Raw genomic sequence first — 123835 nt, forward strand, 5'->3', positions numbered from 1 at the left:
ACTTCCGCGGCAGCCCTTAGGTCAAAACCCAGTGCTCTAAGTCTAGCCTTACCTGCATATGTTCTGGTTCAGCAGGAACTTGTCTAACTTTGTCTTGAATCCCTGGAGGGTGTTTCCCCCATTACAGCCTCCGGCTCTTTATCTGCCGTCACTTACTATGTTAACATTAAACACCGAACGTAGGATATTAAACAGGCCTCTTTATGCTGTCATAAGCTTTTTATAAAATGGTCTGGTGTGTACAAATGTAAAAAAAAACCATGTTCTAGATGCATGGTAGCCCTTCACCAGCACTCCTGTGGTAAGGGGAGGAAGATGCAATGCTATTGCACTTTTTGAGTCACAGGGGACCATTAGGTCCCTCACAATTAGAAGCGCAATATTATTACACTTGCCCTTACCAGTAGAACTGAAAGAGGAGGACTCCCACATAGCTGGAAACTGCTTAGCAGGACATTGATAAAAAGATGTTAAGAGTACATTCTTTCATGTGATGCATGGATGTATCAATCCATCCTCCTTTTACTGGAGCCATTATGGCAACCCTATGCATACAGAGGTGTTCCCAGGGTAGTGAATAAGTGGAATGGGGGCCTCCGCTTTGCTAGTTTCCTTCTCTAAGTTTCTCATATTATGTATCTTATTTCTAAAATGGTACATCAAGTCCTCTCATACCCCCATCATCTGTGGATCTACCAAGATGCCACTACTAATCTCTTCCTACCGCCCAGGATTTTGGCTCACTGCCATTCGAGTGACCCTTCCTCCCCCTTCCAAGTTGCCTAGTCTTCCATATATTATCACATTTATTTTCTTCCACAATAAATGCAAAAGCTTTTGTGGTGAAACCTTTGTTACCTATTGTGATGGTATGACACACCTGACCTAGCCAATGATGTATTGCTAGCAGCATTGTGCAGACTGCGGTAAATGTGGGTTTACCGACTGCACGGAACTGAGCACGTGGACGAGATGCTTAATGTTTAAAAAAAAATTACTAACTGTTCAAATTAAGTCAAATCTTTCACCAAATAATCCTTGATATAAAACAATATCATTTCTTTCCTGTGGAAATACAGTTCAAGTCAGCATTTTAGCTGTTACCTCCGTTTTAGCCCATGTGGTCAGCAGTTTTATAAACATTGTTCACTTTGTGCTGAATTAGATCTACATATGCAGTGCTGGGCCATATTCAGGTTATGCAGTTCTAAGCTGGCAGTCTGAATTATCTGGATGCTGACTGATGTTTAGTGTTGCATCAGGATAACTATTCATAGTCTTCTTTAAGCTGTATTTACACAGTCAAGTCATCATTATGACCACCTGCTGATATACAGAACAACCACCTCTGGCAGCACGGACAGCAGCCAGACGCCGTGGGAGTGACAGTAAGATGCTGGGTGGTTTCTAGAGGTATCTGGAGCCATTCAGACTGGAGTTAGTCCAACAGTTGCTGACTGGTGCATGGTGGTGGATCCAGTTGTCGAACATGTTGATCGAGGTGGTCCCAAATGAGGAGGCCAAGGAAGTAGCTGGAAGTCTTGGTCGTGCTCTGCGATACCACTTGTGAACAATTCTGGTGGTATGACATATCACATTGTCCTGCTGAAAGATCCCAGCGGCCATAGGGAAGACCATTGACATGTAGGAGTATACTTGATCGTCAAGGACGGAGAGACCCATATCAGTTGAGAATGCCTTCCAGGGGTATCAAGGGACATGGACCATACCAAGAAAACATTCTCCAGACCATAATGTTGCTGCCACCAGCTTGTGCACTGTACATCCAACAATAGTTGCTGGGTGTGTGTTCTTAGCAGTTTCACACCTGACATGCCAACGACCATCCATTTGATGGCACTCAAAAAGTGACTCGTTGGAGAAGGCAACCCTCTGCCAGTCGGTGCAAATCCAATATCGGTACTGTTGTGCAAATTGCAGCCTTTTTTTTAGCAATGAACCCTCATGAGCATGGGTGCAGTCTCAGCTGTCTGCTCTAGAGCCCTGTTCGCATCAGGGTTTGCTGTACAGTTGTTGTGGACACACATCTGGAAGCCCCCTGGCTCATTTGGGTGGTGGGTTAATCCACAGTAGTATGCCAATCTGTGCAATCAATGGTCATCTCTCACATCGATGGCTCACGCTACCCCACAGTTGCTACATTGGGTCAACAAGGTTCCATTTGTCTAGAGTATAGCTTAACCACAGCAGCCTGTGAACAGTTCACAGACTACTCCATTTCTGAAATGCTGCCACCCTTGTCCCAGTAGCCGATGATCATGACTTTTTCAGTGTCTTATAAATCGTGTTTTTTCCCCATGACAACTACAGTTGCTATAATGGCAACTTGCTGACATCCAATCTTATATACCCATGAAGTTTGTGCACTAGTGCTGCCCGATTTCCAATTCAAATTGATTCACCAATTCACTTCGGGTGAATCGATTTGTTTAAAAAAATTAATCAGCCTGGCCGATTCAGTGACAACCCTCCTCCCCATACCTTCAGGTCTCCTAAATCAGGAGTGGCAGCGCTGCCTCTTGATGCCTGTCCACTGTCGCTCCGCTCTTGTTTTAAAGAGCGAGGGGGGAGGGTCATTCAGGAAGTGCTGCAACGCTTAGGCACTCCTTGCAGCATCCTTTGGCTTCCCTCCTGGGCTTACCTTTACTTAATTACAGCAGCGGAGCAGCCTGCAGCAAGGATCGCCGGTGCTGTAGCGATCCTTGCACGCTGACGTTGTCCTCAGCAGCACATTCCCTCTGTTGCGATCATGCCCCTAATGTCAGAAGAGGGGCAGGACCGCAGCAGAGGAAACGACAGCTGTGGAGGCCGATGGCAGCCTGTAAGGATCCTCTCTGCAAACTGCTCCGCTGCTGTAATTAAGTAAGGTAAGACTGAGAGGGATCTTGTGGGGATGGGGACAAATTTGTCCCTGTGTCATTCTCTAATGGAAAGTAGCATTCACTAATACAGCACAAGCAGATCTTTCAGGAAATTTATTACAAACAAAGCCAAAGACAGAGGAGAGAGGCGAAATGTAATCCTGGCAGAGAAATATTCTCTTGAGGCAGGAGAACAAAGTTTCTAGAAGGTTTTGCTCTTCCCAATACAGAAATGTAACCTTGTTCTTTCACAATCCAGTGCTTTTTTTTCCTTGCAAAGCTAATATAGCTGTGCCCACTAGGGGGAGCAATCTGGACGCACATTGGTTCTTCTCTGTGACAGAGAGATTACAAAAGGAAAAATAAAATATAGACTGAAATATAGTTCAGAAAAAAATTAAGAAAGTGAAGTAACCTCTCTAATCCTATATCGCTGTGATATTCAGCGAGAGAGAGAAGATGAATATGTGCTATTTGGCTGGCCAGGAGACATTCCTGACCAGTCAAATAGTGTTGAATAATGGGGGGACGGTCCCATTTTATGCCAGGAAAAATAGTGCATATAAGCTATTTCTCGCTGTCTTTCTGAATCCAGTAGTTTGAAAGAAAACCCGCCATTTATCTTAATGATCAACTGAAGCCATTCCAGTAAATTCAGTAAACATTTGTTGAAGTGAAAACAGAAGTGTGTCGAATGGTAGGTGTGTCTAATGGTAATGAAAGAAACTTAAAATATTATACTCCCAGAGCCAAATATTTGATGATGCTAAAAGTTTATTGAGGCATAACTCTAGACAAGATGAAAATATCAAGCATAGAAAACATGGCAGTCCTCCCCTCCCCCCTCCAAAAGTCAAATCCTAATAATTACATAAACAGACATGAACAAATTTTTTAGTTTCTATAAATAGAAGTTTGGTTGTCTAGACATGACCTCATATTATCATTTTTAGGTTTATCACTATTAACAAAGTCCTTCATTTTAAGTATGTAAACAGTCTGACCGAGATCTGCTTATTGTTACCAATCATTCTTACATTTTGTAAACAGAGTATGCCACAGCAGTTTTTCACTGTACATGAAACCACTTCCATCCCCCCCAACCCCCCTAAAGAAACTCTAACACGAGTAAAATATAGTCTTCAATCTGGAAGCTATCAAATATTATCTGCAAAATAGAAGGCAAAGTCTGTGGAATTGTTATGTCTCTTTGAACAGAGTATACGCCTAAAATCTGGCCACAGTGCTAACACCCAGGTACGGGCTGCGCTTCAAGGGAATTGTTGGCTGTCAATTTCCGGGAGTGACTTGGCGAGACCAGGGGAAAGGAAATTTCAGAGACACAGGTGCAGATCTGTGTTGTTTGAAATGACAGTCCCCCCATATTGAACAAAATGTTACGTCCCCAGCCCTCGAAGGGGGGGCTGAGACCAATCCAAAGTTTGCATTTGACCACAATCGATTTGCTGGTTAATGTTTTATTTGCCCAGTTCCTCTCATCTCCACAGACAGCGAGTCCATTTCAAATATCTTACAACTATCGTAATAGCAGAAGCTGAACTATGAGCAGGAAGCATAGACATTTTTAGCAAATGTACAAAATATTTTGGTCATCCAGCTACGATTCTAATTACTTTCTGATCCATCTCGAGGATCTTCTTCTCCTTGTCGCTTCTTGCGGGTTTGACTGCCGAGTGCCTTCGTCCGGGACACACGCAGTGTCTTTACAGCCACACTCGTCCACGGAAATGTAGGAGTATCCAACGCTGCTTCCATCTGGACAGCTCAGCTGCACCTCTTTCTTGCTAACCTTCAGCTCCTGGCAACAAGTGCATTTGTGCTCCATCTCGTTTGTTTTATTTGAATACCTTATAGAACAAAAATGGAAAGAAAAAAATGTTTAAAAATTGCTTTCAGAATAATTAGAAAATGTCTTCTGTCTCTCAACATTGTAGGGTAGCGATGTCGACTTTATTTTCTGATAGGTTTTCTTTTACGATAGTCCAGTGTAAAGAGCAATTCCATCAGATTCTGAGAACAGACTCAACTCGGTGCTCCTCACAACCTTTGTAGAACCTTGACTAACTTAGGGCTCTTTTACTAAGACCCCTTTTAATCAAGCTGCGGTGAAGCGTTTCAGCGCAGGCCAGTGAGGTAAATGCTCCGACACTCATAGCCTGCACTAAAACACTCCACTGTGGCTTGATTAAAGGGGGGGATAAGAGCAGTAAACTCTGGTCCTAACGTGTTTTAATGCAGGAATTTCCCATGTTCTAAGCCCTGATTTAATGCTACATTGTTCTATCTAGGCCATTTTTTTTTTTACTTGCAGGATGCATGCTAATGTTATTTGCTCCCATGTTAAGTCTGTGTAATCCAACTAGTGCATACTATCATAACTAGAGCAGTAGATTTAACACATTAATAACGTGATTAAACTTTTAACGGCATAAACATTTTTTAATGCAATTGTCTCTCCTCCCCCTGTGCCCATCCAGCACTGCTTTCTCCCCACTACCCCACTCGAAAAGCTCGCTCCTGCTGACCACGAAATCGGCAGGAGGGGGTTCAGCGTGGGATACGCCACTGGACCACCAGGGAAAAGGTACGTGACGGAGGGAGGCAGGGAGGAAGGGGGGAATTGTTAGTATCGGTCGATCGGGATCCCTCCTGTCCCGGCCTAACGGCAGGCCTGCAGCAAGTCCGGGAGGTTGTCGGTTGGTCACTGGGTGATGACCCAAATAAAGGATGAGACCTCCATTTTGGGACCATTTTTTTGGCCCCCAAATCTTGCCCTGAGAATACCCACAAAATGGCTGATTCGAGCTTAGGCACATGGCCAGATTCTACTGTATAAACGGTGCTGTTATCGGTGGCTGCCCAAGAAAAGGCCACCAATCGCATGTCAATAACGCAACAGCACTGTTTATAGAATCACAGTTATTTTTTTTTTTTAAAGGCCAGGGTTTTTAAAGCCTACATTTAGGGTGCTTATCTTGTGGCTACAGAGGTGCCTAAGGATGCCTTGGGCCTCTTCTGGCATCTACGCTTACAGTGGCTTTTGGCACCGCAAGACACCTTTGTTTGTTTTTAAAAAAAAGGCGTTTTGATTGGTTAAGTTAGGAGGTGATAGGACACCTCTCATCACCTAACTTAATGTGCCGTTTACTGAATCAGGGCCTAACTGGGCATTTCCAGTAGCACCGCCCGGTTAAGTACTGCTGAATATACATGGTTAGTCCCAGAAAAGTGATTTAAATGTATACCGCACCCTACCCCATCTCTCTGCTATGGGTTCAGTGCTCTTGCCCTGCTGCCACTTACGTGGAAGAACTTTTACAGATTCCTTCACAATAGGCCAAATCAACTGTAATCTCACATCCACCATGCATCAGAACTGTGGATGATTTCTCAACCTTGCAAGATACTTGTTGAGCTGTGGCAGACAGAAAAACATTGGAAAATGCATGACTACATTTCAAATTGCCCATCTGCATAGTAAAACATCAATCATATATTTTGTTTGCATTTGGCTTAGTGTAGAGCAGTAGTTTTACTCACGTTTGCATTGCTCACAGCACCCATCTTCGCTCATTACAATGGTTCCCTTTAAAGAAATGAAGACGAAGGTGAATGGAAGCTAAACATGTGAAACACAGAGGCCTGAACGTATCTACAGTAGAAAGAATGAATGATAGGATGTGGCCTAGTTTGAAGCAGAACTGGTGGGAACTATTGGCTGAAAGGAAAGGTGGTGGTAACCACTCTAGACCCAGTAAAGCATCAACTGCTGGAGGAGTTGCCGTATACTGAGAGATTAGAGAAACTGGGCCTCTTCTCCCTTGTAAAGAGGAGACTGAAGGGGACATGATCGAAACATTCAAGATATTGAAGGGAATTGACTTCGTAGAGAAAGAGATATTGTTCAACCTCTCCAAGGTGGAGAGAACAAGAGGGCACTCGCTAAAGTTAAAAGGGGATAGATTCCGTAAAAACGTAAGGAAGTTCTTCTTCACCCAGAGAGTGGTAGAAAACTGGAACGCTCTTCCAGAGGCTGTTATAGGGGAAAACACCCTCCAGGGATTCAAGACAAAGTTAGACAAGTTTCTGATGAACCAGAACGTACGCAGGTAAGGCTAGACTCAGCTGAGGGCCGCCGCATGAGCGGACTTGCTGGGCGCGATGGACCACTGGTCTGACCCAGCAGCAGCAATTCTTATGTTCTTAACATGCTTCTACAGCCCATAAAACCAGTTTTAAAACAGAAAGAACTAGAGAAACAAGGGGGTCAATTTACACTGCCATTTGTTTTCATACATATATTCAGTGATGATATACATATAGGCAGGTGCATTGACTAGACATTGGCCCAGATTCTATAAATGGTGCCTAAAAGACAGGCGCCAAGCAATGCAGCGCATAGCGGCTGTCAATCTTGAGTTAGGCGCTGTTTATAGAATCGGGCCTAGCAGTGCCTAAATTGGACTTAGGTAGCAGTAGGTGTGAAAACCTTAGGCACCCCCTATTCATGTTAGGGTTTTCTTGACCTAAATAGGGAAAGGGATTGGGACTTGTATACCGCCTTTTTCTAGTTTTACAACCACATTCAAAGTGATTTACATCTGTCCCAGTGGGCTCACAATCTATCTAATGTAGCTAGGGCAATGGGGGAATTATGTGACTTGCCCAGGGTCACAAGGAGCAGCAGGGGTTTGAACCCAGAACCTCAGGGTGCAGAGGCTGTAGCTTTAACCACTTCACCACTCTAGAAATCAAAATGTAGCAAAAGTGAGCCAAGTATAGGACAGTGAAGCCTGACATCACTGATGAGGTTGGCTCTTAGGCATTGGTGGAATGAGGCATTATGATGTCACAATACCAGCTCTGGTTATCAGAAGCTGAAACTTTTCACACTATTCATTTATTCAATTTTTACATTGTTCACCCAGCTCAAAATGGTTTAGATGAACTTATTCAGGTCCTCAAACATTTTCCCCTGTCTGTCATGGTGGGCTCACAATCTATCTGATGTACCTTGGGCAGTGAAGGATTAAGCAACTTGCCCAGGGTCACAGGGAGCAACACAGGGTTTGAACCCACCAACTCAGGGTGCTGAGGCTGTAGCTTCAACCACTGTGCCACACTCTCCTCTGATGCCTAAATCCAATTTTTGGCACCTACTGGCAAAACACACCCAAAATCTGCCCTTAACCACCCCTACTTTCTGGTAGGTGTCTCGGAAATTGTAGATGACTACCATCTAATTTAATTGGTTTTTAATTGCAATTTTCAATTAATGGAAATAATTAAGCCTAATTGAATAATTAAGTCAGGCACCTAGATCGTCTATGTGTTTCTAGAATCTGGGCCATTGTGCAGTGATCACCACTGCTTCTACCATTTAGGCCTAATTAAAGCATCTACAGGCCAATATTCAATCAGGGTAGTCAGAATTTCTCTTTTAAATGCTGGCTTAATTAAAGCTAGATATTCAAATTTGATATCTCGGTAATAACCAGTGCTGAAAATCTGGATTCTGTGTTGACTGCCAGTGCCATCTGGGCACGTCGTCAGTGGCTACCTGGATAAACACAGGACAGCTTTTTAATGTCTTTATCTCATCACTTATCTGGTTAGCAACCGGAGTGTCACCTCTGAACAGTTAACTGTCAACTCTGCCCATGGACCGTGCCAGCACTATGGTCCTGATTCAGAAAAAAATGCATGTCTAGATGGTAGCTCTTCACTGGCACAAGCAGCAGCTCCAACCTGCTGCTTGCGCCGGCCTCAGCTCTCCCTCTGATGTCACTTCCTGGTCATGGGACCAGGAAGTGACATCAGAAGGAGAGCTAAGGTCTACATGGGCAGCAAGTTAGAAATGCTGCTCGTTGAAGAGGTATGAGGGAAGGGGCACACACACGATGGGGAAGGAGCAGGGGATGGAGAAGAGGGCAGGGGATGGCACCAACCCAGGCACCTGCCACCCTTGCTAAGCCACTGACTTACTGTATTCAGTCAGTTGCTCTTGTAAATGGTGGTCCTGTCCATGCTCCTCCCCTGCGAATGCTCCCTTCCAAAATGAGTTGCACATGTTCATTTCTAGAATAACATTGAGCATTCAGCTAGCACCTAAATGTATATTTACCCAAATAAGTGCTACTGTTCTATAAATTTATGCATGCAATCGATGCATAAATGTAGGCACCAAGTTGTACAATGAAAATTTATGGATAGCAGCTCTTCATTGGCTAACTGGAAACCAGTAAGGTCTGCATTCAGTAAACGGTACGGAAAAATTTGGGTGCTCAATAGAGAATGACACGGGGACAAATTTGTCCCGGTCCCTGTGGGATCTCAATATCCTTGTCCAGTCCCTGCGAGTTCTGCCCTTGTCCCATTCCTGCAAGCTCTACCTTAACCACACAAGCCTCGAACATTTATGATTTTAAAGTGTTCGAGGCTTGTACAGATGAGGACACAGATTGCAGGAACAGAGGAAGATCAGGGACAGAGCTCACGGGGGTGGGGCAGGGATGGAGAGAGCCACAAGGGGATGGGGAGAATTTGTCCCCGTGATTGCTGAACAGTATTCACGGAGAACCAGCTTTTGATCCGTACTTCTTTGGGAGATGCCCCCTGAGGTTGCCCCTGACAAAGGACACGAAACGGGGCTCTGTAGGGCAATCAGCTGGAACCCCGCATGAAAAACAAAACAGCGGTTTGCAGATAAGTTTCTGTTTTTCAGCCATTTTACTAAGGGTTTAAAATTCACCAGGCTTTATACTTCTCGGGAGCTTTTCACCAATGGCATTTAAAAGCATTGTTGAATTGTTGGTTTATTTATTTGAATTCTATTTAAATTTAATTCTCCACATTATATAGACACCAGGGTTTTGGGCGATTGATAACAATTTTTGCATTTACTTATAGTTTAAAGAGAAAAAATAAAAAAAGAAGTTTAAAAAAAATTTTTGCACTACGAATTATATATGTTTAATTTAGCCCACAGAGTGTTTTAAAATGATGTGAGTGCGTAATGTCTGCCAAGCACATTGGTGCATTTGGCGGTGTTGAACCCTGGTGAACTCGGACAAAACCTTTCACACCAGTTCCCACTTACTGATGTAACATTCAAACAAACACTTAGCATAAGGGGTTCAGTTAGCCCGAAACCCTTCAGGTGTCTGGAGAATAGAGAGCTGGTCTGGTTTTTGTAGTAGAACAGTATTCTATAAGAGGGGTTGTGGGATTGGTGCCTTTTATGGGTGCTATACCAACTGAAACCAGGTGTAATTCCTAACGTGCAGGTTGGGTGCGGCTCTGCACTATTCTATAACACTGCGTGCATTTTAAGGGAATACCTACATTACCTGCCCAAGATACATGGAGTAGTGATGGGAGTTGAACCTGGTTGTCACCCACTGCTCTAACCTTTGGCCACGCCTTAATTTTGAAAAAGGTAATCCTCTAATAAAGACCGTCTATATTTTCTACCTAAAGTATTGCGGTAATGAAAAAATGCAATTGTAGACGAAATGAACTTACCAACTCGCAGTCCTTGGGTTCAATGGTGGGACATACTCTCTTCTCTTCCACCACAACAAACTGGCCTTCAACTTTTTCACATGTGTAGTGGCTGCAGTTTGTATCTGAGCTATGCCACCTATCTCCAGGCTAAGAGTAAGATTGAATCACTTTGTAAAAACATGGAATTAAGTACACACAATGACAGAAATACTTTAAATCTACCCTTGGTTTCCTCTTATAGGCCCAGCGCGGTCACAGATGTCACACCAGAGCCTGAAACATTGCGGTCAACTCTTTGGCTTCTTCATTAATCAATGTTGCTTTTCAAGGATGATACAGTTTTCCAAAACCTACAGATAATATGTTTTTATTTCTTTAATTGGTCCCTGCTATACTGCAATTCCTATGGTCAAAGTGGCGTACAATCGAAAATCAAACAGTTAGAAGAGAGCTCCATTATTTATGTTTACAGATAGAATAGCGCACAGTCAGCAAGCACTTGTTCAAGAGGGAAGGATTTCACGCTCTCCCCACTGCAGGGGCCCAACAGGTCTAGAAGAATTACTTAAAGGCCAGCTCAAAAAATTATGCCTTGAGGCAGGTGGACTGCTCCAGGCGCTGTCTTGGTAGGAGTGCCGACACCGCTCCACTCCTCCTTTCCCCGCCCCCATACCTCTTTAAAATCATCACTAGTGTGAACAACTGCTCTAGCCTGCTGCTTGTACCAGCCTGGCTCCCTCTGAAATCACTTCTGGGGCGCGAGGATAGGAAGTGCCATCAGGGGGAAAGCCAGCGCGAAAATTAAAAAAAGTATGGGGGTGGGAATGGAGGGCACAAGTGTGGCATGGGGACATGGAAGGAGCGGGGGGGGGGGGGGGTGGAGAGGAAGGCATGGGGGGCACCACCACCCCAAGTACCTCCTACACTTGCTTCACCACTGCCTTGAGGGCCTTCTTAAAGTTGGGAAGGATTGGCAGACATTTAATGGATTGGGGTAGGGTATTCCAAAGTTTTGGTGCAATAAAATGCCTGGTGGCCTTACAGTAAGCTTTGGAGGGGGCGGAAAGCTAAACAATTGAACCCTTTTATACTCATAAGGCAAAGTCAGGTCATCTGGGTCCTACAGCCTTCAAAATGGAGCTGTTCCAAGTGTTGGGAACAATGGCAGCTACTCTGGGTGTCAAGGCAGCGCAAAGGGTACTACATCACTCTTGAGTCTGTGAGTCAAAGGTCACACGACTATGAAAGGGAAGGGAGGATGCACCAATAGTTCTAGATCATTTTTTGATACCATATTCTCCAGCCAGGACACTTAGATCAACGGACCAGAAGATCTACAATTTTTCCAGTCAAAGCACCCCAGCTTTGGAACAATTTACCAATCATTAGAAAAATGTAAAAGCACATTAAAATGTCACCTGTACAAAGACGCATTTGAGTCATAGATAGGATAATTCATCTATCAGTAATCCCTAATTTTAACCAGACCTTATGTATAGGTCACAATCTCCCCTATCCTTTTTTTTAGGCTTAGCCATATTTTTTAAACATTCTTCATCACCCTCCTGATGTTGGTTTTTCCCTAAATATACTCTTACTTTCTTCAAAGATTGTAGTTCACCCCTCTTCCCTTTTGTATCGCTACTTACATTGTATGTTTATTTGTAGAAATTGTTTCATTTTCGTCTCCTAATTTTAAATTGTCATACGCATTGAAGTATTTGATACTGTGTGTACAACAAACATTTAATAGACTTGAAACTTGGGACACTGTTTTGTCCATGATTGCCCTATTTGAAAATATTCCTCAGCATTAGCTCCCACATCTAAATGTGTACAAGTTTATTGAGAAAGTATCTCTGACCTGTTCAACGAAGCCCATTTGTAGGGTTACCAGATTTTCCGTCTGGAAAATCCAGACCCCCTACACCAGGGGTGGGCAATTCCGGTCCTCGAGGGCTGCAATCCAGTTGAGTTTTCAGGATTTCCCCAATGAATACACATTAGATCTATTTGCATGCACTGCTTTCAATGCACTCCCCCAGGCCCGCCCAGGCCCACCCACCCAGGCCCAGTCACTCCCCAGTTCCACCCTGTCATGCCCTCGATCCCACCCCCAATCCTGTCCCAGCCTGGCCTCCAATCCCGCCGCTGCCTGTTCTCATCAGGCAGCACATCCGCAGATGAGACTCAATGACATCGCGTTCATGCGCTCCTGCATGTAGGAGAGCTTTCAAAACCCGGACAAAGTGTTGGGTTTTGAAAAGCCGTCCGGCCCGGATATGTCCTCAAAATGAGGACATTTCTGAGGAAATCCAGACGTCTGGTAACCTACCCATTTGTATAATGCTGAAGTCCAAATTCCTTGTACCACAGGCAGAGGACACTGAATGTAAAATGTTCTATGACTAGAAACTTGGAGCTGAACACCCAAAGTCAAAAGTACCTTAATTACTTGAGTGGTGTTATCCTTCAGTTTCATCACGCATGCCTCCTGAACACATTCTCCGCAGCACTCACCAGTTTTCATCTGGTACACAAAGCCCTATGGTTTAAAATGGGGAAGTGGAGAGAAAAAAAAGGATAATATGACTAGATTCCATATTTTGCCTCTCTCCCTCTGTCTGTGCACATAAGAGGTCAGAAGTAGTTTTTAAGAAATGTTCAGTGTTATTAGACATACTGTATAATACCACAGTGTTTCTCAACTCGGTCCTGGAGTACCAACCTTGCCAGTCAGGTTTTCAAGATATCCACAATTAATATGCATGTAAGAAATTTGCATACACTGCCTCCATTATATACAAATTAGGAAGCTATAAAATCAGAGAAAAATGGTTGGAGTGACATGCGTGTATAATTCTAATAGTGGTGTTCTGAATCAGTTGAAGACGGAACTTGACATCATTCAAAAGGGAATTACAATCATTAGGGTTGCTTGAGACAAAAGCATGTATCAAGATATGAAGAACACGAGGTTCTCGGACCTATAAAGTAGTTGTAAAACAGTTTAGTTTTTTCTGTTGCTGGACGGCAGGAAGCATGCGTGTGGTGTGTGCGAGCAGGCACGGATGACACATCAGCATCAATAAGACTCCATGTAGATATAGAACCACCACGAAAGCTGGTGTGTAGTGCAGGCTTCTGATGCTGAGAGCTGCAGTGCCATGTATGTAAAATCCTGACCCTTAGACCCGCCCCCTCAGCCTACTCGTCTCGGTCGGGAGAGCATCCACGCGATTTGCTTTTCAAAACCTAAAGTGTCGAGTTTTGAAAAGCTGCCCAGACATGGCCTCTAAAAAGAGGACATGTCCGAGTAAATCCAGACATCTGATAACCCTACATGTGAGCAGATGAGCCAAGGAAGAGGGAGCAGACAGGAAGACATAGAAACAGAGAAACATGATGGCAGATAAAGGCCAAATGGCCCATCCGCAGCATCCACAATCTCCTCCTCTCCCTAATAGATCCCACGTGCCTGTCCCAAGCTTTCTTGAATTCAGGCACAGTCTTTGTCTCCACCACCTTTACCAGGAGACTATTCCATGCATTACCGCCCTTTCTGTGTTGATGGGAATGGAGGGGAGGGAAAGAAAACAGAGCATGCTGGGAACAGAATAAGAAAGTCTGTGGAGAAGGGAAAGGAAGAGAGAAAGCGTTTCCAGGGCGGAGGACAAAGTGCCTAGGTCAGAGTGAGGGAACAAATACTGGCACTTACACCTGCTAATTGAGCCATCTTTCGAAATTTAAAAAGAGACTTACCAGTGGGCAAGCTGTCTGACAAGTGATGGGCTTACACTTGACAAGATTAAGTTTCGTTTCTGGATCCATTTCATAAGTACAGTGACACTCCTCACAGCTGTCTTTGGTGGTCGGAATAGACATTCCAGGCTAGAGAAATCAGGGAAATGACATATATATTGAGTAAAACTGTGCTCCATCTTCCAATATTATAACAACAAATCTAATGCAGAGACTAGAGAACAATCTGAGCAAAGCCAGAGAAGAGACCAGGTGAGATAGAGAATTATGGAAGAGAATGCGCAAAGTCCGAGAACAGGACAAAGTAAAGCACAATAACCACACGGCTTCGTATTCCCTGTGTAACTTCCACTTTGTATGTTGTGGTGCTCGATGTGAGATGAATGAATGTTTTAGGGTTAATTTATAAAGTTCACAGCCGACCACCGGCATAGCACAGTGCATAATACAAATCGAATGGATGAGGAGAATTTGTGCAAAAGTCATGAAAAAAAATAACAAATATATATAAAAGCAGCACAAAATATTGTTATGAAAAATGATTGGCAAATAGCGAAGATTTCAAAAATTAGCACATGAAAATCGCAGTCTTCATGTTTCGAACAGCTGTGCACTGAATATCAAGGTTTAATTGCAGTGGTGGTGATTAGTGACTGCCTCTGACTAAGTATTGACTCGGATAATTTTAGAAACCATTTTCATCCCTCAAACATTATATTTAGGCACGTAAATGGGCTCTTTTAAAACTGGGTTGCACCTAAAAGAACAGGCCAGCGCATACTTTTCCAGTAGGTGCACTCAGAGGAGGATTAGGGCGAAGCATGGGCGGAGCCAAATTTGTGAACTCTCGAGCAGGCATGCGTCTGCAAATAAAGAAGAAGCCCGAGGCGAATAGCAAAGGGCTAGCACAAAGTGTGTGTGTGGGGGGGAGCTCTGGGGGACCAGGACAGGACAGGAGAAAAAGGGGCTAGTCGGGGATAGGTGGGGGAGGAGCAGTGGGAGCTTTAAAATAGGTGGCCTCTCTGCTACTCGTCAATAGACAGAGCCATTAGTACGATCATCAGGGCCGGGCCGGACACTCACCCTGCAATAGCAAACATAGAGTCTGCCTTCAGGTTACTTCCAGTTCATCCAGACTCATTCGGGTTGCTAGGCTTTACGTTTGAAAGGGCGATTTACTACAATAAGTGCCTCCCCATGGGATGCCCCATATTATGTAGGTACTTCGAAATGTGCAGCACATTCATGCACTGGGTGGTGGAACAGATATTGGGGTATCAAGCTGTGGTGCATTATCTGAATGATTTCCTATTCATTGGGAAATTGCATCAACAGTGTAACGAGGCCTTAGGGGTTTTTACGCCTTTTGGCATCCTGTTGGTCCCTCTCAGTGCCTATCATTTCTAGGAATACAACTGGATGTGGTGAACAGAGTATCTTGCCTTCCGCAGGACAAGCTAGATACGCTGAGAGCAGAGATACGAAGTGTGGTGGGGAAGAAAAAATTACATTGAAGCAATTCCAATCTCTACTAGGGCGTTTGGCCTTTACTTCGAGGATTATTCCCATGGGTAGAATATTTTCACATAGCATGGCCTTAGCAATGGTGGGAGTAAAGAAGAGTCATCACTATATAAGGGTCACCACACCAATGAGAGCTGATTTGCGGGTATGGTGTGCTTTTCTCCGGACTTTTAATGGGTTAGCATTCTAGCAGAGGCATTCGGCAACAAACAAAGAGTTACAGTTGTTCACGGATGCGTTTACTTTCAGGGTGCTTGGTGTGCCGAGTGCTGGCCCGCTTTCTGGCACGATACCAGTATCACTAGGGATATTACCTTTTTAGAACTATTCCCAATATTGATTGTATTGGCTTTATGGGCCTCACAACTACTTGGCCATCACATATTATTCAGAACTGATAACATGGCGGTAGTTGACGTAGTGAACCGACTACATGCTAAAACACAAGGGGTGGTTTGTTGATGCCAAGGGCCGCAGCATGAGGTTGTTCAGGTTGGGTAACTTGCGGCAAGTGAGGTGTCACTGCCGCGAGTTATGGCAGGGGTAGTGCTTAATGAAAGGGGGGGAACATTTGGTAAGGGAATAGGATTGTGCCGCTCTAAAGTGAGGGCTCTTACCCCTCGATGGCTGAGAGATCCCTCTTGGATGGAGGGGCAAGCAGAGGTTTGGCCATTGCTACCCCCAATCACTTGAACGGCGATTGGGGGGGTGGACAAGCAACAGGGCTCAGGAGGCTTGGATGGCAGCTCGGGCCAAGCAGTGATGAACAGACCCCAGCTTGGCCCCCGCTTGTTATGATGGTATGCACCTCTGGGGGATGGGGAGATGAGGATGTTAGAAGTTAGAATAAATTGAAGTACTGTATTGTATTTGGCAGATTACTGTTAGTTGAGCATTGTTAGTCATAGTCAGAATTATTGAATTTGGTTCTTGATATAATGTTGGATTGTGTTGTAACCATGCTGCGGTCATAAATAAACTTCCTTAGCGGAATTTAACCATGGTCTCTGACTTGCGGGGGGAGGGGGGAGGGAAGGATAGATATCGGGAACCTTAGTGAGGCCTCCCCATCTTTGAGCTCCATCCCTGAAATCCCTCTACTCCTGCCACACTTTAGAGCAAATACGGTCAAAATTTCAGAGTAGAAACAAGGAGGGACTAAAATAGCTATACTAAGGGCTCCTTTTACTAAGCCACGTTAGGGCTTTAACATGTGGAATAGCGCATGCTACATTGTCCTGCGCTAGACCTTAACACCAGCATTGACCTGGCATTAGTTCTAGAAGCGTAGCGCACGGTAATGTTCTGCACGCGCTAAAAACGCACCTTAGCAAAAGGAACCCTAAAAGTTAAAAGAGAAAATAAAAGAAAGTGGGATAAAAAAAAAAACCTCTGTATCCAGATAAAACTTGATTGTAGCTGTCCAACTATTCTCAAATACAGATGATCGTGAATGATGTCAACAGGACCCACCACAGTCTGTGTTATAGCAATACACTTCTCCCTCGGTATTCACGGGGGATAGGGGCAGAGCCGGACCGCGAAGTGTGAAAAACGGCTCTGACCCACTCCCGCCTCCCTCCCGCCTTCTCCCCCGGCATCCCGGCCTTACCTGGTGGTCTAGCGGGCTATCGGAGCAGGAGCGAGCTTCCTACGCTCCTGCCCCATGCAGATCGCCAATAGGAAATGACTGCCGTGAGTTCCTGTAGTCTCTCGAGACTACGATGGCAGCTAGACCACCTAGTAAGGAGTAATCTATAGCGCTACTAGACATTTTAAGTCCTGTAGGGAGGCGGGAAGGCCCTAAACTATGCTTTCCCCCCCCCCAAAAAAAAAAAAATATTGCAGATAATTGAAACCGTAAATCCCAAAACTGTGAATAGGGAGGGAGAAGTGTATATGCCTTCTTTGGGAGTTCAGTCTTCCAAACATCACATTAACTATATTTGAGACAATATACAATTCTACTATGTATAGCATAGCAAGTAGACAGCACGTGGAGACATGGATGCCCAATACCAGAAAGCTCAAAATTTCAGCATTCCATAGGCAAGTAGACTTAATCAATGCATGTGGTCAGCACCCGTTGCCAGCCACATAAGTCCTTCTGAGATGGCAGCCATGAGGCAAGGAGCATACTGTACAAGGGCAGAGAGGTTCTCCTTAAGAAAATACAGAAAGGGGAACGCAACAAGGGAAATGCCCTGAGAAGATAAAGAATCAAAGATTCTGAACGAAGCATTCTGTTTCATATTGATAGCCTTACCTGGTACACTGTTCTGTTGACAACACAGACATTATCGGGTTCTGTTGGAAGGAAAATAAAATAATATATAGACTTAAGAACAGCCATACTGGGTCAGTCCAATGGTCCATCAAGCCCAGTCTCTTGTTTCAAACAGTGGCCAATCCAGGTCACAAGTACCAGGCAGAAACCCCAAATAGTAACAACATTCCATGCTACTGATTCAGGGCAAACAATGTTTTCCCCCATGTCTGACTCAATATCAGACGATGGACTTTTCCTCTGGGAACTTGTCCAAACCATTCTTAAAACCAGCTACACCAACCACTATTACCACATCCTCTGGCAATGAGTTCCAGAGCTTAACTACTCTTTGAGTGAAAAGATATTTTCTCCTATTTGTTTAAAAAGTATTCCCATGTCGTTTTATTGCGTGAACCCCATTTTTTTTTGCAGCAGAGACCTTCGCAATGGTAATAAAATACAGCATACCGCAGACATAGATGGGCACTATGAGGGTGGTTTGAAAAGTCTGGTAAAACGCAAGTTAAACAAAGTAGTCTCCATCAAGTCCAGCTATTTTTCCTACGATACGATAAACATTGGAACATCGCTTGACTAACAGCCTGTTTTACAAAGCTGGGTGGCAACAGCCCCGAAGCCCTTTGGGGCCTTTGGGGCTTTGTAAAACAGGCTGTAAGTGTTGATGGAGACCACATTGTTTAACTTGCTTTTATTTTAACCAAACTTTTAAATCACCCTCATATTTGCATGAGCAATTAGTGAAGCCAGAAATGTAAAAAGCTGAGATAATAAATAATAAAATGATACAACTGTTCAGAATCAATGAGAAGGTAAAAGCCATAATATGTCATCACGTTTTATTACATTACAGTAGAGATTTCTATTCTGCCGTTGCCTTGCGGTTCAAGGCGGATTACAAAAGAATTACAAAAAAAACGTATTACAAGAAGAAGATATCTGGTCATTTCTAGAGGAGATAAAGAGTGGATGAGATTGCTTTGGGAAAGTGGGAAGGAGCTAGCGGTATTAAGTCTTTTGCATATTCAAAGCGTTCCTTGATCTTTCATGGATAGATTCAGAACTTACCACAGGTATAAGTAGTACAACAGGCCCCGTCAGCAATGGCCGATGTTAGTTTGTAACCTGGATCGCATTGTTTGACAGTATTGTTGCAAAGTCTGGGGTTACATTCTGTGCGTGAATAAAAAGGAAGAGGTTAGAGAGAGGGCAGCGCGTTCACGCAAGTTTAACTTGGGAAGTTCAATTTTAGCTTTATTCATTAGCTACTTAAAATGGATCTGGATCCCAATCTAGGAGAAACCATTCGTACCTAAAAATATGAAACTAGAAACACCCTAGTCCCCTACCCCGAGGGGGTGGGTGGGTAGGGGGGCTATGCTCAGGTTGGGAACTGGGGGGGGTCCTTGGAAACTGTTTTACTCTGTATTACTGCTTCACATGTTGATGAGGGTTCTTTAGTTCTTCTATTGTGCGCAGAGTTGTGTTGTATTTTGTTGTCTGTGCAAAGCAAAAAAAAAAAAAAACTAGAACCCTCTCCTCATTCAAGTGCACTTCACCAACGATGGTACCTAAGGACAATACCGGGCGGACTTCTAGAGCCCCAGAGGTGTCAAAGAAAGACAATTTATTCATGAATTAATAATGTGTGTGACTGTCGGGCAGACTTGATAGACCATTCAGGTCTTTATCTGCCTTCATTTACTATGTTAACAGAAGAGAAAATATGGGAGATCCTAGATCATAAAAATGTTGATATCAAGTACCATATGAAATAATGTAGGTCATAGTAAATATCTTCTTTTAGTAATAGAATATCCCAAAGGATCACCATTCAAGTAAAAATCACTAATCCAGATCAAAAAATCATTTATAAAGAAATCTTTAAAAGAAATCTTCAATCCAATCCAATCTTTCAGTTTATATACCGGACAACAGAGGCTCGACTCGGTTTACACAATATGAGGTTGTAATAGTTTCTTCAAATAGAATTACTTAAGTAACAATTCTTTTGAAAGAGAAAAGTCTTCAGTTATTTTCTAAAGGCATAAAGAGAAAAAGTAGATCTAATCTCAACTAGTAGTTCCTTCCAAATATTGATTTGTTCACTAATCACATCAAAAGTTCTTAACTAGCACCAAAAGGTATGGAAAACCTTTCATAAGCTGAAAGATTGGAGAAACTGGGACTCTTTTCCCTGGAGAAGCGGAGACTTAAAGGGGATATGATAGAGACTTACAAGATCATGAAGGGCACAGAGAGAGTAGAGAGGGACAGATTCTTCAAACTTTCAAAAACTACAAGAACGAGAGGGCATTTGGAAAAAATTAAAAAGAGACAGATTCTAGGATGCTAGGAGGTTCTTCTTCACCCAACGGGTGGTGGACACCTGGAATGCGCTTCCAGAGGGCGCGATAGGACAGGGTACGGTATTGGAGTTCACGAAGGGATTGGACAATTTTCTGAAGGAAAAGGGGATAGATAGAAGGGTATAGATAGAGGGTTACTATACAGGTCCTGGACCTGATGGTCTGCAGCATGAGTGGACTGCTGGGCATGATGGACCTCTGGTCTGACCCAGCAGAGGCACTGCTTATGTTCTTATGAAGGAGAGAAGCATCAGAGTTTCGATTGGAAAGGGCTCACGGGGCCTCTTACAGCTCCTGCTATTGCAGAATCCACTTCACCAATCCTCATCAATTATAATCATCTGCTTCTTCCCCCACCCTTCCTATTATAAATAAGCTTTATTCCGAAAAAGTTATTTTAAAATTCCTTTCTGTAAATCTCAAAATAATCATAAATTATGAAAATAATTGAAAATGTTCAAAAATAGTTTATATGAAAAATGTTCTTCAACGATAATAACACCACCAACGTGTAAGGTTTCACTTATCTGGTCCGCAGGGCCCCAGCGCTGTTTACAATTGAAAGATGCCATGCTAAAGTCATCAAACCACACTGTATTCTGTTTATGATTTCAAAAGAACTGGAGGGGAACAATCAATGGGGTAAAAGGGTACTGGGACTTGACACCCTTCTTTTTCTGTGTGGTTACAATCAAAGCAGTTTATATATTGTAGTCAGGTTCTTATTTTGTACATGGAGCAATGAAGTGTTAAGTGATTTGCCCAGAATCTCAAGGAGCTGCAGTGGGACTCGAACGCACAAATGAGGCAGCTGCTCTAACCATGAGGCCACTTCTCCACTCCAGGATGACCCACGGGCATTACAGTTTTATGCAGATACATTGTTGCTCTAATTTTATCCACTTAGGGGTCGATAATCAAAGTGATTTAACTGGCCAGAAATGTTTTCCGGTCGGTTAAATTGCTTGTTCAGGGCTAGTCATTGATATTCAGCGGTATTCAGTCAGTTAGTACCACGAAATATCACTACAGACCATTAAAATGAAAGACAGTTATTTTGTGGGTGGTCCAGGGGAGGAGTCAGCACTTATGCCATTATGAGCTGATATTCAGGATTTAACTGTCTAAGTGAAGCGGCCATATTGGACTGCATAAATCAGCCTTATCTTTATGTATGTCGCTTAGGCAGTTATGTGCTGAAAATCACATTTAACCGTCTAAGAGATAGCTGGCTGCAGACACCTGGATATGGCCTGGCAGTGACGATTTGGGAATAGTGCCAGTGGTGAACACAGAAATTCTCACCACAGCTGGATGAAAACCTACCTCTTAGCTATCTGAATAGTGGCTTGAATATCACTGGTGTCTAGAAAGCGTGGCTGCTCATTCCTGAATCTGGATATTCAGCGGCACCAGCCACCATCCAGATATCGGCAGTTTTTTCACCACTGCAACCAGTGTTTAGAAAAAGCGCTGACTGGATATTGGCCTGACAGAATTTACCCACAATGCTCTGTTTCTTTCTCAGTAAAGGAAATTGGAGGGCACTTACTGCATATAAGCTGTGGACAGCAGTGGTCCTCTGGGGTAAGCTCACTGACAAGTTCAAAGCCTTCGTTTTCACAGTTCTCTTGCTTTTTCTGTTCACATTTGATTGGTACACATATCACAGTGCTCATGTCACACCTACACTCGTCGCAATTGCTCTGCCAAGTTTCTCCAGGCTGTAAAATAAAAGCAGGAAGGTTCTTAATTGAAACAGCAAAATCACATCAGCATTGATTTGAACAGAGTCCTTGACATTTGCAATATATATTAACAAGCAAAAAACAAAAGGAATTGACCCCAAAATATCCACAAAGAAGAAAAGCCAGAGAAAACAAAAAAAACTCTGTGGAGTGACGATGTTCCCAAATGGACTTTATTTGAAAGTATCAAAGTTCCAAAGGTACACTAAAATCATCCACATAAAATAATTCCATCCACATAAAAGTAAATCATCCACTAAGAGCCTTAAAGGACCTAGTCCTCCAGGGATACAGGACCCAACACGGTCCGCGTTTCGACAAAAAGTCTTCTTCAGGGGTCCCTGGGGGTCCTATAAAGGTGAGTGCGTGGGAAACAATTGTGTGGTGAACCGGAAGTGAGACACTGCTTGCATTTGCTCTTATGTGGATGATTTACTTTTATGTGGATGGAATTATTTTATGTGGATGATTTTAGTGTACCTTTGGAACTTTGATACTTTCAAATAAAGTCCATTTGGGAACATCGTCACTCCACAGAGTTTTTTTGGTTTTCTATATATATTAACAAGACCACGTAATGTTGAATACCTTGGCAAATTTAGGTTGAATAGAAATGCCGTATATTAATATTTTTCGTACTGTTATAACATTTTATAAATAAATTTGATTTATAAAATAAGCCTTCAAAGTAGTAATCTTCTAGGCTTGAGAGAAAAAGAAAAGCATTATGATGATTCCAAAACCTTTGCTAAATCTAATTCATTAGATTCCACACCCTCTGCATGCTTGGAAATTTTCTTAGACTACAAATAATAGAAATTGGAAATAGAAATCTTCTGAATAGCACTATTTCCAGCCTCTCGACCAATGCTCCAAGGAGTGGCTGGGTGCATACAATTTTTTTGTCATGTGAGCAACAAGCTCTGAAAACCAACAATTTGTGATCCCAGTTTTAGCAATACATTTCTTTATATAGCACAAAAAAATTGATTTATCCCCCTCTTTTACAAAAGCGATAAAAAGGTGTTCAAACTGGCCAGATCACCATTAGAGCAGGGGTCTCAAAGTCCCTCCTTGAGGGCTGCAATCCAGTCGGGTTTTCAGGATTTCCCCAATGAATATACATGAGATCTATGTGCACGCACTGCTTTTAATGCATATTCACTGGGGAAATCCTGAAAACCCGACTGGATTGCGGCCCTCAAGGAGGGACTTTGAGATCCCTGCATTAGAGGGATATAAGCATGACCTATCCCCACTCCCCCTCCCACCCCCTCAAAATGCAAATGAAACAGTACATTCCTGCCTGTAGGACCACTTGAGAAGTTCTGGGCAGGCCTAGTAGAGCAGACAGCATGTTCCTGGAGTAGTCTAGTGGTGCAGTGGACAGCAGAGAAAAGGACCCAGGCCCATATCCCACTCTAACTACTACACTTATGGTGGGAAATGTGAGCCCACCAAAACCTAATGGATCATTATATAGGTGCCACCTGCAGGCATATTTGCTATTGTTGTAGTGTACAGTTGGTTCCAATAGGTTTTAGATGGGCTTGGGAGGGCTCACCACACAATATTAAGAGGTTATGGTGAGATATGTACCTGTGCCCCACTGCTCTTCTGGGATGTCTGCTTGGCCAGTCTTCAACAATACTGGCCCCTCCTACATCCCAAAAGTAGTAACATGTTCTGCTGTTGTTTTTTCCTCACATCAAATGCTGTAAACCGAGTTGAGAGCTTTATTCTTATAAAGATGACACAGTCTATAAATTTAAGGTTTAGTTTAGTTTTTATGTGTTTTTATCAAAACTGGTTCAGAAAAAATAGATGCATATCTGAAAAAGTCAATTTTCGAAGAAAAACAAGATAGACATTTTGCCATTTTGAAAATGGGCATGGTTGGTGCTGGATTTGTGTGCATCTTTCCGCCAAACGTCCAAACCTGGATTTAGATTCGTATCAAAAATGGCCCTCCACATGTCAGTAAATCAACATAGCTTGTTGTTCAGTCTGAATTCTGTTAGTTTGTTTCTGTTGTTCTTGTCTCCCCTTTCTATTTTTTTAAAATAATGTTTTATTGTAAACCGCTTAGGTTTTAGCCTTGGTTTTATATTTGCGGTATATGAAATAAATTGAACTACAACTTGAATAGCAATATGTAAGAAAAATGACTAAGTACATAAAATTTCTTGTTGAAATTCAAAAAAGTTGCTGAGAAAGTGGCAAAAATCTCTAAGGGGTTACTTTCTTTTGTCTCACCCTGTACTTCTGATCACTAAGAAGATTACATTAATTAGTTGGCAATGTCAGAGGCACAAACACATGAGAGACATAGCAACACCAAAGATGTAATCCCTCTATATTATCACCAAACCTACGCAAAGCTACTCAAAAATGAATGAGCTAATTGTATTACCATTCTTGGTGGTTCAACATTGAAACAACCCTCTGTTGGTGTGGTTGTGGTGGGTGGAATGAAAGTTGATGTTGATGGGCTGGTGGAGGGAATAGTTGAAGATGATACACTGGTTGAAATCACTGTTGGAGCTGGAGAAGATGTCATCTCAGGGGTTGTGCTCGTAAGAGGTGAAGACGTTGCTGGGCAACCACCCTGAAATCTCTCAGGTAGACATGTTTTACCACAAATTGCAAAAAATACACAACCAGCACTGTCTGTCATATTATAAATTGTTTCACCTGTAAGAATATAATAGAAAAAGTAAAACTGACATTCCATGACCAGAAGAACATGAATTCATCAAGAGATAAGATTGATTATAAAGAAAATTAAGGATAAAGAAGGCAAATTATCAAAGTGGGCTACTATTAAGATGGGTTATATAACCAGGGTCTCATTGCCGAAAATGGGACTGCAGAAAAACAGTACAACTTTTACTAAAATAACTCAACAGTAGCCCAAAATCATAACTCCCCACCCCCCATCTCCCAAACCTTTATTTTTTTTATAAAGATTGTCATGTGCTGAAGTATGGGATCATTTTAAATAAAACCTCAGTTTTATAACCCAGTCAGATGATACAAGCTAATGACTCCATATCAAAAGTCCATTTTTCTTTTCAACACCAGGTCTAGAACTGAAGATACCATGGAGGAAGAATTCACAGACCATAAGGTAGGGAATTCTCATCATCATTAACACTGATACCTCCTGTCCAAATTCAGTATCTAAGTTCCAGAGTTCCAGGAGAAGTCAAGTACATTACTCAGAACAACTGATGCAACAATTTAACAAAGGAAAGAGGTAGGATCTACTAGGATAAAAGGAAAATACCTGAAATGAAAATAAAAAAAATAAATAAAAACACAAAAATAAAAAAATGGAGAGAAATCCGCCCCCCCCCCAAAAAAACAAACAAACAAACAAACAAAAGAAAAACCCACAAAAAACTACTGGAACAATCAACACCCACTTTTGATAATTTCATTCTATATGTTCATAATTATTTAATGATAAAAGTCATTACATACGTACCAGGAGAATAAACTGTGTTATTGAAATAACAAAAGCAGGGGCTAGGTGCTTTTGAAGGCGTAACAGTAACCTGTGAAAAAGATAAACATATATTAGCAAAATAGTTGATTCACAGATGCTAGCATGACATAATGATACAGTGCCATGTGCGAAAATACTCACTTTTGATACAGAAGTTCCAACAGAAGTAGTCACATAAACTCCAGTACTTCTAGGCAGAGTAGAAGTTAGTGACTTGGTAGTTTCAAGATGAGATGCTGTAATCTGGGATCCAGTGGTCGCTGGCTGAGATACACTAACAATTTCAGTAGTTCTAAATGGAAGAGTAGTAACAATATGTGTGCCAGTAGTAACAGGAGCAGAAGTAGTACTCTTTTGTGGAGTGATAGAAACCTGTGAAATGGTAGTTGCAGGATGAGAAGTTGTACCTGCTTGCTCTGTGGTGCCCGGTGCTGATGTAGTGACTTTCCCAGTGGTAACAGCAGGAGTAGTAGTAGCATGTGTTTGAGTAGTACCAGGCACAGAAGTGGTTACCTTTGAAATGGTAGTTGCAGGATGAGAAGTTGTACCTGGTTGCTCTGTGGTACCTGGTGCTGAAGTACTGACTTTCCCAGTGGTAACAGCAGGAGTAGAAGTAGCATGTGTTTCAGTAGTTCCAGACACAGAAGTAGTTACCTGTGAAATGGTAGTTGCAGGATGAGAGGTTGTACCTGGTTGCTCTGAGGTACCTGGTGCTGATGTGACTTTCCCAGTGGTAACAGCAGGAGTAGAAGTAATAACATGTGTTTGAGTAGTACCAGACACAGAAGTAGTTACCTCTGAAATGGTAGTTGTAGGATGAGAAGTTGTACCTGGTTGCTCTGTGGTGCTTGGTGCTGATGTAGTGACTTTCACAGTGGTAATAGCAGGAGTAGAAGTAGTAGCATGTGTTTGAGTTGTACCAGACTGTGAAGTAGTTACCTGTGAAATGGTAGTTGCAGGATGAGAAGTTGTACCTGGTTGCTCTGTGGTGCTTAGTGCTGATGTAGTGACTTTCACAGTGGTAATAGCAGGAGTAGAAGTAGTTGCATGTGTTTGAGATGTACCAGACTGTGAAGTAGTTACCTGTGAAATGGTAGTTGCAGGATGAGACGTTGTACCTGGTTGCTCTGTGGTACCTGGTGCTGATGTAGTGACTTTCCCAGTGGTAACAGCAGGAGTAGTAGTAGCATGTGTTTGAGTAGTACCAGACACAGAAGCAGTTACCTGAGAAATGGTAGTTGCAGGATGAGAAGTTGTACCTGGTTGCTCTGAGGTACCTGGTGCTGAAGTACTGACTTTCCCAGTGGTAACAGCAGGAGTAGTAGTAGCATATGTTTGAGTAGTAATGGGCACAGAAGTAGTTACCTTTGAAATGGTAGGTGCAGGATGAGAAGTTGTACCTAGTTGCTCTATGGTACTTGGTGCTGATGTAGTGACTTTCACAGTGGTAATAGCAGGAGTAGAAGTAGTAGCATGTGTTTGAGTTGTACCAGACTGTGAAGTAGTTACCTGTGAAATGGTAGTTGCAGGATGAGAAGTTGTACCTGGTTGCTCTGTGGTACCTGGTGCTGATGTAGTGACTTTCCCAGTGGTAACAGCAGGAGTAGAAGTAATAGCATGTGTTTGAGTAGTACCGGGCACAGAAGTAGTTACCTGTGAAATGGTAGTTGCAGGATGAGAAGTTGTACCTGGTTGCTCTGTGGTGCTTGGTGCTGATGTAGCGACTTTCCCAGTGGTAACAGCAGGAGTAGAAGTAGTAGCATGTGTTTCAGTAGTACCAGACACAGAAGTAGTTACCTGAGAAATGGTAGTTGCAGGATGAGAAGTTGTACCTGGTTGCTCTGTGGTACCTGGTGCTGATATAGTGACTTTCCCAGTGGTAACAGCAGGAGTAGTAGTAGCATGTGTTTGAGTAGTAATGGGCACAGAAGTAGTTACCTCTGAAATGGTAGTTGCAGGATAAGAAGTTGTACTTATTTGCTCTGTGGTGCTTGGTGCTGATGTAGTGACTTTCACAGTGGTAATAGCAGGAGTAGAAGTAGTAGAATGTGTTTGAGATGTACCAGACTGTGAAGTAGTTACCTGTGAAATGGTAGTTGCAGGATGAGAAGTTGTACCTGGTTGCTCTGTGGTGCTTGGTGCTGATGTAGTGACTTTCCCAGTGGTAATAGCAGGAGTAGAAGTAGTAGCATGTGTTTGAGTAGTACCGGGCACAGAAGTAGTTACCTGTGAAATGGAAGTTGTAGGATGAGAAGTTGTACCTGGTTGCTCTGTGGTGCTTGGTGCTGATGTAGTGACTTTCACAGTGGTAATAGCAGGAGTAGAAGCAGTAGCATGTGTTTGAGTTGTACCAGACTGTGAAGTAGTTACATGTGAAATGGTAGTTGCAGGATGAGAAGTTGTACCTGGTTGCTCTGTGGTGCTTGGTGGTGATAAAGTGACTTTCCCAGTGGTAACAGCAGGAGTAGAAGTAGTAGTATGTGTTTGAGTTATACCAGACTGTGAAGTAGTTACCTGTGAAATGGTAGTTGCAGGATGAGAAGTTGTACCTGGTTGCTCTGTGGTACCTGGTGCTGATGTAGTGACTTTCCCAGTGGTAACAGCAGGAGTAGAAGTAGTATGTGTTTGAGTAGTACCGGGCAAATAAGTAGTTACCTGTGAAATGGTAGTTGCAGGATGAGAAGTTGTACCTGGTTGCTCTGTGGTGCTTGGTGCTGATGTAGTGACTTTCCCAGTGGTAACAGCAGGAGTAGAAGTAGTAGCATGTGTTTGAGTTGTACCAGACTGTGAAGTAGTTACCTGTGAAATGGTAGTTGCAGGATGAGAAGTTGTACCTGGTTGCTCTGTGGTACTTGGTGCTGATGTAGTGAATTTCCCAGTGGTAACAGCAGGAGTAGTAGTAGCATGTGTTTGAGTAGTAATGGGCACAGAAGTAGTTACCTCTGAAATGGTAATTGCAGGATGAGAAGTTGTACTTGATTGCTCTGTGGTACCTTGTGCTGATGTGACTTTCCCAGTGGTAACAGCAGGAGCAGAAGTAGTAGCATGTGCTCGAGTAGTAACGGGCACAGGAGTAGTAGTAACCTGCCATGTTGTAGTTGCAGGCTGATTGGTTGTAACCTGTTTTTCTGTAGTACCTAATGGTGTGGTACTGCCTTTTCCTAAGGTAAGTGCTGGAGGCAGATTTGTGATAGGTTTTTCTTCATGCCCTGGAACAGTTTTTGTTATCTGTGAAATGGTAGTTGTAGGATGATAAGTTGTACCTGGTTGCTCTGTGGTACCTGGTGCTGATGTAATGACTTTCCCAGTGGTAACAGCAGGAGTAGTAGTAGCATGTGTTTGAGTAGTACCGGGCACAGAAGTAGTTACCTGTGAAATGGTAGTTGCAGGATGAGAAGTTGTACCTGGTTGCTCTGTGGTACCTGGTGCTGATGTAGTGACTTTCCCAGTGGTAACAGCAGGAGTAGTAGTAGCATGTGTTTGAGTAGTACCAGGCACAGAAGTGGTTACCTGTAAAATGGTAGTTGTAGGATGAGAAGTTGTACCTGGTTGCTCTGTAGTGCCCGGTGCTGATGTAGTGACTTTCCCAGTGGTAACAGTAGGAGTAGAAGTAGTAGCATGTGCTTGAGTAGTACTGGGCACAGAAGTAGTTACCTGTAAAACTGTAGTTGTAGGATGAGAAGTTGTACCTGGTTGCTCTGTGGTGCCCGGTGCTGATGTAGTGACTTTCCCAGTGGTAACAGCAGGAGTAGTAGTAGCATGTGTTTGAGTAGTACCAGGCACAGAAGTGGTTACCTGTGAAATGGTAGTTGTAGGATGAGAAGTTGTACCTGGTTGCTCTGTGGTACTTGGTGCTGATGTAGTGACTTTCCCAGTGGTAACAGCAGGAGTTGAAGTAGTAGCATGTGCTTGAGTAGTACTGGGCACAGAAGTAGTTATCTGTAAAACTGTAGTTGTAGGATGAGAAGTTGTACCTGGTTGCTCTGTGGTGCCCGGTGCTGATGTAGTGACTTTCCCAGTGGTAACAGCAGAAGTAGTAGTAGCATGTGTTTGAGAAGTACCAGGCACAGAAGTGGTTACCTGTGAAATGGTAGTTGTAGGATGAGAAGTTGTACCTGGTTGCTCTGTGGTGACCGGTGCTGATGTAGTGACTTTCCCAGTGGTAACAGCAGGAGTAGTAGTAGCATGTGTTTGAGTAGTACCAGGCACAGAAGTGGTTACCTGTAAAATGGTAGTTGTAGGATGAGAAGTTGTACCTGGTTGCTCTGTAGTGCCCGGTGCTGATGTAGTGACTTTCCCAGTGGTAACAGCAGGAGTAGAAGTAGTAGCATGTGCTTGAGTAGTACTGGGCACAGAAGTAGTTACCTGTAAAACTGTAGTTGTAGGATGAGAAGTTGTACCTGGTTGCTCTGTGGTGACCGGTGCTGATGTAGTGACTTTCCCAGTGGTAACAGCAGGAGTAGTAGTAGCATGTGTTTGAGTAGTACCAGGCACAGAAGTGGTTACCTGTGAAATGGTAGTTGTAGGATGAGAAGTTGTACCTGATTGCTCTGTGGTGCCCGGTGCTGATGTAGTGACTTTCCCAGTGGTAACAGCAGGACTAGTAGTAGCATGTGTTTGAGTAGTACCAGGCACAGAAGTGGTTACCTGTGAAATGGTAGTTGTAGGATGAGAAGTTGTACCTGGTTGCTCTGTGGTGACCGGTGCTGATGTAGTGACTTTCCCAGTGGTAACAGCAGGAGTAGTAGTAGCATGTGTTTGAGTAGTACCTGGCACAGAAGTGGTTAGCTGTGAAATGGTAGTTGTTGGATGAGAAGTTGTACCTGGTTGCTCTGTGGTTCCCGGTGCTGATGTAGTGACTTTCCCAGTGGTAACAGCAGGAGTAGTAGTAGCATGGGCTTGAGTAGTACTGGGCACAGAAGTAGTTACCTGTAAAACTGTAGTTGTAGGATGAGAAGTTGTACCTGGTTGCTCTGTGGTGCCCGGTGCTGATGTAGTGACTTTCCCAGTGGTAACAGCAGGAGTAGTAGTAGCATGTGTTTGAGTAGTACCAGGCACAGAAGTGGTTACCTGTGAAATGGTAGTTGTAGGATGAGAAGTTGTACCTGGTTGCTCTGTGGTGCCCGGTGCTGATGTAGTGACTTTCCCAGTGGTAACAGCAGGAGTAGTAGTAGCATGTGTTTGAGTAGTACCAGGCACAGAAGTGGTTACCTGTGAAATGGTAGTTGTAGGATGAGAAGTTGTACCTGGTTGCTCTGTGGTGACCGGTGCTGATGTAGTGACTTTCCCAGTGGTAACAGCAGGAGTAGTAGTAGCATGTGTTTGAGTAGTACCAGGCACAGAAGTGGTTACCTGTGAAATGGTAGTTGTAGGATGAGAAGTTGTACCTGGTTGCTCTGTGGTGACCGGTGCTGATGTAGTGACTTTCCCAGTGGTAACAACAGGAGTAGTAGCAGCATGTGTTTGAGTAGTACCTGGCACAGAAGTGGTTAGCTGTGAAATGGTAGTTGTAGGATGAGAAGTTGTACCTGGTTGCTCTGTGGTTCCCAGTGCTGATGTAGTGACTTTCCCAGTGGTAACAGCAGGAGTAGTAGTAGCATGTGTTTGAGTAGTACCAGGCACAGAAGTGGTTACCTGTAAAATGGTAGTTGTAGGATGAGAAGTTGTACCTGGTTGCTCTGTAGTGCCCGGTGCTGATGTAGTGACTTTCCCAGTGGTAACAGCAGGAGTAGAAGTAGTAGCATGTGCTTGAGTAGTACTGGGCACAGAAGTAGTTACCTGTAAAACTGTAGTTGTAGGATGAGAAGTTGTACCTGGTTGCTCTGTGGTGCCCGGTGCTGATGTAGTGACTTTCCCAGTGGTAACAGCAGGAGTAGTAGTAGCATGTGTTTGAGTAGTACCAGGCACAGAAGTGGTTACCTGTAAAATGGTAGTTGTAGGATGAGAAGTTGTACCTGGTTGCTCTGTAGTGCCCGGTGCTGATGTAGTGACTTTCCCAGTGGTAACAGTAGGAGTAGAAGTAGTAGCATGTGCTTGAGTAGTACTGGGCACAGAAGTAGTTACCTGTAAAACTGTAGTTGTAGGATGAGAAGTTGTACCTGGTTGCTCTGTGGTGCCCGGTGCTGATGTAGTGACTTTCCCAGTGGTAACAACAGGAGTAGTAGTAGCATGTGTTTGAGTAGTACCAGGCACAGAAGTGGTTACCTGTGAAATGGTAGTTGTAGGATGAGAAGTTGTACCTGGTTGCTCTGTGGTGACCGGTGCTGATGTAGTGACTTTCCCAGTGGTAACAGCAGGAGTAGTAGTAGCATGTGTTTGAGTAGTACCTGGCACAGAAGTGGTTAGCTGTGAAATGGTAGTTGTAGGATGAGAAGTTGTACCTGGTTGCTTTGTGGTGCCCGGTGCTGATGTAGTGACTTTCCCAGTGGTAACAGCAGAAGTTGTAGCATGTGATCGAGTAGTAACGGGCACATGATTAGTAGTAACCTGCAATGTTGTAGTTGCAGGCTGATTGGTTGTAATCTGTTTTTCTGTAGTACCTAATGGTGTGGTACTGCCTTTCCCTATGGTAAGTGCTGGAGGCAGATTTGTGATAGGTTTTTCTTCATGCCCTGGAACAGTTATTGTAAATTGTTGACTTGAAGTTGCTGAAATAGATTCTGTTGTTGAAATGATCAGCGGTGTAGTAGTTTCACAGGGCTCATAGTGACAACATTCAATCCTGATTTCAAGGTTTATACATTTTGGTGGATTCTGTTCCCTATTGTAGCATGTCAGTCCAAAATCTTTGTTACAATTGACAATTTGCCCCAGATCTGCAATGGTCTCTTCAGGATAGTCTGTTGCCCTGCATTCAACGTCTTTTGGTTTGCTGCAAATTGCATGTCCTTTATTTTTTATATTCTCAAAGGTTTCAAAATCTCCACCTTTAGTGTCTGAATTTGGATAGGTGACGTCATACCAAGTTGACCATGTACAAACTTCGTAAACACACGTTACTGTTGTTGGCACTGCATGAAAATGAATATTTTAAAATTAGGAACCCAATTTAAAATATATTATTTGAAAATATGAATGTATAATATTTCATACATTCATTTATCATATTGATTGTTATTATTTTTTAGGTGTTTCTAACACTTTGAGATGATTGTTTAAAGGACTAAATATACCCAAACCCTATTAAATGCATTTTCCAGTAAAAGGCTTCTTAAAAAATTATAAAAGAACCTAAGACCTGCTATATTAGGATAGCCCAAAGCTCCATCACGTCCAGTATCCTGTTTCCAACAGTAGCTAACTCAGATCCCAAGTAATAAATCAGATTTTATGCTGCTTATCCTAGGACTAAGCCGTGAATTTCTCCAAGCTATCTCAATAATGGCCTATGGACTTCCCTTTCAGGAATTTATCCAAACCTTTTTTTAAATCCCGCTAAGCTAACTGATTTCACCACATGATTTTATGTGTTAACAGGACATTGTGTTGTTTTATGCTACCTAAGTGCTTGGCGTATAGTTTAGGTGGATTGCAGTTGGAGTCGTAAAGTAAGCACGCATGGCCTGTTATCTGGTAGCATATAATCACAGGAGCTAGTCACTGGTTATCTACATAATGCAACTGAATATCATCCCTGACTGCCTTAGAACTTTCCTGATTGTGCTGGGATGGTCCAGGGGCAGATGTGGAACTTACCTGGGTATTTATCAAGATATCGTCAAGATTTAAAGCGAGTTAACCAGGCAGAAATGGCAGCCAACTGGTTAACTCACTTGATTGTAGCTATGCATTCATTTTCAGTAGCACTAGACCAGTCACCCTCGCTGAAAATGACCAGTTAGCGCTGAAATTAAGTCGAGGGCATTCTGGGGGGTGGAGTCCAGTTAGGCCCCAATATGAAAACCTAACCAGCCAGGTTTAGAGCATAAACTGGACTGCAGAAATAGCCGTCCCTCTAAGGATTGGCCAGGTATATGCAAATTTTTTCTCATGTGAGTGACAAGTTCTAAAAAATGTTTTTCATGTGAGTAACAAGTTCTAAAAACCAACAATTTTCCAGATTTGCAAGTATTTTTGTGAGTGACCATGTAAAAGCTGTGAGTGACACTCCTAGAATGCATAAGCAATTGCTCACGTGCTCAGCTTAGAGCAGGGGTCTCAAAGTCCCTCCTTGAGGGCCGCAATCCAGTCGAGTTTTCAGGATTTCCCCAATGAATATGCATGAGATCTATGTGCATGCACTGCTTTCAATGCATGTTCATTGGGGAAATTCCTAAAACCCGACTGGATTGCGGCCCTCAAGGAGGGACTTTGAGACCCCCTGGCTTAGAGGGACTATAGGTGTTAACCCATGGCTGGTTAAGTCTGAATATTAACTCTAGTCATGCAGTAGCCAGCTTTAAAAAAAACAACAACCAAAAACCTTGAAATCAATGCTGAAGCCTTGCACAGGGCCTGACATTGAATTTCCAGTTACAGCACCAGTTGTTTGCCATTGGCTCAATATTGGCCAGATAATTACCTGGACTTAACCTGCATCTTATCCAGAGACTAGCAGAGAATATTGCCAATTTCCAGATTAAGTTCCCATGGATTGATTATAACCAGATATTTACTGCTGGCATCTGAATGCTGGACAGTGTCGAATATCTGGGTAAAATTTTAGACACTGTAGTCAGTGTTTGAATTCAACATGACTATGGTGTTTAAATATCACTGGAATACATTACAAAATATCACTAATGTGTGTACTTCAACCTGAAATGTACATGACCATATGTATCCGTGACTTTGGTTGAATTTGTGCTGTTATGTTATAAAGACAGAGAGCACAACAACAAAAAAAGGGGATCCAAAAAAGATCTGCAGAAAGAATCAGCCAAAACAAAACTGCAGACTGGGTACAAGAGGCAGGCAAATTTTAATATGACAAGAACACAATTGTCATATTAAAATTTGCCTGCCTCTTGTACCCAGTCTGCAGTTTTGTTTTGGTTGCTCCATAAAGACAGAGAGCAACCATGAACATCGACATAAGCTGCTATGTCTTAACCTCCTAAAAATAACTGGATTTTCAGAGCACAAATCCCATCTTTGAATATCCAGAAATAACTCTGGATCGGTACCATGGAATGCTACTACTATTTGGGTTTCTGCCAGGTACTTGTGACCCGGCTTGGCCACTGTTGCAAACAGGATATTGGGCTTGATAGACCTTCAGTCTGTCCCAGTGTGGCTATTTGTTGGGCTTTCTGGCAAGAATGATAGCTGTATTTAATGGGGAAGCTTCATGCACAGAACAATCAAGAATCAAATATTAGTTCCCTTTGATTGTACCAATTGTTCTCCATAGCCAAAATTGGTAGAACTTTCTCCAGTGGTAAAATATACATCACAGTGAAAGAAACTGTTGTATTTCACTGGTGAATGACATAAGAACATAAGAATTGCCGCTGCTGGGTCAGACCAGTGGTCCATCGTCCCCAGCAGTCCACTCCCGCAGCAGCCCCCAGATCAAAGACCAGTGCCCTAACCGAGACCAGCCCTACTTGCGTTCATTCTGGTTCAGCAGGAACTTGTCCAACCTTGTCTTGAATCCCTGGAGGGTGTTTTCCCCCCTAACAGTCTCCAGAAGAGTGTTTCAGTTTTCTATCACTCTCTGGGTGAAGAAGAACTTCCTTAGGTTTGTACGGAATCTATCCCCTTTTAACTTTAGAGAGTGCCCTCTCGTTCTCCCTACCTTGGAGAGGGTGAACAACCTGTCTTTATCCACTAAGTCTATTCCCTTCATTATCTTGAATGTTTCGATCATGTCCCCTCTCAGTCTCCTCTTTTCAAGAAAGAAGAGGCCCAGTTTCTCTAATTTCTCACTGTATGGCAACTCCTCCAACCCCATCACTAATTTATTGTCCTAACTTTCACACCGTTGGAACACAAATTGTGGTGAGCAGCATTTCAATTTATATACTTGTATACATGTTCAATTTATATATATACATGTTATGTAATATGCAATCTATCTATTTACATACAGTATATATATATATATATATATATATGTACAGTATGTAAATGGATATATATTTTGATAACAGTTTGATAACTTTATGTAGCTTGTATAATTTTCTGTAACATATTTAACTCTATACAAAATTCTACAGTATACTACAAAATACACCTGAAACCCATCTGGAACTCTATGATTCGGCGGGATATAAAATTGCATATTACATAACATGGATTCAGCATACTGTTTTATCCATGAAAATTATATTTGGGCCTTCAAAGATTTGTAGGAAATGAGTAAATTCTGGGGGAAAAAAAACAAAACATACCTTCTGTGGTAACTCTTGTCATTTCAGGCGTTGTAGTAAACGTGAAGGGTGTGGTGGTAGGCAAAGGAGACGTAGTAGTACACGTTTCGATGGATCTGATTATCGTCCCATTTGCGCCACATATTGCACTGATACACCCTCCAATGCCATCGGTGGTATGGTAGATGGTGTCATTGTAGTTGTACATCTTCCCCTCGTATTCGCAATGGCAGGCTGTAAGTCAGAAGGCAAAGCATGGTACGGTTATACACCATGGAAAATAAAACTGACAGCACCCGGGTTACTGATAGAAAACTCAGCAGAAGTACCGTACCTTGGACGTCATACTTGCAGTCTATGCCTTTCATTGTGCATTCACTGAAAATATAAAAGGAAAAAGTGTAACTGAACTTATGGAACCATGATTTCCAAATGCTTTCATGGAGGAAAGCAAGGTGCAAATAAGCTGCAAGTGCCAAACCACAATAATGCAGGAGACAACATAACTGAGACAAGTCAACATTCCAGTATTGAGAAGTGTGTGTTGGGGAGAGGGATGGGGGCAGTGAATAAGGCTGAGTTAGGAGAATTAACTTTATGAGGCTGGAAGGGATCAGGGAAAGACAAGCTTGGTGGGTTTAAGCTGATTGGAGCAAATGATGGGGCTTTGCTCCAATCAGCTTGGGAGAACAGTGGTGAGGAGTATTGAGGGTTTTGGCAGGAGGGAATTTTACCTGAAGGAGTCGGGGCGGTGGGGAATTACGAGTGGTTGGGAAGTTGGGTGGGCAAATTTTTCAGTCTTTGGGAGGGTAGTTTAGATTTTGTTGCAGCAGGGTTTTGAAAATAATAGTCATGGAGGAGTTAAGGGGGAAGTAGAAAAGGGATTGGTTCATGCGTGACACCGTCATGAACTTTGGGGTGAAGACATAAGAATAGACTTACTGGGTCAGAACAATGGTCCATCAAGCCCAGTAGCTCGTTCTCACGGTGGCCAATCCAGGTCACTGGTACCTGGCCAAAATCCAAGGTGTAGCAATATTCCATGCTACTGATACAGGGTAACCAGTAGCTTCCCCCATGTCTTTCTCAATAAGACTATGGACTTTTCCTCCAGGAACTTGTCCAAACCTTTCTTAAGACCAGCTACGCTATCCGCTCTTACCACATCCTCTGACAACGCGTTCCAGATCTTAACTATTTTCTGAGTGAAAAAAATTTCCTCCTATTGGTTTTAAAAGTATTTCCCTGTAACTTCATCGAGTGTCCCCTAGGCTTTGTAATTTTTGATGAAGTGAAAAATCGTTCCACTTGTATCCGTTCTACTCTACTCAGGATTTTGTAGACTTCAATCATATCTCCCCTCAGCCATTTAGAACCAATGCCAGGAAGTTCTTCTTCACCCAGAGAGTGGTGGACACATGGAAGGCGCTCCCGGAGGTTGTGATAGGGCAGAGCACGCTACAGGGATTCAAAGAAGGATTGGATAAATTCCTGATCGATAGGGGGATTGAGGGGTACAGATAAAAGTAGAGATAGGTTAGGAAGAGTATAGATAGAAGAAAAAGGGGAATCATAGGGCTAAGTCAAGGAACACCTGACAGGTCATAGACCTGCTGGGCCGCCGCGGGTGCGGGCTGCTGGGTGCGATGGACCTCTGGTCTGACCCAGCGGAGGCAACTTCTTATGTCTTATGTTCTTATGAAGACAAAAAATAGAACCCTAAATGGAGGAGGTACAACAACAAGCTAGCAAATGAAAGAACCTCCCTCACCCCAAGAAGTCTACAAAGATTAGGGAAAAGAGATGAAGTCCAACTCCAAACTGAGCAAAAAATGAAAATAATTCTATAATTTAAGAGTATTAACCGGGCAAGCCCTCAGTCACACAGCAACCTCTGGAAACTCCAGGGAAAAGCTGTCGCGGATTTACACCCAGAAAGGTGTTAACTGCGAAACATCCCCGGGCTTGCTCCGGATAATATTTATAGTGCTTAACTAGTGCAAAATGTGCAATGTGTGAAAAAACTCAAATGAAAAAAACACACATTATCAAAATAAAGAAGGAATTCATCTCTTACCCCTAAGCTGGGGGCCAAACTGGAAAGTTAGTGTCCAAATCCAACCAAGCTCAAAAATACACAGCCTGTAAGAACTTAGCTTCTCCGTGTGTAGTGGAAATGGTGATCCATAAGCAGTAAATGAAGTAAACGTATGTTCTTATGAGGCATAGAAGGATATGGGTGACTAAAAATGACGCCAGGTGTACACCTGGCAGGGCCTCCGCGTGTGCGGATCGCCAGACTAGATGGACCGAAGGTCTGATCCGGAGATGGCGCTTCTTCTGTTCTTATCTCTTTTTCAAGCTGAAGAGCCCTAACCTTTTTAGTCCTTCCTCATTGGTTGCTCTTCTTTGAACTTTTTCTAGTGCCACTATATCTGTCTTGAGATAAGGAGACCAGAATTGAACGCAATACTTCAGCTGAGGAGGGTGAATGAGGATCTTGTGTTACCACAAATTCTGATATGAAGAGGTTACCCGATTAGTTAAATGTTGTTAGTTCATTACCAGCTAACTACAAGTGCTTTGATGTTTTGTTAATGTTTTATGACATTCAATTCTAATTGTAAATGGATAAACGCTGTATTGAATAGAATTGCTATACTGGGACAGACCAAAGGTCCATCAAGGCCAGTATCCTATTTCCAACAGTGGCCAACCCAGGTCCCATGTATCTAGCTAGATCCCAAGTGGCAAAACAGATTCTATGCTGCATATCCTAGGAATAAGCAGTGGATTTCCCCAAGTCCTCTCAATAATGGCCTATGGATCTCTCTTTTAGGAAATTATCCAAACCTTTTTTAAATCCAGCTAAGCTAACTGGTTTCACCACATTCTCTGCAACAAATCCCAGAGTTTAATTACACGTTGTGTGAAGAAACATTATATCTCTGGTTTGTTTTAAATCTATTACCATATGCTGGCCGAATGTATAAAGTTTTGGCATATTCAGATGACATCTTACTTCATTTAACTAATCCTGAATTAAGAATCCCAGTTTTGCTGCAGTTGATTGAAAAATTTGGAGAGTTATCTGGATATAAGATTAACTGGAGCAATCTGAGGCCCTCCCGTTGAATGTTCATTCTGTTAAAAGTGAATTTGATCCGTCTTCATTCCTCTGGAAGGAAGAGGGTCTAAAATATCTAGGAATAATCATTCAACGAAACATGGAAGAGACTTTGCTTGCTAATGAAAGACGTTTCTTGATGATGGTGAAGGAAATGTGTGAGAGATGGAATTCAAAAATTTTATGAAAAGATTGGTTGAAAGCTGGAATTAGAACGTTAGAGGACATATGTCCTAATGATAAATCGGCATCCTTCTTCCACTTGCAACAGACATTTGGCTTATCGGTTACGCAAAACTTTAAATGGATACAATTAAACAAGTTATTCAAAAAGGAATTCCCGAGTGGAGTTTGGAGATAAAATACAATATTTCAGAAACTCAATGGCCTAAACTTTGTAATGCGATGTACAGCCTCAGCTTCTATGAGACAGACTTTAGACTATTTAATGTATAGAATATTTTGGACTCCAGTGAGATTACAAAAAGTAGATTCAAATCAGTGTTGGCATTGCCAATTAGAAATTGGAAAGTTAAATCATCTTTTGTTTCACTGTCTTTTAATATTTGGGTTCTGGAAGTCCATATGGAGAAAAATAATTTCTATTCTTGACGTTTCCATTTCGTTATACTAAGGAATTATATTGTTCAGTACTTCAATTGTGAATAGGAGCCCACTCAGTAAGTCCAAGGATAAACTTCTTCACATTATGACAGGAGTTGCCTTACAAATGATTACAAGGAATTGGAAACAATGGGATCGGTTAAATATGCCGTTTTTGGTGGGAGACTCTGCATGTACTATCGATATGAGAAAATGCTAGCAGAGAAAGTGAATGAATCCCAAAAATTCATAGGAATTTCAGATCCATTAGACTCTTTTGTTAAACAGTTTAAAAGTATTCTTGAAACCTGCCAAATTAAAGATTCATATTCGACATACAAATCCAGAGAGGGAGGGAGGGAAGGAGGGTTGTTTATTTGTGTTTCATGTATAGGACATAAGTGCTTTTAAGAAATGTTGATGTCTATTTTGTTCTGTAAAATGTTTTTACAAAATCAAAAAACAGTTTAAAACCAAAACCAAATCTATTACTTAGTAACTTCATCGCATGTCCCCTAGTCCTAGTATTTTTGGAAACCGTGAACAAGCAATTCCACTCCACTCATTATTTTTGCCAATAATGATGACTGGATTCGTTTTGATAGATTTCAGAGAGGAGTGGCTAAGCGAGTGCCTTATGTTAGCTGGTTCTCGTGGAAATTACAAATCCATAGCAGTGATTAAGGCCTGGCATTCCCATACTGTAAGACAGGCAAAAATTCCACTGTCCAACCCTAAAGCTAATGTAGGATATTTTTGGAATAGAAGCTCACCAGGACTGGCAGTTTTGGGGTGAATACACCTTGGCACCTAGCTTGTAGTGATTTCCCTCAGCATCATAACAGCCGCACTGTGCCACACAGTCCATGTCATCCTCATCAAAAAAGGGCTTGTCTGCAGGGCATTTGGGGTAACAGCCTGAAAAGAGACAAGAAGATTCACACCGAAAGAGTATAAGACCAGATTAAACAAAAGGAATCATAAGTGGATTTCAACAGCAAGGAAGGAAAGGCTTTTCAACTAAAGCCACTCAAAGCTACCAAGTGTGCTTACTTTTGCTATGAATTATGTTACAGCCACATACAACAAAAGGAAAGAATCCAACACAATCTGCAGTGAGAAGAACACAAACCAAAACAAAGAAAACTGAAGACAGGCTAAATTTATTAAACCAAAATCATGAATGCGGTTAATGTTACCACCTTGAACCAAACCAAAGGACCCGACACGGTCCGTGTTTCGGTAAACACGCCTTCATCAGGGGTCCCAGGTGGATAAGGTATCAAATCAAACAGCAAACCAAAAACTTAGCCTACCAAAGAAATATGAGCAGCAGTGGAGCAATCTCTTGGAATACTCCGCACAGTGACTGACCCCCATTTTAGCTGAACAAAGATTTTTGCTGGAAACTGACAATAGCAGATATGACACACGACTACAATCATGTCATATCGTTAAGATTCTAATGCAGAGAAATTCCCTCTTGTAGAAAATAATATTTTGTTATAAAATTGTATTTAGTGAATACCTGAAGTCGTTCCACTGTTGAGGCATTTTCCCCTAGTAAGCACAATGGCCGACATAGATTCCAATCTTACTTGCAATATATGAAAACAACATATATTTGACAAGACTGTTCGCAGTTGCTGCTCAAACGAGCTACGGATGAAAAGAAAGCACCATTGTACTGGAGATTGTCTTACCTTCTAAACCTGGTAAGTCATAAAGACATTTTCCGCTTGGGTTCCTGCAGGTCTTCATACAAGGGGCTCCACAGGGCTTATAATGCCACTCACATTCCCCATCATGATTGTAGAAATCACAGAACAGAGCTACATGATGAGAATAAATGGGATAAAAACAGGCGATTTCTGGTATAAGTCGCCACAATTCGATAAATGTTAAGACGCCCATAGGAACAGAATTGGGAATCGTAAGCCCAATTCTAAAAACGGAACTCCACTGCCTAATTTCATTGGGTTTCATTGGTTTAATCAGCGTAGTGTTGTAGCGAGGGTTAGAGGCACCCCGCCCCAATCCATTCCTTCCCTGCCCCTCCTGCTGTGCGCATGCCCCGTATCTCTATTATGTTCCCGATGTGGGCAGCAGCTGCAGCCTGCTGCTCACGCCAGCAGTCGGCTCTTCATCTGATGTCATTTCCTAGGCGTGGGTCCTAGAAGTGATGTCAGAGGAAGAGCCAACACTGGTTGGGGTTACTGCTCGCGCCACAAACATTAAAGAGAGAAGGGGCGTATGTGAGAGGTAGGGGGGGAAGACAGGAGGACGACTGCCAGCGCCGCCACCAAGATGGCGCCCAGGGCAGACTTCCTCCCCTTACTACGCCACTGAGTCAGCGCACTAATTTGCCTAAGAGCGCCTCCAAAAAAGGCCACCATTATCCCATCTACAGAGGCACCTTATGACACCTACCACCACAGTAGGAGTGGTTAACGTCAGAAGTGGCATTAGGTGTCATAAGCGCTTCCATAGGTGCGATTCTCGTGACAGAAACAAGAGCCTTTAAAACCTTGGCCTACATTTCCGGTGTCTACCTTTCATGGAGTCGCAACTCTGTAAACAATGCCATTGCATGATTGGCGGCTGTTTTTAAGGCAGCCGCTGATAACGGTACTGTTTACAGAATCCGGTCCTTAGTGTTTAGTGCATCAGCAGATCTGAAAAAATAGAGCTATTCCTTCCCAGAAGTAGAATGTCATAGTCTGCTTAGTACTGTAGCTGTTTTAAGCATTTCTCTTTTAAGAATTTGTCCAAACCTCTTTTAAACACAGGTATGTTGAGTGCATCCTAGGTGTCCCTTAGGTTATAGGATAATACTTACGACAGATTGAAGGGGTTCTCCAAGCCACACAGACCCCAACCTCACTACACGCCTGAGCATAGGAAGCAACAGCTGTGCAGAAGCATTCACAGTCTCCTCCAGTGTCACAGGCACAAGCATCATTCACACAGGCATCGTAATATTTAATTGGATCAACCTGAGGGAAGAATACAGCAGTTCATCATCACCATGAGCCTGAAATGTTTGCTTCAGCATGTCTGTGTTCTTGTCCGATGTTACTGTAAAGCCTTAGAACATGGCTTTCATCTGTTACTCCAAACTACATGATCATCAATAAGAACGGTAAAATAACAAGTCCTCGCTCACACTGGGAAGAAATAATGGGTCTGGTATTCAGCTGGTGGCAGTGAGCATCTGGTTCGCTGCCGATGGAATTGTTCCTGGATATTTAAAGCCGGGACTTGGGTGGGCTTTGGTTTTGACTATCTGCTTAATTTTAAACTAGTTAAGACATAGCTGCTTAAGTTGATATTTAGCACTTAAGCGGCTACAGGTTATTGCATAAAAATAGGACAGACTTCTCTGCGGTCCCATTTATGCGGTAAACCTGACCGCTTAAGGGCTTAATATCAGCCCTTAAGCGATTAAGGGCTGACTCTGCCTCCAGAATACTGAGAACCTTTAATAGTTTTGGTTTATTAATTTATCATTTTCAATTAGTGCCTTTTGGCAGGTTTACTTCCCAGTGGCAATAAAACAATATAGGAAGTTTTTGCTTTATTTTTGTTTATCTATATTCTTCTTCTTTTGTGGGTTATATTATTTAAAGTTCCAGAATTCCTCCAACATAGCCGGCTTTGTGTTGGTCGCTAACCACAATATTCAACAGCACTTAGGTGGTTAAATGCCACTGAATATTAGCAGTTAGCCCCGACCAGGCAATTTAATCAGCCAGTGGTTGGCTATATTGCTTTGAATACTTGGCCCAATATAAATAATATTTTAAATACCCACTCACGGGCCACTGACGAGTTGGTGTCTTAGTGGTTGGTGTGCTCACTCAAAACCAGCCCTACAGCCTCACTTAGGCAAACAGATTTCTCCCAAGCAAGGGGAAATGTAACCAGAATAATTGGTCAACAGTACCTGAGCGTGGCAAGTAGCAAATGCTTGACTAGTAATGATACTGCACTGCTTCTGGGCCCAGGATCTTCTGTAAGGGTTCTTAGAACAAGGGTCCTTGGGTTCCACGGCATCTGAACAAGTTGGAACAAATTTCCAGCTGTTTCCAAATTCGATTACATCTCCAACAACAGACTGGCTTCTGGTGGTAAAGTCATTGTTTCCATTGTCATCAAAGTTTCCACAAAGACCACAAACGTCTCCCTGTGGGACAATAAACCAAATATTTTACAAAACGGCAGCATTAATTGATAACAAATCAAAAAAATGGAGGAACTGGAGTAATAATATACCAAACACCACTGTACAGTTATGCCAGCTTTTCAAGATACACGATTACAAGTGGCATATAGAAGAGAGCAGAATTTTAAAGAAGTTTTTATGCCCTGCCATTCTTCGTAAGTTGAGCATGAGTGAACATTTAGAAGGAGGAGGGTACAGTTCATGTGGTCGGTGCAAGACATGTGACATCACTCTTTCCATTACTGAATTTATCAATCCTACTGACAGTTGGATGTTTATATTAAAATATAAAACGGTCTGTGAAACAGTATTTGTATGGCCAGAATGTTTTGCGTATGGGTGAACGAACACCATAGTGCCATCGCCAGAGGAGTGATGGATGTACCTATGGTGCAGCACTGGGTCCAACTTTCCCATAAATTTGAGATGTTTTGTGATAGATCATATCTTAGCAAATCAGCATGGTGGGAATAGGAAGCATCACATGGTTTCAATGCTTATGCTTTTTTTTCTGATTTTTTTGTTTTTTTTTGTGCAAGAGCCCTGATGAAATGATTGTCAAAATCATGAAACATTGGCCATCGTCGGCAGATTAAAGCAGGGATCTAATCTAATCTAAGGCTTGGCTTTATATACCGAGTCATCATTCTAAAAAAGCTCGACTCAGTTTACAATAGTTAACTTAATAGATAATAACCAAAAGAATAAAAACTGAATTTCAGAAAACTTAATTTGTTTACCAAATATTTAGATAATTTAAGTTAATTCATCTCATTGTCCAATTTATTTTGTAAACCGCATAGAATTTCACGGTCCTGCGGTATGTAAGTAAACTGTAATGTAATGTAATATGTGCTTTCAAATTTTAATGAGTGCCAATTGACATCAATAATTGGCTGTCGGCACCCAATCATTGATGGTTAAGAGTCATTAGTCAATTAATTTTGTGCACATCTTGGAAGCGCACCCAAATATGGGCACCCTATATGGAATTAGAGGGATAGCGCATGCTTTCTTGGAAGAGTGGGTGCTATTTGCATTTAGTGCACACACTTTCCTAAGAGATTGCCCATGCATACCAGTTTGCGCATGTGTGTAATATCAGGAAAGATAGCGCCATTCAAGTTGGCACCAATCTATAAAAATGTTGCAAAAACCAGTAACTAGCTACTAATTAGTGCTTTTTTTTTTTTTTTAAGATGGCCTCAGGCTAGGTCTGGCATTGCCATCCTTTTGTCATTTTTGTTTTATTTTACATTCTCTTATTGTTTTTGCCCTATTTTTCTTGTTTTGTGTAATTTTATTCTTCTGATTTTGATTTTGTTTTGGTCGATCCTTATTTTGTCTTTTTTTTTCCTCTCTGTTTAAACCACCCGTTGATGGCAGAGTACTTTGATCTTGCTGGCCTGCGGTGTGGTGGCCTGCTTCGATGCTTTTGAACTCTGTCTGTGGTAGACCTGTGCAGTGCGTTGTGCTGGAAGTAGCTCTGATTTTGACCACTTTCCCCCTGCTATCTTGTCTTCGTGGGATCACAATGTACCATGGCCCACTGGTGACATTGGGGGATCGATTTTGGCTAAGCGCGCCATTTGTTGCCTCCTTCAGCTCAGTGCCTGGTAGGGTGCTACAGAGCAGTGCAGTGGGGAGCGACCCAATGGTGATGTCTACTCATTGGGGAGGTGAGGATGGCACATCTTGGAGGACGCTGAGCTGGGTTGGACTGGAGCAGAAATCAGGTACTATTGGTTGATGTTTGGTGCCGGGTGAGGATTAGCTCTGGGGTTGAAGTCGTCTTCTTGGTCACTGTGTTGTGGAGTCTGTGTCCCACCATCTGCTGCCTTCAGTTACCTCGGACCAGAGCCCTTCTTGCTAGTATCGGGGGTGATATGCTGCTCCCCTGTAGTCAGAGATCCTGATGTTGCTGGCTGGACTTTTTGGATCCTGTCTCTTCTCCACCTCATCTGTCTTGATTTGGACTGCTTTGGGACACAGCCATCGACTCCCTCTTTCTTAGTGAAGTCCAGGGCTAGATTGATGGTGGGCCTCTTCAGAGTCCGCCTTGCTGCTAATACATGATTCTTACTGAATTCAACTGCTTCGTCGTTCGGTTGGATGATGCTGAAGTCTTGACTGGATTTAATGGCAGACCTCTCCAGAAACTATTGTTTCTTCAGAACTGTTTTCTGAGATTTTTTTTAAATTTACTTTAATTTTATTCTTATTATTTCTTTATTCTTTTTTTTATTAATTGAATTGTACCTTTCCCTCCCCATTCTTGGAATTTTGTTATATCTTTACTATTTTTAATAATTTTTTTACTCAGGTACTTTAGCTAGATTGTGAGCCTTCGGGACAGATAGGGAAGTTCTAAGTACCTAATTTTATTGTAAACTGCTTAGATCTGTAATATGCTTAAGCGGGATATCAAATGTTAATAAAATATGGCCCTATGTGCACATACGGCCTCAGTTTATAAATGGCGCTATAACTTACACGTGGAAATTTGGGCGCGAGTGGTAAAAATCAATTATCGACGCTATTTGGCCTCAGTTAAAATATATGTGCATATTTGTTAGGCACCAAGATTCACGCATAAAATTTATGCATAGTTTTACAGCCATGGGAGAGTCATAGACAGATCGGGAGCATTCCTATAATTTACATGCACTATTGGAACAAGCTTCCAGTGCAGGTGGTCGAGGCACGCAGCATCCCAGACTTCAAGAACAAATGGGATACCCATGTGGGATCCCTACGGGGTCATGCCAAGGGATAGGGTCACTAGGACTTGAATGAGCGGGTCAGTAGAGTGACAGTATAATTACAATTATACTTAAGGGGTCAGAAGACTTAAGAGGGTGGGTAAATAGTGTGGGCAGACTTGATGGGCTATATGGCCCTTATCTGCCGTCATCTTTCTATGTTTCTATGTTTCTATTGCAGAATAAGGGGGATCTGTGCCTAATTTAGGCATGAGGATTGACATCAGGTTTTGGTTGCTGTAAATTCTCACACCTAAAATTAGGTCATCCACATGTGGCATACAGCCAGTGGACTAGCCAGGAAATATACTTTTTAAATTTATGTATTATACCTGTACAATGTTAATGCTGCCCAATTCAGGGACAAAAATTTCAATTCGATTCAGCCTACTGAATTGATTTTTCGATTCGATTGGCTTTTCCTGCCTAATCAGACTTTTTTTTTTTTTTTTTTTTTCCAAACATCCTGGCGGTCCATCCCACATCCATCAATTCTTCCTCTCTACCTCCATGTGCAACAACTTTCCATCCCTACCTCTCAGGCCCCTATGCAGCAGCTTTCCATGAGGTACTTCCTGACTGACCCCAACCATCATGAGGTCTGACAAACTGTCAGGCCTCCTAAATCAGCAGCAGTGAGCGATGACTGTTAGGCAGAGGCAATGCTCTCAACAGGCTATTCATGGCCTTCCCACCAGGGCTTCCCTCTGCCACATCATCAGTGATATCATCAGTGATGTGGCAGAGGGAATGCCCCAGCGGTACAGACCACGAGTAGCCTACTCAGAGCTCTCCTAATGCTCTAGGAAGCCCTGGAGGTATGTCAGCCCTAATCGGGGGAAGGGTTGGTCACTGAATCGGTGAGTCCGATTCATGGGGAAAACAAATCGATTGGTGAATCATTTCAAATTGGCGAATCGGGCAGCACTACTATCTGTCACTGTGCAAAACTTCCCCGGTTACTATTGCAATTAAATTCTGTGTCTCCTCTTGAATGCAAATGAACAAAAACTGTCTTCCGAAGCTAACCTTGAAATTTGCACTGAGTTTGATGAACATGCTGGTCTTCTTGTCCCACATAAGTATGAGTCCATTTTTGGTCTCAACCACTAGGTAGTTTCCCATGTAACGGATTGAGTAGGGCACCTCTACGCCAGTGCCTCTCTCGACCACCTCAATGTTTTCCTTACTAAATATCAGCTCGTAATCCTAAAAAAAGGACAAATTCAACAAAGATAATTTTCATGTCACAAAGCATAACTTTCACTTTTGCTTGTAAGACATTGACCTGCAAATTAACAATGTAGCAATCTGTATTTTTAGAAAGGTACATTATTCCATATATTCCTACTAGAAGTTTGAGATCAGAGGACAAAAACCTTCTAGTAATTCCATCACTTAATATAATAAATATAAGACAAGATACGATCTTTGCAGTTACAGCGCCCGGAATATGGAATTCCTTACCATCATTTATTAAGGAAGAAAAATCACTAAGTAAATTTAAAGGGCTGTTAAAATGCTGGTTGTACAAGGATGCTTTTGAGACCTAATTATTGGAGTCTCTATTGATCCCATTCATTGCTTAAACTCCTCTGTCTTAGGCTCTGGGAAATTGAATAAAAAAAAAAAGTTCTTAACTTTCTATTATACTTTTATCAATACTTTGAAAATTTCTTACCCTCCGTTTGTATTTTCCTCGTATTTACTCTTTACTATACTTATTGTAGTTCTCCCTACTTCCCTTATGTATTGGTACGTCAGGTCCGTTTGTGTTGGTTTTAGTTAATAATTAAGACCCTGTTTTAAATTGTAAATCACTATGAATTAATGATATTGCGATACATCAAAATTTTAATAAAACTTGAAAGAGTAAGGGAACCTAACCTGTCGGTAGAAAGAAGAAGTTTGAGAGTGAAAATGAGATCAAACATGTTTACTGGTAATGAAAAATATAGAGTATCTTAAAATCGACAGGATTGGGATCAGGGACATTCCAGAGAATGAATCTTTATAGATTTTGGTTAACAAGACAACTTTTGGCTAATGACAGTTATAGACCATGAGCTGAAGAATATAATTTTTTCCTAGCTAATAGCAATTTTTGGATACTGGGATTCCAATGGTTCTCATATGAAGAACTCCTAGTTTGAATAGAACAGGTCACTCAAACATGCATGTATTTAACTATGGAGATGTTCCATATGAATTTTTTTTATTTTTTAAAGGTTAATTTTAAAGAGATGGGGCCGAAGAGGTATTGCTTAGATGTAGACTGGAAAGGGCACTTGGTGCATCTTTCAGCAGATCCAAAGTTATACATAGAGTTAATCATGGACTGACCACAGATTACAACAGAAACCTGCAGCTTTGGAACACTCTACATGGCAAAAGAAATTTAATCCCTGGGAGTTCTGGAAATCATTACAGATGATGCTTGATTAAACTACTACAGAATCTGTTCATCTATCAATCATCTACCTATCCACCTGTCCCACCTTGCCAACTCTCCTAGAATGTGTATGAGTTGTACTTAAACCTTGGTCTTTGTGGTGGCTAGATGGAGATATATCTTATCCAAAATTAACTATTAATTAACTGAAAAGCTACTCACTCCCAGGAAGACCTTAATGGCCTTGGAGCATGTTGTTCCAGTGGTGCCACAGGGGATGTTCTCAGTGATCACTCTGAAAGTGCCCTCAGAAGAATTGTTACAATAGTCCTAGAAAGAAAAGTGAGTTGTCAGATCATCTACCTCTTTATAGATTGTTACAGGATATGAATGACTTCTAAATCAGCAGGATAGTGGAGCTCTCTACCTGGACCAAGGTATATTCACAGTCTCCACTGAAGCTGAAGCGTTTGGCATCAAAGGTATTGTAATGCCCATCTCCATAGACAGCACAAGTTCCCAGACAGGTGTTATTCGTACACTGCCACATTCTGTTCTTACATGTACTGTGAAAGGGAGAAAAACATCTTAAATGAAAGAATACCATTTTCCTTCATTTTTACATGTATTTATAAGCATCACTTAAACAAAATGTAATTCAGATAGGACCAATAATAATATATGTTCGTATTAGTCTTTATACTAATTGCAATCTTGATTTATTCCACAAATAGCAGGTGGGCAGTATAGAATTTTACTGACCACCCATTATTTCTCATATATAGGATGGAAGCAAGAAAAGGTTCAGTACAGAAACGAATAACTCCCAGCTAAAGCGAGTCCCATCCATCCACGGGGTGTGAGATGCCCTCCATGCACCTACCAAGTGTTGCATTTGACCTTGATGACCTCCCCAGGCTGATACTTGATCTCATTGTGAATGCAGGGACACTGGTCCTCAGGGATACAGCCACCATTGCCATCAGACACCAGGCTCTCGGGGCACATGCAGCTAGAGACACATTGTGAGCTGTACTGTAAAACCATGGGGGAAAAAAAACCATCAAAAGAAAAATCTATACTAACAGCATTCATAAAGAATAGAGCATGCACTTAAAATCTTTGCACCTACATTACTTCTCTAATAGCCAAGAACAGGAAGTTAGGACTAAGGGAAGAGCATCAGTCAGGTAAGCTGTACTTTCAAAGAGTATTTTTCCACGCTCTTTATGGAACAGTTTACCCAATTCCAACCCTGGGTTCTATGAGTGCTTCCTCATTAAGATCCTGTCAGAATGACAAGAGGACAAGTGATTTAAACGGCCAGGAGCCTCCCCTAACTATTTCAATTGCTTTGCATATCAACCTCCGAGATCTCAGACATTGCAGAAGGAATGGAGTTGGGCAAATTAGATGAATCTTGAGGTCAAAATTCAGCAGTAGAGACACCGTCTAACATTAGATAAGATATCTATCTCTTATGTGGTGTGAATTATCTATGAACATTTGAATGCACGTTGGTATTTACTAGCTTCAAACTCAGCTAAGTGCTTGAATGGATTTCGCAACCTGATCGCCGGTGGGTCTGCGGGTTTGTATACCACGTGGGAGTTATTTTTTATGTCACAGTTTTTTGATATAGATGTTTTTCATTGAATTAATTTATAGCAGAAATTGCACACTTGGAGCGGCCCAATGATGGTGTACGGCTGGCCCTAGTGGGGCCGGCTCTGTTGTATTAAGAGCATTAGAACGGCTCTGTGGAGCAGGTCTTTAGAGCTCACAACCCCACACTGAGGTTGCACCCTCACTATTTAAATATTTTGATTATTTGTATTATATATATAAATTTGTGGAACCTCTTTGTGACAGCAGCCCCATATGGTATACAATTCCCAAGGTAAGCCCTTTCCTTTGGTACTGTGAATATAACGGGTTAGAACCTAAACTGAAACCGGCTATTTTATGCCAGATATGTTAACCAGATACAGTATGCTAACTGGATAAAAAGTTTACCATATCCAATTAAGCGTTAACCAGATACGTGTTATCTAGTTATATATAATGGGATATTCAATGCTGTGCCCAGACATGGCTCAACATTGAATATCCATGGATACTGCTGAAGGCAGCCAAAAAACCTGCTAGCCACCAATGACTGAATATTAATCCCTCAGTTATTCTCTGGCTTTTGTTACACATGTTTATTACAGCTAAAATGAAGTAATATCGCAACTAACATTTTCAGAAGCTGCTGTGGCATTGGACAAACAACTCATTTTAGCACTGGTCGCCGTACATGAAGAAGGACACGGTATTACTCGAAAGGGTCCAGAAAAGAGCGACTAAGATGGTTAAGGGGTTGGAGGAGTTGCCGTACAGCGAGAGATTAGAGAAACTTGGCCTCTTCTCCCTCGAACAGAGGAGATTGAGAGGGGACATGATCGAAACATTCAAGGTACTGAAGGGGATAGACTTAGTAGATAAAGACAGGTTGTTCACCCTCTCCAAGGTAGAGAGAATGAGAGGACACTCTCTGAAGTTGGAAGGGGATAGATTCCGTACAAACGTAAGGAAGTTCTTCTTCACCCAGAGAGTGGTGGAAAACAAATGCTCTTCCGGAGGCTGTTATAGGGGAAAACACCCTTCAGGGATTCAAGACAAAGTTAGACAAGTTCCTGCTGAACCGGAACGTACGCAGGTAGGGCTAGTCTCAGTTAGGGCTGCCGCTGGGCATGATGGACCACTGGTGTGACCCAGCAGCGGCAATTCTTATTTTCTTAGGATGGTTTCGAGTGAAGCTCTGCCTTAATCCAACCTTTTTTTTTTTTGAGCTGCAATCCAGAAATCCTCTGATTACAGTTGATCAAAGCTATGTACAACTTACACATTCAGTAGCAAAGGAGTGGCAAGTCCTTTGACATTCAGATCCTTTAGTCCCTGCAGTGGCATTCGTGCAATCAAAGTAGAACATAGGAGCAACACACTCTGAAAAAGAAAATGGCCAAGGAGATTTTACGCCTCTGCTAATCAGATGCAAATTCCCAAGACAGACTTGAAACATGAACTGAATAAGTAGGTTGAGGCCTTCCTTGCAGAGATCAGAATGTTAAACAACTTCCTGTTACATGGGCCCAGCTAAACCAATTCTGAATTTGATCTATCGAGGGGCCTTTTCACGTCACCATATTAGATGTTCATGTGTGCTGACAGTAAATTCAGGTACAATGGCCTGATGTGCCCCCAAAAAGTCATGCACCTATATTTATGCTACTACTTCAGACTCCTAAATTTGCACCCTATTTTCAGCCAAACCAGAAGCCTAAATCTTCAAATGAAACTTTCTCTTAATTTAGGAGCTTAAAGTTATACTTGTAAATTTGGAACTGCCATTTCTTTCCTTAGATTTATGAACCTAACCGATGAGCTTAGTGCTGAAAAGCAATGCTGATCTAAATGTACAAGTTTAGTGAAATTTTGCAGATAAAATAATGGGCTCAGCCCTAGTACATTTTCAAAGATGCCAACTCAAAGTTAGAAGCATAAATCCTTTGAATATTGGATCCCATGTTAACAGTTAACTTGATACCTAATAGCTAACTTATAACGACAAGGAAAATGGGTTAAGAAGGGGGCAACAAATGAGCCAGAACTGCACTTATGGCGGTAGTTAATATGCATTAACTGTTAATAATATAGATAATGCAGCAGTTATCATTACCTGAGTATATGTAGCTAAATAAAAAAATAATAATAATAAGCGCATCCATGGGCATTGGAACAGGGGTCATGACCTCCCCAAAGACTGGTGGTCACCTGTCAGTTCCTGCCTACCCATCCCCCTCCTGGCACTGCACTTTTAAATCTTCGGGCAGCCACCACTCAGTGTCAATGAGCTGCCTGCCCCGGAACCCTTCATTCTACTTCCTGGCCTGCTCACTGACTCTGCAAAGCGGCTGTCCGAAGATTTAAAAGTACAGCACTGGGCGGAGGTGGGAGCGGGAGTAGGAAGCTGGTGAGAGGTGCCGCAGGAGTCTCCTGGCTAGGATGGAGCCTTTGGGCCTCCCCCCAAACAAAACATCACATACTCTGCAACGCTACTAACGTAGTGAAGAGATTTCCTCTGAGCTCGTTATACAGGGAGATACTAGAACCACCCTCCAACAGTTATCACAGAAGTCTTCCATTTATTGCTTCTTAATTTGAGAAATTAACGTATCATCATACAATTTCATTGAGCTACTAACAGTGGAACAGTTCATATATACAAAAGGGGCAAGTCTGAGTGAAATAACATACCATCTTTATCGTTAAAGACATGACGGCGTTACTTAGCCAGCCAGGAGCCCAAGTATCACTAAACTGGCTAATGAGTGATATGCAATGGGAGATAGCCAGCTTTTTCCTGCTGAATATCCCAGTGACCAGCTATGTCACGGAACATAATCAGTCACCGCCAATATTCATCAGCTCACCAGCTAAGCTACGTGGCCAGAAAGATCTGAACGAAAAGCAGGTCTGTCATTGGCTACTAGGCCTTAGGTGGCCAGTCGATGAATATCAGCTTGGCTGGCTAAGGCCCATGGTGGCTAACTTTAACCTGGAAATTCAATGCCAGTGGCTCCAGCACTGAATTTCTGGAATCACCGCTGACTGCAGGTGGTAGCTGAATATAAGGTTGATGATGGTCTGTGAGTTAAATTGAGCATTTGAGAACAGAATTGAAGAAAAGGCGTAATTACCAGGCTTTTCAGCTGGGCCTCCGATACACTGCAGATGCCCACGTGTGCACGTACTGTAAAAGAAAGGAAGATATTAGTTTTACAATCAGTCTATTTGTTACTCTGTTCCTCAGCTAAAGAAGGGGCTTGCATGGTCTCAGAAGCTCGTGTACAATTTCTTTTTTGTTGGTCAGTCAAGAGGTCTTACAGCCTAAAAGTTCTCCTGCTCATGGTTTCTTCCTGCCCACTGCAGATGTGTAATCCTGTAGTGCCAACCTCTGGTGACATGTAGGATTTTCTTTTCATCTTTCTTTTCCAACCAAGGATCAGGAATTGAGGCATAACACTCCTGGTAAGACCTAATATATATGCTATACTCTGTCAAGTTTAAAAAAAAACCCCATACTTCTATCTTCTCAATAGAAAAAGAACTACTGAAGTATTCACAATGGGATTTAGATAAAGCAAAATATGAATTTATATGAGTGAAACAGCCGTGTTAGTGCACTTTGCAAGGAAATATATAGAAATAAAACGAAAACATAAAGCAGGGGTGTCAAAGTCCCTCTTCGAGGGCCGCAATCCAGTCAGGAGTTCCCCAATGAATATGAATGAGACCTATTAGCATAGAATGAAAGCAGTGCATGCAAATAGGTCTCATGCATATTCATTGGGGAAATCCTGAAAATCCGACTGGATTGCGGCCCTCCAGGAGGGACTTTGACACCCCTGACATAAAGGAAATTAGGTGCTACCTTCTTTCATTGGACTAACTTAATGCATTTTATGATCAGCTTTCGAAGGTAACCCCTTCTTCCTCAGATCAGAAATAAGCAAATGTTGACAAGTATCAGTATATTTCTCTTATATCTTTCCCTTATATATACTGATATTTGTCAACATTTGCTTATTTCTGATCTGAGGAAGAAGGGGTTACCTTCGAAAGCTGATCATAAAATGCATTAAGTTAGTCCAATGACTAATTTCCTTTATGTGTTTGTTTTAATTTATATACCATGGTGAATATATATACCATAGATATAGATGTAGACTATTGGAAGAAATCCTTAAATATGGCAAGCAGGAAAGGTAGGTATACTATAGGTGGACCCTCCCCCCTATTCCTGGGAATCCACCATCTCTCAGACTTGCATTAAATAAACACAGAGAGGTAGATATTCGACAGAGTTTAACCAGCAAACAGAGGGTCCTGCCTGGTTAAACCCCACCGAGCTCTCCTATTGCTGATATTCAATAAAACATAACCAGGAAGTGATGCTGACTATCACTGCTAACATGAGCTAAGTTAGGTTGGAAGCAGGCTGGGCAAAGTGTCATTTTATCCACTTGGCGGCACAAAGTTAGGACAGCAAAAAGGCCTAACCTTTTGCGCAGAGATAACTGGATACCAGTCTGAAAACCAACTGGTACTCGGTTAACATCTGGGTCGGTGGGCCCACCTGGATGTTCATGCAAGCCCTGGCATTGACTATCCGAGGTTAGGTCAGCCTGCAGTTGGAAGCGGCTTATAAGCCATTCACTACCGCAGTCCGAAAATCGACCCTATACTACATAAGAAGATAAGAACAGCCATGCTGGGTCAGACCAATGGTCCATCTAGCCCAGTATAATGTTTCCATAGGGTGCCTAAATTGAAGACGCCTAGCCGAGTTACACGTGGAACTCAAAATGGATTAATGAGCTTAATTAGTATGGTAATTGATCGTACCATTACTAGCTCCTTGAAACAAAATTTTTAAAAACAATTAAGTGTTCCCTGTGAAAATCAGAGCAGTGCTTACTGACGCAAAGTTGAGGCACCTAATGACACCTACTTGAAAAGTGGGCATGCTTAAGGGCAGAGAATAAGCGTGAAATGACTTATTGCCCACCTCTTATGAGATATTCAGGAAACGCCTCAAAACCCACCTATTCCCGAAAGACCTAGACAGCTGACCCACTTCCCTCTTTCCCCCAATTGTTCCCCACATCCCTTAAGTTAATTCAACTTGTACGTCAACTCAACTTGTACCCCAATAATCTTTTGTAAACCGCATAGAACTTAACGGTATTGCGGTATATAAACTGTTATTATTATTATTATTAGGCACTGGTAAATTAGGCCAGGAAAACCTTGGCCCAGTATACCAGTGCCTGACATTTTGAAACCAACTGATGCCTAAGTTGAGTTAGATGCCAGTAGGCGTGATTCTGTAAACGGTGCCTAGCAGTTGGTTGACAACCACGTCGAGCGCCACCCAGGAGAATCAGTCCCACAGTGGCCAGTCCAGGAAGAATCCCAAATGGTACAAGCATTCCATGCAGTGGCTTCCCCCATGTCTGTATTTTCCATCAGGAACTTATCCAGCCTCTTTTGAACCCCATCTGTGTTAACTGCTGCTGCCTAATCCTCTGGCAACGAGTTCCAGAGCTTAATTATTCTTTGAATTTGCATAGAAGAGTAAACTCATTTGAAACTGTACCTAAAGGGCAATTTTAAATGGAAGCTTTTTCAAGAGGAAAGCATTAGAAATCCAGATAAAACATAAATAGCCACAGAACAGCCCAAAAATATACATCTGTTAGTGTGACTGACTTAATTTGCAGCACACTCAGGGGTTAATTTTTTTTTTAAAAAAGCATCACTCCAAGTAAAACCATGTTTTATGTCTAGAAATGACCTCTTCTAAAATTGTTTGGTGCCTTTGCTTATCCTTATGTACAGGAATTATCCCACTAAAAAGTCCCATGAGGCAAATGCTAATCACGTCACGACAATATAAATATTCCTCAGCTGTTAACACTAAAATAAGTGAGGCACTAGTAATTCAGAGTGTCAACGCTAAAAGCAGGAAACTGAACCCCTCAGTGTTTCACTATTGTGTGTACACAGTGGCTTCAGGCAACACTAGCAGTGTGGTTTGCAAATGTGCTCACATCATAGGTCACATATAGGGTTACCAGATTTTGCATCTGGAAAAAGAGGACATGTGGCCCCGCCCCTTTCTGCCCCGGGCCCACCCCATTCTCCGGGAGGAAGTGACGTCAGAGAGAGCTCCGAAGCCGATGCAGGCAGCAACTTCGTCGCTGCTCACACCGAAGTTAAAAGGGTACAGGGAAGGGGCAGGGAAGAAGGTGGGAGAGGGGCACTAGCGGCCCGGGCCCCAGCCACTGCTTAGTACTAATTTATAGCTATGCATCAACTGATTTTAGGCCTTCTTACCACATGACACCATTTTCATGGACAGTCTCCCCCGAGGGCACAACACTTCCTTTGTTATAACAAGGGCAGCTGGAAGCAGGAACACATTTTCCATTCTCATTCATGTAGGTATCTTTTGGGCAGATGCAACCATCAACTGGCGTAAAGTCAATGTCGCAGGTGACGTCATGCTCACTCAGAGAGCGGCATGTGCGTTGGCAGGAAGTAACGGTGTAGCTATATTCCAGGGATTCTGAGCAGGTCTTTGTATATTTACCTTAAGAAGGAAAAAAAAAATATGTAGATTTCTATATATATGTCTGTATTCTGCTTAAACAACAGACCTCGTTCTCAGGGTGGGAATTCTGTGCCTCACTCATAAATATTACAGAGATGCAGCATAAGATGCGAGTTTGTTTAGTTATAAAAGCTATGCCCTTCATAATATCTAAGAGTGAAATCTCTGAGGCTAGGGAGGATATTTTAATCTTAAAATATGTGGTTTTGGCATTCGAAAGTACATAACATTTATTCTGTAACCTTAGGAGCTGATTCTATAAAGGGCGTCTAACTTAAATGGCAAAATGCCCTTAACAGCCTCGATAATTGGTTAAAAAAATTAATTGTTGCGATAGGCACCTATCCGATTCTATAAAAGATAGGTGCCCATGATGATACACTTAGTGGAGCCTAACAGCTGAGTGGGCGTGTCTATGGGCGGAGCGTGGGTTAGACCCTGCTAAGCGCAATTCTCCCAAAATGCAGGCATCTGAAATATAGGCCTTTAAAACTCTCGCCTACATTTTTGCATAGGCGTCGCTAGCTGTGATTATGTAAATGGCGGCTAAGTGTGATTGACATACATCCAACGCCTTTTTTTTAGGCGCCGTTTATAGAATCAGCCCCTTAGTGAATTATGCTGATCGCCCAAAGTTTCTGGTTATGTGTTGCTAAGCCTCCTTGAAACAAAGCGAAGCCTTCCTCCTATGGGCAGCCCTTACTTTGAGATAACAGTAGCGTTTGCCATTTCTGCTTTTTCTCAGTATATCTTTGATGCTGATGGAAAGAATGGTTAGGTTTCAGTTTTGCGTAGGTTTCTGGTCTGGCATTGAGGGCCAGATTCTGTTAATGACCACACCTCAAATACTGTGTGCAATTCTGGTCACCTTCTCTTAAAAAAGATATAGCAGAATTAGAATAGGTACAGAGAAGGGCAATAAAAATGATAAAGGGGATGGGATGATTTTCCTTTGAGGAAAGACTAAATTAGCAAGGGTATTTCAACTTGGAGAAGAGATGGCTCAGTGTGATATGATAGAGGTCTATAAAATAATGAGTGGAGTGGAAAGGGTAGATGTGAATCACTTGTTTACTCTTTCCAAAAATACTAGGACTAGGGGGCATGCGATGAAGTTACTAAGTAGTAGATTTAAAACAAACCGGAGAAAATATTTATTCACACAACGTGGAATTAAACTCTGGAATTCGTTGCCAGATAATGTGGTGAAATCAGTTAGCTTAGCAGGGTTTTAAAAAGGTTTGGATCATTTCCTAAAAGAGAAGTCCATAGGCCATTATTGAGATGGCTTGGGGAAATCCATTGCTTATTCCTAGGATAAGTAGCATAGAATCTACTCGGGATCTAGCTAAGTACTTGGAACCTAGGTTGGCCACTGATAGAAACAGGGTACTAGGCTTGATGGATCTTGCTATGTCCCAACATGGCAATTCTTATGTTCATAATGTAGATGCCTAGACTTGTCAATCATGTGTTAGGTGTCACTAGCAAAATCTTTGTAGATGCCTTCATTGTAGGCATCTCTAATGTAGGCCAACATTAAGGCTCCTAATGTACATGCCTAGCACTGTCTAACTTTAAAAAAGTCATCACCAGAGGCATAGGTGCCTACCACCCAATGAACCTTGATTTGTTTTGTTATTATGAGCTTATTAATGACATCATTAACTCTCATTTTAAAAACAGGCACCTATAGAATACTAGTGTTGCAGGTTAGATATGTGACTGTACTTTGGGGCGTAAGCACTTATGCCAGCCATAAAGGTGGTTTAAGTGCTCGCACCTACATGCTGGAGATATGCGTGTAAGTTACGCCCATGAGTGTGTTCCACCTGTCCTCCGTCCCGCCTCCCTCTGTGGTTACAATCAAAGTGGTTTATATATTAGAAATTATTTTGATCCTTGGGCAATGGAGGGTTCAGTGACCTGCCCAGAGCCACAAGAAGCTGCAGCTTCCGGTTCTTCGACCACTGCACTAACCATTACGCAGATGAAAGAAATAGGTGGAACTCTACGTCAGAGGAATCAAAAGTTTATTACCGATGGATTACAAAGAAACGTTTACTGGTACTAGATCCCGGTAAGTGTCATGTTAGGATAAAAACTTGTATTGAAAGATCTTGCACTGTAGCTATGGCAAATTATAACCTGCAAACTGTATAATGTGTATATTGGTATCAAATCCCTAGTATGTGTCAAGTTAGGTTATAAACTTTTATCGCAAAACTTGTACTGTATGGCGAATTGTATCCTGCCAACTGTATGTTTAAGCTGTAACCCACTCTCAGCTCTTTGGGGAGAACGGAAGAGAAAATGAATTTAATTATTTAATTAATTAACGGACCTGGGGCAGCCCATGTTTTCTCAAAGCACAACACTTCCTACGGTAATTCTAAAACAAGAATATTGTATTAAAATGGGGAATCTCAATTATAATTGTCAAAATTTAAAATATCCAGCAATGAGATCTAGTCCATTCCTTTCTGCAGTTCAAACACTCTGTTGAGCATTCCCACGTGACTTGCTGAGGCATCCTACAGAACAGCTTTTGTTCCGGTTCTGAACTGCAGAAAAGCAATAACTGACTGATGTTCTCTACCTAGAAAGGAACTCCACAGATCAGCTTCAGAACTTACTGCAGACAATGGTCCTCCACCCTCCGAGGAAGATATTTTGGGCAGCGCAGGCATGCACGTAAGAAGAGAGGGCCGCGCACATACAGTCTTCACTCTTCTCACAGTTACAGGTGTCAAACAGGCAGTTCTGCACGGTGCAAATAAGAAAACTTTTAATAGGCATTGGAACTGGTTTCTTGTTACTGTTATTTTGCATTTCAGGATCAATATCATTGGTAATGCACACACTTTTGGAATGAGGGTGTACTGTTTTGAAACAGCGCCAACTACTGGGGAAGTGTGTGCACTGTTTCCAAAGAGGGTGCACTCTTTCATGCCTTATCATGAAAGTGCCTGTGGTCTTGCATGCATGCATGCGCTGTCTTTGTGAAGAGAGTGCACGCTTTCAGAGGATTGTGCATTATTTTTGAAAATTTCAAGGGTTTTTCCTGGCTTTCTTCAGGCAAAAAATGACAGAAGACAACATGGAAATTTCCCATATCATTTCAATCTTTGAGTTTCTAAAGCTAACAAAAATGCAATACAATATCTGTAGAAATAATAGCAATATACACTTATAATAGTAATATACACTTATAATCAATCAGAATCCATACAACATTAAAAAAAAAACCACCCAACCAACATTTTCATAAGGGAATAGAACCATCCAAAAGAAATACCTCCCTCCCGCCCTCCCTCCCCCTGGGTGGGTGTGTATTATACCAACAGAAATAAAGGAAAAGACAACTATAATGAATCCATGCAGAGAAGGCCTTTGATCAAGTGGAGTGGGTTTTCCCATATCATTTCAAATGAATGCCCCCCCCCTTCCCCAGTACTGACTCATTAGCTGTTTTTTTTTAACATAGCATGTTGATGAGAATAATGTCCAGGGAGATTTAGAGGGGGGACCTATAAAGTCATCTCGCCTGTCCCTTTTTTGTCCCCTGAGTTCATGTGTCTAGCTTTATTTTGTTATTAAGAAGAATACATTCTTTGCGTACAGCACTGCGTACGCCTTTCAGCGCTATAGAAATAATAAATAGTAGCGGTAGTACGTACATCATAATAGGGCTTAGGATTCACCAATCCATGACAGTCGGCAAAAGGTCCCTGGCTGCTGGTCAGCAAACTGCACCAATGCTGAGCGTATTTCTCTGCGGAAAGGAGCAAGTAAGACACGCTGATGTTATTGTTCCTCAGAGGCGCACTTTAAACAAGCACCAGCCAGGGGAATCTGTTCAGATCCACGTAATTTACGGACACTTTAACCATCCTGGCTTTTGGCATTCAGCCCAGTCATAAATTTGCCAACAGAAGCTGTGAAATGCACGGGGCTAATGCTATAACAATGCACTTACACGGAGGTGCCTATTCTATAAAGGGGGCGCTGAAATGTTCTCAGCCCAACCAAGAAGCGAATGACATGGATAGGGTTCAATCAATGATCTGAAACAATGTAAAAAAAAAAAAAAAGGTTCTTCATTTCTGCAAATTGGCCCTTAACGAAATACCCCCAGATACCCTATCAGCCCAATAGAGTCTTGAGATCAGAAAATCAAAGGTTATTAGATCTGATAATGCGAGGAAGATGTGCTGAAACCAGAGCACCTGCGTTCTGTATAGCAGGCATTAAGTTAGAAAATTCACTGGTGGGATCAGTTACGATTTTCAAAACTATTCAAAACGGTGTTTCATGAGGCATCTGACTTTCCAAAGGCACAGTGGGTTTAATTTAAGAGTATCTATTTCAAGATTTTGCTCTATAATGTTTTATGTTTGTGTTTTTGGAAACCGCCCAATTGGGGGCGGTATATAAAAATTTTAAAATAAATAAATAACTATTTGCACATGCCCGAGATGCATGTGCAAAAATGATTGAATAATGAGCTCCAAATCACCAGTAACCGGGCGCTAATAACCAATTAGTGATATGAATTGGCGCCCATTAGAATTTGTGCACACATCTGGCTGCGCGCTATTCTATAAGGCAGGGTGCCCAACCCCCATAGCATGTATGTCAACAGAGGGCGTGGCCATCAGAGCAGCATGGGTGTGCCAGGGCATTCCAAAAAGTTAAGCATATAGTTATGGAATACCAAGTGCATTTAACTTGTGCGCCAACGTTTACACCAGGTTTCAGAGACCAAGTCAAGGCATGAGAATTGGCACTAAGACCCTGATTCATTAAACGGCACTGAGCACAATCGTCAATCGTCCACAAGGCACCATTTATACAGTAGCACCTGGCGGCTCCTAAGCAGTCAGAGATGCCAGCAGGCATTGAAAGCTTAGGCGCACTCCCATTTATGCCAGGGTTTTCTTGGCCTAATTAAATGCACCTACGTTTGACGCCTACTGGCACCTAAGTGAAACCACACCCCAAATCTACCCAGAATTTGCCTCTAACCATGTCTACTTTCTGGTAGGCGCCTCAGAGTAGATGTCTACCTTGAAGTGGTAGGTGCCTACCAGCTAATTATTTTTAACGGTGCTTTTCGATTATCAGTGCTGATGAAGTCAAATTGAATAATTAACTCCCCTCCCCCCCTTTTGCATAAGCGCAGAAGAGGTTTTTAGCTCCGGCTAAATGCTCTGCGCTGCTCCGACGGTCATAGAGTTCCTATGAGCGTCGGAGCAGCGCAGAGAATTCAATGTGCCAGCCAGTGCTAAAATCCTCTTCCATGGTTTTGCAAAAGGGGGCGAGGGGTAAGTTATGCGCCTAGATCAGCTAGGCATCTAACCTCAGACGCCATTTATAGAATCCGGCCCAATGGGGGTAGTAGGCTATTCTATCTCATGCATGTTCGTTAGAGATATTTTAAACATCTGACTCACTCGTGGCCCTCAACAATCATAAATGACTATCAGTGAACTAGACACGAGTATTTATTTTGCCTTTGTTTAAGTTTATGTCCTGCCATGTTTTCTTTGGAGCTTGTATATTGTTATGTGATTCTGTGTTTTATGTAATGCATTTTAGTTATTGTATATCATTTAGAACTTCTGATGAATGAATTTAGATACAGAAATGAAACTGTTAATATCTCCAGAATTTGCTGGGTTACAATAAAACAGAAATGGAATTTAAGAACCATATAGATATTTTGCATGTTTCCAATGTTTGCTGGATTCTTACCATTTTCTATGCTAAGGCTGCAGGGGTTTTCGAAACTGTTCTCAATGTTACGGCAGTTAGCTTGGGTTCTCCAGCCATTAGCAAATGAGGCCCCAGTCCCTTCAATGACTCCGTTGTAGGCTGTGAAATCATCTTTCGGAATAGCATTGAAATTTCCACAGAGACCTATTAAGAAGAGGAAACTTAGTACCTGACACCTGATGAAAGGAAATTCTCTTGCAAGAGATGAAGACAAAACTGTGATTAAGTCGATCTCCCTTACCACAGGTCCTTCCGCTGTAAGATGAGTGCAAGTTCAAGTAGAGTTGCATGACAGGCGTTAGTTGGATCTGTAATTGGATGCCTCTATTCAAGTGCACAATGACGAAGTTGTTTGAGGGATAGAAAATGATGAAATCAGCTGTGGAGAGAAAAGGAACAAAACAAAATAAAGAAAACCTCTTTGTTTTATATCAAGTATATACCAACACAATTGTGCCCAAGATTCAAAGAAGTAAATTTCCAGTGGGGAAATATCGGTGTAACTCCATAGAGATAAAATATATATTTAGCAGCAATAAATATAGAAGTGACAGCACTGAACATACATATATAACTTTACTTGTATATCATAACTGTATAAAGTTATTCCTATTATTTTTGAAGTGGTAATTGCATTTTTGCAATTAATGCAGTTGGATATTTTCCCTGTGTCATCATTAATGCACACTATTGACCAATAGACTCTTATTTGATGGTCAGCAGTTGGGGAATGAGTTACCCTAAGGATCAGTTCTGTCCATATCCCCTAGATTAGCAGGGGGTCATAGAAGTACTGTAGGTCTGGGGGGAGGGGACTAAAGAGGGTGGAGTTCTTGGGAGGGTCTAGAGGAACTTTGGAAGGGTAGGGGTTTTGAGGGGACGCCTATGGGGGTAGGGTTTTTGCGGTTGTTTGGAAGCCCTGTTATAAACCCCCCGAATGCTAAGATTTTCAAAAATATATGTGTCTGTTGAATTGAAAGAATATTGGTTTCCTCTAATGAATTCTGTTCACAGTTACTGCGAATAACCACAGCACAGGTGAACAGTCCTTCTTGGACTGTGAACGGTTTGACTGGAGACAGCAGGCGTTTTCAAGGGGACTGATTTGTTTGTTACCCCAAGTTCATTCCCAAGAAACAACAGGTAAAGAGAGAGAAAAATGTAGGGAACACATCAAAAGACACATAGAGGAGGATACCTGGTGCCAAAAGAATTCCTCTGAAAGAGCCAAAGGACTTCACAGATAAAACTACTCATGTTGGAAATGAAAATCACTGCTAATTTGCAACAGATCAAAATTGGGACTCTGTAAAATCCTTTGACTCTCTTAGAGGATGGTTTTTTCTTGCACCAGGTTTTCCTCTTCTCTGTGCGTTGATTTGATATTTTCTCTTTGTTTTGTTGCTTTCAATTTCACCTTCCTAAGGGTGTTCTTCTTTTTCCTTTAGGTCTGCCAGGTGAAGACCTTGCTGACCTTAAGGAAAAAAGTCTGTGACTGAGAACAAAGGAGAAAATGAATCTCTTAACCCCTACCTCCGTCCCCCACCCCTCCTTTTATCAAGCTGAGCACCACAAGATAAATGACGCGGCAGAGAATTGAATTGCAGTGATGGCCCGGGCAGGTTCAATGAGCAAAACTCACCAGTATAGATGGGGATCTGGACAACGACCTTGTTCATGAATACACTGCCACTGGATTGAATATGAAGGGTCTGGCAGAACATGGAAAGAAGACAATTAAAATACCTGGCAGAGAAATTCACGGGAACGTACATTCTGCTTACTTTTTTGACGATGCAGAAGAAGGCAGCTTTATTGTACCACTATGAACATTATTTCTCGGTGCTCCATTGCACATTTCTGTATGTATAATTCCAGCTACTTACCATCTGCCCTTTGTTGAGAATGAGTGATACACTCTTCAAGCATGTTTCCGTTTCTGTAATTCCACATGGATAAAGTTCTCCAAAAATAGAAAACGTGTCCCCCTGGCAATCCTGAAAATTCAAACATATCATAGTACAAGTTGATAGCAGGGCCTGGTTCTACATATGGCACGTAGAAAATCAGCGCTATGCCTAGTGCGGTGCTTAGCCCGACTCCAGAAAAGTTATGGTCAACTTATAGAATCACGCTTAACACCGTCTAAGTGCCGTTATGCATCAGAACATCTAGGCGCATCCAATTAGGCCAAGGTCATGAGTCCATAAGTGCATAAGTCAAAAACTTGAAAGAACTCCCACAACCTGTCCTATCCACATCCCTTTTCCAGATTCAGGCACTCTCTCTGACATATAACATTGTGGGCAGTATACCCACTGAGTTGTGTGTGTAAGTTTTAATTAACTCCAATTAGCATCAATTATGAGGTGTTAGCTGCCGATGAGGCCTATTAAATAATTAGGTCGTGTGCATCCATCAACTATGTGCACCAATGTACGTGCACAACTTTACATACATAGAATGACATACATAGAATTTGGGCCTGAGGGTTTATAGCAGGGAATCAAAGCCATTGAGGTCATAATGCATGGGATCGAAGATACCAAGTATTCCGTATAAGAACCAATGAAATTTACTAAAATATGCTACTGTGGTCACTAAGATGTTTTTATCACGAGTTCTATATTAAGCAACATAATCTATGTACTATCAATATCCATTAACGATGTAGAGCATGCTAACATGGTAACACACTTTGGTAAATCCAATCAAGGTTAAAAGTAGTGCATTCAGGGCATTGAAGGATTATTGTCAGCTGTTATCTGTTTCCTACATTCTATTATATAGAAACATAGAAACAGGATGGCAGATAAAGGCCAAATGGCCCATCCAGTCTGCCCATCCACAGTAGCCATTATCTCTTAAACTCTCTTAGAGATCCCACCCGCCTATCCCAGGCGTTCCTAAAATCAGACACAGTCTCTGTCTCCACCACCTCTACCGGGATACTATTCAACATATCTACCACCCTTCCAGTAAAAAGAGTATTTCCTTAGATGACTCCTAAGTCTATCACCTCTTAACGTCATCCTATGCCCTCTCATTCCAGAGCTTCCTTTCAAATGAAATTGTATCCTTCTATTCTAGTCAAAGCCTACTCAAAGCAGCTGACAATCCAAGTTAACAATACACATTTCAATTCATAAAACATCAAATTCAGTAGATAGCACAGGCCCAGAGACTCATTAATACCAAATTTAACCTTGACCGGAACAAAGCCACAGCAAGAATCATTAATTTTACCTTCCGCCAACTATAATAGATATACAGTATTAATGAACATCTTCTACACGTCATACAGCTCTTGCATAGGAGTTATCAGAATAATTTTCAAGAATGCTCATGTGAATTGTCTCCAATACCCTAGCGGTCATTTGTTTTCCTCCTCAATGGACTATTAAACTAGAATATTTAGCTATGAATCAGGGTAAGCTATGGCAGTGTTTCTCAACACACGGTACACGTACCCTTAGGGGTACATGAGTCGCTTGTTGTGGGTACGCGCTGCCACGGATATGGCCTGCCCGCCCGCCTGCCTCCACCTAAGCTGCCTCCACCGCCGGGGATCCCTCTTTCTTGCCCGCCCCCTCCATCAAAACCAACCTAACCCCAGCCCCCACTCCTCTCAGCTGGATCCAACCTCTCCCCAGTTCCTGGTTTCTCCACCTACCAGCTCCCCGCCACTGTATTTTAGAAACTTTGAGCAGCCAGCAACGCAACAGAACGTTGCAGAAAGAACACTTCCGGGGCACTGGCAGACAGTGGGGGCAGGCTTCGTTCCCGATTCCCGCACCTATTAGCTTCCCGCTGCTGTATTTTAAAATCTTCAGACAGACAGCAACGCAACAAAGCCAGCCTCCCGCCATCTGCCTGCCCCGGAAGTGTTCTTTCTGCAGGCAGGCTGACTTTGTTGCGCTTCCGACTGCCTGAAGATTTTAAAATACAGCAGCGGGGAGCTGGTAGGTGCTGGAATCAGTAACTGGGGAGAGGTCAGATCCAGCTGAGAGGAATGGGGCCTGGAGTTGGGAATAAGGAAAGGAAAGATGCTGCACAGAGAGAGGGAAATAGAGATGCTGCCGGTGGGTGAGGGAACAGGAAAAGAGAATTGTTGGATATAGGTGTGGAGTGAGAGGGAAAGACATGGTGCACATGGGGAAAGGAAGAAAGAGGAAAATTGGGCAGAGAGAGAGGAGAGAGATAGAGATGCATGGGGGAGAGAAGCATGGAAGGGAGAAATGCTGGATAGGGTGATGGTGAGGGAACAGAGGGACAGATTGAAGGGGATGCAAGGTGGATGAATATTGGACATAGTGATGGAGGGAGAGACGGCCGGAACAGGAGTCGGGGAGGGATCCCTCCTGTCCTGGCCCACCAGGTCATATGGCAGGCTGGTAGAGGCCTGCAACAAGTCCGGGAGGGGGAGCGGGTGGGCGCTGACCCAAATATATGACGAGACCCCCATTTTTTGTCATATATTCGAGTATATACGGTAAGATCTCTATCCTTCAGGATTTTAAATGGTTACATACTGGCATTCTGCCTACATGTAAATGTCATCTAATTCCAAAATTGTGATTAATGCTGCACACACACGGGAATTCTACAACTCTCTTATGTCTCCCTACACCCTGCCCTACGAACTGCATTTTTCAGGTAAATCTCTCTTGCCTGTACCCTTCTCCTCTCCTTCCAACTCCCGAATCTGCTTCTTCTGCCTTGCTGTACTGTATGCCTGGAACAAGCTGCCAGAATCAGTACACCAGGCTCCATCTCTGGCGGTATCCAACTTGTAATACACTATATATGTTTCTCATTCCCTCTGTAGCTCCTACCCTCTCTACCTCTTCATCCCTTTGAATTTCCCTTCATGACCAGCATAAATTGATCCACCCTGTGTCCTGTGTGTCTGTCATAATTAGCTTGTAAGCTCTTTCAAGCAGGGACCATCTCTTGCTTGTTTAATATACAGCACTGCATGTATCCGGTAGTACTATAGAAATACTAAATAGTAGGAGGAGCTTATTCTGTAAAGCAATGGTTCTCAAAACCAGCTACGCTATCTGCTCCTACCACAACCTCTGGCAATGCGTTCTCTGAGTGAAAACATATTTCCTCTTATTGGTTTAAAAAGTATTTCCCTGTAACTTCATCGAGTGTCCCCTAATCTTTGTAATTTTTGACGGAGTGAAAAATCGATCCACTTGTACCCGTTCTACTCCACTCAGGATTTTGTAGACTTCAATCAGCTGTCTCTCTTCCAAACTGAAGAGCCCTAACCGTTTTAGTCTTTCCTCATACGAGAGGAGTTCCATCCCCTTTACCATCTTGGTTGCTCTTCTTTGAACCTTTTCTAGCGCCACTATATCTTTTTTGAGATAAGGAGACCAGAATTGAACACAATACTCCAGATTATAAACTCTTTTGAGCAGGGAGTGTCTCTTGTGTGGTTAATATACATACATTCATCCAGTAGCACTAGTAGAACGGGTACAAGTGGATCGATTTTTCACTCCAACAAAAATTGCAAAGACTAGGGGACACTCGATGAAGTTACAGGGAAATACTTTTAAAACCAATAGGAGGAAATTTTTTTCACTCAGAGAATAGTTAAGCTCTGGAACGTGTTGCCCCAGGATGTGGTAAGAGTGGATAACGTAGCTGGTTTTAAGAAAGGTTTGGACAAGTTCCTGGAGGAAAAGTCCATAGTCTGTTATTGAGAAAGACATGGGGAAAGCCACTGCTTGCCCTGGATCGGTAGCATGGAATGTTGCTACTATTTGGGTTTTGGCCAGGTATTAATGACTTGGATTGGCTACTGTGAGAATGGGCTTTTGGGCTTGATGGACCATTGGTCTGACCCAGTAAGGCTATTCCTATTTCTTATTAACTAATTAGGACAGACACACTGGAGAAAAATGGTGAATACATATATGCAGTTTATGTAAAGAAATGCAAAGGGATGAAGAGGTGGCGAGAGTCAGGGACTACAGAGGGGATGACCGACAAATATGGTGCTTTACAAGTCAGTGGGGTTTGGATGTAAATGCAGCTTCGAAAAAGTGGGCTTTTAACCTGGATTTGAATACCGCCAGAGAAGGAGCCCGACGTACCGAATCAGGCAGGTGCAGCAAGGCAGAAGGGAGAGAGTCAGGAGTTGGCAGTAGAGGAGAAGGAAACAGACAAGAGAAACATGCCCAATGAATGGAGTTTCTGGGGATAAGAGAAGAGACATAGCGAGGAGCTGCCAAGTGAATACACTTGTAGGTCAGCAAGAAGAGTTTGAACTGTTCGCAGAAGCTTACAGGGAGCCAATGAAGTGACTTGAGGAGAGGTAGCGTGAGCATAACGACACTGGTGGAAAATGAGGCCCCCCCCCCCCCATATATGCCATTCTGCTAACGATTTATACGTTCTAGTGGGGCCTAACTGTCGGTGCCCGTTTTATAGAATCACCCTCACACAGTGTACGTAACTCTGCTTTTCCAGGTCGTGAGTTTTCCCATCCCTGGCAGCTCTATTCCCAAAGCTTGCACAGCTAGGACCATAACGAGAGTCACAGTTGTGTTCACCTTGGATATGACGTAGCTACATTGTCCATGGATGGTGTAACGAGTGGCATCATATGTGGTGATGTGAGAACCTCCTTCGATAGCACAGGTTCCAGAGCATGGAAGGTCCTGACAGTTCCACAAGCCTCCAGTACAGACGCTAAGTGGAAATGATAGAATCAGTAATGCAACGTCTAAAATAAACTCAACGTTCCTTGTTGCTTCTGTGTTGGGAAAAGAAGAAATGTGGCTTAGTTTCCAGACGCTGACGCCACTGTCTACGCACCTCAGCGACCAAGGTAACTACACGTATATAACTAATTTGTGGGAAAGAAAATATGAGTTGAAAAATGACCCACAGCAGTTTCAAAATGGACACAGTTGAATGTAATTAGTGTCTCTTGAATTTCTTTTCCAAAGGTGCAGTAAAAACAGAACATACTGGACAGTTTGACTCCGATGAGATAAGACCAATAATTATTAATCCAAATACCTGAAATTATTCAAAGCAACTGTGAAATCAGTTACTTATTCAGGTCTTTTTCTATTAAGATTTATTAAAGGTGATTAACTTTTTTTTAAAGGTGGAAGTTGCATCTGATTTTTTTTTTAATTTGAGGGTTTTTCTCATTTTTACAGCATGCATGAACACTCTTCATGCACGTTACTTGCACAGGGTCCATTATATAAAACGGGACCTGGGCAAATAGCCCTTATTAATGCCGCTGACGCATGTACCCCCCTCGTTTATAAACGCACAGCGTGGGTTTTAACGCCGTCAGTGGCGATAACTGCTCCAACGCTCATCAAATTCCTAGGAGCATTGGAGCACTTACCGCCGCTGCCGGCGCGAAAACCCGCACTATGCGTTCGTAAAAGAAGGAGGGGTAGAGAAACTTGGTCGATGTTAGTAAGACAGAACAACCGAGCACGAAAGCACAGCAGGAGGGGACTTACCAGGTGCGACAGGGGGTGGAATAACTTGCCCCTGGACCGTAGCTCTCACCATTGTATGTACAGAAGCACTGGTGAAGGGGAATGCAGCCAGCATCACCGATGTCATCCAATACAGTCCCTAAAGGAAAAGAAAAGATTCACTTCAGCGATAAGCTTTTTGTGTTTCTCACAGAGAGAGAGGGCAGTTCGGTCTTGAGCTTGGGCTTGCCTTGGGGGCAGAAGCAGCCATCTGTGCAGTGGCTCTCACAGACATGTTGTCTCTCATGGTTCAGACAAGTATCCGCGCAGCTGGAGCCACACTCATCATACTGCATATTCATTGGGCACTGCTTCGCTGAAATGTAAACAAAATAAACAACTGGTTAGAATTTAAGGAAAGGTTTTTCCTACTTTGCTGAAACCAGGTTTTTCTTGCTCTCTCTAACCTGAAATTGATGCATCAGACTTCAAAGGCCTGTAGAAGCACTACATAAAGGCCCAGATTCTGTAAACGGCAAACTTAGGCACTGGTAGGCACCTAAATTATGCCCACCGACGCCTAACTTAATTGCTTTAATTGGCTATAATTGTGGCAGTAATTGATTTAAATAAAAAACAACAATTAAAAGTTCATTACAAAAAAGTAGGTGCCATGAAGTGCCTACCAGGGTAGGCACCGGAATCGTACCTACAACATGGCATCTAGCAGAGCGTAAGGTCAAAGTAGGTGAGGTTAGGGACAGAGATGACCTTAGGCACCGATATGCTTGATTCTCCCTGATACTTGGGCGCTGGAAGTGTCTTTAAAACCCTGGCCTACATCATTGGTTCCTAAGTTTTTTCTTAGGTGCCGGTAGCCCCGATTCTGTTAATGGCGCCTAAGCGTGATTGAAATACGATCGGTGCCGGACAATTTAGGTGTTGTTGACAGAATCCAGGCTAAAGGGCTCAGTTCTTTGAATGAGGCCCCAAAAAGCATGCTAAGGTTGGATGCCATTTATAGAATAGCATAAACGAGGGAGCCACGCCAAATTTTAGGTATGAGGATTTACAGTAACTGAACCCTAAACCTAAATTAGGCGCAGATCATTGGACTATAAGTCACCTCCACCTTCTTCCTCATAGCGCCACTCTTTAAACAATGCTAGTTCATCTCCTCTAGCATCCTTGTACTGGACAAAATTGTATCTCTTTAAATTATAATGGAAGTTGTCTTGAACCTATTTAGACATAGTGCGACTCATAAATTTCGGATTAGATAAGATCTTTACGCTATCACATTTTAGCAGTACACACAAAGGAGTAACAGCCATTACCTGCCCATGACAAATGGATTCCAGAGAAATGTATATTGGTACTAGATCTCAATGTGTGTCACATTATGTTAAAAACTTGTACACTTCTCCTTTCCTATTCGCGGGGTTAGTGGCAGAGCAGGCCCGCAAATAGGGAAAATTTGCAAATAGCTTTTGGGCCAGCTCTGGCCCACCCCCGGACCTTACCTCGAGGTCTAGCTGTGACGTGAGGCAGGAGTGATCTTCCTACACTCCCGCCCCATGCAAAGTCGTGCCATGAGTTCCTGTGGTCTCACGAGACTACAACAGGAACTCCCATTGTAGACTCGTGAGACCACAGGAACTCACAGCACGGCTCTGCACAGGGCAGGCGTGTAGGAAGATCGCTCCTGCCCTGCATCACCACTAGACCATTAGGTAAGGTCTGTACTCCTGAGGCGGCTGCTCATCTCCACCTCCGATCGCCTCCTCCTCCTCCAATCGCCCCCCTCCTTCTCCGATCGCCTCCCTCCTCACCCTGATCCAAGTCCCGGGGCTGTTTCTTTCGATGCGGGCTGCCACCGAGCGATTCTTAGGGGAGGGGCCTGGGGAAAAAAAATCATGAATAACTGGATGATCTCAGGACTCAAGAATCTCCCGTATGAGGAACGGCTGGATAAGTTGCAGCTATACTCACTCGAGGAGCGCAGAGAGAGGGGAGACATGATTGAGACGTTCAAATATGTCACGGGCCGTATCGAGGTGGAAAAAGATATCTTTTTTCTTAAAGGACCCACTGCAACAAGAGGGCATCCTTGAAAATCAGGGGTGGGAAACTTCATGGCGACACCTGGAAGTATTTCTTAACCGAAAGGGTGGTTGATCATTGGAATGATCTTCCACTGCAGGTAATCGAGATTTTAAGAAAAAATGGGATAAGCATGTGGGATTTCTTCATGGAAGAAATTAGGGGGGTGGGTCATTAGAGTGGGCAGACTTGGTGGGCCGTGGCCCTTTTCTGCCGTCATTTTCTATGTTTCTATGTTTCTAACTGAAACTGCGAATAGGGAGGGGGAAATGTATTGAAAAAACTTGCCCTGCCAAGGATAACTATGCAAATTGTAACCTGGAAACTCTAATCGTTTGTACTAGATCCCTAGTTTGTATCAAGTTAGGATACAACCTTGTATAGTAAACTTGTTCTGTAATTATGTTAAATAGTAACCTGTCAACTAGATAACATGTATGTTGTGGCTTTTTATAGCTGGTTAAGTGCCAAATAACGCACATATCTAGGGATATTTTGGCTGGCTCCATATACCCGGACATGCAATACTGAGCACGGCTATGGCGAGGCATTTCTGGGTATAAAGCCGGTGGTAGTCGGCAAAATGTCAATTGCTACCAGCTGGATATTGAGCTCTTAGAGTCTATTATTCACAGACCTCCAGGGAAATTCTAAATGTAGAGAGTTCTCTGGAAGATTCTGACTTACCACAGAAGTCCGATGTTCTCCAGTTTGGAGGCTTGCCACCGGCATGAGCACACTGCCGAGAGTATTCAGCCACTGTGTTACACATGCAATTGGGGTCCTTGCAAAAACACATATCCTGGATGCAAGCGTTGATGTAGGGAGTGGGATCAACAAGGACATTACAGCCATAAAAGTCAGGACTGGTCAGTGTGGTCTTACATTTCCATCCCTGTTAAAATACATTAGAATACAGAAATTATCATTGATTTTAGGTTTGTTCTTTTTAGTTCCCTTCACACGTGCATTTTAATAAAGTTTATTTTAACATGTTTTTAATTGATTTAACATGTTCACTAACAACTGCAGTGTGCAGTAACCTGAGCTGAAAACCAGGAAGGCCCAATTTAAATCCCACTCCAGCTTCTTGTTTCCTTGGACTATACCCGTAACCCTCCATTACATAAGAACATAAGAATTGGCACTGCTGGGTCAGACCAGCTCATGCAGCCACCCCCAGGTCAAAGACCAGTGCTCTAAACGAGTCCAGCCTCACCTGCGTATGTTCCAGTTTAGCAGGAACTTGTCCAACTTTGTCTTGATTCCCTGGAGGGTGTTTTCCCCTATAACAGACTCTGGAAGAGCGTTCCAGTTTTCCACCACTCTCTGGGTGAAGAAGAACTTTCTTACGTTTGTACGTAATCTATCCCCTTTCAACTTTAGAGAGTGACCTTTCGTTCTCCATGCCTTGGAGAGGGTCAACAACCTGTCTTTATCTACTAAGTCTATTCCCTTCAGTACCTTAAATGTTTTGATCATGTCTCATGTCCCCTCTCAATCTCTTCTGTTCGAGGGAGAAGAGGCCAAGTTTCTCTAATCTCTCGCTGTACGGCAACTCCTCCAACCCCTTAACCATTTTAGTCACTCTTTTCTGGACCCTTTCAAGTAGTACCATGTCTTCTTCATGTACGGCGACCAATGCTGGGCGCAGTATTCTGTATGAGGGCGCACCATAGCCCGGTACAGTGGCATGATAACCAGCCAGAGGTCTCTCCTCAAGGAGCGCTTTCAGGTTAGGGTGAGAAGATTCACGCCCCCGTGAAATATAATGTGCTTGGCCTGACTTAACAGTTTTTCCAGGCCTCTCTCCCACTTGCTACTCCCCAAAGTTTCAAAAAGGTCCTAAACCGATCCAAAAAAGCCTTTTTATCTACAGCTCTCAAGCAAATATATGCAAATTATATATGCAGTTCACAGGTTGTTGTGAAAACTGGCTTTAATGCTGATCCTCTACAACCTTTCTCTTAGAACTAGGCTTATTGAGGGTTAGGCACTAGGCCAGCATCCCTCCCCTCAAGGGTCACCTATGGAGCTTGATCTCTTAAAAAAGTCCTCAGAGTTCTGTAACAGGGCGCATACAGTTATACGTCACTTAAGTGGGTAAATGAGCAAAAAAAACAAAAAACAGCACTACAGTACATGTGAACATGGCAGCAAAGTGACTGAGTGCTATTTTGTAAAGGAGCAAGTAATTGGAATAATATGTAAATATAAGTGTGTATATGGGCAGAACACGGGAGGAAAATGAGCATGGCAAGGGCAGGGCTAACACACAATAATGAGATAGGGGACATGATCGAAACATTCAAGGTACTGAAGGGAATAGACTTAGTAGATAAGGACAGGTTGTTCACCCTCTCCAAGGTAGAGAGAATGAGAAGGCACCCTCTAAAACTGAAATGGGATAGATTCTGTACAAACGTAAGAAAGTTCTTCTTCACCCAGAGAGTGGTGGAAAACTGGAACGCTCTTCCGGAGTCTGTTATAGGGGAAAACACCCTCCAGGGATTCAAGACAAAGTTAGACAAGTTCCTGCTGAACCAGAACGTGTGCAGGTAGGGCTAGTCTCAGTTAGGGCGCTGGTCTTTGACCAGAGGGCCGCCGCGTGAGCAGACTGCTGGGCACGATGGACCACCGATCTGACCCAGCAGCGGCAATTCTTATGTTCTTATGAACTTACATGCACCTTTGCTGCATTTATGTGATTGCGGTTATGCTAGGTCCATGGCAGGTGTACCTATGGGCACTTAAAGATAAGGTGTGTTCATACTAGGTCACATTACTATTCTAAACAAGAATCTGGACATCCCAGTGCCACTATAGAATAGACTTCCACTGTGTGTCTATAAGGAGATGCTTACTTATAGAATTGTCCCCAACCGAAAATGCCACCTTACATGTACCTTTCCTTCCCTATTCTAGATGTATCCGCAGGAATGTCTTCTGCAGAAGGCATGTACTTTTGACCACATCGAGGGAGGAGAGTTTTCACACAGCTGATCTATGTGCATAAATATTACTAGAGTGCTCTCCAATCCTTTTCATGTAAAGGGTCACAAGAAAGTTCTGAGGGCCACCAAAAGATTGCAAGCTTATACCTTTAAGCCTCTACTCGTTAAATACATCATTGAAAATTCTGTGTTTTTGCTATTGCTAAACTTTGGCATGGTTTCCACAATTTTATGAACACAAGTGTTTCATGGTTTCACTTCAGTACACATGTTGATTCGGTGTAGGATGGGCTGGGGTGGGCATCAACGGGAACTCCACTAATATGGAACAAGAGGATGTTACTGGCCAAACTTTACGGTAGATATCCTGCAAACAACAGGATGGTTGGATAGGCTGGAGTGAGCTTGGATGGCAAGTTCAGCATTTGGAATCTAGGACAACATCAGACTTTACAGTCTACGGCCCAGAAATATCAAAGAAGAGACAAGTTAATCTAATCATGTATTTTTTAATGAGTATAACTTATGGGCAGACTGGATGGACCATTCGGGTCTTTATCTACCATCATTTACTATGTTACTGTGTAAATATGAATCCTGACCTTTGACCTGTCATACAGCCATATGACAATATGGCACAGGCCTACAGCTGCCCTACGCTGAACTTCGTCCTTGCTTGTAATAAGGCAATCCTTTTTCCCGACATTTAGTGCACTATCCAAGTGGGCAAGACTGAACCTAATGAATTTGCAGGAATTGAGAAACATTTTAGCCAGCCCTTTGAGGGCCATAATGGAGGACTTTGGGGGCCACGTGTTGGAAATCACTGCTCTACTATTCTGCAGCTGTGCATCTCCTTGGCAAGCTTTCTCGGGAGCATGGTAAGCATATTGCAGCATTACACTACAACAAAACACAACACAGCATGTCGGGAGTCTGCAGCTTCTGCTTCCAAACTCAAGACTTTTCACCTAGGCTAGAGGAGCTGCTTCATAATGGTGAAGATGAAATTAAAGCTTCATTGCACCATACTTTAGACAGCAGAACCTTACTTTCCTATATCTAGGTCCCCAGACTCAAACATAAGGAGAATGGATGTTTAATCAAATACACAATCGAGAAAGAATAAAAATGCATACAACATCCGTGCAGTTGTCCGTAGAGACTGGTGGTTCATCTACACATTCTTCCAAGGGCCCATCCATCTTCTGAAAGCTCCCAAATTGTGCTGGAGTCAGCAAAACATCTGCAGCAATTAATGAAAAAAGCAGACTCTTAGTTTGTTTTATTGGTCAATGTTTAGAATCAACGTCTGGAACTGTGTAAAACATGGGCTACCAGAACTCTTCCGTAAAATGTCCTTCCAACTCTTTAGTAACTACCACGTGAAGTCAGTCACAGGCAAGGAATGCTGAAAAGTGAACTTTGAATAAAACCAAAGAATAAGAATGAAGTGTGTTGAAGAAAAAAAGAGGACATTTTCATTTCGTTTTAAATTGAAGCACACCCCTAGGCTATAGCATAATGCTAAATACACCGGGTGGGCAATTCTCAAAGGTATTTCTGTACATATATCAAAGCTGAGCATACATCCAGATTTCTGAAAGCATGGACATCATTTTTCCCAGAGAAAATACCTGCACAATGGCAGGCGCCTATCTACCCGAGGACATTTTCCCTTTAGAAGTTGATGTAAAGTGTAGACAAAAAATTCAGACTTTTCACATATATGATTTATTTGAAAACTTGCCAAGAGCAAAAAAAAAAGAACTGGACACGAGGTACTGGATGTCAAAGTTTACTGTAATGATTCCTCGTTAATAGTCCAAATGGTGCAGGTGGTAATAACGTGGTATATAGAAAACACATTACTGGTCAGTATTGGACAGATTGCCACAAGCGTTCCAACAAAAAACTCAAATAATAAAAAAATTATAAATAAATTGTGGAGAAAAACCAACCTCAATACAGTGGCTTCCAGGCCGCGAGGTACCCCAAATATCGGTAGCACATAGTAATAATCCGTACAACACATATCAATGAATAATGGTATGGACCCAACATGGTCTGTGTTTTGGCTGTGAACGCCTTCTTCAGGGGTCCTAATGCCGAATACCACAAGACTTAAATGCTAATAAGCATACAATGATGTGTGGCAAAGGAAAATGAAAAGTTGCCATCATTTGAAGCTGAAATATAATTGTGTTTCAAACTCATGGTGTGAAAATTAAATATGGCTCTTCCTCTGATGTCACTTCCTGGACCCGAACCTAGGAAATGATGTCAGAGGAAGAACCAACACTGGTGCGACAGCAGCTTGGGGGGGATGCTGCTTGCGCCACCAACGTTACAGGGGTACAAGGGAAGCGATGCGGCATACGTGCATGGCAGGAGGGGTGGGTAAGGAGTATGTGGAAGTGGGGGATGGTGAAGAGGGCAGGGAAGGGGCACCACCGCCCCAGCACCTCTTACCCTTGCTATGCCACTGTATTTTAGACAGCCAGGATTTAAAATTTCCCTTTTGTTTATTAAAGGAAATGAAAGAAAACTCTGAAGAAAACAAACAAAGAAATCCTCCCCAGTTCCCCCTCCTCCAGCCTTGTCACCTGTCAGTGAGCCTGTAAGCTCTTCACAGAGCAGGAGCCAGACCTGGACTGCTAAAATAGTAATACAAATGGCACCAGCCTTACAGCAAATTGATGCTATTCATATTATCGTCTCAGCAGAGCATAAGCAACTTAAGATGGCTCCTGCCTTGTAAAGAGCTTTCAGACCCGTGGAAGAGACAATAGGTCTTGGGAAAGATTCAAAGGAGAGGGTTGGACAACCATAGGAGCCAGTTCCATGGGTGCCATTGGTGCTTGAGCATCTCCAAAATAACATGAGGCTAAAATTTGTCTCCATCCCATCCCTGCAGTTAACTGCAGGAGACCATCCACATGTCATTCTTTAAGGAGAGAGGGAAGAATGGGCTCAGCCATTTGTCCTCAAGCCTTGCATTGAAGAATGCTGGTGTCGAAGGACTGAGGTTGAGATAGACACTAAAGAAGGACAGCCTCTGGGGTCCAGAGCAGATATTGTGATGTCATAATGCCTCATTCCACCAATGCCTAAGAGCCAACCTCATCAGTGATGTCACAATGGCTTGACTGTCCTATACTTGGCTCACATAAGAATCAGACTATGAATGGGCCCAGCCACTGACCCTCAAGCCTTGAATTGAAGAATGTTGGTATAGAAGGAACGAGGTTGAGAGAGACACCAAAGAATGACATGGGATGGTTTCCTGTGGGGATGGGATAAAGTCTGTCCCCGTGCCATTCTCTACATGAACAAACTAACTGTGTCCATGGAGAGGTAATTTGGCACCCCTAATCATTTTGAAAAGTTGGCTTCTATGTGGGCAATAGAATTTGGTAGAGGTGTTTTTTTTTATAGTGATGGGGGTTGGGGGAAGCAGAGCCCCATAATTTGGTTTGTGTTTTATATATGTTTTTCAATTTATTGTGTTCTATACAAAAATAACACAAATGACAAATAAAATGACTAAAAACAAAATGTGCCCATTTCTATATTAACCCTGGGACTCCAGAAGACCTCAAGTTTTCAGGTATCTGCTTAAGACATATTTGTATTCATTGCGGATATCCCGAAAACCGGATTGACACAGGATCCTGTAGAACAGGTTTGGGAATCACGATTCTAACCACTAAGCCCCTCTGGTAGCCTGAAGGTCAACTGCTTTTGTTTAGAAAGCAAGTAAAATCGATTGGGCATCTGAGCTTCATGTCTTCTGATGCTTACCATGTGTGATGAACTCGTTGAAAGTGGGGATGCCGTTAAAGTCTCCACAAAGACCACAAGTCTGATTGGCAAATTTGTTCTCCAGTTTCAGCTAATTCCAGAGAAGAAGGGAAAAGGAAAGAAATTATTCAAACTCCAGGATATTATTTGATGACCGTGAATGGCTGAAACATATTCTTTTCTTCGGAAGCTCTTTAGAGTAAGGTCCAGGCAATATTCTTTCAGTACACGTGACATCAGTGTGCATGCCATTTGCTGAATAGCACTTAGCATGGATTTCCAGGTCTAACTGTAGGAGCCAGACTTAAGCCTGCTGAAACCTGATGTAAATGCTGCTGCTCAAGTTGGGTGTGCACACAACTTTTAGGAATACCTCTGATGTGCTCATGGCCTCTCCCCTTTTTGTGTTACGTGCAAATCTTAAGTAGTGCCAATGAACTTCAATAATTGGTTTATTAACATACTATTGTTAGTAAATAAGGGCTTGTTAATTAATTTATGAGCATACATTGGCCTAGCAAGGGTGGGAGGTTCCAAGGGGTGGTGGCGCCCCCCTCTCGTCCTCTTCTCTGCCCCCCTCCCACCGCCGTACATGCTCCCCCTTCCCCCGTACCTATTTAGTTTCCCCGGGGCAAGCAGCATCCCCATCTTGCTGCCCACGCCGACATCGGCAGTCCTTCTGATGTCACTTCCTAGTTGTGGGACCCATAAGTAACGCCAAAGGGGAGCACCGAGGCTGGCGAAAGCTGCCGCTCATGCCTGCGAGAGCTAGAGGTACAGTGGGGAGGAAGTGAAGGTGTGTGCGCGGTGGGGGAGGAGTGGGAAGGAGCGGGGGGCAGAGAGTAGGAGAGTAAGAGAGGTACTATGCCCCCCACCAAGATGGCGCCCAGGGCACATCATGAGCATGCCTCCAAATTTGGGTGTGCAAATCTGGACCCCATATATAGAATCTTATGTTGCCTTATAAATTACAGGTACTCGTCGATTTACTACTGCAATTGGTTCTGACTGGCAGGTCATAAGTTGATCGGGAAGTAAGTCGGCCTATGTTAGATTATGCTTAACGGATTCAAACCGACAGCTCGCTCGCCCTTTAAATACTTTGTGCCTCTACTAAACTTCAGAAGAAGTTCCTGGACCAGCCAGCAGCTTGAGACCAGCTTCCCCGTTCATTCATTTCATTGGCTAGCAGAACTTGTGCATTTGTTTAAAAAGTATCGTGTCTAGGCGAATGTTCTCGCCAGCTGCCGAGCGACGCGCAGGAACACGATGACAGAAAAGAGGTAACCAGCCATTGATGCCGGCTTACTCTTGCGCTGCATAGTACAGCTGCACAGCCAGACTTGGGAATGCTGGAAACTGTCGTAAACTCGTCATAAAGTCGAACAGTCGTAAATTGCATAGGTCGTAAGTCGACGAGTACCTGTAATTTATTTATTTAGTTTTCTATACCATTCTCCCAGGGGAGCTAAGAATGGTTTACATGGATTTATTCATATATTCGAATATTTTAAAATAGGCACCTCTTTGGATAAAATCAGGTCCTATGGGAGGAACTCTATAATAGAGCACCCACAGATAAAAGAAGATGTCTATTCTAGAAAGGAATGTGGCATCTACTTTCCTTTATAGAATTATTGTAGCCTATTCGGGTAAATACACACTTAACATTTAGGCATGAGCACTTAAGCCAGCCCTAGATCTGGTGTAAATGTTAGCACCAAATGCTGCAGATATAGACAGAAAAAAGAAAAACTAAGCCAAGTAATTATGCTTGTAAGGGAGCTGGTTAGAAGTTGCAAGGCAAGATCTTCCAGGCATTAAAGTGGACATTTCAAGGGCTTCTGCAGAATTTCAGAACCATATCATAAGGTTCCTCAACCAAAAATGGTCAATCTGTACTGGTTCAGAGTAAATTAAGGTGGTGAAAAGTCCAGAACTGGAAAAGCAAGAGAGTTGTTGATCAGGCTTCATATGCAATGTCATTAGATCATTACAGAGTCTTCATAATTTACATCGGGTTCTTCACCCTATCTGAGCCTTTAGCCAGAGTCAGCTGCACATTTTAGAACTGATTACAACTACTAGATCTGGACTATAGACCAGATGTCAAAAGTATCTTGTTTTCTATTTCCGACGTTGATTACCGCATTTACAGGCGCAAATCTCGCTGTAACATTACATAGTTTCCTAAATCTAATTGCGCATCTGAAGCCTTTATTAAAATTCTTACCGAGAGTGCATCGTTTTGGTTCCACGTGAAGTCCAAGCCAAGTTTGGTGCTCACTTTCAGATACATAGCACTTCTCTCCATCTTGATACTTGAGTAGCTGTATGGTAATGTAACACTGGAAGAAACCAGCAGAGGTGTTAACTCACGCCAGGGTCTGTATTTATTGCTCTGCATATTTCAAGTTGTAATCCACTTTGAGGCACATTAGTGTACTTCAGCAGAATATTATATTTTAACAAATAGAGAAAGAAAGACATAGAAAAGACTGTAAATTTTCAAGTATTGCTCTGAATGCGTCATAGAGATATTTGACATCATCACTGCACAGAGTTGAAAGACTTCAATGAAGAGTATGAAACTACTATGGAAAAATTAAGAACTTCCTCTAACAGCATTTGATGTGTTCTCCTTGAGAGACCCAGGCTCTGTTTTGAATCCTGTTGATCATCCTTGGGCCGGTCAACACATGAGATTCTGTGGAGCCAAGAGCCTTCATGGAGGGAAGATACCTGGTCACTACTCTATGGTAATATTTATCAGCCAACAGAGTGCACTTTTTAACTTATGTTTGTTAAGGTAGTTAAGGCAGGTATGCTAAGTATGTTCCCTATCTGTCCTGGTGGGCTCACAATATAGCTACAGTACCTGGGGCAGCAGAGGATTAAGTGACTTGCCCAGGGTCATAGAGTGTAACATGTGAATCGAACCTACAACCTCAGGGTGCTGAGGCAGAGGTTTTAATCACTAGGCCTCTCCTCTTGGGCTTCTCAACTGAGGCCATTACTGTAATAGCCCAACCTAGAGCCCCACCCCCACCTGGCCTATAAATGATTGGAGAGGACTGATAAACTGGATGTCTAACGATGAGCAAGGGGAAGCAGCTAGTTAAAAACACTTAACATTGAACAAGCTTGGCCCAATATTTAAAAGCATTTATTCAGAGAGTACCACCCACTATCTACATAAATGCAGTGGGCTAGATCTATCCAGCAATTATCAGTAGCACTATCCGGATTGTGCATTGAAAGTCACTACTGACCATCCTGGCACTACCTAGATATTACTTAGCAAAATGTGGGTGGAGTATGAATGGTCCGAAGAATTATCCGGATGGTGACAATATTCAGTCCACTCTTCAGCTTAATTTATATTTTATTTTTTAGAAATTTTTATTCCACTTCAGACCTATGCGAATTATGCCTAAAACAGTCACACAAAAAAACAAAACCTAGCATACATTTGACCAAAAGACCAAAACACAGACTTTTAAAGATTGTTCCACAGCTTGGAACTTATCTGGATAACTTAGGGAAACTGATATTCCCACTGCTCACTGTGGGCCTGATAGCGCTGCCTACGTGGCACCTAGATTGCGGATGCCTAGCCAAGTTCCAGGCAGAACTCAAAATTGATTAATTGGCTAAATTGGCACGGGAATTGACCATGTCATTAAATTCTCATTAAAAAAATTCAAACTCCATTAAGAGCTCCACATGGAACTTGAAGCAGCGTCTACTGATTGATGCCTAAGTCGAGGACTTGATTAGAGGCGGAGAACAGGTGTGGTATGACTTAGGTGCTGGAAGGCAGCTTTGTTAGGAAAACCCTAAATATCATAAATTACAAGATGGAGATTTAGCTAGACTTTTTCCATGTTTCTCAATGTTCAACATATACTCACTATAATTACACTCTGCATTAAGACACTTAAACTTACGGATTGCCATTGAACATAATAGTGTCTTTCTCAAATTCAATAGCCGTTCCTTCAATCTTCATCATGATGCGGCAGATATGTGCACCATTGTCCCTTTTGCAGCGCCTTATCTGGATGTTGAATTCCTCAAAAGCACCCTTGCAGTGTGAGGCAAAGACATAGTTGCAAGTCCCAGAGAATTGGTAGTTATCCCCATCAAAGGTCTTGAAGTGGCGGTTTCCCCAAGTGCTGCAAACTTGGTTATTGTGAGCCGTGATCATTGCTGTGAAGCCAATAGAGACTGTCAGAACGCACTCTAGTTTCCTTAACCCATGTAGCAGCCTACTCATTTCTCCCGCCCGCTTTACATTCTACCTCTGTTCTCCGCACACATAACATAACATCATACTTCTTAACCGCGTAACCATGAGCTCTATGCGGTTTACAAAAGATTATGAACTAAAAGCAATTTAAGAATGACAGAAAGAAATGATTTGACCAAGTATTTTGAAAAGAGATAAGTTTTCAGTTGAGTTCGGAAATGTTTATAAGAACAAGCTCCAAGCAATAACAATCGAAGCTCTCCGTCATGTGAAGCTGCTTGGAATGCTAAAGTATGGTCCAGAAATTTCCTGTACTGATGGGAAGGTAAACAGGGCATGAGACTTTCTACTATTTTTATATGATGCTAGAGAGAATCTATTAACCATATAAAACAGAACGGTACCATACACGACCTTAGAGCAAAAGCAACCCAACAAAACACGAGCCTCCATTGGCAGCCAATGGAGTCACATGAGCATATTTTTTAAGACCGTAGATCATTCTAACCGCTGTATTCTGAATCAGTAGGAGTCGAACCATGTCTTTCTTGAGGATTGTTAAATATACAATATTTCAATAATCCAAAAGACTCGGTAATAAAGATTGTACCAGAAGTCTGGCGCCCAAAGCTAGATACCAGAAAGATCTGCCCTAAGCGCCAATTGCATAAATGTTACTTAGTGCTAATCAGTGGCATAGCAAGGGTGAGAGGTGCCCGGGGTGTTGGTGCCCTTCCCCCACCCTCTTCTTCATCCCCGCCCTGCTCCTTTCCCCATCCCACCTGCTGTGCGCGCCCTTTCCCTTCCCCCATAACTCTTTATCTTTCCCGGCGCAAGCAGCTTCACCAACTTGTTGCCTGTGTCGGTGTCGGCTATCCGTTGACCTCACTTCCTAGGCGTGCGACCCGGAAGTGATGTCAGAGGGAGCGCCAACGCTGGCGCGAGCAGCAGGTTGGAGTCACTGCACATGCCGGCAAAGAGCTAGAGCTATGGTGGGGGGTGAAGTGAAGACACTCACCCAGCGGGAGAAGGAGTGGGAAGGAGCGGGGGGCGGAGAGGAGGAGGCGAGCTGGCGCCTCCACAAGATGGAGCCCAGCGCGGACCACCCACCCCATCCCCCCTTACTATGCCACTGGTGCTAATCAACCTTTATAGAATAGCGTTTAGCACAGATTCCAGCACTCAACTCTGGACACAATAGCAGTTGGGCGCATAAATGATCTTCTTATATAACACTTTTCAGAACCCCCGAGACCCACCCATGCATCTCCCCTGACCATGCTGTAGTCCATCTTATCTACGGTATCAAGAAATCGGATCATGTAAGCCCATAAATAAAAAAAACTACACTGGCTGCCCATGGAAGCAAGGGATATTTTTGCCTTTGCTTCAAAACCATAACAGGTTCATCCCCAATCTATCTATTTCATCATTTCGACTTTCCAGGCACAACTTGTACACGTAGCGCCTACTTGTTCACTTTCCCATCCTTTATCATTCAACTACACTTGTAGGGCCAGTTTCTACTGGCCTGTCCTCCTTGTCACCTCAGCTGCCTTTCTGTCATCTAAAGAATCCCAGTGGTCAATACGAAAAATCAGCTTGTCGGTTTAACTTACGTCTGATGTCTTTCATTGACATTGTTGGGATAATGGTCACTGTTTTAGAAGTGGACTGCATCTGGGAGTCTGTGGATAAAAAGAAAAGAAAATCTGAGTTTGTTTGAAGTTCAGGCCTCTAACAACCATTTCTGTTTGCCTGGAATAAGCGAATATTCAGTTCATAGAATGGAACAATGGAAGACCAATGGCAGCAGCATAGATAACGTGCATTGGAAAACCTTGCCAAGTGAATTGTGAAGTGACTTCTATTTAAAAATATAACAAGCATGTAGACCTTTGAAAATCCTGCAGAAATTCACACACTTCTTTCACCACTGCAGGCATTTATAATATATCCTCCCCCTCCACACACACACACACACACACACCAAAGAAACATGGATAAACTAATATTTATGTCCTCACAGCAAGAAAATGATCATGTGATTTCCATTTATTCATGTCCAGAAAAGTGTGGTGTTGGGTGGAGGTAAAGCATAGAAGGAATTTTTATTTTGAAAGTCCTTTGCACACCTTCACGGGTATATTTGCAACTGTGCATGGTTTTTTTCCTTTAAAATGTGCTTACAGGCACCATGGGCTCTCAAAAATATGACGTATAAATATTTTCTTTTATGATATCTGTTGTTTTTTAAAGACTTTTCTGATATCCTGCGTTGGCATATTGGTGTAGTAGTAATGACCCCTCCCTCTTCGATATACTAAGTCCCTCTAAACTTCTCTTTACTAAGTCCTTCTACTTTTCATTGTAGTTCCTTTCTATATCAATTCTTGTAAACCGTGCCGAGCTCTACTTCTGTGGAGATGATGTGGTATACAAACTTAAGATTTAGTTTAGTTTAGTTTGGTGGCAGCACAGCTGGCTTGCGGACTGCGATGAGACAGAAAGTTGGGTTCCTCTCATCGCTGGGAATTTAAAGTGGTCACAGAGCAACCCGTATGTGGCTTTTGCCCGGCAGGCGGCGGATTCAGGTCAAAACTCTGGCTCTCCCATGCCTGCCATGCTGGAAAAGGGTACCGAGGAAAAGACGAGGCAGCAATAACGCCCCCAGCAATGGCCCCAAGTGGGAATGGCACCAACTGTTGGGAAGAAGGAAGCTTGGGCTCTTCCATTGATGAGGAACATGGTAGGTCAGCTCAAGGGGGTAGCCTCGAATGTTCCTGCTTGTTTTATGTTTTGAATAATTTTATGCGATTCGTGGCAATTTTTTTATTTTTTATTTTTATTGTGATGATGAAAGTTATTCGCGATTTTTCCGTATTCGCCCCTATCCACTGCGAATACGGAGGGAGGAGTGTAAAAGGCACTAAGGCCTGGATTCTATATATGGCACTGCCAGAGTCAGCCACCTTAAAAGCGTCTAAAAATCACGCGACAGCACCGTTTATAGAATCGCGCCTTCGGGAAAGGTAGGCACCAGAAATGTAGGCCAGGGTTTTCAAGGCCTACCTTTCATGTGAATCATGCCTACAGAGGCGCTTTAAGACAACTAACGCCACTTCCAGCATTAGCCACACCTACAGTGGTACTAGGTGTCATAAAACGCCTCCATAGGTGCGATTCTGGTGCCTTCTTTTAGGTGCTGACAGGCGCCTACATTTTCTTTTGAAAGCTTTTTTTTTTTTTTTTTCATTTTTAATGGAATTTTCAACTTAAGTTAGGCACCTAAATTAAGACTCTGTTTATAATATCTGGGCCTAAATGTAGATGCCAATTACATATACAGATTTATAGAACAGGGAACGTATACATATTAGTAATGTCACAAACGGGCATTTATGCACATTTGTGCCAGGTGATATTCTATAAAACTGGTGCACTTTTGGCATGGCATGTAACAGCAAATGGGTTGTAACAGTGGGCATAACAAGAGTGTGTCATGGGCATTCTACGTAGCAGTGGTGTAGTAAGAGGGGAGGGGCAGTCAAACCTGGGGGCTGTCTTGGTGTGGGCGCCTGCACCCATCCTCCTCTCTGCCCCCCACCCCTGCTGAATGCATGTGCCCCTTCCCTTCCCCTGAACCTCTTTCATTCTCTCGGTGCGAGCAGTATCACAAACCTGCTGCCCGTGTCGGTGTCGGCTCTCTCTGACATCATTTCGGGTCCCGCACCTAGAAAGTGACATCAGAGGGAGAGCCGAAACATGTGGGCAGCAAATTGGTGATGCTGCTCGCGCCGGGAAAATGAAACTAAACTAAACTAAAACTTGGCGTTGTATACCGGGTCATCAGCCAAAAAGGAGCTCGACTCGGTTAACAGTAACTAAAAAAATACTTCAAAAAGTAACAATCAGAAAATATTAATATGACTAGTTTCTAAAGTGTTTGGCAAATAAAATAGTTTTTAAAGATTAAAAAATAGTGGAAAAGGACCAGAACCATAGTTCGTTCCATAGTTGAGAAAATTTGAAAACCAAGGATTGACTGAAATTCTTGACTCCTTTGATTCCTTTCACTGAAGGAAGGGAGAGCTTGACTTGTTGGGTGCCTGTTGCATAGGAGAATCTATAAGCATTCCATAATAAAGAGACAAGAGGGATGAAGATACCATATAAAATTTTAAAAGTAATACATGCACATTTAAAGTGAATCCTGAGATAGACCGGAAACCAATGAAGGTTTAAAAGCAAAGGAGACACATGGTCAAATTTACTTTTTCCAAAATTAATTTCGCAGCGGTATTTTGTATCAATTGGAGTCTTTGAAGGCAGGTCTTTGTTATTCCAAGACAGATAGCATTACAGTAATCTAGCCGGGATAATATGAGAAATTGGACCAGAACAGAGAAGTGTTGTTGGTGGAAAAGGTATGGGGAAAGGTAAGGGAGAGTGAGCAGCAGGGGGGACGGGAGGGGTGCCACTCACCCTCGCTACGCCACTTTAGAATGGGATCAAATGTGTGTCTTGCATTCAGTTGTTGTGCCTACATTTCAGCTCACCAACGTGGTTTTGCACTACTACCACAGTACATAACTGGCACCTTAACGCTGGTATAAAGTTGGCACCAATGCACAATTTAATTGAATAACAAGCTAATTGTCATCAATAACTGGCATTTGATAAGTCATTATTGGTAGTAATTAGAATTAGTTAGAAGTATTCAGTAAAAAAAATTGCCAGCCGCTCATTAGGGATCCAATGGAGAAGTGGCCACCTTGTTAATAACCACTATTGGCACTTCCATGGGTGGTCTTAGCAAAGAGAACTGAATAACCATGTAGCATATGCCGCTGTCCTGCAGGAGACTTTCCCCTACAAAGAGCTGAAAGCACATTAGTAGGCATTGTTTGTGTGCGGTAGATGGCAAAGGGGCAAATATGGCTGGGATTTATACTCTTTCCAGAGTACTACAGGCTGCACCGGCCTTTAAATCTCTAGAGCAGGGGTGTCCAACCTTTTGGCTTCCCTGGGCCGCATTGGCCAAAAAATTTCACAAATGCACAAACGCTGCAGCAAGACAGAGGAGGGATCCGGCAAGACAGTAAACACCCGGGGGCAGCAGAGGAAAACACTGCATCGCCCTCGACCGGGGCCGCACAAAATACTTCACGGGGCCGCAGCTTGGACACCCCTGCTCTAGAGCATTCAACAGCTCCAAAACAAATTAGTCTAGTGGGTATACAAAATAAAAAATATATATATTTTTGCTAACCAAATCTGTTCAAAATCTACTAGCAATGTTGCATTTCAATTTAGACAAGTTTTCATAAGCCTAGTAAAATTTTAAGTGAAGGGATTCCTACCTGTAAACTGGACAACAATGGATGCTATTACCAGGATCCATGCTGGTATCTGTGTCCCCCTACTTATGCCCATCTTGTCCGAAGTTCGGACACAGGGTACCAAACTGAGGGCTTGAGAGGAGGAACAGTTTACCTGTGCCTTTGACTAGCCTTTTATAGAAAGAAGCTTTGGCTGCAATCCCAGATTGCTTCACACAAGCTCCTGGAGAGGTGGAGTTTCCAAAAGACGAGCTTCCCTTCACATGTGGCAGGTAAACAGAGGATCCTCGGTCTGCCTTCTAGGGACCTGTTTGTATTTTGGGAAGGGTTCAAATTCTTCTTTTGATAGGGTATGTATCTCGCAACAAAAGAAATCCAGAGATGTCAGAAGTCAAAAATAGCTCCCACCCAGATGCTTGGTCACTACAGATCCTGGTAGAAACAAATACTCAAGGATCTTGCCACGCACAGTGTGGTTTTCTTTTCCTTTTGCGTGTGATGGTGTTGATCTCAAGGGATCTTCATTCTGACAGATAGCAACAGCACCATGCATTTCTTGAGAAATTCAGAAGGGCTAGATTTACTGAAATGTGTTCTCACATTAGCATACATTGTGAATGCACATTATTAATAAATAGGTCCCAATGAATTAATGCCCGATAGTGTGCAGGAATGCAGATAAAGCACAGTTACTTACCATAACAGGTGTTATCCAGGGACAGCAGGCAGATGTTCTCACATGTGGGTGACGTCATCCACGGAGCCCCGATGTGAACAGCTTCGTAAGCAGATTTGCTTGTAAAACTTAGAAAGTTCACAACTGCCGCACCACACATGCGTGAGTGCCTTACTGCCCAAGGTAGGGCATGCCTCCTCAGCGTCTCCTCAGTTCATATAGCTAGCACAGAAGCCAACCCGGGGAGGTGGGTGGGTCGTGAGAATATCTGCCTGCTGTTCCTGGATAACACCTGTTACGGTAAGTAACTGTGCTTTATCTTGGAGACCGTATCTGGCGAAAGACGTAAGAAGACTTGAGGCGGTCCAGAGGAGGGCGACGAAAATGATAGGAGGCTTGCGCCAGAAGACGTATGAGGAGAGACTGGAAGCCCTGAATATGTATACCCTAGAGGAAAGGAGAGACAGGGGAGATATGATTCAGACGTTCAAATACTTAAAGGGTATTAACGTAGAACAAAATCTTTTCCAGAGAAAGGAAAATGGTAAAACCAGAGGACATAATTTGAGGTTGAGGGGTGGTAGATTCAGGGGCAATGTTAGGAAATTCTACTTTACGGAGAGGGTAGTGGATGCCTGGAATGCGCTCCCGAGAGAGGTGGTGGAGAGTAAAACTGTGACTGAGTTCAAAGAAGCGTGGGATGAACACAAAAGATTTAGAATCAGAAAATAATATTAAATATTGAACTAGGCCAGTTACTGGGCAGACTTGCACGGTCTGTGTCTGTGTATGGCCGTTTGGTGGAGGATGGGCTGGGGAGGGCTTCAATGGCTGGGAGGGTGTAGATGGGCTGGAGTAAGTCTTAACAGTGATTTCGGCAGTTGGAACCCAAGCCCAGTACCGGGCAAAGCTTTGGATTCTTGCCCAGAAATAGCTAAGAAGAAAAAAAAAAAAAAATTTGAATTGAATCAGGTTGGGCAGACTGGATGGACCATTCGGGTCTTTATCTGCCATCATCTACTATGTTACTATGTTATCCCAGGACAAGCAGGCAGCATATTGTCACATGTGGGTGACCTCCAAGCTAACCAGAATGGGATGGTGGGAGTGTTGGCAATTTAGGAGAATAAATTTTGTAAAACTGCCTGGCCAAAATGGCCATCTCGTCTGGAAAAGGAATCCAGGCAATAATGAGAGGTGAAGGTATGAACCGTGGACAAAGTGGCAGCTTTGCAGATTTCCTCAAAATGAGTAGATCTGCTCATTCTTTCACATACTTGTAAGAGGGATAAGATCAGAGTTACTGTATAAGACCTTTTGTGCAGATTGTGCAAATACTTTTGTTCTATTTTAAAGTGTATTTTTTTCCAGGTTAGAAACATAAAAGCATGATGGCTGATAAAGGCCAAATGGCCCATCCAGTCTGCCCATCCACAGTAACCATTACTTCTTCCTCTCTCAAAGAGATTGCATGCGCCTATCCCAGGCCCTCTTGAATTCAGACACAGTCTCTGTCTCCACCACCTCTACCGGGAGACTGTTCCACGCAACTACCACCCTAAAGGATTGTCGGGTAAGATTTACCTCTTTGCGGATGATACCAAAATCTGCAATAGAGTAGACACGCCAGATGGTGTGAATAACATGAAGAAAGTTTGAAGAATGGTCTGAAATTTGGCAGCTAAAATGGAATGCTAAGAAATGCAAGGTCATGCATTTAGGCTGCAAAAACCAGAGGGAACGGTACAGTTTAGGGGGTGAAGAACTTATGTGCACGACGGAAGAGGAGGACTTGGGTGTGATTGTATGTGATAATGTTAAGGTGGCCAAACAGGTTGAAAAGGTGACGGCGAAAACTAGAAGGTTGCTAGGTTGCATAGGGAGAGGTACGGCCAGTAGGAAAAAAGGGGGTATTGATGCCTCTGTATAAGGCTCTTTTGAGACCTCATTTAGAATACTGTGTACAATAATTCTGGATGCTGCACCTTCAAAAAGATGGAGTCGGTCCAGAGGAAGGCTACTAAAATGGTATGTGGTCTTCGTAATAAGGCGTATGGGGACAGACTTAAAGACCTCAATCTGTATACTTTGGGGGAGAGGGGAGATATGATAGAGACATTTAAATACCTACATAATATAAATGTGCATGAGTTGAGCCTCGTTCATTTGAAAGGAAACTCTGCAATGAGATCGGAGGAACGCCCCCATCTGCCAGCACGAATCACTTTTCTGAAATCCCCAGGCACGCGCAGACCCTCTGTAGACACAGAACACTCTCACCTAGCCCAGTGCAGAAAATCCAGCATATCCTACTCAATCCATCTCTACCAGCACTCCCATCCAGCTTGCTTTAGCTTTCCTTTCCCTTATCTCTTCACCTATGTTCATGGGATTTGTATGGAACAATGTGTGAACTATCAAACACGAAATTGATGCAGTTCCACCATTTTGGTAGCCCTTCTCTCTGCTGAATCATCTACCTATATCATTTCAGAGATATGTGGAGGGGCATTTTCAATTGGACATCTAAGTCTGAGGTTGGATGTTTTGGGCAAGACATTCCACTCCAGCGTGAGCTTCTTTGGTCATAGGAACAGTAAGCCTAATGCTAGCTGGGTGGGGGGATAAGTCTACAATTTATGTTAGACTTATCACATGGTATTTTACTGCATGGTATCCATTAGGCACATGCCCACGTTAAAACCCACTGTAAGTGCTCAACATATTTTAACAAACATGTCCCTTACTTTGTCTTCATTGTATCCCCTCATGGGATGTATGCCAGTTTCCTTACACACGTTACTACCTCTCTTACCCATTCCATACAATGTTCTCTCACATTGCAGATAACCTAACATGCTTTATTCAACATGACCGCCATTGTCAAACTTCTCTCTACCAAACTCCACATCCTATCTTGCCTTATGCGTTTGTTCACTTCCTATATTACACTGTTCAAAGGTAGGTTTCCATCATGTGTGGTTTCTATGGAACACAATGCGTGGATTAATAAACATCAAAAAGATACAGTTCACTGAAGTAGCATTCTGTACCAAGTTTTCGTTTTGGTCTAGTTGGGATTGTTCAGCAAGTAACAGGATGTGCAGTGGTTTGATTAATTGACTTTGTCTGCTTAGCAGGTGGAGCAGTTCAAGACACCCACGCCCATCCATCATCTCTTTGTTCTCTTTTAGGCCTTGTAATGTATGTTACCTCAAGTTTACAAGTTGTATTGATTATACATATATTAGCAGAAATCTAATAGAAACTTTGTCAGTGGCATCACTAAAGTCAATGAATCTGGTTAAGGAAAGCCAGGAAAGAAAAAGGCAATGAGGTTCCTTCATCGTCAAGTTCCCTGAGGAATCCATCACACTGAGTTTCATACATCCATTATACTGCACGCTACCATAGTTCACTACAAAAAGCTCAAGATGTCACACTGAGATTAGTGAGCAAGCTGAGGTTTAATGGCCATCTTTTCACTAGCAATTATTTGCTGATATGCTTTGATTCTTTTCGGGGAGTGTTCTCAGTCAGCCATTTCATATTATGGAACTCATAAAGTTTGCTACCTCCATGGGTACACAGCTTTAACAGGCAGCATTATCAGCTCTCAGCAGGAAAAACTGACCATTATGTATCGTCAGTATTATGTATTGTTATGTATTCATGAGGCAATTCTATACAGGGCCGCTTAGATGTAGGCAACCTGATGTAGCACATCTGGGTGCTTAAATTTCATTATAGAATGTTAGCGTACCAAAATGCAGGGTCACCCATTTACGCCAGGTCTAAATAAATGAGTTAGGCATCTAACTTGTCAGTATATTGGCTTCAATTATAAAGCTTTAATAAGCTCATAATTGAAAAAAATAAAAATTAATTGGGTGATAGGCAACTATCTTATAGCGCCTAACTCCAAAGTAGGTGTGTTTAGGGGGCAGAGAAAGACTTGTAGGTATCTATTAGACATGATTCTCTAAAGTACTTAAGTACCTATAATGAAGGCTTTTGAAACCCTGACCTGCATTATAGGTGCCTAATAGGTGCCTAAGTTTTAGTTGAGTACGATTTTGGTTGTTAAATTGCTGGGCGCTTGTAAGCCAACAATAGCTTCTGGTGACTTGTGCCCCCCAAAATTGTTGCAGGATTTACACAGTCAGTTAGGCCTTGTACTTACAAAGAGAATGAATCTTAGTCTGTGTGAAAGGGTTGTGCTGAAATCTCCACAGTTAAGCCACCGATGAAAGATGTAAATGGGAATGGAGAGCTTAAAAATTATAGACCTGTTGCATCAGCACCAGTTTTAGCAAAAATACTCAAAAAAAACAGGTGTATATCAAACTTGATAAATACATTCAGAGGTCCTCACCAGTACACTTTCCATTCTGGGCACAGTACGGGAACCCTGTTAGTGTCGTTGATTGATGAGATAAGATGTGGATTTGACAAGGCGTATGAATGTGTCATGGCGTCCTTTGACATTTCTGCGGCCTTCGACACTTTAGATCATAGTGTTTTACTGCAGCGACTAAGTTCCTTTGGAGTGCAGGGGGTAGTCTATTTGTGCTTTCAATCCTTTCTTTCTGATTGAAGACAGGAAGTGTATGTTAATGGGCAAAGATCTGCACAAAGGACAATACAGACAGGAGATCTCCAAGGTTCTTCCTTATCAGCATATGCCTTGTACCATTGGACGTGCTATTGCGTGATTTGGATGTATCATACAGGATAAATGCTGATGATTTGCTGCCTTAACTCAACAGAAGTTGGATTCTGTCTTAGTTCAGGTGAGGCACTGAATGTGTGAGAACAAGTTAATGCTAAATGTGCAAAAGACTAAGGTGATACATTTGGCCAGAACATCTACAGTGAGATCATGTGTGTCTTTGAGGATGCTGGATACTGTTGTTCAGCTGTCCTTGGAATTTCATTATCTTGGTGTTGTTCTGGATTTCAAAAGTATTCTCCAAACGTTAGTGTTGCCTGTATTTGATTACTGTAATGTGGTACTGTTAGGTGTTCCAGGGGTGGTGTTGAAAGCTTTACAGATAACACAAAACTCTATTATATGGGTGTTGTTTCAGCTTCAGAAAATTGAATTCAGAATTAAGTATAAACTATTGCTGCTGGTTTACCTAAGTATGCAATGGTGTGCCCCATGATATTTGATGGACAGTGTATTTCCTTATGTTAGGTTGCAAAAGTTGTGCTCGGCATCACAGCCTGGCCTAGATAAACCATGAAGAAAAGAGTTGAGTCTGCAAACTGCGAGAGTGGGAGCTTTTTCATGTCGTGGTCCAGAAGAGTGGACTAAGCTTCCATCTTACATTAAACATCAAAAAAATGTGAATGCTTTTAAGAAATTGTTGAAAAGACATCTGTTTTGTTGTATGAAATATACAGTATGAGATGATGGGCAATGAAAACCTGAGTTTTCCTGTTTCCTTGGAAAGAAGGCCTATCTTTAAAATCTCTCATAGAAATAAATAATATGCCCCTTCAAAAAGTCACAAGCATTAAATTTCTGGGAGTTATTTTGGATCAGAAGCTATCGTATCAACCAAGTAGTCAAAAACTGGTTTTTCAAGCTACGCATGATTAGATCTTTGCCAAAGGTACTTGACTCTTCCGCACTCAACATTCTCATTCACTCTCTTATCATTTCAAAATTGGATTATTGTAACTCTCTTTTCAAAGGTATCACTCAGAAACAAATAAGGCGTCTATAACTTATACAAAGCACTGCAATAAAAATCATAACAAATTCCAAGAAGTAGGACCACTGGTTGCCAACCCTCATTGAATTTCATATAAAGCTGTTCTTCTAACATTTAAGATCCGTCTTAATCATGCCCTCATTTTCCTTGATAGATTGTTAATTTCATACTCTGCTACTAGAGTGCTATGTTCAAATGCTCATAATTTCCTTGCAGTTCCTTCTTTAAAAATCATTGGTACAAAGCGTAATGAAATTTTTTCAGTCTCCGCGCCGCAGCTCTGGAATTGGCTCCCTAACTACCTTAGAGAGGAGCCCATATTAGGTAAATTTAAGGACGCATTTGATACCTAAATCCATTTTTGAATCTTAACAATTAGCTACTTCCTGATAGTCTCTGCCCCCCTCCTCCCGTACTTTCCCCTCAATGTAACTTTTCTTTACAGCATGTTCTTCCCTCTTGTTCCTGTTAGTCGCTGTCCATTGAATGTTATGTAAGTATTTTGTCCGTATTGAATGTTATATTGGTTTTGATGTACCCCTATTTAATTTGTACAGCGCTTAGAAGGTTTTTATAAGCATTTTTATCAAATTTTAAATAACCTGTAAACTGTTGCATTAGGTTGCTTGAGATTGATTTTTGGCATAGGAGAAGTGTTTGTGATGTTATTATTGTCAGACTTGTATTTTATGTAGAATTTTAATTTTTGTAAGATGACTGAAATGTTTGTGAAGCTCTGTTATATGTGTGTTGTAGTTTGTCTTGTAAAAGGTGGATTATAAATAAACAAACCATAGGGCAGTGATAGAGGAGGATGAAAACACTGCAAGGGAAAAGATGGCATCAATCTGAAGGGCTAACATGCAATGAGTGGTAATATGTAGCCCTGAGGAAAGAAGGGAGAAGGGTCAGTGTCCACGAAGTTTAGGGGAGCATAAGTGAAAAGGCAGCACATGTGAGCTATACTGTCTAAGACTTAACCATTAGAGGAACAGTACACAGTTACAGATCTGGCACCTATATCTCCATGGCAAATAAAGAAACTAATGATTTACAAGTTCACATAGATTTAGATAAACAAAATTATCAGGCTTTTAAAAAATACATTGTGTAAAGCCTTAGTTTGTGATGATCTAAAGGAGGCCAACAGGTTGAAATGACGGTGAAAACTAGAAGGATACTTGGATGCATAGGGAGAGGAATGGCCAGTAGGAAAAAGGAGGTATTGATGCCCCTCTGTAAGACTCTGGTGAGATCTCATTTAGAATATTGTTTACAATTTTGGAGATTGCACCTTCAAAAAGATATAAACAGGATGGAGTAGGTCCAGAGGAAGGCTACAAAATTGGTTGTTGGTCTTTGTCATAAGGTGTATGGTAACAGATATTATAGACAATCCTACTGGAGTAACCTGGCAGCAGACTGCAGAGAAGGGGACCCAGGAGCATATCCCATTCTAGTTGGTATATTTGTGTTGAATGGTGTGAACCCACCAAAACCCACCCAAAACCTAGTGTACCATCATTGAAGTGATACCTGCAGGCATATGGGCTATGGGTATGGTGTACAGTTGGGTACTGTAAGTATTTGGCGGGTTTTGGAGGGCTCACCATATAATATAAGGGGGTTATTAGTGAAGTGTGTAGCTGGACCCTTTTATGTGCAGTTTACTGCAGTGTCTCCCTAGGGTGTCCCACTGATCTGCTGGAATGTCTGTGTGGCCAGTTTACTACAAATGATGGTCTCTTCTACATCCCTGTGACAGGGTGGAATACCTGTCACTGGCCAATGGAGGGAGCCCAAGCAGTGGAACGCATTGAGCCTGAGAGGTGAGCTGATTTGCATAAGAGCTGCAAATGCTGTTGGGAGCTGTCCATTCTCCCTGAGTGGATTGTGGTGCTGAAAAGAGCTCCCAGGTAAGGAGCTCCTTCAGAAGCTGGGTGATCCTTGTGAGGAGGAATGTTGGCCTCTTGCCCAACTCCCAGTAAGCCCTAAAGGCTACTGCTGACTGGCTGACTGGGCACCTGATGCAGTGGAGTAGAGTGGCCAGGCTGACCAGTCCTGACGGGGGGAGTAGTGCAACAGTAGAAAGCCTGGTGGTGGACAGGACAGGAAGAAGTATGGCCCAGGAGTGAAGCCCAGTAGTGGGAGGGTCTGTGGGAATCTATACAATGGCAGGAAAGAGCTAAAAGTAGCCAGAGGGCCCAGTAAAGCCAGGAGTTGAGGAAGAGACTCAGAGTTGATGACCGAAAGGTCCAGGTGATGGGGACTCATGAGGCCAAGCAGTGAGGGGATTATATGCCTTTAATGAATCTCCTTTCAAATGAAAGCTGACCAATCAGTACTGAGCACAGTATTTGGGCTCCTTCTGCTACCTCAGCACAGGGGCACATCGTATCATCAGAGGATTCAGTGCCTTTAGTGAATCCCTGAAGATTTGTTTTGTTTTGCTTTAATTTGATTGGTTGTTAAGCATAACTTCTGAACTTGCCAATGAATCAAATTAAAGGCAGTGAATCTCTAACAGCACAACGTGCTCCTGTGCTGACTGCTCATTTGGGTTCACCATTTGTGTCTTCCCTGATTGTGCCTGCCTGCTGCCGATTTGGGTTTGTGCTTCCCAGTCTGCAGGGTATATGTGGAAGTGAGTAGAGTCTTGAGAGTTGGGGCTAATGGAAGTAGGTTTTATGAATCTGGATGAATGCTGATTGGCTGTATACGGGGCTTTCTGTCCTTCACTTTTGAAGTTTCTCCAGTCTCTGCACTCAGACCCCTCCCTCCTTGCCAGGCTCTCCACCCTCCCTCCCTACCTCTGCACTCAGCCCCCTCCCATCCTGCCCTGCCAGACTCTCCACCCTGCCCCCTCCCTCCATGCCACCTTCTGCACCCAGCCTCCCTCCCTGCCCTGTCCCCATTCTCTCCAGATGCCCTGCAGGCCTCCACCAGCCCTGCCATATGACCTGGTGGACAGGAAAAGGAGGGATCCCTCCTATCCCGGCCCATTCTGCCAATTTTTACCTCCCTCTCACCTCCCACCATGTACGTTTTTGAATCTCTGGTGGTCCAGCAGTGTACCAGGCAGGATCGAGCTTTCCGCGCTCCTGCCCTGTGCTGAGCCCCTCCCTGAATGGTCACCTCAAGGTCTCGTGACCCAGCGGTGTACTGAGCATGAGCAAGCTTTCCTCGCTCTTGCCCCGTGCTAAGCCACTCGTTGAATAGCTACTACTATTTATTATTTCTATAGCGCTGAAAGGAATACACAGCGCTGTACACTTTAACATACAATAGAAAGTCCCTGCTCAGAAGAGTTTACAATCTAATTTAGACAGGACATTTCAGGGTTGCGGAGATTATGGTAGAGGAAATGATACAGTGGGTCTAGGTATCTGACAGCAGTGAGTGGGAGTTAAGCGTTGAAGGCAGTTTCAAAAAAGTGGGCCTTTACCTTGGATTTGAACACTGCTAGGGATGGAGCATGACATATTGATTCAGGCAGCCTGTTCCAGGAATACAGTGCTGCAAGAAAGAAGGGACAGAGTCTGGAGTTGGCAGTGGAAAGGTACAGATAAGAGGGGCTTGCCTGATGAACGGAGATCACGGGGGGGGAGCACAGGGGGAGATAAGTGAGAAGAGATATTGGGGGGCTTCAGAATGAATGGCTGCCATGAGTTCTCATGAGTCCCTGTAAAGGGACGTCCATATGAAAGCCACGCCCATGCCTATCCTGTTAGGTGCTGCATTTTCCAATGGGCATCTATGAAATTGTGAACGCCTATTTTGTGAATCACACATAGCCTTTGGATGTCTAACTTTCAATTATTGCTTGTTAAAGTCATTAATTGAACTTATTATCTAATTTATTTGGACGCCTAAGTTGCTAAACGTCCACATTGCCCTGTATTGCCTGATTCTGTAAAGGACGCCAGTCTCGGCGGCTGCCTAAGAAGTGACCGAGAATCACATGTCAATCACCCACCAGCGTCAAGTTCAAGTTTAATAAAAATTTTGATTGAAATGCATTATCATAAATTCAATGCAATGCATAAAATTTAAAAGAGGGAATGACAGAGTACTTGGGGGGAAAAAAGACTGAAACATGGACAAGTAGACAATGCCAGGGACAAAAGGAAAGATGGAAGAATTACAAAGTATAAGGAAAGGAGAACATAAAAGAGAATAACAGTCGGTTAAAACACTTGTAATTTGGTGACCTTGTAGCTTTTAACGTTCAAATGCATCTTTAAAAAGAAAGCATTTGAGATTTCCTTTAAATCTATCTAGATTAGTTTTTTCTCTCAAGTGAGCAGGCAGCGAGTTCCATAAATGAGGAGCTGTCACAGAAAAGATCATATCCCAAACTTTGTCAATGGACTCCATATTTATTTAAACTTCTTATTATGGCACGATGTTTCCGAATAAATTTTCTCATCTTTCAGTTTTTAGTGACCATTTGCATGGCCATCCCAGTCATAATCATAAAGAGCCCACCCCTATGCCTGTCTAATAAAGGTTTGGTCTGTAATGACGTCCCACGTATTACCATCTCATAGGTCAACTGAATTGAGGATTTGCCCCCATATAGATCTCCAAAAGTTGAGTATCAAAGGACAATAAAATAATAAATGATCCAGTGTCCCATATCCAGGATGGGTAGGAGGGAGGGAGGGAGGGGGGGGTTATATATTTAGCAAGTGTTCTCTGGGATTTTAATTTCATGTATAATTTAAAGCATTTCTTTTTGTTCTCAATCTAGGGTGGGAGGGGATAATTATTTTGTATTAATTTCTGATTGATTGTATGTGCGATCTCTGATGATAATTCTATGTATTATTTGAAAGCACTGTTCCAGATTTGAAAATCAATAAAGTTCAAAAAAAGAAAAGATCATATCCTGTCGAGTGTTGATGGTTTTTAAAGAAGGAACTGAAAGTAAATGTTTATCCTCGGATCTTAATGATCTAGATGGAGTATGAGGAGGGAGTGTTCTTTCCAGAAATGAGGGTGCTTTTGTGTCTACCTAACCCCCAGATTCTCTAACTGGCGCCAAGGTCAGACGGCGCTGGTTAGAGAATCACGATGCCCTCCCCCCAGGAGAAGCTGTACAGTGAAATATGTACCACTCCCTCTTATCCTTCACCTTGTACCTTTTATTGCCATCACTCATCACTTATTCTTTTTTTCTTTTCCTTGTAGCCCTGGCCCTAGTATACGGACAGGAAGATTGCCACTGTTAATCTTGTAAAGCAGTGGACAGAGATTTGATCAATGTCCTGTTCTTAATAGTTTGGAAGTTTATATTGTATGCATAGTTGTAAATAGTTAACTTAATTTTTTTCCATCCATATCTTTGACACATTTTGGCATCTTTACACCGTGATAAGTAACAGTTTAAAAGTGAATTAATGTATTTCCCCCATGTCTTTTGCACATGTATCAGTTAAAACCTAAAATATTATACTGTATATATGTTCGTAGTTTATTGATTTTTTTAATACAACAAAATAAACCAATGGGTTTCACTCTTATTTCCCAAAAAATCATGTGTGAACAGATTTTTTTTGCTGCTTATCCTAGGACTAAGCAGTGGATTTCCCCAAACCATCTCAATAATGACTTCTGTGTTTAAAACCTGCTAAGCTAACTCATTTCATCACATTCTCCAGCAACAAATTCCAGAGTTTAATTACATGTTGTGTGAAGAAGGGGACGTGCACAGATGGGTCAAACACTGGTTGGCAGGCAGAAGGCAGAGGGTTGGAGTGAAGGGTCACTACTCGGGCTGGAGGAAGGTCACGGGCGGAGTTCCGCAGGGGTCTGTACTCGGACCGCTGCTGTTCAATGTATTTATCAATGACCTGGAAACGGGGACGAAGTGTGAAGTTATCAAATTTGCGGATGACACTAAACTCTGTAGAAGGGTTAGAAATGCGGAAGAGTGTGAGGACCTACAAAGGGACCTAAACAAACTGGAGGAGTGGGCGAATAAATGGCAGAGGGACTTCAATGTAGGGAAATGCAAGGTCATGCATATAGGGAGAAAGAACCCGATGTTCAGCTACCAAATGGGGGGATTAGTATTAGAGAGAAGTAACCTTGAAAGAGATTTGGGTGTACTGGTGGATACAACAATGAAGTCAACAGCACAATGTGCAGCAGCCGTGAAGAAGGCAAACAGAATGTTGGATATTATTAAGAAGGGTATTACGACCAGAACGAGAGAAGTCATCCTGCCATTGTATCAGGCAATGGTGCGCCCACACCTGGAGTACTGTGTTCAGTATTGGTCACCGTACCTTAAGAAGGATATGACAATACTTGAGAGGGTCCAGAGGAGAGCGACACGAATGATTAAGGGCATGGAAAACCTTTCATACACTGAAAGATTGGAGAGACTGGGGCTCTTCTCCCTGGAAAAGCGGATACTCAGAGGAGACATGATAGAGACCTACAAGATCATGAAGGGCATAGAGAGAGTAGAGAGGGACAGATTCTTCAAACTTTCAAAACATAAAAGAACAAGAAGGCATTCGGAAAAGTTGGAAGGAGACAGATTCAAAACGAATGCTAGGAAGTTTTTCTTTACCCAGCGTGTGGTGCACCTGGAATGCGCTTCCAGAGGATGTAATAGGGCAGAGTACGGTACTGGAGTTCAAGAAAGGATTGGACAATTTCCTGCTGGAAAAAGGGATAGAGGGGTATAGATAGAGAGCTACTGCACTGGTCCTGGACCTGTTGGGCCGCCGCGTGAGTGGACTGCTGGGCACGATGGACCTTGGGTCTGACCCAGTGGAGGCATTGCTTATGTTCTTAAGTTTTAAATCTACATCACATGCCTCCTAGTCCTAGTATCTTTGCAAACAGTAAACAAGTGATTCACACCTACCCTTTCCGCTCTACTCAGTATTTCTAGATCTCTAACATATCACCCCTGAGCTGTGTCATCTTCAACTGAAGAGCCTTAGCCACTTTAGCCTTTCCTCATAGGGAAGTCGTCCCATTGCTTTTATCATTTTTGTCACCCTTCTCTGTACGTTTTCTAATTCCACTCCGGCTGCTCTCTCCTGCCGCTCCGGCTGCCCTCTCCTGTCTCCTCCGCTGAAAACCGTATTTGCGGTTTTTCAAGATTCGCAGGGGTTCCTGGAACGGAACCCCCGCGAATATCAGGGGAGTACTGTATTAGGACATACTATTGCTAATTCTGCTATAGTCTGTAAAATATCTTCCCAAACATTCACCATATGACCATAGTTCTAAATACTGATTTTCTACTCCCTAAATATTATAACAATAATAATTCTTTACAGGGAAATTTCATAACCGATGCTTCTACACAAGGTCTTTTAGACAGTACAGTCAAATTTCCACCTTTCCGGCCTTTTCGAGAAAGAAAATATACTGAATAACCTCCTGAGACACCAGCAATCAAATGTCCCTCATCTCCCTTCAAAAACCACATTTCAGTTAAACATACCTATTTAATAACAACACCTTCCCAGCAATATTTGACTTCTCATCTTCATTACCCAATGTATGGTGGACACCTGGAATGCGCTTCCAGAGGACTTTATAGGGCAGAGTACGGTACTGGGGTTTAAGAAAGGATTGGACAATTTCCTGCTGGAAAAGGGGATAGAGGGGTATAGATAGAGGATTACTGCATAGGTCCTGGACCTGTTGGGCCGCCGCGTGAGCGGACTGCTGGGCGCGATGGACCTCGGGTCTGACCCAGCGGAGGCATTGCTTATGTTCTTATGTTCTTAACAAATTAGTTGGTTTCTTCAATTGTATTAAATTATCAATAACCCTTCCTCTCTATGTATAATCTTTCACCTCATTCCACCAGAATAAATGTTTTCTCAGGCCTAGCCATCATATCATCTATCAAAATTGAATACCCTAAAGTCACACCTAATCCAACCACAAAAATAATAACAGCAAACAAATATACCTTCCAACCACTCCCCATCCCAGGTCACTCTCCCTCATCGCTCGCTCTAAGGAGCAAGGCGTAAGAGTATAACTTGTTCCTTGGGTGCACACCGCCATAGCACAGACACTGCTATTGTGCTGGTTTAAATAATCAGTATGAACTGAAAAAACTAGTGGAAACGTTGTTGAGTGTCCAAGATATGAAAAAATCCTTAGATTAATAAATGTAATGGAGCACTCAGTGTTACATATGATGTAAATTTCAAACAGAGGAGAAAAGACCTCAAAAAACCCCTGGACTATAATCAAAAAGATCATAACCAATTGGGGTTGGGTTTTATCACTGGTCAAAAACCCCTGTATAATTTTTTAATTTTTATGTGGATTTAATTTTCCATAATTCAATGTGTGTTATACATATAAATTAATGAGGTGATTAAATATCAAAATCTCTCTTATTTTCAATTGAGCATTGAATGACCAGCAGCTATATGTAGGAAATCTCAAATAATATTACATATGGCTTTATAACATCAAGCACTTATCTTAATAACCCGACAGAGGCCCCATCCATTTCGCTCCAACGGGCTTCTTCGGGGGTAATGATAAAGCTTGTTATGTTGCCGGTAGAGAATAAGTATTGCTCAAAGGTTCTTGAAATGAGAGAGAAAAAGACAAAAACATTATATCAATATTTTTACAACAATTGCAATAGTACATATATTGTTTATCTCCTATTATGCCCATGCAGTAAACTCTATGTTGGTGAAACGATCAGAAGTTTGAAGATCAGATTAAATGAACATCGTTCTAATCTCAAACATTCCAAAACAGAAGCACCCTTGGTAGCTCACTGCTCTGTTTCAAGTTTATTAAAATATTTGTTATACCGCTTATTCAAATTTCTAGGCGGTGTACAGCAATAATAAAAAGAAGGAGTCTTTAAAAGTAACAAAACATTTTGGAATTAAAATATTAAAAACAAGACAGTGTTAATTTAGCAGACGTTGACAAAGAACAAGTAAGTTAACTACACACAAATTGGGAAGAACTACAATATTTAAATAAAGCGCACATTAAGGGTAAAAACAATAGGTGGGGAGAGAGACTGGCATTAGTTTAGTCCTGAAAAGGACATTTTATCCGAAACCATCCTCGAATAAAAAAGTTTTGAGGTTTGCTTTAAATTGCTTTATTGAAGTTTCCATCCGCAAGTGGTGAGGCAATGAGTTCCATAGGGTAGGCGCGGTGACGGCAAAATTATTAAATCTCAAAGTGTTGATTAGTTTAAGAGATGGTACAACTAAAATGCCAGAGATACATATTGTACATAACATAGGATTCTCTATTATGTGCTTATGTATAATCAATTTTAATTTTCAAAAAATAAAATCTGTCCTGCAAATACAATCAACCAGGGAATAACATCCAAATACAACCAGGATACAAACAATACAAATCCAACATCCCCTCCTCCCCAGATCCATATGCAAAGCAGAAACCACAGTGCAGTAAATTGGACTCAGATAGCCCACTGCCAAGGAAAGAAACCTCTATCCCCACATTCCCCCTAAACCAGGGTAGGCAATGGTTTTTGAATGGCTGGTTATACTAGGAGTTCCCCCGACCTTGAGAAAGTTTGGCGAAACGCATCAGGAAGGGGAATGAACTTTGAATAAGCTAAGTCTATTATTTATATATTTATATAAAATAATTGAAATAAGTAAATAGTTGGGAAATAGTACTTGGAATCATGAAGAATCCCACCACCTGTATCTATTGATAAGGGTGGATATCTGAATTCCTAAGATGTACTGTTGTAAAGAAACTGGACTAAGAAAGAATTTATGAAACATTGATATATTATCTAGCGCTATTATACTATCTAAGTTGGAGTGAACTGTTTTGGGGTAAAGAGTGAGATTCTCTTTATATATACTGTAAATATTGAAAGATGGCACATCTGACATTAGTCACGCCCACATTGGCATTAGGCATTCTAAAGCGCCTACAGAGGCATGATTCTGGTACTGATTTTTTAGGTGCAGGTAGGCGCCTTGCAACTCAGTTAAAAAAAGTCATTTAAATGGCATTTTTTTTACTGAGCTTAGCCACCTACCAGTGCCTAAAAAAATGACACTGTATAGAGGATCTGGACCTTTTTCCTATTTACAATATGTAGGCCTGAGGGTCCTTCTGGGGCTCAGGGCACTGGGGTGGTTCATAGGTCCTTGGGGGACAGGAGAGGGGATCAAAGTTTTTTTGGGTAGTGGGAAGGGGATCGGAGGTCCTGGGGGGCAGGAGGGGGCAGAAGTGGGGGGATTAGTGGTTTGGGGGGAGGGCAGGAAGGTGATCGGGAGTCCTCATGGGTGGAAGAGAGAATCAAAGATCCTATATAGGTTGTTTACATGCATTAGATAGTTTGTGAGCCTGCCGAGACAGAGAAAAATTCATGTAAAGTGTTCTGAGGTCCCCTGCGATAGTGGTATAGAAAACTGAATAAATAAATAATCTGTGATTGTCAGTGCCTGTTTTAAAGAATTACCCCCTTTTGACAACGCCCGCACTTTTACATAGATGCCCTTGACTTTAAATAATGATATCAGATTTCCGTTCACAGACCCTTCTTCTGCTTCCTTTTATGACACTGGAGAAAAAAAAAAGTCTTACTACGCCATGATTAATAGATACAGAATAATTCCAGTATCTGCTTTGCTTCCTTGTGGAGAACATTTCCTGTTACACACAAAAAAAGAATGGCATGTACAATAGGGCCATACATTTCTTACGCAACCTCACAACGATTTACAAACAGGAGCAAACCACATGGGGCGATGCCAAGAATTCAATTTGGCACGACTAAGGTATGATAAAGCAAAGTAAATACATACAGACAGAACAAGGCACCTACAACAATTATCAGCAAAAGATCCAAAACCAGCAGTCTTCTATAAAAAGAATATAAAAGTAGAATGCTAAAGAACTGAGGCTTTTATTACCTTTTACATAAATAAAGCTTGCTTTTATTACTCCTGTGAATTTGCTGATAACCTTTTGAGGTAAGCATATGATTCCAGATTTCTGAAACACCCATTTTGCAAATTCAACTCCCTATATGACTAGCTGACCTCTCTAAAATCTATTAAAACTTTAATTGGGAGGAAATTCCATGAGGGATGCTCCTTGTGATTTTGGGCAAGTCACTTAACCCTCCATCACTTCAGGTATAAATTTATCCTCTACTGTACTTGACTATAACTTGCTTTGAACTACTTCTGAAAAAGACATGCGTTAAATCCAAATCCCTTTGGTACTTTGCTTAGGGCTGTAAAGGGTGATAGCGTCTGTGGATCTTAAGGCGGCGAAACAATGTGACAAGGTGGTGGCTATTGCTCAAAGAATGTGAGACTGTATTACCAGAAGAAGAAGGGAGATGTGATGCCCCCTATTCATGCTGTTGGTGAGGGCCTAGTTGGAGTATTGTGTCCAGTTGTGGAGGCCATATCAGATCAACTTTAGTGGGTTCAGTTAATGATCACCCAATGACTTTAATTCCACCATCGAGAGATGGCTTAAATGTTGACATGTATTGGACAAAAAAATACAACCCTTTGGACAATGTTGTTTCCAATAATGTCCAATCTAGAATCCAATCTATAATTGGATAACACTCTTAATCCCTCGGGGAGAATGTTTGAACTATGAAAGGTATAAAATAACAGTTCTTTGAATAATGGACATCAGTATGAGCTCTTGGCATGCAAATGAAGGATTGTGGGCTCGGGCAGTAACTCATAGGTGAGCAGCACCAGACAGTCTAAATAAGAACTGCCCCATACATCATTTAGTCCTATTTGATATTATCAAACTAATCACAATCCCATTTAAATCAAAATCAAAACATTCACCCCGGGGAAAAGAAAAAAAATGATTAAAATTGGAGTCATTTTGATGCCCCAGATTGGCATCAATTTCTTAAGCTTTGCTGAAAATATGTAAAGTGTAATTGTGACAATTGTCCACCCAGTATTATGAAAACTGCTTCTCTCTCATTCAAAAGTGATCTATTCAACTGAATCCTGTTGTTACTGAGCAGCGGTATGTTTCCTGATGACCTTGGCCATATTCTTATAACTCCTATTACTAAAAATCCAAAGGAGTCCGTCTCCTCCATAGTTAATTATAGACCTATTGCCAATATTCCTTTCTTTGTTAAACTGATGGAAGGTCTAGTAAACATTGAAGTTACAAAATATTTAGAGAAATTGAATATTTTGCATGATTGCCAATCCGGTTTTCGTTCAGGCTTTAGCACTGAAACAGTTTTAGCCTCCATGACTGACTATGTTTTCCGTATGTTTAGTCTGGGTAAAAGTGCATTAATTTTACAGTTTGATTTGAGTAATGCATTCGATCTAATAGATCACGATATACTACTCAAATGTCTGGATTCAATTGGTTTGTCAGGACATGTACTGAATTGGTTTCAGGGTTTCTTAAGGAAACGATTGTACCAGGGGTATAGTGAAGGTAGCTACTCCCATTCTTGGATTAATCCCTGTGGAGTTCCTCAGGGATCTCCATTATTTCCTTCGCTTTTTTAACAGCTACATGGTATCACTGGGAAACCTGTTGCCTACCTTAAACTTGAAGTTTTAGATCTATACGGATCATAATTCCTATAACTTCACTGTCTTTAGAGACATAGAATTATATCTTATTTGTACTTAGCCAGGTAGAACAATGGACAATAGATTTTAAGTTAAAACTTAACTCTGAAAAGACGAAAATATTTTTGGCTAGTCCAAATGATAAAATTAAAGAGACTACACTGAGATTTAATGGCCAGGATTATCTTATAAACACCACTATTAAAATACTTGGTGTTATTGTGGATTACCATTTAATCTTTGATGAGCACATTGATTTAGTGGTTAAAAAAATGTTTCTTCGTATTGTGGAAACTCCGCACTATCAAAAACTATTAGGATTCAGTATCTTTCAGACTATTAGTTCAGTCTTTGGTTACAATATATGGGATCTTATAAGAGAATTATCAAAAGATTGAGCATTATTCAGAATTCGGCAGTTCACGTCTCATCTTTGGCCTTGAAAAAAACCAGATCATGTTAGACCCTACTATAAAAAAATTGCACTGGCTACCGGTGGAGGGTAGAATTGTTTTCAAGTTTGCTTGTATGTGTTTCAAAACTTTAACTGATTTGGCTCCAAACTATCGTTTATACCATTTTGATCTTGCTGGTATTACTAGACGTACCCATAGATTTCATTTGTTTACCTTTCTTACACTGAAAGGTTGTGTTTATAAGAGGTTCCTAGATAAGACTCTTTCATTTCAAGCTGGTAAACTGAATAACTGGTTAAGTGAATCTGTTTTGAAAGCTTTTTCCTACCAAGCTTTCAGAAGAACAGTAAAGACCTATCTTTTTGATAAATTTGTTTAACTTTATAATTATGCTGCTGGACTGCATTTCAATTGATGAAGGAGACTTATGGTTGCCCAGAAAGTTTTCCACTAACCACCTGAATGCCTCCCAAGCTGCAAGCTCAGCTGCTCAGAGTGATTACTTAAAATCTTCATCCTGCATAACAGATTTGATCTGTGGGCCTATAAATACCCCTTCCTTCAGTTTTGCAGTGCTGATTTTTAGAAATTTCTTAACAAGATATTGAAAACCTGGCGAGTTTGCTTTACCCATGGCCTTTACCAGATTCTTCATCAACCCCAGCTTGATATGAAAAAGTGGAAGAAATATTTTATGAGGATCCACCAATGGCATAAATTTCACACTGCTTGTCCCTGGGTTATAGGTATCCCTCAGCTGCCAGACACGCTTGACAATGTTTAGCTGTAGATGTGATATCCCAGAAGCACAGGAAACAGCAGTATTTAGTGAATCCTCCTTGCATTCCCATTAGCATGCCACAGATAACCACCGATGTTCCACTGGTGTGTTTTATAACTGATTGTTTCTTCATATTCTCATAAGACTCCTTTAAATGAGCAGAATGGGCAATTGGTATACTTGGTTTGGAATGAACCACTTAGCTGTATGCCTTTAGCGGGAGCAATTTCGGATGGTCCAGACCAAAACAGCCATAAATAACTCTGTAAAACTGATATATACAGCATCCTGAAGCTGCGACAATGAGTCTTCCTCCTACCTAGTATCTAGTGGTAACCCACCACCACAGATTACTCCTTCAGCATACCTTCAAGAGATAGGAGCGATGACACTCACTACTACCTCCACACTGCCATCTTGGAAAATGGCGGGTGGCAGGACAAACGGTTGCAATGATGGTCCATCCAAACAACCTTATTGGTTCACTTTAATTTGAACACTTTTATGTCGTGGCTGAGCACTGTCACATATTAGATGATAATTGAATTTAACTGTGATTCAGTTAGGGTTGATTATAATTTGTTCACAGTTTATATGCATCATTATTCCTTTTTATTAGTATAGTTTAATATGATTTAACATAAAATGAAACAAATAACTGATCAATGCTCCTTCTACTGTAGACTTGACTTTCTTGGCATTACCAGTTGATTTCCTATGTTTATCTTTAGGATAACTGAGTTCCTGTTTCAGCTGCGCTAATGTTAGGTTTATAACCAAGTCTGTTTACTTAATTCAGTTACATTTACCTGAGTTACACAGACAACATGTTGAACCGGAACGTACGCAGGTAAGACTAGTCCAAGTTAGGGCACTGGTCTGTGACCTAAGGGCCGCCGCGTGAGCGGACTGCTGGCCACGATGGACCACTGGCCTGACCCAGCAGTGGCAATTCTTATGTTCTTATGTAAATTCTGATTACTAGAAACAGAGTACTGTAGATAAAGGGAGGGTTGAACATAATGAGAGCTGCTTTAATTAAATTTCATATTAAAAAGCAAGTTCATCAGACTTGAGTCACTGTGAGGATATTTGTATGATTTTTGGATTATGTGTTTAGATAAGCGAACCAGGACCTGGAATTCATTTTCCATGGTCTACTGGCACCGATTAACCATTAGATGAACAAATGGAACAGGTTAATGAACTGAGTTCTCCAAACATTCATTCATGACTATTAAAATTTGTATGCTGCCTTGGGCTATCTTAATAAGATTGGGAAAGCGATCTGGGAATTTTTGAAATACATAAATAAAAAATAATCTATCAGTTGCCATAGAAACCATACACCTAGCTTATGCAACCCTTTTGGGGAGAATCCATCCTTTTATGCAGTTTACAAGTCCCTGTGGACCTGAAAGAAAGCTCACTTGAAAAGAAAAACTTCCTTGGAAATGAACTGGAGTGCACACAGGAGTTGATGCAGAAAGATTATAGGCAGTGGTCCGAGGATAGAATTAGCTGGTGAACAATGAAGAAGTGGGTACGGGGCAGGAGTTGGCTTGCAAAATAGACACAGCATATTGAAATTAATAGGAAAGGTTATGCGCTAATGTGAGCAGAACATGCGAATATTATGAGGTATGAGGTGGTGTAGAAGGGTTAGCTTGCTCTCTGCATTAGGGCAGAAAAGCTAATAAAACTTTTGGGACCCATGACCTCTACCCCCTCCCTCGATGAACCCTGATCCTCCAGTCACCCACCATGACTACCTAATTCCCCCCAAAATAGCCCTAATATCTAATATCACCCTTACTACAGACCTCCAAACCAATGGTCCAGATAGTCTGGCAACTATGTTCTTTCTCTCTGCTCCCAGCATTCCTGGTAAACTAGTAGCCCCCTCCACCTGACCCAACTCCCCAGATCACCCCTTCAGCATACATTCAAGGCATAGGAGAAATGACATTCACTACTGTCTCCATACTACCATCTTGGAAAATGGCAGCACCTTACCTCATGCAATACATCCTAGGATGCACTGAATGGAATCAGTGTGCCAAATCAGGGATTTCTTTTATTTGGTAGTCCCATCCAGACTAACAAATAAGGACAAAATTCCCTTGTTTGGCTGTCTAACCAAATTGATGAGATCCAAGATGCACTGTGGCCATTGCTGCTGCCTCTTGAAGGTATGCTGGCAGTGGCATAGTAGGGGTAGGAGGCTCCTGGGGCATTGGTGCCCCCCCGTGTCATCCTTTCCACACTCCCCGCACTCCACCCCATACTCGCACTCTCCCTCCACCCATACCTCTAAATCTTTGCCAGTGTGAGTGGCTTCTCCAGCATGCTTCATGCGCTAGCGTTGGATTTCCCTCTGATGTTACTTCCTGGCTTCGTGACCCGGAAGTGATTCAGAAGGAAACCAGGCTGGTGCGAGCAACAGGCAGGATAAGTTACTCGTGCTAGCGAACATCTACAGAGGTACAGGATGAGAGAAGGGATGGCATGAGTGTGGCAGGGTGGGGTGGAGAGGTGCCTGCACTCCCACCAACACCAAGGAGTAAGAGAGGCTCTTCAACATATTTATAAACGATCTGGAAATTGGTACGACGAGTGAGATGATTAAATTTGCCGACGATAGTGAAGATCTGCAATGTGACATAACCACGCTTGAGAAATGGGCAGCGACAAGGCAAATGAGATTCAACGTGGATAAGTGTAAGGTGTCAGTAACAAAAATCTCATGCACGAATACAGGATGTCAGGGGCAATACTTGGAGCGACCCCCCCAGGAAAGAGACTTGGGAGTACTGGTTGACAAGTCGATGAAGCCATTCGCACAATGCGTAGCGGCAACGAAAAGGGTGAACAGAATGCTAGGAATGATTAAGAAGGGGATCACAAACAGATCGGAGAAGGTTATCATGCCATTGTACCAGGCCATGGTGCACCCTCACCGTACATGAAGAAGGACACAGTACTACTCAAAAGGGTCTAGAAAAGAGCAACTAAAATGGTTAAGGGGCTGGAGGAGTTGCCATACAGTGAGAGATTAGAGATACTGGGCCTCTTCTCCCTTGAAAAGAGGAAACAGAGGGGACATGATCGAAACATTCAAGATAATAAAGGGAATAGACAGTAGATAAAGACAGGTTGTTCACCCTCTCCAAGGTGGAGAGAACGAGAGGGCACTCTCTAAAGTTAAAAGGGGTTAGATTCCATACAAACGTAAGGGAATTCTTCTTCACCCAGAGAGTGGTAGAAAACTGGAACGCTCTTCCGGAGGCTGTTATGGGGGAAAACACCCTCCAGGGATTCAAGACAAAATTGGACAAGTTCCTGCTAAACTTTAATGTACGCAGGTGAGACTGGACTCATTTAGAGCAATGGTCTTTGACCTGGGGGCCACCGTGTGAGCGGACTGCTGGGCACGATGGCCCACTGGTCTGACCCATCAGCGGCAATTTTTATGGGGGGGGAGGGGGGAGGGGTTACTGCTTTAGTGAGTGCCCTATGACACAAAGTCAGATGAAAGCACAGATAAATGCCAAAGGAAGCTAATTTCAAGGCAAACCAGTATGTTGGGATCTGGGGAGAGGATTTTCCACACTTATCTATTGGGTATTGGAGTAGATCCCATCCTTGGGGGTGTTAATACTTTGACCCCCCCAAGGAGTAGCCTTCAAAGCAGAGCTTTTAGTTCTTTTAAGAGGTTTTTGTGCATTCTGCTGAAGGTTTTGGAGTTCTTGTGCATATTGAAATATACAGTACAAGATACTGTGATATAAACCTGAAAGCCATTTTTGAGTTTTGTTTGTGGTGGTTTTTTTGAGCAATGGACTGAATCTATTGTTGCTACTGAGAAAGCAGTGAATAAAGTGTATAAAAGAATTGCACTAGTGCATATTTGAACTCTTTATTAGTGCATACCAGGTTACCAAACAACCTCTCCTCCGCTCGGCCAAGGTGTATATGTGCTGGGCTTGGTCCCTTACTATGTCCAGCAGGTCCTCGTCCGGCCACATAAGCGCCTTAATTGGTCTGGTTTTCAAGATATCCCTAATGAATATGCATGAGACAGATTTGCATATAATAGAGGTGACAGGCATGCAAATATGCCTCATGCATATTCATTAGTTCCCTTTTTCCAACCCACCTTATCCCATCCTACTATCTGGCATCTCTGTCTCCTTCCCCTCCCATGGTTTGGAATATCTCTCTTTTCCTCCTTCCCGATCTGGTATCTCTGTCTCCTTCCCTTCCATCTCTCCCTCCCTCCATGCTCTGGCATCTCTCTCTTCTCCTCTCCTTACCTTGCATCTCTCTCTCCCCTCCCTCTCCATGTTTTAGCTTCTAGCATCCCTTATTCTCTCTTCTCCATTCCCTTCTCCTCTCTTCTCATTTCCTTCTCTCCCTCCCCCTCCCCATGGTCTGGCATTTCTCTCTTTTCCTTTCCCTTCCTTCCCACCATAATTTGGCAGCTTTCTCCCTTACTCCTCCCTCCCTTCAATCAGATTTCTCCTCCCCTCCCTGTGGGTACCTCTTTCTCTCTCTCAGGATGTTGCAGAGGTAAAGTGCATTCAACTTGACCCATTCGACTTGAAGAGAAAGGCAAGACTGCGGGAGCTGAGCTAGAAAGCATGAGTACTCAGGGATGCTTTCCCATTATTGCGGGAATGCTGTGATAATGCCCCTCCCCCCATTCCCATAGCACTAGCATGGAAGTCAACCATTACTAAAGTAATCTGGGGAATCTTTCAAAGTTCTTCCCGTTACTGTGGTAATTACCGCAGTAACCATTCCCATGTCACTCTCTAGTCTTACATCAGAGGTTCTCAGCAGCATTAAAGGGGTATTGTTTAAACTAGAATTCCTGACTTCTGTTGGCCTAATTAAGTCAGGCTTTTAGTAACATTTAATTGCTTCTATGTAAACATATACGGTACAATATCAGATAAGCAATCATGTGATTCAGACACTGGAGGCTTACAGAAATTGGACAGGGTTATGCCAAGAGAAGTAATTTTATACTGAAAATCATATTTTATTTCTCAAGACTGTTGTCCTTTCAGAGGTAAAACTTGGGCAACAATCATTAGAATAGAAAAAGCTAGAAGTATGTGAGAAGAGTTCCCAAAGTGTGATTTGAATAACGAAGGGGCTGTTCACCTTGGGAAAGGAGGGGAAAGGGTGTGAGAGGAGGGAAGTTGGGATGAGACATTTTTAGAGACAGAGAGTGGGTGCTATAGGGATGTGTATCTGGGTAGAGTGGATGTAAGGAATGTAAGGAGGAGTAAGATTGGTGGGAGAAGGAGGGGTGGCTGGATATTAATGGAATACTGGGAGGTGGTGGGAAAGGGTATGCAGGTTTAGAAGAGGCCAGAAGGGTCCCACAATTCTTCTGGGCACCTGAAACTTTCTGTATAGGAGAGGGCAGTGAAGTACCTAGGGCCAATAATTTTTTAACACCACCTCCATATAAAAAAAATAGATTTAGTAATTTTATTCGTTTATTTTTATATCCCATCCTCCACAGAGAGCTCAGAACAGGTTAGAGTTTAACTTCCACAATATTACAATCTAACATTATATAGGGTTACAACCTCTCCCACCCCATGCCCATGCTGTGGTGTAAACACAATAAACAAAAAAGATTTTAGGTCCTAGCTCATGCTTGCTGTCTAACATCAGCTCTGGCAGGATACACATTTCAAATCTGACATATTGCAATCACAAAATAGAAAATAAAATTACGTATTTTTTCTACCTTTTGTTGTCTGGTCATTTTATTATTCAAATCATGTTGGTCCCAGGCTCTGGTTTCTGTTTGTCTTCTGTTAACTTGTATCATTGGGGGGGGGGGGGACAGAGCACAGGGTCTTCTGCCCATTTCACGTTTTCTTCTTTCTCTGTGCTCACCGTTCATCTTCCATCTTTGCACCTTCCCTTCCACTGCCATATCCAATATTTATTTCCCACTATCTACCTTCTCTCTTCTCTCTCTCCCTGCCTTGTGTCCTGCAGCATCTCTCTCCCTTCCTCCCCTCCATTATCATGTGCAACAATTCTTTCTCTGTCCCCATGTAGCATCTCTCCCTCCCCTCCACCCTATGTCCAACATTTCTCCTTCTCTCTTCTCCATGCATGCCTCTCTCCCCTCCACCATATGCAGGAATTCTCTTTCTCACCCCTTTCTACCTCCTTGTTGCTTCTCCCTTCCCCTTCTCCAACCCATGTGCAACAATTCTTCCTCTCTCCTCCCCCCCCTGAACAGCAGCTTTCCATCCCTCCCTCCCTCCTATCCCCCTGTATTGTAGGGCAGAAAATAAGGAGGGGACTCTTGATCCTCTCTCCTCCTTGCCTCCTCCCTCTAATCTCCTCTCCTGTCATTATTACCACACATAAAAACAACTTTAAATGACTTCTTCACACACAAAAGACAGGCCTTTGCCAAATAAAGAATTGGAAACCCCAAGAAATTAAACTCGGCACGAGAAAGAAAAACAGATATGCACTTTTTGTACTGAACACACAGGGGTCCTGGGCCCAGAATCTCCTAAAATTAGCCACCTCCCTTGCTGTTGGGAGATCCCAAAGCACTACCAGTTGAAGACCACTTCCTCTGGTCTGGCAGCCAGAAATCTCCAAGCTCTGCAGCTAGCAGCAGTGTCCCTGAGCTGCCACCAGCTGCAGAGCTTGGAGAGCTCTGGCTAATGGACTGAAGGAAGAGGTCTTCAGCTGCCAGGGTTTGGGGATAACCCATCTGTTTAGTTATTTATATTTTGCATTTGGGCAAGGAGCATGGGGAAAGGCAGGGAGAAAATTTGGTGGTCATCCATTTGGGGCTCAGGGCCACTGTCCACCTTCCCCCATCAGCTGTCTGCTAAACCACTGAACATATAACAAAGATCTGTGATAAACATATCCCAAAGCTGAACATATTCTAGTTAATACATTTCAAATAAAACACTTTTTCTACCTTTGTTGTCTGGACATTTTATTTGTCCATCATGTTGGTCCCATTTTATCACTTCTGATAATTCTCTTTCTAGTGGTTGCTGTCCATATGCCTTTTCTTCTCTCTCCTGCCTTGTTTCATTCCCTTTCTATACCTGTCTTTGATATATTGATCTTTCCTTTTTAGCTCGTCTCACACTTTTTTTTTTCTTTTCTGCCTCTCCATCCACTCAAATTTCACCCTTCTTTTTACTTTTCAGCTACCTACCAATTTTCCCTCTCCATTTCTCATACTCTAGCTCTCCCTTTCCCAGTCTCCTGTTTCCTTCTTCCTACATTCCATTATCACATTTCTACCACTGTACTCACTTCTCTCTCACTGTTGTCTCATTTATCTTCTTCTCGTCCTCCTTTTGACCGCATCCACATGGCTCCATTGTTTCCAGAATCCCCCTCCCTCTCTCCAGGCTATATCTCTTTGTCCCTTTCTCCCCATCCCATAACATTTTCTTATTCCACCTTTCTTCTCTCATGCCCTTCCATGGATTCATCTCTTCTTCTCTCTCACCCCCCCCCCCACCCCATGGTTCAACATTTCTCATTCTCTTTTCTGTTCTTCTTCCCTATCCCTTTGATGCTGAATAAGATGGAAAGAATAAAAAAGATGCTGCATCTCTCTCTCTCCCTTACTCCCTTAGACCTAACATTTCTCCCTCCCTCCCTTCCATCCCAAGGCCCAACTTTTCTCCCTTTCTCTTCCCAACTGTCCTCCCTTCAAGTGGTTCTTTCTCCCTCCCTCCACACTACCCCACTTTAAGTTTCTCTCTTTTTCTCTTGTCTCCCTCCAGCCCTTTGCCCACCATCTTTCTAAATCTCCTGTTTCTGGGCCCCACAGATAGGAAGAAATGAAGTTATATGGAAATACTTTTTAAACAAATAGGATGAAATATTTTTTTTCACTCAATAAATATTTAAGCTCTGGAACTCATTGCCAGAGGATATGGTAACAGCGATTAGTTTAAAAAAGGTCCGTACAAGTTCCTGGAGGAAGCCATTGCTTGGCCTGGGATCAGTAGCATGGCTATTCTTATGTTATGTTCTTATTTGCTTGTGCAATGTTAGACATGACATTTTCTGCATGGAGATAATATTTCATAAAATACCCCTTTCAGTGTATGAAAAAATGTGAATACATCAAAACTCAATACTAGCCACAGAAGGGCTCTGGGGCAATTAACACTGATTTTATCAATAGACTATATTTTGTTTATAAAAAGCTAAATCTGCTGAATTGGTTGATGCTATGAAACCTTCATATTCTCAGCGCTATTCAGTACTTCATGCACTTGAGTCCTGTCAAAAGTCTTCATTTTGTTTGATGATATCTTAAAGATTACAAGGATTTTACTGAGCAAACCCAACCATTCCCTCTGTAATGCAGGCCTTTGAAAATGCTAAATCTCCTTCATATCCTTGCCTTGTTGAAAATGTCATTTATTAAGCCATTGCAAATAGATTTAAGACCTTAAAGACAGGAACTGGGCTGCAGATAAATGACAGGCTTTGTTTGAGCTAATACCTAAATCAGCACCGTGGAAATAAGTGAAGGCTGATTGCTAGTTTGCTACCACCCACCACATCCACACATAGGTGAGAACGGCGTTTGACACAATAATTGTCTGGGCGCTTTTTTGCATGGGTACTACAGGTTAATTCACAGGGTGTGCATTCAGTTCACAAGCAAGCATCTAAAAATTTAAAGTGTGTGCAAATCACTTGTTCAGACCAATGTTCCCTCTAAGGATTGATGAGGTGTGTGCAAAAAAAAATATGCATGAGCGACAAGTTACATACTCCACAAATTTATGAGCAGGCGCGGAGGACGCATTTTTAAACAAATGTAGTTTATCCTTGTACTCCTTATGTATTTTTAATCATCTATGGATATGTTTGTATGTTTATTGTCCAAATAGTTTTATTTATTTCCCCAAATTTATTTTTGTTATACGCATTGAAAATATTTGATATTGCGTTTAAATCAAAATCTTAATAAACTTGAAACGAGTGCCCGTGAGATTGTGGAGGGTTAAATACTCAAAACTTAGAAGAATAACAATTTACTTAAAGTTTTTGCTACGCCAGCTTTCTGGTATCTTTACATACAGTGGCGTACCTAGCATATGTAACACCCGGAGCCCATCATTTTTTGGCACCCTGCCCCCCCATCTGTATGAAAAACATAATTTTTAGTAACAAGCCACACGTCACACATGAGTACCTAGAAAAAGGCAGCATCTTACGTATTGCAGTGAGCAGTACATCAATACACCTATTGTAAAACTAAACAAGCCAGACCAGCATAGATCAATCCTACACCGTCAATCCTAACAGAAAACCATGTCTTTCGAACACACAGAACACAGAAAACACCTTCGCCTAGTATGGAATATGTCATCACAAACTAACCCCTCCCCCTTTTACAAAACTGTAGTGTGGATTTCAGCCATGGTGGTAACAGCTCTGACGCTCATAGAAGTCTGAGCATCAGAGCTGCTACCATCACGGCTGGCGCTAAAAAACGCTCCACAGTTTTGTAAAAGGGGGGATAAAATAGAAATACACAGCTTCAACACTTTAGCTCAGGGGTGCCCAAACTTTTTGGGCTTGCGAGCTACTTTAAAATGACCAAGTCAAAATGATCTACCAACAATAAAATTAAAAAACACAAAGCACACTATACGCTGAGAAAATGTTAATTATCATTCCTATTCTGGGGTTTTTTCAAAGAGGTCAAGGCAGATGACTCTATGCATTGTCATCTCAGTAACAACCATACAAAAATAGACAAATATACCCCCCTTCCTTTTTATTAAACCACAATAGCAGTTTTTATAATAATAATAATAATAATAACTTTATTCTTATATACCGCCAACAATCTTGCGACTTCTAGGCGGTTTACAATAAAGAGAAGTGGTTTACAATAAAGAGAAACTGTGAATACAATAAAGAGAAACTGTACGTACAGCGAATTAAAGGGTATAGCATTGTACATCTGGTAATTCCAACATTAATAATATTAACAACAGTTTGTGTGCTGCAAGACCAGGAAGTGCCATGCTGCTAACACAAATTTAGAAATATTCCATGAGTTGAATGGAGTGTTCATGGTTAGTGATTAGGGTTGGGGTTTACAATTTACAGGATCGGGTATGTGGTGGTATTATGAGGGGGGCTGATGTTCTGGTTCGTTATCTAGGTATTTCAAGAACAGGTAGGTTTTTAGGTGTTTCCTAAATTCGCCATAGTTGTTTGTGTGAGCAATTAGTTTTTCTAAGTTTTTACCCCATGTGGCTGCCTGGTACGATAGCAGTTGTTGATGGTATCTCTTATATTTACACCCTCTAGCCGGAGGGGAGACAAATTTCAGGTGTGTTTTTCTTTCATGTCTGTTGGTTGGGAATGAGAAGAGGTCTGTAATATATTTAGGGGCTAGACCGTTTAATACCTTGAAGCAGAGACATCCTAGCTTGAACTTCGTGCGTGCCTTCATCGGCAGCCAGTGTAGGAGTCTGAAGGAAGGGGTTATGTGGTCGGACTTCTTCAACCCGAATATCATCCTGACTGCTGCGTTTTGTATCAGTTGTAGTCTTTGCATTTGCTTCTGGGGGATTGTCAGATGGGTGATGTTGCAATAATCTAGGTGGCTTAGTATTAGGGATTGTACTAGAATTCTGAAGGCTGAAGTGTGGAAGTACGCCTTAATGGACCTAAGTTTCCAGAGAGTGAAAAACCCTCTTTTGATTAGGGAGTCTATATGGTCTTTCATGGTTAGTCCTTGGTCTAGTATTACTCCTAGAATCTTCATCGTTGGTTGAATAGGGTAGTTAAGATTGTTAATGTGTAGTGATTTTGTCGTGTTATGTACGTGTGGCGAGGCTATAAAGAATTTAGGGATATGTCCAGGGAAATCCAGATGTCTGGTAAGCCTTTTGGTTTAGAACCTCCTAATCATTTTTAAAAGTTGGCCCCCATGGTTTTGGTGACAAGTTTAGAAAGGAAGATATAAATTTTGATGTTCTAATAAAAAAAAAATAACAGGTTATAGCACTCTGTTAGATTTGTGCAGAGAAAGAGAGATAGGAGTGAAAGATAACACCAAAGCGACGGAGGACAGGAAGAGTTAGATTTAAGAGAAAAGATAAGAAACTCAGGGCTCCTTTTACTAAACTGTGATAGCGTTTTTAGTGCCCGCTAAACCCGCACTACACAGTTAGAACCAACGCCAGCTCAATGCTGGCGTTAGCATCTAGCGTGCTAAAACCGCTTATCAAAAGGAACCCTCAGTTTGTCATGTTCAGTCAACTACTGCATATACAGTACAAGCATATACCAAATATCCTCTAGATCATAACATATAGACTTAAAACTGGTCCTAACTTCGATAATGGCAGCAAAGCCAAAGAATGAAGAGTATTGTTAAAGGCCACCCCTTTCAGTCTTTCATGGTATATAATCACCCTGGATGAAATAGCGACTTCTTAATTTGAATAATGTATTATGTTGCTTTCAGCGCTATATTCCAATTATAATCAAAATGAATGCCATACAACCCCATCATAATTACTTATTTTAGTTCCACAAAAATGGGTTAACTCATTTTTGTACTTTAACAATTTTTTGACCATTGAGGGCTTCCATACTTAGTAAAATCTCAAATTTGCATCACAAAGCATCATGAAGCCATGTGGCCTCAATCTACTTGAGCATAAGAATGGAAGGGATACTATTTGTGGTCTAAGGAAGGATAATCAGATATGCCACTGTTTTTGTTTTCTTTTCAATGAATAATATGTTTATGCTGTATTTCTCTAACAAGAAGTTAATTTTCTTGGAAATTGTTGAAAATATAAATAAAGAATTAAAAATTAAAAACAAAGAATGGAAGGGATACATTTCCATAATGAGATATGGAGGATTTCTTTTTAAACTACAGTCCTTTTGTGATTAATAACAAGTAATCATAACCAGTAAAGAAAAGTCTAGATCAGAGGTACCCAGCACTACCTTTATAACAACAAGAAACAGGTCTTGTTTTCAGACCAACCTATAAAAATTAATCTTGTTCTTAGGTCCAAAACCTTGAAATGTGTCCTATGAAAAGGGATGGTTAACAAGACTAATAATAGTCATAATGCCCCTGTATTGCTCCATGGTGCAACCTCATCTGGAGTATTGCGTCCATTTCTGGTCTCCTTATCTTAAGAAAGATATAGTGGCGCTAGAAAAGGTTCAAAGAAGAGCAACCAAGATGGTAAAGGGGATGGAACTTCTCTCGTATGAGGAAAGACTAAAATGGTTAGGGCTTTTCAGCTTAGAAAAGAGACGGCTGAGGATATGATTGAAGTCTACAAAATCCTGAGTGGAGTAGAACAGGTACAAGTGGATCGATTTTTTGCTCCGTCAAAAATTACAAAGACTAGGGGACACTCGATGAAACTGCAGGGACATACTTTTAAAAACAATAGGAGGACATTTTTTTCCACTCAGAGAATAGTTAAGCTCTGGAATGCGTTGCCAGAGGATGTAGTAAGAGCGGATAGTGTAGTTGGTTTTAAGAAAGATTTGGACAAGTTCCTGTTGGAAAAGTCCATAGTCTGTTATTGAGAAAGAAATGGGGGAAGCCACTGTTTGCCTTGTATTGGTAGCATGGAATATTGCTACACCTTGGGTTTTGGCCAGGTACTAGTGACCTAGATTGACCACCGTGAGAACGGGCTAATGGGCTTGATGGACCATTGGTCTGACCCAGTAAGGCTATTAATATGCTCTTATGTTCTGAACATCAAATGTGTTTTGCAACACCCCAGGACACAAATGGAAACCTCCAGATTCAATTCTATAACTATTACCATTAAGTAGGGTTACCATATGGCTCCAGAAAAAGGACGACACATTGAGACATCTGGGTTTTACTTCCCCTACCATTAGGGGCTGCACACCCATATAGTTTAAGGTTTCACAGTCAACAGGCCAAGATGGCACTGTTTCAAAGCGTGAAAGAAGTTGCACGAACGGTCCAATGAATTCTTCAGCACTTGATTCTCCCGATTCATTTTTTCTTTAGATCATCGTACGTAGTTCACAAGTTACTCAATTGTATGCACAGCTGTCCGTGATTGCAAGTACTCTTTGTTCTTCAGAAACTGACAAAAAAAGAGACAATAACCAGGACCTCAAAGCCAAAGAAATTTTGCAATAACATATGAAAGTGTTGATTTAGTCAGTTTGCCAAGTATAAGGTGTCTTTTTGTGTTTCTGCCATGTAGGTATCATAGAAATATTCCTGCAATTTATTTGCTGAACCTAATTGGTTTTTATGCATACAATCTGTTTTGGCCATGCTGATAAACAAGATAAATCTGTTGGCTTTATTGATAATAACTTGGCATAAAGTAAGGGAGAATTTTCTAATTGTAATAAGAGTCTCTGATTTTTTCTTGATTTTTTCTTTAATTATTACTTTTAGAAGACTTTATTCAGGTAATTTTGTACACATGTACACATTGGCTATCTAGAAACTGGATTTGGATTTTTAGATCTACTACTCACCTTTTCCAAATCTGAGCTCAACATGAGTTCCATTCAGGTGCATGAGCAATTTCCTAGCATAACTTCTTTAAAAGGAAAGGAAATAGGTTTTGATATACTCTCTTTATGTAGTTACAATCAACAGTTGACAACTGCTTATATCTTTTGGTCGTTGTACATGAAGAAGGACACGGTACTACTTGAAAGGGTCCAGAGAAGAGCGACTAAGATGGTTACGGGGCTGGAGGAGTTGCCGTACAGTGAAAGATTAGAGAAACTGGACCTTTTCTCCCTCGAACAGAGGAGATTGAGAGGGGACACGATTGAAACATTCAAGGTACTAAAGGGAATAGACTTAGTAGATAGAGACAGGTTGTTCACCCTCTCCAAGGTAGGGAGAACGAGAGGGCACTCTCTAAAGTTGAAAGGGGATAGATTCTGTATGAACATAAGGAAGTTCTTCTTCATCCAGAGAGTGGTAGAAACCTGTACGCTCTTCTGGAGTCTGTCATAGGGGAAATCACCCTCCAGGGATTCAAGACAAAGTTAGACAAGTTCCTGCTGAACCGGAACGTATGCAGGTAAGGCTATTTTCATTTAGGGCACTGGTCTTTGAAATGAAAGCAAAGCAATATGCGCCATGAACAAATGCAGATGAGAAGAAAGGGGGGAGGGAGTCAGAGGGACAGATGGAGTTGTGATATCACACTCCTTGAGCCAGCATTGGTTTGTGCTTCCCTTTTCCCCTATTGGGAAAAATGTGTGTTTCCTTTACCCTCCCCCATTTCTGCTACACCCTGAAAATACATTGTACATCTTCCTTGTTTCTTTTTCTCTCTTTTTTACCTACTCTCCTTCTGTCCCTTAAAGTAGTGAGGTGACCCAGGGAGCCACAACTGCCAGTCCATGGCAAAGGCAGAAGCAGGCTCATTTCATCCCTGAGTTTGGAGACTGCTGATTGGAAAGGGAGGGAATGACATTTTGGGGGAGTTAGAACGAGCAAGATGACCCTGTGGGGAATAATTTGTGTTCAATTAATCATCCTCATTCATGAAACAGCTTTCTAGCACTAGATTATACATCAATACATCAGCTACATTTTTTATAAAAAAAGAAGTATTAATTGGTCAATATTCA

General features: G+C 42.2%; 1 protein-coding gene across 3 annotated transcripts; it reads right to left on the reverse strand.

The window, feature by feature from the left end:
* Nucleotides 1–3638: 3638 nt before the first annotated feature.
* LOC117352118 (mucin-2-like) lies at nt 3639–89097 on the reverse strand. 3 transcript variants are annotated; one of them, XM_033928254.1, is made up of 42 exons: nt 88974–89097; nt 85230–85298; nt 83309–83570; nt 81592–81706; nt 79359–79449; nt 76694–76800; nt 73288–73495; nt 70748–70873; nt 70540–70657; nt 69604–69742; nt 64918–65028; nt 64674–64743; nt 63273–63410; nt 63011–63175; nt 60934–61028; nt 59890–60016; nt 56977–57232; nt 53775–53827; nt 51920–52020; nt 49916–50067; nt 49460–49598; nt 49255–49362; nt 47670–47849; nt 43600–43839; nt 42493–42649; nt 41357–41485; nt 40427–40571; nt 36258–36301; nt 35945–36157; nt 29726–32620; nt 25752–29440; nt 25590–25659; nt 24513–24793; nt 21904–22075; nt 19051–19155; nt 17962–18002; nt 14172–14300; nt 12856–12954; nt 10428–10556; nt 6444–6489; nt 6207–6318; nt 3639–4750 (listed from the first exon to the last, which is right to left on the reverse strand). In XM_033928254.1, exons 1-42 carry the CDS (start codon nt 89044–89046, stop codon nt 4513–4515), a joined length of 11937 nt encoding a protein of 3978 aa, XP_033784145.1. In that variant the 5' UTR covers nt 89047–89097; the 3' UTR covers nt 3639–4512. The 3 variants fall into 3 exon arrangements, with proteins under 3 accessions (XP_033784145.1, XP_033784144.1, XP_033784143.1); XM_033928253.1 differs by having other exon boundaries at nt 25752–27548; nt 27693–32620; XM_033928252.1 differs by having other exon boundaries at nt 25752–32620.
* Nucleotides 89098–123835: the final 34738 nt, after the last annotated feature.

Source organism: Geotrypetes seraphini, chromosome 19, assembly GCF_902459505.1.
Source record: "Geotrypetes seraphini chromosome 19, aGeoSer1.1, whole genome shotgun sequence".
Classification (NCBI taxonomy): domain Eukaryota; kingdom Metazoa; phylum Chordata; class Amphibia; order Gymnophiona; family Dermophiidae; genus Geotrypetes; species Geotrypetes seraphini.

Bases quoted from the DNA above. Each gene is read 5' to 3' on its own strand.
- LOC117352118 (XM_033928252.1), bottom strand. From the start codon at position 89,046: ATGGGCATAAGTAGGGGGACACAGATACCAGCATGGATCCTGGTAATA. The intron at 36,302-40,426 runs GTGAGCTTCTAT...TTATATTTTCAG, and splicing joins CCCCAAAACTGCCAGTCCTG to TGAATGCACAATGAAAGGCA. The intron at 18,003-19,050 runs GTAAGTTCTGAA...TCCTTCCAACAG, and splicing joins TTGTACTACTTATACCTGTG to AACCCGATAATGTCTGTGTT.